Source organism: Poromitra crassiceps (genome assembly GCF_964638095.1).
Source record: "Poromitra crassiceps genome assembly, chromosome: 3".
NCBI classification, from domain to species: Eukaryota; Metazoa; Chordata; class Actinopteri; order Beryciformes; family Melamphaidae; genus Poromitra; species Poromitra crassiceps.
The window spans coordinates 42,148,325-42,292,503 of NC_139625.1; the positions used below are offsets into that span (position 1 = coordinate 42,148,325).

At 44.3% G+C, this 144,179-nt stretch overlaps 5 protein-coding genes across 5 annotated transcripts in view; 4 read left to right on the forward strand and 1 right to left on the reverse strand.

Moving 5' to 3' along the window:
* Nucleotides 1–9,230, forward strand: part of cpxm1a (carboxypeptidase X (M14 family), member 1a) — a 21,908-nt gene extending 12,678 nt beyond the window's left edge. The window contains exons 9-13 of the mRNA XM_083633250.1: nucleotides 1,728–1,916; nucleotides 4,844–5,138; nucleotides 5,802–5,941; nucleotides 6,043–6,145; nucleotides 8,345–9,230. Coding sequence (XP_083489376.1) covers nucleotides 1,728–1,916; nucleotides 4,844–5,138; nucleotides 5,802–5,941; nucleotides 6,043–6,145; nucleotides 8,345–8,673 — 1,056 coding nt within the window. The 3' untranslated portion in view covers nucleotides 8,674–9,230. The remainder of the gene's footprint in view (nucleotides 1–1,727; nucleotides 1,917–4,843; nucleotides 5,139–5,801; nucleotides 5,942–6,042; nucleotides 6,146–8,344) is intronic.
* A 6,228-nt stretch (nucleotides 9,231–15,458) lies between these two features.
* Nucleotides 15,459–40,816, reverse strand: wdr32 (WD repeat domain 32). The gene is made up of 7 exons (XM_083633594.1): nucleotides 40,087–40,816; nucleotides 38,237–38,350; nucleotides 24,869–25,066; nucleotides 22,850–23,052; nucleotides 18,467–18,547; nucleotides 18,236–18,381; nucleotides 15,459–17,556 (listed from the first exon to the last, which is right to left on the reverse strand). Exons 1-7 carry the CDS (start codon nucleotides 40,566–40,568, stop codon nucleotides 17,173–17,175), a joined length of 1,608 nt encoding a protein of 535 aa, XP_083489720.1. The 5' UTR covers nucleotides 40,569–40,816; the 3' UTR covers nucleotides 15,459–17,172.
* Nucleotides 29,432–31,731, forward strand: LOC310774205 (DNA excision repair protein ERCC-6-like; the record flags this gene model as incomplete). Its single annotated transcript, XM_083634268.1, has 2 exons — nucleotides 29,432–31,424; nucleotides 31,709–31,731. The coding sequence occupies exons 1-2, from the start codon at nucleotides 29,462–29,464 to the stop codon at nucleotides 31,729–31,731; spliced, it is 1,986 nt and encodes a 661-aa protein (XP_083490394.1). The 5' UTR covers nucleotides 29,432–29,461.
* A 3,314-nt stretch (nucleotides 40,817–44,130) lies between the features above and the next one.
* On the forward strand, nucleotides 44,131–91,996 carry hhipl2 (HHIP-like 2; the record flags this gene model as incomplete). The annotated part of the gene is made up of 10 exons (XM_083633030.1): nucleotides 44,131–44,382; nucleotides 51,418–51,798; nucleotides 52,254–52,516; nucleotides 57,192–57,335; nucleotides 64,677–65,008; nucleotides 67,084–67,210; nucleotides 71,242–71,387; nucleotides 71,895–71,976; nucleotides 90,412–90,494; nucleotides 91,332–91,996. 10 exons carry the CDS (start codon nucleotides 44,131–44,133, stop codon nucleotides 91,994–91,996), a joined length of 2,475 nt encoding a protein of 824 aa, XP_083489156.1.
* Nucleotides 91,997–109,965: 17,969 nt separating this feature from the next.
* The window catches only part of LOC310773677 (chloride intracellular channel protein 4), a 45,975-nt gene continuing 11,761 nt past the window's right edge, over nucleotides 109,966–144,179 (forward strand). Inside the window, exon 1 of the mRNA XM_083633602.1 lies at nucleotides 109,966–110,267. Within this exon, the coding sequence (XP_083489728.1) occupies nucleotides 110,199–110,267 (69 nt within the window). The 5' untranslated portion in view covers nucleotides 109,966–110,198. The remainder of the gene's footprint in view (nucleotides 110,268–144,179) is intronic.

The window sequence follows — 144,179 nt, forward strand, 5'->3', positions numbered from 1 at the left end:
GGCGGGTTTCGCGTCGAGGGTAAAGAGCTCCATGGGTTCGAGTTGACTTCTCTTGGTCGGCCATGTCAATGTTCACAATCCGGGCTCGAATGACCACATGTAGTTTAGCTTCTATCTTTGGTTCACAGGGGATTGAACATCATGGTACGCATCGTTCAGAATGCAGGAGAGACACAGTTGTTCCGTTTAAGCCATTTATTTTATTTTTGTGCTGCACACTTTGATGAAGAGCAGTGAGCTGATGAGGCTTGACGGTTTGGTTTCCTAAAATGATAAACCGAAAAACAGACAAAGTTACAATCCAATTAACAAAACAATTAAGCACCAAATGAACATACACATGCCTACCCGTACTGGGATTATTGCTAAACAATAGTGAAACATACAACATTCAGGATTCCACGTGGTCATATGTAGCAGCATTTCCTCAAGCACTACAATTAATAGCAGGTGCACTCCGGATTACACACAACATCATATCTGTAGTCTCAAAGCAAGCAAAAATGGGGGAAATGATAACATTTGCCAAAACAATAGTCAAACATTCGATCGATCGATTGGTTAGGAAATTCCACTTTTGTTCTGAGGAGGTAAAGATAAGTCTCTTTAGGGCCTACTGTACCCCTTTGTACACTGCCCCCCTGTGGGTTAAGTATAAAAAAGCTAGCCTCCACAAACTCCAGGTTGCATACAATGACTGTATGAGGATTTTGCTGAGAAAACCCAGGTGGACTAGTGCAAGTGAACTGTTCTGCCATGCAGGTGTCAGCACTTTTCAGGCACTTTTAAGAACTTTGATGTACAAATTTATTGGGCGTCTAAATGTCTCTCAGAACTCGAATATCATGCTACTAACCAACCCTGGTATTAGTTCTGTCAGATACCAATCACATATGTGGAAGTTTTGGTATAAGTGCCTTTTATAGATATACTGTGTATTTGTGTGTTCTCTGAATTGTTGTCTGTTGTTATATCTGGACCCTGTGTCTGCAAATAAAGTTGATGATGATCCCATCCTACAAATAACCATTAAATGACAACATAAAGAAAGATATAACTCACTTATCACATAACCATAGGGTTCATATCCAAGCTGCCCTCACATGTGGGCCCTGTTGCTGTGATGCTGCCAGCCAGAACAAAGGAGGGGGAGGGATATATAGGAGGTAATTGATTAGATGAATGAATGCAGGTGAATGCAGGTATATATATATATATATATATATAATATATATATGCATATCTAAAAACGAATCACGTTCTGGCAATGCAGCAGTCTCGCATATAGACCTGCCTCCACACTTTGTTTTAGCACTGTGCCAGTGCTGGAGAAAAATAATGCAGTAACTTGAAATCACTTGGATTAGTAACTGTAATATAATTACTCTTTTGGAAATTGTAACCCATTACACTACTCATTACAGGGGAAAGCAATACAATTACAAGAATGCATTACTGAGTAATGCGTTACTGTCCAGTCCAACACTGCTGTGGTTAGGTTACATACAAAAGTTTCTTGACTGAGACAAAGGGAAGACTATGAGGGACAGAGAGTGGGGAGAAATTTCACTAAACCATCAAACTTTGTCCTCCAGTAGGTGTTGGTGTTAGGCTATTTCATTATAGAATGTATTAAAGCAGATTATAGATAGAATGTATATCAGTATGTAGTGTGAATTCATATGCATTTATTGTACTTAGTGATTCTGATCATCAATCCGCTGTAGGGCTCAGAGCTGGCCGGCTGGGCTTACGGACGATACAGCTTTGAAGGAATCGACTTGAACCACAACTTCCCAGACCTGAACAACATCATGTGGGACTCTCAAGAGGTCGCAGCGGAATCTAAGTCTAAATCTAAAGTATCCAACCACTACATCCCCATCCCAGAGTACTACACCAAAGAAGATGCTTTTGTAAGCTGACAACTCTCTTACTAAAGAGCATGTTAGAACAAATACTTGGAAATGATGAGGATGTAAATGACTTGAAAAATACCGTTTAAAGATATCCAGTATTATACCAAACAAGATGTCTTTGAAAATAGACTTGACTCTCCTACAGAAGAGTAACTATAACAGATAATAACAAATAATTAATCTGTAAATTGGGGCGTCTGCTGTCTGGTTAGTGTAGAGGTAAAGGCACTCGCCTGCCACCACAGAGCACAGATGGGCACTTGAGACTTGGACTCGAGTCGACTTGAGTCCCTGTTTTGATGACTTGCGACTTGATTCAGCTCTTCCAACACTTGACAAAAAAATAAATGACTTGACACTTAATTGGACTTGAAAGTTAAAGACTCGAGACTTGACTTGACTTGAGACGTGATGACTTGGATGACTTGTTTGTGTTTGTCAGTTTAAATATTATTATGAACAAATGTAACGGAATGTAACAAAGTTTTATGTTGTAGTCTGTTTAACAGTGATCGAGAGGAAATGTTTTTTGATTGAGAAGAGATAAATACTGTAAGTTTAAGTTATGTTTTTGTTTGATTACATTGTAGTCTGGCTGTCAGTATTTCACTATTTAAAATTGATGTGGAGGTTTTTACTGAGAAGAAATTAAGAAATAAATAAGCTTTTATAGTTATTTGATTTTTGTTGGATTACAGTTGTTTAACTGAATATCAATAATTATAATACAAATTCAATTCATTGTCATACAGGTTAGATAAATAATTGTCCAATAATATCACTATTAGCCATGTCCTAATAGCTTGTCTTTTTTTCTTTATAAAGGAAGGTAAGACTGCAGTATCTTGGGTGGGGGGGGGGGTGACTTGACGTGGGACTTGACTTGCCTTAACTATGGACTCGACTTAACTTGACAAAACCTGTGATGTGACTTGACTTGACTTGCCCAAAACAAAAGGACTTGGGACTTTCTTGAGACTTGGACCAAATGACTTGGGACTTACTAAACTCATCTACTTGTCAATTAGATACAATCCCCACTAGGTTTTTAAAAGAGGTTTTTCAAACAGTTGGCCCACATATTCTTTCGATCACCAACTGTTCATTATCTACTGGATCTTTTCCCTCCAGTTTTAAACATGCAATAGTCCGACCTCTCCTGAAGAAACCTTCACTAGACCCACAAATTTTAAACAATTTTAGACCGATTTCGAACTTACCCTTTTAATCCAAAATTTTAGAAAAAGCTGTGGCCACTCAACTAATATCGTTCATGACCAAAAATAGCATCTTTGAGCAATTTCAATCTGGATTCCGTGCCCAACATAGCACAGAAACAGCGATTATCAAGGTCTCAAATGACCTACTGCTTGCAGCTGACTCAGGGGCTTGCTCAATGCTACTCCTGCTTGACTTGAGCTCTGCATTCGATACAGTCGACCACAGCATCCTTTTAAAACGTCTGGAAAACTTTGTGGGCATCAAAGGCACTTCCCTTGCCTGGTTTTCCTCCTACCTATCAGATAGGTCCTTCTCCATTGTAATGGGAGAAGTCTCGTCATCCTCTGCCCCCCTCTCATGTGGTGTTCCACAAGGTTCGATTCTGGGTCCTGTTTTATTCTGTATTTATTTACTTGCTCTGGGACAGATCTTCCGCAATCACAACATTAATTTCCATTGTTATGCGGACGACACGCATATGTCCCGCTTAGAAGCGGTGAAACAGACAACATTGTACGGGTGATGGCTTGTCTGTCTGATGTGAAGTGCTGGATGTCACTTAATTTCCTCAGACTCAACGAGTCGAAAACCGAGGTCATTCTGTTTGGCCCTCCCAACTTGACCGCAGAATAGCGTAACAAGCTTGGCAATCTATCTGGCAATATCAAACAGACCACCCAAAGTGATTTTTGACTCCGAGTTAGGTTTTGACAAACAAATCACAAAGGTAGTCCAATCCTGTTTTCTACAGCTTAGAAACATAGCCAAAATCAGAGCCTTCCTGTCACAAACGGACCTTGAAAAAGTCATCCATGCATTCATCTCCTCACGACTAGACTACTGCAATTCTCTATATTCAGGACTCAGCCAAAAATCCATTTCCCGTCTCCAGCTGATACAAAATGCAGCAGCCAGACTTTTAACAAACGCCAAGAGACAAGACCATATTACACCCATCCTCGCCTCCCTTCACTGGCTTCCTGTTAAGTATAGATGTGATTTTAAGATTTTACTGGTTACTTTTAAAGCACTACATGGCCTTGCTCCTACTTACATTTTAAATTTATTAGCACCTTATGAGCCTAGCCGCTGCCTGCGTTCCTCTAGTCTGACTCTTTTAAATGTTCCGAAAACCCGCCTCGCTACAAAAGGAGACCGGGCATTTGCTGTTCGAGCCCCGTGGCTATGGAACTCCCTTCCTGAGGACGTTAGGCTAGCAAATTCAGTAAATTCTTTTAAATCACTTCTTAAAACTCACTTTTACAGGAACGCCTTCTCTTAAACATTTACAGCATTTGTCGTTGTTTTTATTTATTCGATTTGTATTATTTTAATGATCCTATTTTATACTGTGTTTTATTTTGGTGTTTTATACTATTTTATACTTTATTTTTACCCGTGAGTATGTATTATCTTTTATCATGTTTTGTGAAGCACTTTGTAACTTTGTTTTGAAAAGCGCTATACAAATAAAGATTACTTACTTACTTACTTACTTGAAACTTGGACCAAAGTGACTTGGTCCCATGTCTGCCATAGAGACAACGGGTTCAATTCCCGGTAGTGGTACTTACGGCTTGGTCAGACATTCCTACAGACACAATTGGAATTGGAAGGAATCTTTTTAAGTCATAATTTGTCTGCAATCTCACTTTGTAAAACAAAACAAAAAAGTACTAATGCAGTACACCCATCTGTCCCAGGTTGCGCCTGTGACCCGCGCGGTCATCAGCTGGATGCAGGATATCCCGTTTGTGCTCAGTGCCAATCTGCACGGGGGGGAACTTGTAGTCACGTACCCCTACGACTGCACCCGGGACTGGGCCCCGCAGGAGGACACCCCCACGGCCGACAACAGCTTCTTCCGCTGGCTGGCCACCGTCTACGCCTCCACTAACCTGGTGATGGCCAACCCCGACCGCCGCATCTGCCACTACGAGGACTTCCAGAGGCACAACAACATCATCAACGGAGGAGCCTGGCACACCGTTCCTGGCAGTGAGTCAATCAGCGGCCCACACTTTGATCCATTAGGTCCATTTGACTGGTTTCACTCTGAAAATGCTCTGTAGGCTTTTTTGAAAGAAAGAAAGAAAGAAAGACGTTTTAATTGCCGTTTTAATTGATTAGAACTTGACTTGATGCATGAAGAGACTTGGGACTTGACTCTGACTTGTGCTTTGATGACTTGAAAAGGTTTCTAAAGTCTTGACTTGAGATCTTGTGTTTGTGTAAATGAGTTAGATTGGAACTGATGAGATTTGTTCCAGCAGACGACTGAATGTTCTCAGAATTTGTATGGAATGATTGAATTTATTGAAGTTCAAACTGATTAGGCTATAGAAATCAAACTCATTATGCTCTTCCCAAGTTTTTATCATATTAAAACCATATTTGCATTGAAAAGTCATAGATATTTAGTTTTTTTGTAAGATATTAAATTGATACTGGACCTTTGATTTGTTCTGACTTGACATGCTGTTATACATTTAGACTTGAGACTTGTGCCTCATCAAGACTTGAGACTGATCCTGTTTCTAGTTTTACAGAATTGAGTCAGCGTTTTCCAATCACTTGACACATTCAGTATGTAGATTTTTTTAAACAGTACCTCCATAGCTCATAAAAAAGTGCTGTGTGCTCTGTGTCTCCTCTCTGCAGGTATGAATGACTTCAGTTACCTGCACACCAACTGCTTCGAGGTGACGGTGGAGCTTTCCTGTGACAAGTTCCCCCATGTCAGCGAGCTCCCCATCGAGTGGGAAAACAACAAGGAGTCTCTGCTAGTTTACATGGAGCAGGTCAGTGTCCGGTTATCTCTCTCTATCTGTCTAAATTTTATCATCACTATTCTGCCACACAGCACAATGGAGACAACCTGATGGATGTGATCTTCACTCAGGTGCACAGAGGGATTAAAGGTGTGGTGAGGGACAAGCTGACCAAACAAGGGATTGCAAACGCTGTAATTAAGGTGGAGGACCACAACCATGACATCAGATCAGGTAAGACACGGACATCTTCTGATGAATTGCGATGCACCCAAAATGTGTCACATAATCTGTGTGTGTGTGTGTGTGCGGGGGGGGGGGGGGGGACGACGACTCATCCACCACCAATGTGTAGCACCCACCTGGGTGATGCACGGCATGCCAGAACGCTCACCACAAGACAGCTATCACAGTGGAGAGTTGATGCACGGCATGCCAGAACGCTCACCACAAGACAGCTATCACAGTGGAGAGTTGATGCACGGCATGCCAGAACGCTCACCACAAGACAGCTATCACAGTGGAGAGTTGAGGACTGAATGTGACAATTAGTTATCGAGGGAAGGCCTTTGTGGGAATTTAGCCAGGGTACCAGGGTTACACCCCCCAGGGCACTGGGGTGGCACTGTGGTTACACCCCTACTCTTGTGATAAGTGCTGATGGGATCTTTATTGACCACAGAGAGTCTTATCCGAAGGACGGTGCTCACTCACAGGACAGAGTCCCTGTCTCTGTCTCCCTGTCCCTGTCTCTCCTCGATTAGCTACCTAGGTTGCTCATTAGATAGCAGCCTGAGAGGCGAGAACATGGCCTTAAAGGTCATAGGCAAGGTGAACGGTAGGACAAAGTTTCTAGCCAGAAAAGCCCAGCTCTTGGATGTAGCAAGTCTTAGGCTGCTGGCTAATTCTTTAGTTTCTTGTTGTTTTGATTATGCTTTATGTTCCTGGTACGGAGGCCTGACTAAAGTCCTAAAAGACAAGTTGCAGGTCTCCCAGAACAGGTTGGTCAGAGTTGTGCTGGGATTAGCCCCTAGGGAACATGTAGGCCGAGTACAGTTCCAGCAGCTAGGCTGGCTCCCCTTGGAGGCCAGGGCAGTTCAACTGCAGCTAAGGGTGGTGCACAATATACTCAACAACAGAGCTCCCGAGTACCTCAAGGACCACTTCCTGAGGAGCGGTGATGCTCATACTGTAATGGCAAAAAATGCTTGTTGTTTGAAACAATTAATCAGTCGCTCGTTGAAATGAACAAAGGAGGATTTATTTCCAAGTAATGGTCTGTCTGTATACAGAGAGTCACACTCAATTGGAAGTTTCAGAAGAAGTGCCCCAAAAGCTAACATATCTATATCTTATAACGAGCAGTGGCTGGCCCCCACCCTCCGGAGTCTGCTGTAAAGTTCCATCACCTCACCAGGAGGATTCAACTCTCACTCTGGTCAAGCAGACCTGGACGTTATCTCCCTCACATGCCTGAAGGCCTTTGAAGCTCAGCAAGCAGAGATGATTCATCTTAATGATGTTTTTAATGATGTTTTGGAACTACAGCATATCTCAGATGGGGAAGGCCACTCACCAACACTGAACACAGACAATAATGATCAACAATCAATCAATCAATCAATAATTTTCACTCACAATACTCACCACACTAGAGCCAGCATTGCTGACCTGTGCCTGCCGAGGTTCAAAACGAATATGGGCAAGAATTCCTTTAAATATGGCGGAGCGGTTCACTGGAATAAACTTCCATTGCACTTAAAAAATACGGTGAACCATCATTCCTTCAAGAAGAAGGTCAAAACCTGGCTTTTGGCCAACCTAAATGCCTAAGCAAAGTAGCCTACTGTTGTTGTTGTTATTGTTGCTGCTGTTGTTACGCAGCCGAGTTTTCACTGTCATTGTTGCTGAATTTCCTTGCTTTTTTACTAGTGATTTTTCATCGAAATATGTGCATATTTATCGTTTGTTATTATTAATTGTTGGTCAGTTTTTACTGTCTGTGACTGACGGCCCAGCCATTCAGACTGCCGCCATCTTCTTCTTCTTCTCTGCCACAAGATCAAGGACCACAATGGAAACAAGTCTGAGACTTTATTGTGCTTATCCTTGTATTGTATTTTGTATTTTGTATTGCTTTTTCTATTGCCGAATAAAATAAAATAAAATAAAACTCTGCCCTGGGGCATTGGGGATGGGGATATTATTAATGAGACCAGAGGGAAGTGCACCTCCTACTGGTCCTATTGCGAGGCACGCAATATTTGTAGTTGAATTGAAAAGTCCTAGATATTTAGTTTTCTTTAAGATATCTCACTACTACAGTATATAAGGCAGAGTGGTTCCGCTCCACAGGGTGCAACGCAACGCACTGGACTTGCTACTACTTGTTATTACTTGTCCTTTCTGTTTCCTGGACTGCTTTCCCTGCAGCTGCGGATGGGGATTACTGGCGTCTGCTGAACCCGGGGGAATATAAGGTGGTGGTGTGGGCCGAGGGCTACCTCCCCTCCATGCGCCAGTGCCATGTAGGAATGGAGCCGCGGCCCACCATCTGCGACTTCAGCCTGACCAAGTTTCCCCTCCAGAGGCTGAAGGAGATCAGGGCGAAAGGAGGGAAGATCCCCCAGGACCTCCAGCTGCGTCTTCGCGCTCTGAGACTCAGAAAGCTTCGCGTCAGCACCAAGGTCCTCAACCGCCGCAGAGAGCAGCAGCAGCAGCGGGCGAGGAAAGCTCGGTCCACTCAGGCTCAGAGAGCATAAGAGCAGAAGCCTGAAAATCTGATTCAGATTATGGGTTGGCGAGTTTTGGTCCAAACCGAGAAATCTACCATCTGAAAAAAGTGGCCCAGTTACTGATAGCACACCAGTAAAGCAAGTTATCCAGTGTTCCAAAATAGTGAAACCTACTCTAAGAAAAGTTGAGACTGCTTACATAGCAGGAGTTTCATCCCAAGGCAACATTTTAAAATTTTGTTACAAATGGATAGTGTATGAATAAAACAAATTATGGAACTTTTTGAGTGATGGTGGTAACGCAAGTGCTTGGGCGACAAAGTGACAATGATGAACTTAAGGTACAAATGCCTTCCTATATATATATATATATATAAATATAAATATATATATATATTGTAAACAAACTGTTTAGTTCCACCATATTATAGCTGATTCAGCTGTAGTGATCTACATTAGGTTGCATTTTTGTAAAGAGATCGAGTTGAGGATTCTAAGTGTCAGCTGGTCTGATATGTGACACTCACTGTTCTAACACTGTACCTGTATTTTGACAATGACTAGTCCACGAGGAGGACCACAATGTCCCGAATAAATATTCCTTTTTGTGTAATCTCTTCTAGTGTCGAATGTACCTTAGATAGATTTTTTTATGCCTCCCTCCACCGGCGATAGCCGTGGCCAGAGGCATTATGTTTTTGGGTGGCCCGTCCGTGTCTGTGACCTCACAACCGCTTGTTTGATGCTCGTTAACGCGATATCTCAGGAGCGCCTTGATGGAATTTCTTCAAATTTGGCTCAAACGTCCACTTGGACTCAACGATAAACTGATTAGATTTTGGTGGTCAAAGTTCAAGGTCACTGTGACAAGATTCAAGATTCAAGATTTATTAAGTGTCCCAAAAGGGCAAATTGGATTGCAAAAAGCGTAGTACAAAGTACATACATAAAAACAAATAAGACAAAAAAACATTGTAAAAACAGTCTAGAGCAGCAGTTTAAAGTGCAACACAATAGTTAAAGTGCAAATGACAACAGTAGCAACGATCTAAAGTGCACAGTAGAGATATAAAGTGCATAGTAGCAAAGTGCAGTTCACTCTCAGCAGCACATTTATATCACAAGAAAGAGCTACAATGTATCATTGTATTAAAGCACAAAAGAAAAAACCTCAGTCCAGACCAAAGGGCAGACAAAGTATATAATACAGATATACTGTACTGTACCCCTAAGAATAAATAAAGATAAAAGAATAAAAGAATAAAAGGATAAAATAAATAAATAACAAAATAACAGCAACGGCAGATGAAGGGACATTACATTTGTACCCCAGCAGCGTTCAACGCTCTGATAGAGACAGGCACAAAGGAATTTCTGTATTTGTTCTTTTTAACTATGGGGGCACGAAGGCGGAGCCCAGAAGGAAGCAGCTCATATTCGAACCTCAGAGGGTGGGCATCATCTGATGGACACAGCTTTTTTCAGCACCTGATTATTACAGGTGCTGAACAGGACCTCATGACTGCCTGTTTCATACTCGTTAATGCGATATCTCAGGAGCGCCTTGAGGGAATTTCTTCAAATTTGGCTCCAACGTCCACTTGGACTCAAGGATGAACTGATTAGATTTTGGTGGTCAAAGTTCAAGGTCACTGTGACTGCGGTTAGGTAAATGGGCCATAGCTAGGGTCAGGATAGGAAAATCATAGAGAGTTGGGATTAGATGGATGGGTCGGGGGAGTGGCTAGGGGGTGTGGGTGGTGGGAGCAGGTGTAGGTACCGGATCTACTCGCCCTACCACATCGTCTTGCCCACCGGATGTGCTCAGCTCAGGGTCCACGACTACAGATGAAGTTAAACTATCACAACATTTATTTTCAAAAACTAAAGCTCATGTTTATGAGAAATGGCCCTGCACACTTGAATCATGATCATTAAATGTTTGTATGATTCATATTTTAATGTTCCCAAATGTCTGATAACATCAGTAGCTTAGCTAAACTGCCGGACATTTTGCCCATGTTAATCCCACGTGTCCGATGTACAGCCAATCACGATGCGTGCCTGAGCCGATCTGGTAGGTGAGCCAAAATTGCACCAGCACCGGCTTGGTGAGGGAAATGGCTAGGGAAAAGGGGCCATAGCTAGGGATAGGGAGGTCGTAGAGAGTCGGGGTTCGAGGGGTGGGTAGAGGGAGTGGCTAGGGGGATATGGGTGTTGGGAGGGGGTGGGGGGTCAAGGAAGGGGGCAGGGCTGGGGAAAAGGGGCTGTAGCTAGGGATAGGAAGGTCATAGAGCCGTCTTCAACAGGGGCCCCCAGGGGGTCCGTAGAAGTACTGCAGGGGGTCCACCAATTTTTGTCAGTAGTTTGTGAATTTTTGATTTATTTATTTTAGACGAAAATGACAAAAAGGCTTTACAAAGTGAATCTGATGAAGCAATATGCAAAACACATTGTTCGCTCCCTCTTGCTTTTTTAATGTAATTTGTTCATAAAAAGAAGTGTCAATCCTGATATCAGAATCAGAATCAGAATCAGAATCAGAAAGACTTTAATGATCCCCGGGGGGAAATTGGGACAAGTTAAAGTAGCTCGCTCACAGAACACACATAGCATAAAATAAATGCGATATTAAGCAAAATAAGCAGAATAGGAACACAACATAGCATAGAATAACAGTAGTAAATGCGATAGAAGCAAAAATAAGTTGAATATGTCTAGTAAGCAAAATACGTAGAGTAAGTATACATTCCGTGCCAATTATCATTATTGCACCCTGGACTTATATTAAGTCGGCTTGCCCTATACGTTACACGTGGCTCAGCCAGGCACAGTTAACCTATCGGCTGGCTCAGTCTCAGGCAGACTGAGCGTCTCCGAGGTGCTCTTTTAAGAGAGGCATTAAATAGACCAATGGCCACAGGCAGGAATGATTTCCTGTGCCTCTCCGTATTGCATCTAGGTGGAATCAGTCTCTCACTGAACGTACTCCTGTGTTTGACTAGCACGCCGTGGAGTGGGTGCGAGTCATTGCTCATGATGGAGCGTAGCCTGGACAACGTTCTCTTCTCTGACACCGCAGTCAGAGAGCCCAGATCCAGCCCCACAATGTCCCTGGCCTTGCTTTTTTTTTTACAGTGCACCTGAACGCAACATGCAAGATACCCGCTGAATAAGTGTCCAAATGTTCATGTAATTCTGGCCAATGCTCCACTTCTGTTATAACATTTCAGTCTGGAATATGGAATAGGCTATCTTTCAATAATCTTTATGACTAAAAGGCTAAAAGTAATCTCATGTGTAAGAAATGACTGTTCTACAGTCATTTCTTGCGGCCCTGGGGCCTGGGGCAAAATGCGGCCCCAGGGCCGGACTCAAAGAAAAACAAAACGCCCCCAAAAACTCAATAAAAGGCAGAATTATGTTAATAAATCTCATCTGCTACAGCCTTTGGATTTGTATCACTATTATATCAGGAGATTAACAAGAAATTACCAATTACAACGGGAGAGAGGGTTAAAAATAGGGAGACTCCCGTGAAAATCAGGAGTGTTGGCAGGTATAATCTCCAATGTGTGGCCCTTCGCTTACTTGATGTAAGTCACTATGGCCCTCAGGAAAAAAATGTTGCCCACCCCTGGGCTAGGGGAAAGGGGCCGTAGCTAGAGATAGGAAGGTCGTAGAGAGTCGGGGTTCGAGGAGAGTGTAGAGGGATTGGGTGGGGGGATGTCGCTGGTTTAGGGATAGGATTAGCTGTGTTGTTGAGGTACCGGACCCCAAACATTGCCTAAAGTGCCATAAGGCTGTATGGCCACACCACTGTGCCGTGGGCTTCAAGGTATTTGTGCTTGTATGAGTCTGGACAGATATGGATGTAGACTGCAACTTGACTTGTTCGGTGGAGGCATACAACCACAAGGCAGGTATTTCTAGTTTCTCCAGATTTTTGTCTCATCTTCTCCCCAATTGTACTTGACCCATTGCCCCTGCTGTCCCAGTCATTTCTCCACCCCCTCTGCCGATCTGGGGAGAGCTGTAGACTAGCACAGTGTTTCCCAAAGACTGGATCAGGACCCACAGGTGGGTCACAGGAGATTTTATTTGGGTCCCCAAATAAATTAGAATATCTTCCACAGTCTTTTCCTTAAAACCGAGCACCGCGGTAGTTCAAGCAGGCCACGAATGTCAAGCCCAACTTAAACCCAGCCCACAGCTGATTAGGAGCTGATCTCAAACCCAGCCCACATCAGCTGACTGCTTAGCTGATGCATTCGATTGGCTTAACTCAAACAGGGCACCCTCTTTAATTCTGCTTCAGTCTGCTGCCTAACATGGCAAGCTGTTTGCAACCCACCTCCTCCTTTCATGCTGTGTGACTTAAACAATGTAATTTCTGTCATCATTGTTGCTTGCTCTGTTCTGTTTGTTGCTCTCCTTGCCTTAAGGCTATTCCATGTTGCTCATGGAGGGGCAAGGAGCTCCCAGAATCTGCTGCTGCCGCTCTCCCTGCCTTAGGCTTTCCATGTATACGCATGGAAGGACAGGGAGCCTCCAGAACAGAGCCATACCGCCAAATATAACTCATGCTAATACAAGCTTTATATTGATCTGTGGTCTTGTGTTTTTGACTAAAGTGATCCTGACTGAAATGTGTATATTGTTTTACTGAGAGCAAATAAAAACAATGAGACAGCCTGTTAACTCCACCTAAATGCATTTAGCATAAAGCGTAAAGTATTTGACGTGCATGTTTTCAATAATGTGCATAAAGCAAAGTCAAGATTTACCAAACGTATATCCCTTCGAAATGGCTGGTTTACCTATTCAAGATTTTTTTTTTTTTTTTTTAACTTTATTTATACAGGGGGAGTCTCACTGAGAGCAATGCTGAGTGCCCTGTTCACATTCATACACACACACACATTCATACCTGGAAGCTGACCAGTACAACCACAGTCTGATCTGTTGGCCACTGATCAGCTCCACTGGAGCAGATGGGGTTAGGGGCCTTGCTCAAGGGCACCTCAGTGGTGGTAATGAGGGAGGGGCAAGCGCTGCCTTTTCACTTTCCCCACCCAGATTTATCCTGCCGGTCCTGGGGTTTGAACCGACGACCTTCCGGTCACAAGCTCGCTTCTCTAACCATTGGGCCACCACTGCCCCAAGATAATACTATATAAGGTGATGGGGGCACGGTGGCGCAGTGGTAGCGGTCACCTCACAGCAAGAAGGTCCTGGGTTCCCTCCTGGGATGCTGAGGGTGTCGGTGTTCCCATTCCCATGTCCTCAGCGCCCACGGCCCAGGTGGGGTCGTCAAAAAAGGGACTTTCTGTGTGGGGTTTGGATGTTCTCCCTGTGCTCCCCTGGGGTTTCCTCCATATAGGAACCCCCTGCTAAAGAAAAAGAATTGCAAAAAATAAATAAATAACAATAAGGTGATGCAGAACTTTCCCTAAAAATGGTCAGAAATGTTCATTTATTCACAAATTCGCTCTTCTCACAATTTATAGATGGCCTATTGTGAATTGGGTCACGATGGTTTGTCCCGAGAAAAAAAGTTTGGGAACCACTGGACTAGCACATGCCACCTGACAGCAAGGAGTTTCACTGAAAGACGTAGCGTGTGGATCATGCTATTCCCCCCAGTTCCCCTCACCCCAAACAGATGCCCAAAATGACCAGAGGAGGCACTGCAGCGACCAGTCCAGGACACATCCCCTTATTAATCCAGCTTCCCACCCGTAGACACGGGCCGGCCAAGTGTGCCTGTATGAACGCCTGACCATTGACCAAGCAGGAGGTAACACAGGGCCTTGAACCTGCAACCTTCGTGTTGATAGGCAGGGAATCTACCGCTGCAATACCCGGACGCCCTGCCTTAGATAAAGGTGAGTGGGGTGACAGCACAGTAAAGGGTTGAGTGGAATCAAAGCTAAGCCGGTTTGTGTTTTTGCACTAAACAAGAGCCGTTCTGCAGCATATTCCTTCCAGGTTCTGTAGTGGGGTTCCATCATCCGGTTCCTGGGATTTTGACTGCCATCTAGTGGCAGGTTCTGAGCGCTGCATTCAAGATTCCAGATGTCACTCTGGTTGCACAAGCACACAAGTGAAATAGGCCAGGAGGCTCCACGGGACATAAACTATAAGCAAAAGCAACACGTGATCAATATGAAACATAGCATAAGAGAGCAGAAACACACAAGAGCAATAAGAATATAAATTTGAAAACAATGAAGAACACTAGCAATGGCAGTGCAAGGTACAGTGAAATGAAAGGTGCAAAATGTATTTTTATGCATCAGGTATTGCACTTAATATTACAATCAGTCAGTCATATTGCACTCCAAACTTGTAGGAGGTTGTGTGTGTGTATGCGTGTGTGTGTATGTGAGAGTGAGTTATTTGTTGAGGAGTCTTATGGCCTGTGGGAAGAAGGTATTCCTCAGCCGGCTGGTGCATGTTTTGGGGGTCCTGTATCTTCTTCATGAGAGCAGGAGGGAGAACGGGCTGTTGTGCAGGTGAGTTGAGCCCTTGATTATTCTCAGGGACCTCCTGTAGTTCTTGCAGAATGGGCAGCTTGTGTGGGTTGATCTGCACGAACGACCGGAAAACATCGGCCTCAGAGATATGGTCTGCAGTGGTGGCAGAGGGCAACAGTGGTTGTGTGTGAGTGGGGGTCTGGTTTCCAACAGGGGTGGGGGTTGGGAGAGGGTGGGGGGTTCTGGAATTCATCGGGGGTGGTGGAGGGGCTGCCAAACTCCATGTGTGGTTGAGTAATGAATATACTTGAACAATCAAAACAAAAGAGTCAGTAATGCAAAAAAGCGACCTTTTATTTCAGTGATAATAAGTACCATTTTAGTATCATTGTGGGGATAACTTATAGCCATTTGGGAAACTGCGAGCGTCCAACATGTTTTCATTCCTCATCCACCCATCCAGCTGTGATCAAACCAGGTGTCCAGCAATATACTAAGAACGTCCACTTAAATCACAACCCAGCACTTTAAAAAACAAAAACATGACTGGCAGAAAGAAGAGCAAATTTGTGAAAACTATTTTAGGTTTTAGTTGCTATACCTATCATGAAAATGGTGGATAAGACACTTCTCACCAATGAGCATGTGAGTGAATTTAAAAGGAGAAGTGAATATAAGCATGGCTGGTCCTGATCGACTTTCAGTTCAGTCAATCAAATTGAACTACAAGTCAATAATATAATAGAATTCACTGTCAATTTCTTTATGACCGTTATAAGCAAGGATGCAGTACTGGAGCACCCCACACACAAAGCATTTCTTCTTTGTCTCGTTGCGATGAACGTCCGTCCTTTGCATCGTTTAGTATTTTGGCCCCTGAGAAAGGAACGTCTAGCTTGTCTTCAGGTATAGTCTTTAAAGTCCCTCCTTTTTTTGGACCTTAAAGTCTTTGTATAGAGTGCCCAAGTCATGCCCTCTTCTGGGATGGGCATGGGACCTATGCCATTTCATTCCCCATTCATTTTTCCATAGACGTTTTGTAAAATGCTTATAAAAAGAGCTTTATTTGGTCAGCTATATTCAGAATCAGAGACCCTAGAACATTTAAGTCGGACCAAAAGGCATACTAATTTTTTTTTATTTTTTATTTTTTTAAAGTTTTGGTCTGAGGGAAATGTTCTACTGTCTTGGTTTGACCAAGTACAACTATTTTTATAAGGATTTTACCAAACGTCTATGGAAAAATTAATTACCGGTAAATCTCTTCGGTCCCATGCGCAACCCAAAAGAGGGCGTCACTTTCTCACTCTATTCTTTTTTCTCTAAGTTCAGGGTCAGAGAGGCTGGAAGTTTCCATCCTGACCGTGGGGCCAAGCTGCAGTCAGTACACCTGCTGTATTCACCTCATTTCAATCTTTGTTCCTTCTTCTTTCAGTTCAGTGGCAGTCAGCTGGTGGTTCCCACCCAAACAGTCTGATCCACAGCTGCAGACCTGGGCCCAACAGTATTTGCAAATACTTTCATGGTTTTGTTTTATCCTCCTTATGTGCCAGACGGGCGGGGTTTTCCCCACAAAGAGCGAGTAGCATTAAGCCAAGTATTTGAAAGTGGATTTAGTATCCTAGTAGACTGTGATAGACATTATCTGAATTGTCTGCATGCAGTAAACCCCACCCATTTGGTCCACCAAGCACTTTAAAACAAATGCTATGAATTATTCAGGTTTCTACACAATTTCAATTCCAATTTTCCAACTTTTTCCAACATCTTAATTACTTTCGATTAACGCCAGTAGACATCTTGTCGCTGCTAACAATGCCATATCACTCTACAGTCAGGGGCCTAAAACCACAGAAAATGTAGTCTGGTGTACATTGGGACAGAACTATTATTCTTCTGTACTTTCCACACTTTCTTGTGCAATTTTTCAAACTTACATCACCAAATTATTTTCCATACATTCCCAAAACCGTCCACACCTGTGCAGGAACCTTAGGTTCCTTCATGGAACCTGTGCCCAGGTCTGCAGTGTATCCCCGCTCCGACACTAGAACTTGGGCTGGTAAAGAGCCACGCGGCCGCTGAGGCAGCCTGAGGCCAGCTGGCAGTGTGTGGGGGAGAACTTGGTGGTGAGAACCACGTCACTGTGCGAGTAGAGGGAGCGAACCTCCCTAAGGCAGCTGGTCTGGACGGGCAGGTGGACGGGCAGGCAGTCGGCCAGCTCCCCGCAGCGCTCATTGAAGGCCAGCAGGCGCACGCCGTAACCGTACGGCGAGCAGATCAGCCGTCCATCCGGGCTGAAGCACAACTCCTTGATGTAGCCCCGCCCCACGTTGGCCTCCTCAATGTAGTGGGTGAGGCGGAGGGAGCAGCGGGGGGAGACCGGTGGCCGCGTGGGCGCCCCCTCCTGGAACTCGTACACACACGTCCACTGCAGCGGGGGGAAGAGAAGCGGGTTAGGGGCCGGATGTCACTGCAGCAGACCTGGGACCAATAGTATTAGCTGTGTTGCAGGATCCAACAGAATCCACAAACCAACCAATCATTAGTGGCTTTGTGTTGTGACGTCAAAACACAGTGACTTGTGGGGAGAAGGTTACTAGTAGATTATTATAGGTTTAAAAGCTTGTGAGGAGAAGGTTACTAGTAGATTATTATAGGTTTAAAAGCTTGTGAGGAGAAGGTTACTAGTAGATTATTATAGGTTTAAAAGCTTGTGAGGAGAAGGTTACTAGTAGATTATTATAGGTTTAAAAGCTTGTGAGGAGAAGGTTACTAGTAGATTATTATAGCTTTAAAAGTTTGTACAATTGTGATCTAAGCGGCCAGGTGATATTCAATACTAGCGGAATAGTATAAAAGATTCAGCGCGATCGCAAGTAAAAATGGCATAGCTGTGGCTGAACACAATTTCTGCTCACTGGCACACGCACGCACGCGCGCGCACACACACACACACACACACACACACACACACACACACACACACACACACACACACACACACACACACACACACACACACACACACACACACACACACACACAGCATTCTTATAAGATTGAATACTGGCCCAACTCAGGTGTATCCGTAGCCAAACGCCGCTCACCTCCTGGTCGTCCATGTTGCTGGAGCAGCGGATGAGTGTGGCCCAGCCTTTAGGGTGCAGCTGCAGGGAGGTGATGCAGTTCCCCCGGTCTCTCTCTCCGGGAATCTCCGGAGTCAGAACCTCAAGGCTGTTCCTGGGAGAAAGGCCTGGGAGAACCAGAATCATGATCAATCAGTAGAAGCAGGGTTGGCATTTGTTATTCAGCTTCTACACCACGAGTTTCTCTCTGACCTTCTCTATGAGGGTGGATCTTGCTGGAGTCGTTTCCCTGGCGAGGAGTTCCAGCCGACCTGGATGCCGATGTGCCTCCATCTACAGAGTCAGAAGTAGTGGAAACAATAATGAAGTGGCTAATAGGAGTAGGCAGGAGATTTAACAGAAAGGAACTAACACACATCAAAAATAATCTTGTAAAAAGCTTAAGTGTGATCAGACCACAAACACTTAAGGTTATGTATATAACCCCAGTTTTATGAATAATATGGGTGAGATAACTCACTTTATGGGAGCAGATCTCTGCGACCCTACAGAAGCACTATATTTATTTCAACGTCAATATCCTCAAATTGAGGTCGGAGAAAATTACATTTTCACTTTCCGCCGTTAGGGCCACTGTAGCACCGTCCTCTATATAAGGCGGGGTGTGGTTACATTATTCACAATGAGCTTGAGATTGTTTGATTGTAAGTTAGTGTTTATGCATATATGTGAAAGCATGTGTATACTTTTATGTTCTTAAGGTGGACCCCAGGAAGAGTAGATGTTACCTCGGCTCGGTAACAACTAATGGGGATCCAAATAAATAAACAAATAAACAAACATGGTGTATGTATTGCTGCTGATGTTTTCTATGTCTTAAATGGCTCGTGCTGTGGTTTGCTCGTGTTGATTAATTTTACAAACGAGGACCACAATGGAAATAAGTCTCCTGGACTTTATTGTGTGCAAATTCCTCAACAATTTTATACTGGTGTATGGGCTTCTATTCATTATGTATTTTAACATCTGTCAAAATAAAATACATTCATTCATTCTTCTTCTTGGGGGCGGCATTAGCTCAGGAGGTAGAGCTGTCGCCTGGGAATCGGAAGGTTCCCGGTTCGAGGCTGGCTCCTCCCGGCAGTGTGCCGAAGTGTCCTTGAGCAAGACACCAAACCCCTAACTGCTCCCGATGAGCAGTTAGCGCCTTTCATGTCTACAGACGCCGTCGGTGTGTGAATGGGTGAATGTGAGGTATTCATGTGAAAGCGCTTTGGGTAGTTGATAGACTATATAAAATGCGCTCTATAAATACAGTCCATTTACCATTTGCCCACCCTGGCAAGAAGGGTAAGTTAGCTCACTCATATTATACATAAACTGGGTTACAGTATATGCATAACCTTAAGTTTTATTTCTAATAATTGTGAGATGACCCACTATGGGATGTGGGAGCTCCCGTATGCCAGACGGCACATGGGTCCGACACAAGGGGAAGTTGGCAAGCTCCTTAACTGTGTCTCAAGATCGCCTGTGCAACGCACGGGGCCGAGACGTCCAGTCTATAGAAACTAACAAAAGCGAGGGGCGAAGGCCAACCTGCCGTTGCACAAACATCCTGAAAAGGCACTCCCCTAAAGAGGGCGCAGTATGAAGACATACCACAAGTAGAGTGTGCATGGCACCCTGGGGGGGCTGTGCGCCCTGACAAGCAGCTTAATAGCCTCCACAACGCAATGTGGGAGACGCTGCTTAACTCATTGAGTGCCAGCCACTTTTGGAGAACGGACGCTCCCAGTGCCAGAGTTTCAGAGCGTTTTCAGTGATTTCTCGAGGCCCACAGAATATTGTGTGATATTACTATGTAAACACTGAACACGCACAAAGAACGATGAGACTCTATTCTATCATCTGCAAAAAAAAGTTTATTGATCCCATTTTCCGTTCTTTAGTTATGAGCCGGAGAAGATAGCTTGATTCATCCAAAAAAAGCAATTTTTTTCTAGAAGCTGAGATAATTGGCCTTTTGTGAAATTAATCATTTCAAGCACATCACTGACTCTGAAGCTAATCTTTTCTAATGTAGTCACATCTCAAAAATAATTTCCTTCAATAAAACAGTTTAGGCCAGGGAATTTTGTTTGGCAGAATAATATTTTTAGCTACAACCAGCAGCGCTGGCCCCTGCGTGCGCTGCTGGTTGCAGCTTCTTGCTGGTTTTGATTTGCTGCTGGTGGGTATCGGATATTCTGGCTTGCGTTTGTCAATCCTGTCCTGCTGCCTGGGTCTGTCTGGGTGTTGTGTGTGTGCTGCTCTGCGTGCCCCCTCCCCCCCCCCCCCCCCCCCGCCCCGCCCCGCCTCGCCTCAACTGCACACTCCTCCTCCTGTCTGTGGTGGCTCTCTGCTGAGTTTGCTGTGCGCACAGTGAAGGGTGCTTGACATCCTGCTTTTTTACAGCGTTCCGCGTGTGTTTGTCACCGGCAACGATGCTTCCAGTTGAGAATAATAACAACTCGACGGTGTGGATGTGCGGATGTACTGTCGCAACCGACACGGAGCGGCTCAATTGTGGGAGCAGATTGGCTGCTGCAGGCACAGCTGCAGTAACGTGCTTCAGCATATCGATGCATACGGATGCGATGCGATTTCCGTTTCCATAACGACTTCTTCTTTGTTTTTTCCTTGCCTTTCTGTTATGTGGAGAGCACTGTCGCCACCTAAGGGTTCTGTAAAATAGGTTAGACACATCCAATAGCTATAATATTTGTACATCAGAGGCAGAAGGCTTTGATCGACGCCCCACCGTCAAAAAACGCAATTGACGAACATGTCCGTCCTTGGCACTCTACGTTACTATTTGAAATGACGAACATGTCCGTCCTTGGCACTCAATGAGTTAAAGATGGGCCTGCCCAAACAGGGAGTAGCACAGGAGATCACGCTTCCTGAGCCCCCGGGTTTTGTCCATGTAAGTGCGCAGGGCACGGACTGGGCATAAACTCTGAGCCTGTTGCTCCCCTGAAGGGGCAGTAAAGGTTCAAGATTCAAGATTTTTATTGTCACTCCATGGTACAAGTATCACGTGTGAAATTCTTGTGCTGTGGACTCCGTTTACAACATAGTGCAAATAGTACAAATATAACAGGGCATATGGGTGCAAAAACAACAAGAGACACAACAAGCATAAGGCAGTATAGTGATAAGACAAGTCAGAGGACAGTGGCATATTCACTGCACATAGGTGCACATGTCGGGTGCATACTTTAGACGTGCTTAAACATTTTAAATTCTGCGTATTTGACATACAGGTGCAAATAGCATATTCCTTATTAAACATACAATTAAACTCGGCATTTTAAATTCGGCGTATTTGACATACAGGTGCAAATAGCATATTCCTTATTAAACATACAATTAAACGTTAGACATACGTAATGGTAGCAGCTACAGTACGGTACAGTGCGGCTACTACACTATTTGTGTATGTTAAGGAGTCTCGTGGCCTGCGGGAAGAAACTGTTCCTCAAGCGATTTGTGCGTGCTTTCGGAACCCTGTATCTTCTCCCTGAGGGTAGCAGGGAGAACAGGCTGTTGTGGGGATGGTTTGTGTCTTTGATGATCTTCAGGGACCTCCTGAGGCACCGCTGTTGTATGACGAGTCATTACCCCCACTGCAGACTTCCGTAAGCGTACCCAGGCAACCACCGGTGGCCGTGCGACGGAGTGCATCCAGCATAAACAGTCAACACTCCAACTGACGACTCCGAGAGCGCAGCTGAGAGAGACCGAAGGTTAACCGGATAACCCGCCTATCCTGACGTGCTGGGCAGCGGGGAGGGAGGACGGAAAAGCCGGTAAAAAATTATGTCGAGACCCGGGAGTCATCTTCTTCATCTGGGTCAACCGGACGGGTGAACAGTGGATCTTCGTCTCTGGCAGGATAACACTGGGTAGGCACTGAACCAACTCTGCAAAGTTGCTGTCGATGGGTGACTCAGTAAAGTCTAGGTCTCCCATGAAGTGGGTTATCTCATGATTATTAGGAATAAAACAGCAGGAATAAGAGTCAGAGAAGAAGGAAAACAAAATGAAGGGTCATCTTTAACGTTTGCATTTAAGCATTTGGCTGATGCATTAATCCATAGAATGAATGCAAAAAAAACAAGAAGAAAATATTAATTTAACCATATTTGCGGAGACCAATGAAAAAGCACAGCACAAAGACAACAAATGTCACAAATATTCCTGTGTCCCTTGATATTTGTGCGCAATTGATCGCTGTAATGTTTGATGCATTTCAGGAGTCAGTTTAAAAACTGTTTTATGCTGTAATGCCCTGCCTAGTCAAACTTTAATCAATTAAACTTACCATATTTGTTACCTTCTCCCCTCCCCCTCTCTCTCTAATATAAGATTGTTCAATCATGTTTTCTGATAGTGCTTAGCTAGACCTAGCTAGACACGTTCTCTGTAAAGTCCTCTGAGACATGCTTGTGATTTAGGGCTATACTGTATACAAATAAACTTGACTTGACTTGGCACTCAATAGAGAAGAGTGAGGTAAAGAAATCAGAGACAAGCAGATCTTTTTAAAGCCACCCACCCAGGTGGCAGCAGAGCCTTGCAGCATCTCACCTGAGCTGAGTGTGGTGCGTCTGGCTCGCAGCATGCGGTAGCTGCCCACCTCCAGGGACTGGGTAAGGTCCAGGTCGTGGAGGATGAGCAGATAGCCTGAGGAGGTGGAGATGAGCATCTTGGAGCAGTCGGGCGTCAGACGCATCCTCATAAGGTAGCGGGTGTGGAAGAACTTTTTGTGCGGGCAGCCATCCTCCGTGAACCTGTGGAGGAAGGACAGAGGATCAGAAAAGCCACAATTTTCTCCACAATTGTACTTGGCCAATTCCCCCTGCTGTCCCTGTCGTTGCTCCACCCCCTCTGCCGATCTGGGGAGAGCCGAGACTAGCACCATGGTCCCTCCGACACATGCGCAGAACGTAGGGAAACAGCAGAGGGATAAATCCAGAAGGAGGCTTTAAGTAGGGGTGGGTGATATATCAAATCTACTCAAAGTATCGTGGCTTGTTCCACGCATCGACATATATATATCTTATATTATGTCGATGGTTCCATGTGGGATGTAGTAAATGACTACAGCATATTGTGAACATCGGGTATAAATTGTCACGCATTGTTTTTAAGCTGCCGGCATGAGACTCACTTCATCGTTTCTCTTCTCTTGCTCTCTCCCTCAGTCAGACACAAACAATAGAAACCACTATAAATACAGTATAAACAAGATTACAATAATGTTTTAATGCAGACTTATGTTGCAGGGACTACTAGAACCATCATACTGGTGTAATTGTATGCATCAAAGGCTTAAATCGAGCATTTATGAAGTGCTTTAGAGGAGATTTCAAAATATTGAGATATATATTGTACTATGCTCGATGCTCGACTAAATACCTAACTAAATACAGTTTTGTGTGGAAAAAGTTCCATAAATATAAAAATAAAAAGGGGCACGGTGGCGCAGTGGTAAGCGCTGTCACCTCACAGCTAGAAGGTCGTGGGTTCGATTCCCACCTGGGACGCTGTGAGCGCTGAAGGAGTGCGTACCCGTCTGCATGTCCTCGAGTGCCCACCGCCCGGGTGGGGTCGTCAACAAAGGCCTTTCTGTGTGGAGTTTGCATGTTCTCCCCGTGGCCCCTGGGGGTTTCCTTCATATAGGAACCCCACACCAAAACATGCAATATCCTGGTCGCTGAAGTGGTGCCTCCTCTGGTCATTAGGGGCGCCTGTTCGGAGGGAGGGGACCTTGTTGGAATAGCGTGATCCTTCCACGTTCCACGTGCTATGTCCTACCGGTGAAGCTTCCCCTGTCAGGTGAAAAGAAGCGGCTGGCTACTGCCCATGTCTCGGAGGAAGCATGGAGCCAGTTTTGTCTCTCCCCAGATCAGCAGAGGGTGGAGCAGCAACCAGGATAAATAAATTAAAAAACTAATGGAGGATAAAAATGGGCCAAAAAAAAATCGAGGGGGGGGGGGGAATTCCTAAAAAAAAAAGGCATGTTTTACACAACCTAAGTTGAAGTAGTTTTCTTATTTTGCCCTGTGAATGTGTACATTTTGATGACCGGGACAGTGTGGCAAGGGGAATTGGCAAAGTACAATTGGGGAGAAAATGGGGGGACATTTGGGAAGTCAGAAGGGGGGAAATCGGTGATGGTATTATATATATATTTTTTTACAGGTACACCATGAAATAACTATTTCCGCACTAAAAGTAATTGAATTTTGAGACAAAATTATGTTAAATACTGTCGGTGAATGTTATGATATAAATAATTAGCTAACAAAATGAAAAAGCTATTTTTTATTTCATTGTATAAATCATAAAATATACATTATACAATTAACTGGAAATGCATTCACAATATCTTGCCTTCTATAAATGTGCCTCTCACAATTATGTCCAACAATTTTAAAGCAGCCATCTGTTTTAATTACTCGTCAAAGGAACACACGCAATGCACAATCACCACATTCATCCATCTTTTGATGTGTGAATTTATGATTTTGTCCCCATATTTACCTATACAGTATATACACACTGTATATTATGCACATGTACTGTACTTGCACAGACACACACCTGTTAGTGTCCCATGTGATGACGTTGCCGTCGAAGCCGGACGTGACGAGGAGCCGTGTGTTGGTGTCGTACTCAATGTTCTTCACCCAGCTGGCGTGGCCGTGCAGCGAGCAAACCTTTGAGTTCAGCTTCCGGAGGTCCCATAATGCGATTGTAGTGTCGTCAGAACAGGTGGCAAATAAACGATTGTCCAAAAACCTGTAGAAAGGGTAAAAGATATTCAGGCAAAAAAAGAGAAAAAAACACCAAAATCACAAGACTATTATGATAAGAGGCCAGACCTATCAAAACACATATCACAGTGTTTACCCTACCATTCTACAGGCCTGGCGGGCCACCAGGCCAGAAGAGGAAATGCAAAAGATAATAATAATAATACCCATGCTCTCCCCAAAATTTCAATAAACCTTTATGGCATATTATTACAATAAAACAATACGGGTGTTGACAGTGTTGACAGTAATAGAAGATGCAAAATAATTCAAAACAATAAGCATTTTGCTTTTAGGAACATCGTGCCAGCGATGTTCCAAAACGTGTCAATGTGTGTCGTTGACTGGGAAATGCACATCCCATAATACAACTGTTCCCATCGCATCACATAATAATAATAATAATAATGATTGGATTTATATAGCGCTTTTCTAGACACCCAAAGCGCTTCACAGGAATCATTATTCATTCACACCATTCGTACCAGTGGTGGTAAGCTACGGGTGATGTAGCCACAGCTGCCCTGGGGAAGACTGACGGAAGCGTGGCAGCCATTTCGCGCCTACGGCCCCTCCGACCACCACCAACATTCATAGACATTCATACCCATTCATACGAGGCAATGAGGGTTAAGTGTCTTGCCCAAGGACACAACGACAACAGCTGGGAGGGAGCGGGATTCGAACCGCCAACCCTTGAGTCATTGGCCGACCTGCTCTACCTCCCGAGCTAATGCCGTCCCAATAGTATGATGATACTTGGGATGCCATTGCGAACATAGATGCGAACAGGTTAGCTAAAAGTTTAGCGTCGCCAGCGAGGGCCCCACCGTTACGGTCGGGGGACGTTTCGAAATCCCTCCAGGCCTGAATTTTTTTCTAGGGGAAACACTGTATCATAACCAAATACAAAGATGAAACTCATTATGACCAATTTTCAAAAATGTTATTGGCCAAAGTTGTTCATGTCCTGACAAAGGAGCTTATTGTGAAATGTGAAAACCAATAAAGATGTTTGAAGGGATCAAGTTGCCATCCTGATAATTTGCTCCCTGATGAGGATTAGACCAAACAGGTGCTTTTGAGCAAGGCACTTCACCCCAAACAGACAGCTCCAGTAGAACTTCCCATTGCCCAAAGGCAGAACACTGTGGTTGTACTGGTCAGTTCCCAAGTTAAAGGAGAACTTCACCGAAAAACAATGCCGATTTATTTTGCACATGATCTCACACAACCTGAAAACTGTAAACACTTTTGCAGGCATTGATTTAGTTTGACAGATGAGAGTTGAGTTGATTTGAGTTAAGTTGAGGACTAGTGCCCAGTTGCATAAAACCACTTAAGCTAAGGTTGCCCTTAAATTTTCATCTAAGTATCCCTTAGGGAAAAAATAGTTGCATAAAATCACCTAAGGATTCCCTTAGGTCAGATATTGTGAGGGAAAACCCTTAGATCTCTGAGTGTTTGCCCTTATGTACTTAAGTATTCCCTTATGCGTTGCTAGAAGGTCCTTAGGAGCCATTTTCCTCTGAAAATCTTAAGGGACACATAACCGTCAGTTAGATGTGAATTTATGTGAAATTATTTGTTGAACATGGCTGAATTTATGGTGATTCAATAGGAGGAGATACCATGATGCATTTTTCGGGACAGGCAAACCCCACTGGACATGATGAATGATGCGCAACTTTTGAGTATAGAGTATAGATTTGACCGCCAGTCCATCCTCAAAGTAGCTTCAAAACTTGAACCGGACCTCGAGCACCAAACCAGGAGGAACCATGCATTGCCAGCTGTCCAGCAAGTGTCAATTGCTTTGAGGTTTTTTGAATGTGGGACTTTCCAGTCGGTTGTGGGAGAGAACACAGATTTTTCGTTCGCTCGATACGTGTTTGTGTGTTATGTTGAGCACGAGCAGTCGGAACAGTGAAGCGTAACCATGGCAACTGAAGTGCTCTGTGCCATATTCTGACAGTAACTACCATAAAAGCCTCAGTCTAAACACTTAGGCAAGGAGAAAACCTAAGAAGCTTTATGCAGCTGTCCTAAGTGAATCCCTCAGCTGAAGGAAATATATTGCCTAAGGGACATACTTAAAGACCCCCAAAAGTCAGGTTTCAAGATGTATATAAAATACTCTTACTATGAATAATAATTTGTGTCTGATGGTTTTCCCCACAAAAAAGGTGAAATTATCTTGTTAAAATCCTTAAAGTCCCTGGAAACCAAAATCCACAAAAACCTTCTAACTATTAAATTTAGGGTCTTATGTGAGTAATTGTGTGCCTCAGAAAAGAGAGAGAATTACTTTCAACCCTAACCCCAAAAATCGACACTTTTCTACAAGGTCTGGATTTCCATTTCCTCATTGAAGAGAGTGGAGCGCGCGGTGCTAAAATGCATGATCTTATCACGTCATAAGATTTAATCGAATCACACACACAGCGGCGAGTGTGTTCGCCGAGCAACGCGCGAACACACACACACACTCCATCTCTCTTTCCTTCTCTCTCTCTCTCCTTCTCTCTCTCTCCGTTAACGGAGAGAGAGGTCTCCTCCGAGCAGTCTCCTCCTCCGAGAGAGAGAGAGAGAGGAAAAGACCTGCTGCAGACGGGACACGCCCACACAGTCCGCGGGAGAAAATACACTCTAAAATCTAATTGATTCTCATGACTTTTGCCATGACTGTCAAACCTAAATGTATATACTTTGCGACGTTCATCATCGTTCAAATTTGGCTGGTGGCTTATTAACATAGGTTCCTGTGATGTGATGAACTCAAAATGCTAAATAATAAAAAAATATTTCTGGTTTCCAGGGACTTTAAAATGACTTCCCCTCCTTCTCCCTCATTTAAAAATCCAAAGCAACCAATCAGAGTTATCTAAAACATAACTAGCCAATCACAGCATACAAGACGGGCTTTCAACACATTCTCACTCATGTCAAAGTGATGACAAGCGTTCTTGACCAATCTGCAGTATATGGCGAGTTGGGAGTGAGAATGTGTTGGGGCTGTAACTGCTGAATACTGGACAGGGATTGGCTCCAAGATTCGTGATGCCACGAATCTTGCTTGTTGAAAACTGCCTTTTCAGTGAGCTCTGAGAAACCTTCCACTTTCAGCAGACGATTGTGGAAACAGCCTTCTAGTGTCAAACTCTGCACAGACATCATTCTGCACAGTGAAGCTCAGACATTCAACTGTAGGAACAAGAAGAAAAACAGATTTTTGACTTTAGGGGGTCTTGAAATTTGAAACTTAAGGTTGTTTATGCAACCGGGCACAGTGTTATTCGTAAACAGAATGACATCACTGCTCCACAACTCAACTCTCAGTAACTGTCAAACTAAATGAATGCCTGCAAAAGTGTTTACAGATTTCAGATACGTGTGAGATCATGTGCAAAATAAATCACCATTCTTTTTCGGTGAAGTACTCCTACTTATGACATCACTGAAGTCACTTGACATCTGGAGTGACTGACTCAGTGAGTGAGATCAATGATGACATCACAATTGCTCGAGTGACGTCACTACAGCACTGATGACATCACTCACTGATGATATCGCATAGAATTGATGACATCTCGAGTTGCTGAGTTGCACCACTCCAGAGCCATAGAGATATAAGAGTCGCGTCATTTCCATTCACTCCAATGGACTTTTCTTTTTCTAGCTCACAATAGTTCCCGGAAATAAGGTTCTAATTAAGCAGTGCTGTAGAGTTCAGCAGAATGGAACGTTTGTGATGTACTTTGAAAGCCTAAGATGTTTAAAGAGTCAAATGAATAGTATCAGCTTTATTTTATGCATTCAAACATACTTCCTGGAACATACTCCCCCGCACACACTATAGCTACGTGAGAGTCACGTGACTATCAAGCATTTTGAACCTCCGTTGGCACCCGGTCCTATTTACAGTATAACCTCTGCAATGTATGTGACATGAATCACCAATATCACTTTATAGAATTGGTGATGTCACCAGTGATGTCACTCAAGCACTTTTTTTTAAATTGAGATGAATTAAACATACAATCAATCAGCTGATACAAACAGACATACATGGAGAAAGTATACTTAGGCACAATTCAAGATTACAGTGTGCAAATCAAATAGCTGAAAGAATTCCAGTGACATCATCAGTGATGTCATTCTGTACTTACCCATAGTGACAATAACAAAATATGGTTGTAATCTGCACAAAGAACGTCCAACAATGCCAAAGAGGAAGGGATCACCACTCTCCAATCCCGAAGCCAAGAGCAGGAAATTGGATCAAGCTAGCGAAACTCCTGAGGAGTCAGATGGCATTTACTTAAGTGAGAAAATTAAAAGCAAGGATGAAGAGTTTGTTGACATCAACAACAGCGGTTTAATGCTTTTCAGAGAATTGCATGACAATCTGTATGAGCACCAGAGAGCCGGAGTAGCCTTCTTGTACAGTCTGTACAGAGACGGCCATAAGGGGGGGATCCTGGCAGATGACATGGGCCTCGGGAAGACCATCCAGGTCATCTGCTTCCTCTCCGGCATGTACAATGCTGAGCTGGTGAAACACACGCTGCTTGTCATGCCAACAACACTAATCACAAACTGGACCAAAGAGTTTGCCAAGTGGGCCGCTGGCATGAGGGTTAAGAAGTTTCACGGCACAGGGAAGGCGGAGCAGAACAGGAATTTGAGGGAAATTCAGAGCCAAGGTGGCGTGATCATCACCACATACACAATGCTTATCAAAAACTGGCAGTGCCTGGCATCCCACTGTGGTCAAGAGTTCAAATGGGACTACATGATCCTGGATGAAGCACACAAGATAAAAAACAGATCCATAAAAACAGCCAAAAGAGCCAATGCCATACCCGCCAGAAACCGTGTTCTTCTAACAGGCACTCCAGTCGTGAACAAACTGAGAGAAATGTGGTCTCTCTTTGACTTTGCTTGCCAAGGCACGCTCCTCGGCACCTCTAAAACATTCAAAACTGAGTATGAGTACCCCATCACACGTGCCAGGGATAAGGATGCAAATCCTCTGGAGAAGGCTGTCGGGTTCAAGATGTCTGAGAACCTGATGTCCATTATAAATCCCTACTTCCTCCGCAGGACAAAAGCTGAGATGCAGAAGAACATAAACAGCTCACAGTTAAAAGAACAATACTCAGACAATGATGGCCAAGTCCCAAATCAACCTGAAGAAGCTGGAGCGGTCATGCCAACACTGACGAGGAAGAATGACATAATTGTCTGGATATACCTGAGCGAGATCCAGGAAGACATATACACGCAGTTTCTTTTATTGGACGACATCAAGGAGCTTTGTATGACCACCAGGTCGCCTCTCACTGAACTGGACATCCTAAAGAAGTTGTGTGACCACCCAAGACTGCTCTCTGCTAAAGCTAGAGCTCAGTTAGGCCTGGAGGACGATTATAGCAGCGTCAATGTTCCTGACGAAACATTGATATCGGAGTCTGGAAAGCTTGTGTTTCTGATAGCGCTTCTGAAGAGGCTCAAACAGGAAGGCCACCGCACGCTCGTCTTTTCTCGTTCCAGAAAGGTTCTTGACATAATTGAGCGTGTCCTGGGCAACAGAGGCTTCCAAATAATGAGACTGGACGGTACAATAATTCAGCTTGCCGAGAGAGAGAGGCGCATCTCGCTCTTCCAGACAGACAAGCGGTACTCTGTCTTGCTCCTGACCACCCAGGTAGGTGGAGTTGGACTCACCTTGACGGCAGCGAACAGAGTTGTGATCTTTGACCCCAGCTGGAACCCGGCCACAGATGCTCAGGCTGTTGACAGAGCCTACCGCATCGGCCAGACTGAAAACGTGGTAATTTACAGGCTGATCACCTGTGGAACGGTGGAGGAGAAGATCTACAGACGGCAAATTTTTAAAGATTCCCTCGTCAAACAGGCCACTGGAGACATGAAGAATCCATTCCGCTACTTCAGCCAGGAGGAGCTGAGGGAGCTCTTCACGCTGGAGGAGACACGATCCTCTTCCACGCAGATGCAGCTCCAATCCTTGCACTCCAGACACCGGCGGACAGATCCTGAGTTGGATGAACACATCGCCTGCCTCCATGACATGAATATGTTTGGCATCTCTGATCACGACCTCATGTTCTCTCTCGTCAACAACCAGGACGAGGCCCCCGTGGACCAGGAAGCACACCACTACATCGAGGGGAGGATCCAGGAGGCTCAGGCGTTGATGATGGACAAGTCAGAGTTGCAGACGCAGCTGGCGGAGAGCATGGCTTCGACCACAGAACCAGCATGCCGCAGACAACCAGTTCAACACAACAGGGAGCGGTCAAATGAGAAGAAACCAACCTGTGAGAGAAGAGATAAAGAAGCGCTTGAGCAAACTATGAACGGATCCCATGTTGCTGAATTGGATGGGTTAATGGACACCTCGAAGAAGAAGAAAGAAAAGAAGAAGAAGAAAAGAACAGCAAAAAGAGCAAATGGGCAGCAGAGAGAAGCCACCTTGAGGAATCTTCACAGGCATTGGAAGCCTCCACACCTGTGTTTCGATCAGTCTGATAGGGAGTACTGGCCGACTCGCCAGTCCACCACAGTGCAATACCCACACCGTCAAAGCGTCCCTACCTTGCAGCCACCATCTCCCAGGGCTCCTAGCTATCCAGCAGCTCTTTTACCTCAACAGTCTCCACGTTCCTACAAGTTTTCTGTAGGTGTCAACAAGTTAAATGTAAGAGTTTTTAAGACCTTTTTAAGACCATTATGAAAGCATGTCACGTCCATGCTGGCACAAAAAAAGTACAAGGAAATAGGAGAATCGGAGTCCCAGAATTAGATCCAAACCATTGTCCGGAGGTCGCTTGCAGAAGTTGCAGTGTGGGTCATGATGGGGCTGTGAAACAGTATTGGGTGATGGCAGGCTGCAGTGTGGGTCATGCTGGGGCTGTGAAACAGTATTGGGTGATGGCAGGCTGCAGTGTGGGTCATGCTGGGGCTGTGAAACAGTATTGTTGGGTGATGGCAGGCTGCAGTGTGGGTCATGTTGGGGCTGTGAAACAGTATTGTTGGGTGATGGCAGGCTGCAGTGTGGGTCATGTTGGGGCTGTGAAACAGTATTGTTGGGTGATGGCAGGCTGCAGTGTGGGTCATGTTGGGGCTGTGAAACAGTATTGGGTGATGGCAGGCTGCAGTGTGGGTCATGTTGGGGCTGTGAAACAGTATTGGGTGATGGCAGGCTGCAGTGTGGGTCATGTTGGGGCTGTGAAACAGTATTGTTGGGTGATGGCAGGCTGCAGTGTGGGTCATGTTGGGGCTGTGAAACAGTATTGTTGGGTGATGGCAGGCTGCAGTGTGGGTCATGTTGGGGCTGTGAAACAGTATTGTTGGGTGATGGCAGGCTGCAGTGTGGGTCATGTTGGGGCTGTGAAACAGTATTGGGTGATGGCAGGCTGCAGTGTGGGTCATGTTGGGGCTGTGAAACAGTATTGTTGGGTGATGGCAGGCTGCAGTGTGGGTCATGTTGGGGCTGTGAAACAGTATTGTTGGGTGATGGCAGGCTGCAGTGTGGGTCATGTTGGGGCTGTGAAACAGTATTGTTGGGTGATGGCAGGCTGCAGTGTGGGTCATGTTGGGGCTGTGAAACAGTATTGTTGGGTGATGGCAGGCTGCAGTGTGGGTCATGTTGGGGCTGTGAAACAGTATTGTTGGGTGATGGCAGGCTGCAGTGTGGGTCATGTTGGGGCTGTGAAACAGTATTGTTGGGTGATGGCAGGCTGCAGTGTGGGTCATGTTGGGGCTGTGAAACAGTATTGGGTGATGGCAGGCTGCAGTGTGGGTCATGCTGGGGCTGTGAAACAGTATTGGGTGATGGCAGGCTGCAGTGTGGGTCATGCTGGGGCTGTGAAACAGTATTGGGTGATGGCAGGCTGCAGTGTGGGTCATGTTGGGGCTGTGAAACAGTATTGGGTGATGGCAGGCTGCAGTGTGGGTCATGTTGGGGCTGTGAAACAGTATTGGGTGATGGCAGGCTGCAGTGTGGGTCATGTTGGGGCTGTGAAACAGTATTGGGTGATGGCAGGCTTTTGTGGCTGGATTTTTACAGCGGCTTTATGTTTTCTTTCATGACTTCCCATGTGACGCTTTCACGCTAATTAATGCCCTTATACCCAACATTCCTAATTTCAGTGTTTTCTTGCACAATGTGCAGCAGGATTTAAATGTTATTTTCAACCAGCTTCAACCAAGCACTAAATTTGCTGTTCATAACAAATATAATATACACATCAACCCTAGATTTCGAAAATTTAATTTCAGAGGCTGTGGCAGAGTTAAGTTCCTTCCTGGTATCATATTAAACTAGAAGACCTAAAGACCAAGCTTTTTGGCTTGTGACCCCACATTGACATCAAAAAAATCTAGGGACCCCAGACTTCCGGTACAACATCGGTAAGATCATCATCAGTGACATAATCAGTGATCACATGTAACCCAGTACTGTATGCTGCTGACGTTTTTCTCAGAATTCTGACTTTAATTTCAAAATTCGCTTATTGTGCGCTGACCCTAGCACACAATATGCAAGGAAGCAGTCTGAAAGTAATGTTAGCTTAGCCTGGGTAAACCCAGCCTCCACGTGACCTCTATGTACTATCAGTCACGAAGAAACTTAAGCTACAGGCATAGCCTGTGACATCACGTTGAAGGCTGGGTTTACCCAGGCTAATTTTAGCTCAGCAGCGGTAGCTAGCTTGATAGCTGACAGCTAACATTAGCTAACAACACACGTATGGTGATTTAACGCAACACTCACCAGAAATATTCAGTGTCCAGCCAATCTGCTCCAACAATTGAGCCTTTCTGTCTCTGTTGTGATAGTTTCTCCATATGATTATTTGCATGAAACGGTGCGCCCGACACCAGTGTCTTTCTGAAAAGTTCAGATATTTTCAGCTGGAAGCGCTGGGAGCTGGCACACAAAAAAGCCGGAGCTCTGATAATAGACGATGGGCGCAGCACACTTTCTCTAGAAAGCCGTATGTGCCCGCATACGCTCTCCCCTCATTGGAAACAACTGAAAATGCTGGAGCTTAGGAAAAGAAGCTATATGACATTTAATTGTATGGGTTTAACCAACTACTGTATTGGTATGCTTGGTCTGAAAGCATATAGTCTGTCCTCGCTTTAAAATTTTAGTACTTTAAGTTATCAGACTCGTTCACAGACACACATTAGACTGGTTATTCCACGTATGAATAGTGAAGCAGGTAAAAATGCTTTTATCTTTTACGCACCTCATAGATGGAATAAACTTCAGGACTCTCTCAAACTGGACCAACTGGTCTCTATAGAGTCATTCAAAACGCTACTTGAGGATGGATCGCACAGGACTTGCACCTGTTTTACATTGCCCTCTTAACTGTCTGTACCTGTGATTTTATATGTCTGTATTGTTTTCATCTGTTTGAGTGTGATTGTGTTATTTTATAATGCCACAGTCTATTCTTATTCCTGATTTGTATTGTTGAACTTGTGATATTTGTTGTAAACAGGGCGTCCTTGAAAAAGAGAGCATGCTCTCAATGGTCCTCCCTGGATAAATAAAGGTTAAATAAAAAAATAAAAATAAATAAATATGATTATTTATCTTCTTTTTTTCTTTTGCCAAAAATGTGTTTTAAATTGATACAATATTTTTTTTCACCATATATGATGGGTGACCATGTTGAAATTACGTCAAATGACGCACTGGGAGAAACCAGTGCTTTGATTTAATAAAATGTACCGTAAATTCCGGACTATAAGGCGCACCGGTGTATAAGCCGCACCTGCAAAGTTGACTGTTTTTTTCATATATAAGCCGCACCGGACTATAAGCCGCGGGTGTTTTAATGGTTTTTTTTTTTTTTTTATTTTTTTTATTGTGTTTTAATGTTTAATTACCGTAAGGGTTCATGCACAGAGGGGATTGTCGGGAAAGAGATGGCTGTTTGAGGAAGCTCCCATTTATTAACATTTCAACAAAACAACATAACACAACACCACCTGAGTTGTTTTTTACAGTGCACACAGTGTCCGCGGTGTAGGGGTGTCAAAAATAATCGATTATACGATGCATCGCGATGCGGACGTGCACGATTCTGCATCGATTAACAAATATCAAAAATCGATTATTAATTTTTTTTTTTTTTTTTTTTTTTTAATAATCAAATAAAATAGAATGTAAGTACATGCAGTTGTTTATTTTAATTATGGATCATAATACAATGCAATTCCAAATGCACTTTTATTTTAAAAGTAGCCACACAGTGAGAAAAAAGAAAGTGAGAAAAAATAAATCATGTATTGCGGAAAAAGTGATGCATCGATTTAAGATGCATCGCGATGCATCGTGATGCATCGTTTAATCGAATCGAATCGAATCGTTGACAGATGAATCGTAATCGAATCGAATCGGGAGGCCAGTGAAGATTCACAGCCCTACCGCGGTGTGGTGAAAAGAGGGCAAGAGAGGAAATTAAAACAGAAGTGGATTTATAGTTAGAAAGAGTGCTAAAAAAGAGAGATTTTTTTTTTTTTTTTTTGGAAAAAATCCATAGATAAGCCGCACCGTTATATAAGCCGCAGGGGCCAAAAAAGGCCAAAAAACGGGAAAAAAGCCGCGGCTTATAGTCCGGAATTTACGGTAACTCAATTTGTAACTTGAGTTACTTGACAAAGTAACTGGTATAATATTACTGAAATCCTATAAGTAATGTTATATTACTGAGTTACTGCTAAAAGTAATATATTACATGTAATATGTTACATTTGTAATGAGTTACCCCCAACACTGCGTGTCACTAACTATGGTCACTAACAGGGATGCAAACGAGTCAGCTTTTTCAGCCTAAAATCGGGGGATTTCTGAATGGTTTTATGTCTGCCCTGGTATCTGTCACCTTTTTCCACTACCCATGACTTTGCATCCCTGTACTTAAATTAACTTAAGCTAAATAATTTAAATTACTTTCCTTACCCCACACTAATGAAAAAACATTTATTTGCCAGTGATTATCTTAACTGCATATTGCTCCAGTTTAAATATTAATGTGTCAGCAATCTTGAATTTGAGGTGTAGTATATATATATATATATATATATATATATATATATATATATATATTTTTTTTTTATATATATTTTTTCCCCCTTCTTCTTCTGATTTCCTCCCACAATTGTACTTGGCCAATTTTCCCCTGCTGCCCCGGTCACTGCTCCACCCTCTGCCGATCTGGGGAGAGCCATAGACTAGCACCATGCTTCCTCCGACACATGCGCAGTTGCCAGCCTTTTCTTTTCACCTGACAGCAGGGAGCTTCACCAGCACGACGTAGTACGTGGAAGGATCACGCTATTCCCTTCCCACCAGTTCCCTTCCGCCCCGACCAGGCGCCTCAACCGATCAGAGGAGGTGCTAGTGCAGCAACCAGGACACATACTGTACCTCCAACCAGGCTTCCCACCCGCAGACATAGCCAATCGTGCCTGTATGGCCGCCCGACGAAGCCGGTGGTAAAACGGGGGTGCGAACATGCAACCCTTGTGTTGGTAGGCAAGGAATCTACCGCTACCCTACCCGGATGCCCAAATAATCGTTTGACATATGTAGGGGTGCACCGATCGATCGGCAAGCAATCTGTATCGGCCGATTTTGACCTCAAATATGCGATCGGCTGATTGCCGATATTTTTATATACCGTAAATTCCGGACTATAAGCCGCACCGGTGTATAAGCCGCACCTGCAAAGTTGACTATTTTTTTCTTATATAAGCCGCACCGGACTATAAGCCGCGGGTGTTTTAATGGTATTTTTTTTTTTTTTTTTTTGTGTGTTTTAATGTTTAATTACCATATGTAAGGGTTCATGCACAGAGGGGATTGTCGGGAAAGAGATGGCTGTTTGAGGAAGCTCCCATTTATTAACATTTCAACAAAACAACATAACACAACACCACCTGTGTTGTTTTTTACAGTGCACACAGTGTCATACAGTGTCATACAGTGTGGTGAAAAGAGGGCAAGAGAGGAAATTAAAACTTATTATAGTTATATAGGATTTATAGTTAGAAAGAGTGCTAAAAAAGAGAGATTTTTTTTTTTTTTTTTTTTTGAAAAAAATCCATAGATAAGCCGCACCGTTATATAAGCCGCAGGGGCCAAAAAAGGCCAAAAAACGGGAAAAAAGGTGCGGCTTATAGTCCGGAATTTACGGTATATATTTATTTATTTATTTTATAAAAAAAAAGCCCTATCACTAATCAGGCTTTCCAACGATATAAAATACAATGCCAATTGGTATTATTAAAGGGGAGAAATAATCGACCGAAATAACATTTCCAAACTTTTTTTAGGAGTTTATATATCGGTGATCGGTCGATGATCGGTTGGGCAGATATTTCCCATAGGCGATCGGCAATCGGTGATCGGTGGCAAAAAAACGTGATCGGTGCACCCCTAGACATATGAGCCCTTCAAGTGAGGTTGTGTGGACATAAGTCGTAAGTCCAAGAGAACGGCCACCTCGTGTGGTATTCATGACATGTTAAGTGGAAATTTTCGGAAAGTCTTTTGACGTTTTCAGAAAATGTTGACGCCATGGACGTGGATGGAAAGTATGTCATTTTAGCCGTATAGAGCTTTTCATAGTCATTTTATAATTATGTCTGAGGAACATGTTGATATTCTCAAGTGTCTCATCTTTTTTCCGCTCATTATGCCTTTGCATTTCACGCATTAACGTAGTTAGCTGCTCGCTAGCTCGTGTTAGCTAAATTATTAACCTCGGTGGCCTCTAGTCAACTGCGCATGCTCACGACATGACCACTTGATGTGCTTGGGCATGTTGTGTACACGACTTCCGGTCTTGTAAACAAGTGTTCACGACTTTCATTGAAGGCAGCAATAATCACTGATCACATCACCACTGACATCACAATGCTCGAGTGACATCACTGATGACATCATCACTGATGACATCACTCACCGATGACATAATAATTGCTCGAGTCGAGTGACATCATTGGTGACATCACAATTCATAGCTCATTGCTCAAGTCACCGATGACATCACACTGACATGGATAAATAAAGGTTACTTTAAAAATAAAATAATAAAACATGCACCTTATGTTGTTGATGCAGTCTTCGTGGGCCTCGACCAGGGTTTTGATGTGCCTGGATGAGATGGGGTCAAAAAGCAGCACCTCGGTCTGCTCACAGGCCACAGTCAGCACCGACCTGGTCACAACAGACACACCATCAGTTAGCCTACATAGTCAACTGAAGCATAGAAGATGAGGAGGTTGACCTCAATGGTCATTTTACACAAGGAAACGAATGTATTTCTTCCATTTCTGTACATAATTCTACACCAATGTTTGGTTTGGGAGTGAGAATAAAAAGTTTTGTATGACATGCAGTCTGTGATTATCAAACAATCATCAGTGTAACCACAAATCTATATTTTCAGAAATACAGATTAACTAGTCCATACCCGCCAGGGATGCTTGCACAACATACATGTGCAGACTTCCAGGGATGCGTGCACCAAAACAGCTTAAATTTTAGACAAATGAAATGATCAGTCCCTGCCTAAGCCAATGCTTAAGGCCAATGTGCAGTTTCAGATTGGCCAACCCATTGGGGAGATAAAGACAGACAGACAAACAGACACTGTGGCAAACCCACATGGGGACCAGGGGTGTAGTGCTATTTATTTACGTGCCGGAGCGCAGCTATGACTGGTGGTGCAGATGATGGACAAGGTGGTTGAATGTGAGATTTCTGTCGAGACAAACAAGGTGAAAGGATCTTTCTGCCAATAATTTCTCACCATGACAGAAATTCTAGGATTTCTTGGGGCATTTTTGCCCTTGCCCCTGGCTAAATTCCTACACTGAAGGTTTAGGGGAGTAATAAGGAGAATACAATTATTAGGATTGCACCCCAGGTGAACACTAGCTTTCCCAGTTCGGTCCTGAGAAAGTTAGATATGAGTCTGAACAGATCCTCTGATTTGCACATTATAGCCTAATTCCTGCACAAATGCAGTTCCCCCGAGATCAGTCAGTGTGCAGGGAGGGTTTGTCTTCCTGTCAAATGTGCACTGCACAAACAGAATGTGACCCATGTTGTTCTCAGCCTAGCTACAGGATGTATTTGCAACATCTGTTGTCTGGTCGCTGAGGCTTGCCCTTTGCACCCTAAGTTTAGGTTTACTGTACTGACATTTAATGATAGAATTGACATGTTTTGGGGCAAATTAGACATAGGGGTCCTTGGTGGGATTCCAGGAGGTCAAATTGACGACTTGTTAAACTTCAGCATTATTGAATTTACAATAAGTTAATTCTATTGGAGAATGACCTATTATGACTGTTTGATCATCATTTCTCTGCTATCTCTGCACACAGACAGTCATGGAATTCGCGACACAAAATCATACATAATAATATTCTCAGATTTGGGTCAGAGAGCCTAAATCTCATCAAATGGGGGCTCTGTGCCCCTAAAATGGACTGCATTGATATGAAAAAGTTGAGAATCACTGTCACAGAAGCCTCAGTTTACACTAGTAATTACTAATGATCCCGTCATGTCAGGAAATCTTGGTGAAATCATACATTTTTAAACTGCTGCTGTATCAACACAAATCTCCGTTTTTTCCCCTCAGGATGTGAAATGTTGATCCTGGGATGAAGAGAACCATAGTCTGCTTACTGAGTGTATGATTTTGTCCAGAATCTGACTATCTGTGTTGTAATGTTTGGTAGAGAGAAAACAGTGAATCTATGACCATAGTCATTCTATCTACATTATCTAATTGTGTTGACTTCATGTAAATTAAGTAATGTTTGACATTTCGTCAATTTGCTGGGAACCCCCTCAATGACCCCTGGTGGTCCCCGGGCGGACCCCAAGTTGAAAACCACTGATATAAAGGCCCCAAATGTAGAATGAGCTTTCTGCCTTACCCATCCGGAGAGTATTCCAGATTGAACACAGCGCCGTGGGTCTGAGTGCTCAGGTTGACTGAGTCTGCAGCTGGGTTCATTGAGCAGTACAAGTTGGTCATGTTCCTGAAGTTATCCCTGGCTGGGTCCACAAAGATACCCCGTCTTATAGTCCTGCTCTGCACCCAGGAGAACAAGCTCGTCCCGCTGCCGCTCACGGTCCCCTGGCTGCTGCTCCCCTCGGCCGTCTGGCAGCGGGGCTCAGGCTCCTCGGACGCCGGCGATCTTGCACTGCGCTCCCGCCTGTCCCCACTGCCGCCGCCGCCGCTGCTCCTCGGCACCGGGGCGGGAGAAACCCTCCGCCGGCTGTCACCTTCATCCTCCGAGTCGTCGAGGCCGGGCTCTTCTTCCCCTTTGTCGGAAACAGTGCCGTGGTTGTCGGGCCTGTCCTGCGGTGACTCGTCGGCGTCCTCGCTGCTGTCGCTCTGGTGCTCCGAGCTCATTGTCGCTTCTACTCCAGGCCAGGGTCCAGCCAGGGACCCGCGACTGTACCGGGGCGCTCGGAACCAAGGCGAAAAGAAAGTAGACAGACTTGAGTTACCAAACGTTAGCTAACATGACAGCAAGTCTTCTTCCAACCATTCTAATGTCCCGTGGCTGTGGCTTTTCAGCTGTATACGTAACGTTAGCCATATTATATTTTGTTGTCAGACTTGGCACTTCGCAGCGCCTCACCAGCCGCGTCAAACTAGCGAGAATCTAGGGGTAGCTGGAACAACACCGGAAGTTTACACATCAGCCTTCAGAATTATAACAACAAAACGTATCGTAATACAACGATGAATAATTAGATGTGCTACGGATTCCTACACAAATCAATCACAAAGCAGTTAATTCAGAACGCGGCAACGTATGTTTGTCAATAAAGGGCTTATCCGTTTTTTTTAAGGTAGACGGAAGTTGCCTATCTCTATTCTAGCACACTTGACACCATTCACCTCATCATAACGTGACGGAATTCCGCTTCCTTCTCCACTTTGAGGTGCAGTCGCTGATTGGATGCTGCCACCTGCTGGATAATCACTGGATGTTCATTCGATGGCGTTATAATGAACAAAATGACTGGACTGGAGATACAAGAATGCGCTGTAACAGTAAAACAATAAATAAATAAAGATGCCTACTGTTTTAACCATGGACTGTAAGGTTTTAACCAACTGTCCGTTTTCATCACACTTCATTTTCTGCAATGCTCTGCAATGCACACAAGGGGGCAGGTTAGCTCTTTTAACCCAAAGATAGACTATAACCATTCCTCAGAGATGGCACATTTTACATCATTTTACATTTAAATATTTAAGATCAAATGCAATAATAATATAATAATAATAATAATAATAATAATAATAATAATAATAATAATAATAATAATAATAATAATAATAATAATAAAACCACTGGACTAGGCTATATGTTGCTAGGCTCCAGTTACACTTGGTCCATTACTTTTGTCGCATACTGGTTCAAATATACATACTACTGCATGCGCTGGGACGCGTCATCAGTGATGTTAACTGGGGTCGTGGGGTGTTTCGGGTCTGTCAACATCATACACCCTCGCCCAGTAGACCCAGCCGAGGCCGATTACGACCCCGACCCGCGTCCCAGAAGCAGCCGCTCACGGATCAGCCTTCCTACTCTGTCTGCAACGTTGCCCGCGGAAGGGTTGATCATGCCCAATCCACTGCAACAGAGTTTAGTGCTACACCGCAGTATTGAGAGACCTTCGGTGCATGGAGGTCTAAGGCCCTGTGGGGTGATTCCAGGCCGGGCACCTCCTTCGTCTTACCAGAACCTCCCACGGAAAAAGGCAATCCTACCATGCCGTACCATGGGCAGGGAGGATGCCTCAAGGAGGCCTGTGCGCTGCACGTCATTCACCTGCGCCGAGCACCTCGCTCTAGCCTGAAGGACCCCAGGCCACGCCGATGTTTACGCAGATTTTCAGGAGGCTGATCCGTAGCGTTTGTGGATTTCTCCCTCACGAGAGAGCGAGGCTGGGGTGCTAAAACCCATCCCGTACCGGATGCCGTCTCTCCGACCGTCAACTGTCTCTCTATACTTGGTTGTCACCTAGTCTATTCCCAAGTGTCACTGGCCAGGGGGAGCCAGGAGTTTAGGTTCAAATATACATACTACTGCATGCACTGGGACGCGTCATCAGTGATGTTGACTGGGGTCGTGGGGTGTTTCGGGTCTGTCAACATCATACACCCTCGCCCAGTAGACCCAGCCGAGGCCGATTACGACCCCGACCCGTGTCCTAGAAGCAGCCGCTCATGCATCAGCCTTCCTACTCTGTCTGCAACGTTGCCCGCGGAAGGGTTGATCACGCCCAATCCGCTGCAATAGAGTTTAGTGCTACACCGCAGTATTGAGAGACCTTCGGTGCATGGAGGTCTAAGGCCCTGTGGGGTGATTCCAGGCCGGGCACCTCCTTCGTCTCACCAGAACCTCCCGTGGAAAAAGGCAATCCAACCATGCCATACCATGGGCAGGGAGGATGCCTCAAGGAGGCCTGTGCGCTGCACGTCATTTGCCTGCGCCGAGCACCTCGCTCTAGCCTGAAGGACCCCAGGCCGCGCCAATGTTTACGCAGATTTTCAGGAGGCTGATCCATAGTGATTGTGGATTTCTCCCTCACGAGAGAGCCAGGCTGGGGTGCTAAAACCCATCCCGTACCGGATGCCGTCTCTCCGACCGTCAACTGTCTCTCCAGCTTGTCACCAAACTATACTTGGTTGTCACCTAGTCTATTCCCAAGTGTCACTGGCCAGGGGGAGCCAGGAGTTTAGGTTCAAATATACATACTACTGCATGCGCTGGGACGCGTCATCAGTTATGTTAACTGGGGTCGTGGGGTGTTTCGGGTCTATATAGCCTATAATAAAGGTTTGGCAAGCGTGGAAGCCAGTAGGGTGTTTGTTTAGTTGGCAGTAGAGCAACATGATGACAGCCACCCTTGTATGCAAAATTGGTGGTAAGACATGCTGCGACAGTAGATCCACTCAGGCTGCCTGGAGGCACTGACAGAGATCCGAGCCAAAATTACTGCTTGTGTCATGGCACAAATGTTTGCATTCCTCGACTGCGTGTGTGTGTGTGTGTGTGTGTGTGTGTGTGTGTGAGTGTGTGTGCGCGTGCGCGTGCGTGCGTGCATGTATAGCACATAGCAGGCTATATTATGTGCAGCTACCTGCCCTCTCGCTGCGGTAGAGAACCACAGATGAATTTGTAAGAGAAGATAATACAACTCCCCATTCGATTCACCTGACTCATGAATTAATGTCGTAATTATGTAAATCCCCTTTTAATGTTGTTGAAATTGATCATAATTGGCTTAATCATCTGAATGGGAGACAGAAAGTCTTTAGTCAGGTGAAGAGAGTCAATAGCCTAAAGGTAACAGTGCGCGATAACAGCAGCGAAGAGTGGCTGCGGTGATCTCTGTCCCAGTCCCCCCTCCTCGATCCTCTCTCTCTCCCATCCTATTTCTCTCTCGCTCTCCCCTCCTCCTCTCTCTCCCCTCTCTCTCCATTTCTCTCTCCCCTCCCCTCTCTCTCCCCTTCCCCTTATCTCGCTGTCTCTATCTACCTCCCCCCTCTCTCCCCCCCCCCCCCCTCTCTCTCTCTCTCTCTCTCTCTCTCTCTCTCTCTCTCTCACACAAACACACACACACGCGCACGCACACACACACACACACACACACACACACACACACACACACACACACACACACACACACACACACACACACACACACACACACACACACACACACACACACACACACACACACACACACACACACACACACACACACACACACACACACACACGTAAATATACAGCAATGAGAGCAAGGAGGGTAAACAGTCCTTTGGGAAGCAGACGGCAAGAATGCCAGGGACGCGGCATGCCGCTCTCCATCCGAGCGCAACGCATTGTTGCGCGCTTTTACGCGCGACATCAAAACCAGAACCAAGCGAAAAGAGCCAATTGATCATGCTTATGTCAGTCCTGCTGCTCATCCCGGCTTTGCCTGCAGGCTCAGCTCACCCTCAGTGCCTGGACTTCCAACCTCCCTTCAAACCGCCCTGGCACCTGGAGTTCTGCACGCAGTACGAGCAGTTCGGCTGCTGCGACCAGAAGACGGACAACAGCATCGCGGAGAGATACTGGAACATTATCGACCTGCTGGAGGTGGCGGGGGGGTACGAGCTGTGTGAGGACTTGTTGAAGGAAGTCATGTGCCAGGTAAATAATATTCGTTTCAGTTGTGCTCGAGTCAAGGATTATATTGTCATGAATGGAAAGTGGCCAAATAAGGCTAGTTCTGGCATTGCAAAAGCGCGTTTGCCAACATCGGCTGCTGATGAATACTGGTTGACAGTAGTTTGCACATCTGAGGAAAGTTTGTGTATTTGTGCATGTTTGTCATTCACCTAAACCACAACAATTTGTTGGAGTTTAGGTTTCCAATTGTGGATCTGTTATTGGGTAGCTTAAACATTCTTATAACAAATAAAGTTTAGGCCTACCCTAGCCTAATTTAAGCCAAGGTTTAATTAACTGTTTGGCCAGGGCTCAAATTTGTCGAGATTAAAGTTGAGGTGTCACTGTACAACACTGAATTTGTTTTGGCTGAACATCAAAATAAAATAAAGCAGTCTAATCTAAGCCTTTCCATTTTAGGCAATGTGGGGCATGTATCCAGAGTGGCTTATAACAGTATAATAAGCTTATAATGACTGTAAATAACACTAGAATAATTTTAAATTAAATTAACTTAGATCACACTGAAGGAAATGATCTGGGGCACAGCACCACGAGAAATATATTGTATACAGTGTGCTATATATCAGAGGTGTGGTCAAGTCAACATTACTCAAGATCCAAGTCAGTCTCCATTTTTTTTTGAGGCAAATGTCTCAAGTGAAGTTTCAAGGCTAAATTTATAAAGTAAAATTAGAACAAATCAAGAGTCCAGACCAGTACTATCAATTTAATTTCTTAAAAAAACAAAGAAAACATGACTTTTCAATGCAACATACCGGTAGTTTTAATAGGATAAACAATACGTGCATCATTTGATTTTTATAATCAGTTTCAACTTCAATAAATTCAATCCTTTCATACAAATTCAAAAAACAATTTAAATTCAGGCTTCTGCTGGAACAAATCTCATCACTTTCAATAAGTCATTTACACAAACACAAGATCTTAAGTCAAGACTAGAAACCTTTGCAAGTCATCAAAGCATGAGTCAAGCCCAAGTCACCAGAACCCAAGTCAAGTCAACTCTCTTCATTTCATTTCATTTCATTTCATTTCATTTCATTTCATTTTCATTTTCATTTTTATTTGTTCTGACCAAACACAGTACAAGAAACATACATACCATATATCTTGTTAACAGGTTACAGGTTTGGCCAGAAAGGAGCAGGATGAAGAAAACTTATTATACCTGCCCCTTTCTCAAAAAAATTGTAACAAAAAAACAAACATACCATCATCAATCTCAAGCAATTACAATTGTGACTCGAGTCCCCACTTCTATTACAGAAGATTCCCCATGTCCCTGGGATGATCACATTCCAACAGGAAATTTAAGAATGGCTGTGAATGAACTAAAAGGGAAAGCAAGAAGGGCATTCTATATGCAATCAATCAAAAAAGCCAAATTGACATACCAATTCAGACCTGGATATTTTTCAAATCAATCATGGAAGCAATTGCAGTAGCCTATATGGTAGCGACAGTGGTGTAGTGGAGGGTAGATGCAGGTAGATGGAGTCTACCCACTTATTTTTCAGTCGGCATTGAGTCTACCCACTTCTAAATCCCCTCTGACGCGCATCCATTCAAGTATAGTGTGCTGCAGTTTTTTTTTAATCTTTTCTACCTAAAGGCATGGCCCGCCCTACTCTGCCTCGATTGGCTAGTAGTACTGGGTGCCTGCGTTGTTTTGTTGGGTAAGCCAATCAGAGGCAGAGTAGGGCAGGTCCTTTCCTTTGCCTTCCTAGGATAAAAATGTCGGCTCACTCTCCTGCGGCCTGCCTGCCCGACCTGAGATGAGAAGATGAAGCGAACACAAGCTACTAACGCTACACAAAGTACTGCTAGTGTCATAGCTGAAATTACAGTCTACCCACTTTTCCAGCTAGGGACCACGACACCACTGGGTAGCGAAATCTGGGGGCCACAAACAAAACAAGACTTACAAAGTTCCATGGGCAAACATCCAATTGAAACCCTGCTTGCAGAACTCTGTAAATCCATGCTTAGAGTACAAATAAATGCTCACAATAATGCATGCATGGAAGACCATTACTAAATAAATTTACAAAAATGAGCCATCAAATTAATTTACAATCATTTGAAAACAAGCAACCCCCACTCCTCCCACTATAAAGCCCTTCAGTGCCAGGAGCTGAGAGGTGGGAGGAGTCCGCAGCCCCTCTGCCAGGAGCTGAGCGGTGGGAGGAGTCTCCACTCTGCCTGCTGGCCTTGGGGCTCACTGCATAGAACAGACCTCAGTTAATTCAGCCCAACCAAATGATGGATAAACAAAAAGAAAGTGATCAATCATAATTGGAAAAAAGTAACAAAATATCAAATTAAATTACAAACATATTTGTCACTAAACAGACAATCCACATTGGCAGATTACCCGACCAGTGTGACTGATATCCTACACTGAGGAAAACCTTGACGAGACAGACTCAGCAGCCTGGCTGTAGAAACAGGCCGACACTGGCAGACCTGGCAACACAGGGAAGACTCTTGGCCCGTTCCCTTTGGTGCATTCCTTATAACTGGGAACTTAACAAATTTACCACGAGAGGAAGGGGGTTGTGGGCACATTTACCACTGGTACAGGGTTGTGGCACGAGGCGAAGCAGAGTGCTATAAACCCTGTACCAGTGGTAAATGTGCCCACAACCCCCGACATCGAGTGGTAAATTTGTTTTCTACAACAGCTACCAAATAATATAAAAAATACACAATTGTAACATCCAATTCATTTTATTCAATTCAATTTATAATCATTACTGGTTTCAGAATACATTTATCCTTCCGCCACAGAATATAGTTCCATACACAAGATCAACGATTGCACTAAACATTTAGTTGCCTTTGAGCCAAAAAACAACTAACCTATTCCTTAACGGGATTCACAGTTATTGATACATTGCCTGTAAAAGTACAGTTATTTAAACAGTTATCTAAAGCAGCCCGTTTTGGTGGTGGTGTGTTGATATCTGGTGACGGCAGAGGGCGTTTGTTTGTTTGACAGTCCCAGGTTCGGGGTCCGGGCGCTAGTCCGACCTCCCGCTAGTCCGACCTCCCGCTAGTCCGAACTCGTGACAACTCAAGCTCAGCCAGTTCTCTCTCCCCAATTTCACCATGTCGTTCTTTGTTCACTTCACCTTCATCTTCATCTAACCACTGCTCAAAATTCAATCCACCCAGTAAATCAAACGTTACTACGAAATCGGACATTTCCTTGTTAGAGATCGGCCATTTCCTTGTTGAGGATTTGCAGACTGACAGGCTAACAGTGGGCGGAGTCAGCACAGGGAGCGGAGTCAGCATCAGGGAGCGGAGTGATACTGCGGTTGGAGCCGAACTGTAGATTGTTGGCGTATTTACCACTGTTGCTAGCCAATCAGAATCCAGTATTCACTCATGCTGTTGTAGAATGGTAATTTTACGACTTCAGAGGTCATGAGCTGGGACGGTGATGTCACCAGAGCTGGTATTTCCCATTCCAAACTCGTAGGAGCCTCAGCAGCCCCAACCTAAAAAATCCAAGATGGCTGCACCGCGCAACAACAGTAGTTATAATCGTAGTAATGTTGTTTAGCACTTCTGTTTTGTTTGTGTCTCATTAAATCAGCTGTACACACTGCATAACATCTATCTGTGTGGACATGAGGCTGCAGTGTTTGTATGCGCAAAATGCCACGAAATGCCATGTTATCAACTGTTATTGCTAACAATGGCTAGCCTGGCTAGCGACTGGATCTGACCAATGAACAGTAAACTTCCCAGCTCAAGTTTTCTGCAAATGGAACGCTAACAAAACGGATGACGTCATTTAGCCTCAACATCATGGCCGTAACTAGCTATGAGGACGGGGAGGTCCGGACCTCCCCTAATATTTCAGAGAAAAAAATAAAACAATCTGCATGGAAAAGCATGAAAAACACGGGATCGCTTTTATTTTGAAACAAAAGACAGGGCAGGCAGGAAGTCATCTGACGCCGCGCCCGCGGTAACTTGATTCCGAGAGAGCAGCAGCATGGTGGTGAGTGATGACTGTCTGTCTCCCTGGCGAGATAATTGAAGGTGAGCGAGCTGCCAGACAGTGAGCGAGTGAACGACAGACAGTGAGTGACACTGACAGATTTTTTAGCAACAACCAAGAAAGTAAGTGTCTAGTCTGTCTCTTAAGTAATGTTACCTGTGTGACACGTTGGGATGCTACTGGCTAATCATGCATGATGCCAATTGCCAAGCTCCCGAAGTCAGGTATGCAGGTGGCTATATGCATGGTTTCAGTTTCATGACCCAATAAGTAACAAAAAGAGTTGGTGTAAAGTTAAAAACAACATAATATATTTTATTTTATTTTTCAATCGTTCCTATCAGGAATAAATAAATGTCCCTCTGTATGTTTTTTTTATTATCGATGATGACTTTGTGTGCTGTGTACGGCTTGGGTTGTGTACCTGTGTTTGTAGGTGTCATTTTGATATGAATTTGGCTAAAACAGTTTGTGTTTGTTAGTTACAATTATGTTGACAGGAGAGCTGAGCAGGTGGTGACATGAAAGAGAATATACTGAATAATGACATCACAACAGTATAATCCTAATGTTGATTTAAAATGATATATTACTCTAAATATGGCTAAAAAAGGGGAAAAAAAAACTCAAATTTTTTCCGGCGGCACCCACCAGGGCGCCGCCCAATCCGCCTCCCCTTGCTGGACCTCCCCTATTTCGGAACCCTGGTTACGGCCCTGCTCAACATCCCAGTTATTTTGCGATAAAGGTATGCGCCATAAATACCAGCTCTGGTGACGTCACCGTCCCAGCTCATGACGTTTGAACCGCAAGATTACCAATTCCCAGTTATAAAGGAATGCACCATCTGTACCCCCTTTACGAATTAGCGGAATACCCGTGCAGTGTAACGTCCCTCTGATAGCCCTCGGAGCACACTGGCCATTTAATCAGGCCTCGCTCACAGAGTTGGCATGCAGCCTCTCCTCTCTATCCCCAATCTGGGCACCCAGAGTCTCAGGTGGACGACTAATATGATTCTGGGACAGATGAGCGTAATTTCGGGTTTCCGCTGTAGAGCAGACGTCCCCCCTCTTCCATTATTGTTTACAGTCCGACGACATCTCATATGTAGCTATTTATTATTATTATTAGCTGAAATGCCGTCTGGACCTGTATACAATCGATCAGCTCCAACTACATTCTCGCGTCAATTGGACTGTAAACATAAACAATAACTACGGGCGGCGCACGGAAGCGGAAGTCTTGGCGCGGACATTCACTATACAGCGGAAACCCCGGAATATCGGCCGTCTGTCCCAGAGTCATATTAGTCATCAGACTGATAGACTCTGATGGGTGCCCAGATTGCTCTCGCAGTGTCTCGCCCCAGAAGGTTTCGATAGTCTACTTCCCTGGCTGGATTCCAACTCCACCCAGGTGTGCTCCTCCACTCAGGTGTGTCCATCAGTAGCTAACAAATGGAACTCTCCATGGTGCTGAACCTGTGTTGACTCATTTTGGCCACTAATTAGCCATTCTTGCCAATCTAGTCACCCCTAATTACCTAATTCAAAAGTCCGGCTCAGTTATGTCACCCGCAGGGGTGCTCTTTACACTTCTTGAAAGATTCAGTGCGATCACACGTAAAATGGCATAGCTGTGGCCGAACACGATTTATGCTCTCTCTCTCTCTTTCTCAAACACACAGGCACACACACGCATGCACACACGCATGCACGCATGCGCACACACACACACACACACACGCACGCACGCACGCACGCACGCACACACACACACACACACACACACACTTTGCATTATAGGATTTAACAATTTATGAATGTGCAGGCTATGTATGTGTATGTATGTTGACGTTGTGTATAAGCAATAGATCACAACAGGCCGTGGTATATGCTTATTATACCACACCTGAGGGTTGTGCTTCGCCCGACGCTGTAGGCGGAGGGCAAAAACACCCTTAGGTGAAGTATAAGTAAGGGATAATGTATAGTGAGGCAGTGATTACGGGGGAAATAATGACCGACAGGTGAATGATTGAGCCCGACGCGCAGCGGAGGGCTTAATGATTCACCTGAAGGTCATTATTTCCCAGTAATCACCGGCTCACTATACATTATCTCGCTTAGAACACGGCCTACAACTAAATCATTCAATAATCTGACAAAAATAATTATTCAAATAGATTTTTTAATAGCGTTTTCAACGACAAAGCGGTTTCATTCGTAATTGGCACACAAGACACCACAGCTGCAACTGGTTGGCCTAATTAGTAGTCTGCTGACAAAAGGCTCTTATCAACTGATTAATCCAGGTGTGGCAGAGCAGCGGTCGGTTGTCGAGAAATAATGACCGGTGAATCTTGTTGATTGACCAATCAGAATCAAGTATTCAAGAGAGCCGTGTTCTAATAAGCATATATCACAGTCTGAAGTTATCTATTGCTTTTATAAAATGGTTACCAAGTATGGCAATATGAAAATAATAATGATTGAAATGTCTTAAATCACTGTTAAAAAAATGGGATGAGCAAAATGAGGTGAGCTGTTTGGATCTGAGCCTCAGTGGCAAGCGCTTAAAGGCCTTGCTCATCCCATTTTTGCAGTGGCATGGTGGCTCTAACTGTGGTATATTGACTGTGGTATATGCTCAATATACCACAGCTGTGAGCCAATCAGATTGCTTGATTTGAGAGAGACGTTTTTAAACACATTTATACTACTGTACATATATATTTGTTTATTGTTCTGCTTTGGCAATAACGATTGATTACCATTCATGGCAATAAATCTTATTTGAATTGAACTGATCACAGTATCTACCTCAGTGTCAGCCCGAGCCCAACGGGACCCAGTTCGACAAATTATTCTAATAAATCGGATGGGTTGGCCTCGGGCTTCAACTTATAGGGTCGGGTCGGGTTTGAATTTTCAGGCCCGTTGAGAAATCTACTACCTTGTGTTCATCCCATCCAGGAGTGCTCTCCCTATGCCGCCCACCTGTATGATGCTGAGGACCCCCACACCCCCGTCAGAGAGCTGCCTGGGCTCTGCTCTGGCTTCTGCTCAGAGTTCCACAGCAGATGTGGCCATGTGGTGAAATATCTAACAGAGAACCAGCTTCTGCAGGACCGAGACACGCCCACATTCTGCAGCCTGGTGGAGCTGAGCGACCGGGACTACTGCTACCCCAATGTGCTGACGAGCAATGACCTCAACGGCAACCTGGGCAAGGTGACGGAGGCCCCCGGGGGCTGCCTGCAGCTGTGCCTGACCGAGGTGGCCAACGGCCTGAGGAACCCAGTGCTGATGCTGCACAGCCGCGACCACACGCACCGCATGTTCATCGCCGAGCAGGTGGGTAGGGGTGGGACAATTAAGATAGTAGAATTTCCGTGTTCTATACGTCGCACACTCAATCCTAGGGTGGAGACTCTTGAGACCATGAACTGCCAAAGCAGCGCCCCGCGATCAGCCGATGATGTCACAATGTCAAGATCAGCCGATGATGTCACAATATCAAGAGTGGCATCGACATTATGATGTCACAGACACGGATGATGTCATGAATGTGACCAAAATCGTGACATCATCAGTGATGTCACACAAATTCACATATCTGGTCGCAGCTATTGCGAATTTGGACTCGTTTTTTAATTTTTTCAACAAAATGTAAGGTAAAGTGATTCCAGTATGTTTAGTGCCCTATTAAGAGTTTTAAGCATACCTTGATGATTATCGTGATCATTTCGTTAATGGCTATTCTTTTGGACAGGAATGGTGACATGAAATGTTCATATCGTCCCACCCAGGTGGGCTTCGTGTGGGTGTACCTGCGGGATGGCAGCCGTCTGGAGCAGCCTTTCCTGGACATGAGCGGGGAGGTGATCACCACTGGCTGGCTGGGGGATGAGAGGGGCTTCCTGGGCATGGCCTTCCACCCCCTCTACCGGGACAACGGGCGCTTCTTCATCTACTACTCCATCCTGGTCCACGGCCAGCTGGAGAAGGTCCGTATCAGTGAGATGAGGGTCTCCGCCTATGATATGAACATGGCTGATCCTTATTCAGAGAGGTACGCGGGACTGGGGAACATTTCTCTGGTCTTTTTTCAGCTTTAATGTGTGGCAGGTGATGGGTAGATCTGCACCCAGTGCCGGTGTCAGTGCAGGAATCGCGCGGCTTCAATATCTGCTCGGGTAGACATTTGATTGGCTGTACGTCGGGCACGTGGTGGGATTAACATGGGCAAAATGGCCGGCAGCCGACCTTGAAGAAGGTCCTTGTTGACCGAAACATTAAAAATAAATCAACTGGGAGCAAGTCAAGCAGTGTGCGGACTCTATTTCTTTTTATATGTTTCATTGCTTTTGTCCTGCACCTGCATTTTGAGTGGATGTGCGCGCTCTACTTTTTATATTAGACTCCGTTGTGGACCTCGAGTCGAGTACTTCCAGTAGGGCGAGCAGATTCTGTAAGCCGAGTAGAATCCGTACCTACACCGGCAGAAACAGGTGTTGTGCCAAAAAGTGATTAGCTGCCAAAAAGGTGCAGCCTGTTAAAGCTGTATCGCCCAGTATATATACATCTAATCTAATAATGTATGGTATATGTATGTATGACAATACTATAGTATTGTTTTTATAAGTGTTTGGTATGTCTAATTTGGAAACTAGGTTATAACCAATCCAGTCCTTTTTACCAGTTTAAATATCTGCAATCTGACACATCACAACACCTGTTCCGCATGTGGGTGGCACAACATATATGTCAGGAAAGACGTAAATTGGACATTTTCTATTTTGCATGGTAACACTGTGGGGGTGTGGGGGTGTGTCTGAGAGAGAGAGAGAGAGAGAGAGAGAGAGGAGAGAGAGAGAGAGAGAGAGAGAGAGAGAGAGAGAAGTGATTGATGCTGTGGGTCATTGTATTATTCATTTTTGAGTATGTATACCCCCCATGTGAAATAGTTGCTAAAACGTGAGAACATGTGGATGGGTGGCATTCATTTGCCCAGGGCGCCTGATTGGCGCGCACCCTGTCTGCACCCCTCCTCCTGCCAGTCTATAGCATAGAGTCTCAAATATCTCCTCACCCCCTCCTCAGGCTCTATTTGCATTACAGCTGACTTGCCCAAACAAGTTGCCATTGTTCTGTAGATAACCTCTGCTAAGACAAGTAAACACTGGGTTTGGAGTGAGTGACATACAGAAGAGCACCTGTGCTGAAAAAGATTAAGGTGGATAAAATATTGCTTGAGGGGGGGAAAGTGTTATTCTTTATATATTTTATTTATTCACACACACACACACACACACACACACACACACACACACACACACACACACACACACACACACACACACACACACACGCACACACACACACACACACACACACTTCACATTATAGGATTTAACAATTTATGTATGTGCAGGCTATGTATGTGTATGTATGTTGACGTCGTGTATATTTAAGCAATAGATCACAACAGGCCATGGTATATGCTTAGTATACCACACCTGAGGGTCGTGCTTCGCCCCACGCTGTAGGCGGAGGGCAAAAACACCCTTAGGTGTGGTATAATAAGCATATATCACAGTCTGAAGTTATCTATTGCTTTTATAAAACGGTTACCAAGTATGGCAATATGAAAATAATAATAGTTATTTAAATGTCTTAAAGGGATAGTTCGGTTTGTTTGAAGTGGGGTCCTATCAGCTAGTTCGATACACTAACTTAATTAGGTACAGTGTTCTGGAGGCTGGGCGCATTGTGGAACGAGACCGCGCACTCAGCGCAGCAGCCAAACCAGCCTTTTCTCTGTAAGAAAAAAACGCCCACCTAAACAAATCGATATCCGTGTACATGCACGCTCTATTTTGACAATTTTCAGCGTTTTACTTTTCTGCAAAACAGCAGTTTCATTCGGCACTGCTTTTTCTCCCAACCGTACAACTACCGTATTCCTCCGCTAAAAGCCAGCACAGAGCACAGAGCCGCGGTTTACAAAACAGGAAGGCTTAGAAGAGAGATAAAACACTGACTTACTTTAGAGACAACAAGTCACCTGGCCTCTCTGGTCTGGGACGTTTTCCAAAATTTATCCTGTGAATGGTGAAAAAGGTCTGCAGGGCACCCCGGCATTTAGGCAGCAGGCGCATCTCTCTTTCCTGCCTGTTCACTCTCTGCAAAAGTTCCTCTTCTGTATTCTCTCTGGTTCATAATTGTATCCTCTTGTCACCAAGGTGAATGGCATATCATCCTCGCTATCAAAATCACTCATATTTTCGTTTGTGTATTCTATTTGTTGTGTCTTCAATAACAAACCGGGAGAAATAAAATACCCCCAAATAACTGCGGAGTAATCCAGTGTTGCGGCTTTGTGCAGGGCAGGCTTTTAGCGGAGGAATACGGTAGTTGTACGGTTGGGAGAAAAAGCAGTGCCGAATGAAACTGCTGTTTTGCGGAAAAGTAAAGCGCTGAAAATTGTCAAAATAGAGCGTGCATGTACACGGATATTGATTTGTTTAGGTGGGCGTTGTTTTAGGTGGCTAAATTACGTTTTAGTTGTTGACCCCCCGTACTTACAGAGAAAAGGCTGGTTTGGCTGCTTCGCTGAGTGCGCGGTCTCGTTCCACAATGCGCCCAGCCTCCAGAACACTGTACCTAATTAAGTTAGTGTATCGAACTAGCTGATAGGACCCCACTTCAAACAAACTGAACTATCCCTTTAAATCACTGTTAAAAAATAAGATGAGCAAAAATGAGGTGAGCTGTTTGGATCTGAGCCTGAGCGGCATGCGCTTGAAGGCCTTGCTCATCCGATTTTTGCAGTGGCATGGTGGCTCTAACTGTGGTATATTGACTGTGGTATATGCTCAATATACCACAGCTGTGAGCCAATCAATTTAGCCAGTTAGATCCAGTAAATTTTATTTGGCAGTTTTTCAGAACATACGAAACAAAAACAGGCTCAGACACACAAAAGAAAAAGAAAGAAAAACATACATACCGGTATATCATCAACATTCCAATGTTACAACATGGTGGTACCAGCCAAGTAAGGTGCTTATGTGCTTGTAAGAGATGTGCGTGGGATCCCACACAGGGGGTCTATGAGAAATCAGCTGGGCGAGTCACTTGTCACTTTTAACCTCGTCCAAGTAGGCCAGAAACGGGTCCCAGATAGTTGAGAATTTGATCCTCAGGAACCTGAGTCTCTCCATGCGTATAACTGAGACCATGTCCGTCAGCCACAGGGAGGAGGGGGACTTCCACTCCTTCAGAATGAGTCTCTTATAGCAACAGTCGTGCAACTTGCGCCAGAGACTGTTGCACAGCCGTGGGGAGGAGCAGAGAGGATTCTGAGGCGAGTTCCACCTCCGGCTGAAGGGTTACTTTATAGGCCTTAGTACCAATCAAATATTTTATCCCAGAATCTGGATAATGAAGGACAAAACCAAAAGGCATGGGACAGTGTACCCTCTAAGACCTGACACCTATCACATAGTGGTGAGACAGAAGAGTAGATCTTGTGCAACCTAAACTTGGAATAATGAAGACGGTGAGTGATTTTAAATTGGATCAGCTGGTGTCTACTGTTAATCGAGCAGAGTTGGACCACAGACAGACTCCTGTCCCATATAATTTCAGACAAATCAACACCAAGTTCTTCCTGCCTGCCATGCCTCTAATCCTCCCAGTGGGCCCCCTTGATGCCCCTGTCTGGAGTGAGGGGGGCTTAACAAAACAGAAAAAAAGTGTGTTCATTTGGGAGAACTTCAAAGTCACAAATCTTGGATCGAGCATAATCTCTAATTTGCAAGTACTGTACAGTATCTGTGGGGAAAGTGTTCTTAACGTCTTTATTCTACTTTTTTTATGTTCCATTAACTTATCAACATTTAATCTTTGTTTGCCCACCCAGTGGCATCTGTTGCACAGCTGGACATCTATCTGTGAAGCTCTTGCCGAGGTTTCTTCCGTTTATATTTCCTCCTAATGAGATTTTGGTGGGAGTTTTACTTTGTTCTCAGTGAGGGTCTGAGGTTTGTTTCATGTTGTGAAAGCTTTTTAGACTGTAACTGTGATTAAAGGCTGCATATAAGAAGGATGAACAACCAGATTTTTGTGTCTGGTAAACAGGAATATGACCTACAGCAGGGTTTCTCATCTGGTGAGTCAGGACCCAAATGTGGGTCGCAGGGCTGTTTTGATTGGGTCGCGGATGCCCGTGGGGAAAAATGTAAATAAAAAAATAAGATGCTGCGCTTTTACTTTGAAGGCCATACTATGAAGCAGCACACGTCTATATGGTGAAGGCATGACCCGCCCTACTCTGCCTCTGATTGGCTTTACCCGGAGCAATCTAGTAAGAGAGTTGCATCAGCGGAGGTCCAAAATGCATGACTCAGTAGCCAATGAATAGGCAGGAAGGAGCACTATGTTTGAATGCTAAAATAAAGCTGATAATATACAATTTCATTCTTTAAACGTCTGACCCTTTAAAAGTACATCACAAAAGGTCCATTTTGCTGCAACTCGACACCGCTGCTTAATCCAGAACCTTACTTCCGGGAACTTTTGTGGAGATGTCGCAACTCTTCTATTATATGTCTCTTGCTTTACCGTGGTATTTTACCCTAAAATTAAAGCCTGATTATGATTTTTCTATTTTGGGGGAAATCATTACAGTAAAGACCTACAGGGTGTGTGATTACAGTAAAGCCTGTCCTTCTCTCCTTCAGGGTCATTCTAGAGATCGAGGAGCCAGCAGCAAACCACAATGGAGGTCAGATCCTGTTTGGTCTCGATGGATATTTGTACATCTTTACTGGAGACGGTGGAAAAGCAGGGGATCCATTTGGGAAGTACGGCAATGCACAAAACAAGTAAGGCGCTCCAAGTTTCTGAATGTGTGAGGCAGTGTTTTTCAACCACTGGGCCGTGTCACACTATTGTGCCCTGAGAGATCCTCAGATTTTTGAAGCAAAAATGCGATTTTAGAAAACACTTTATTTTGTGTTTTAGAAAACACAAAAATAAACAAAAGTGGTCCCATCTTGTAAATGGTAAATGGCCTGCATTTTATATAGCGCTTTTATCCAAAGCGCTTTACAGTCAGTAGGTAAATTCACCCATTCACACACCGATGGCGGCAGGCTACCACACCGGGAGCAATTTGGGGTTCAGTGTCTTGCCCAAGGACACTTTGACATGCAGACTGGAGGAGCCGGGAATCGAACCACCGACCTCTTTTATCCAAAGCGATTAGTGGACGACCCGCTCTACCTCCTGAGCTACAGCCGCCCCCATCTTGAATAATAATAATAATAATAATAAATGGGGCTTATATAGCGCTTTTCCAGATCTCAAAGAAGCTTTACAATACATAACATACTAAATACTGGGGGAGGGGGTGGCGTCAGTGAACACATAGCAGACAAAGATGACACTAAACACTGAATACTATGGGGGGGGGGGGTGATGTTGGTGCAACAGACAGCAGACAGAGATGACACAACACACAAGGGAGGATGAGGGGAGGGTGGGTGGGGGACTAAGAGAAGGTGGGGGAGAAGAGATGGGTCTTGAGGCCAAAGTCACCGCCTACTTCCTGCTTCAGCACACGCACGCAAAAAATTTTGTTGTGGTGAATGACGATTTTTTTGGGTGATTTTTTTGGTGATTTTTTCCCCCTCAATTTAAAAGATAACTTTGCATGTCAAGAAAGCCGCAGTTTGTCGTAAAACTGAAATTTAACGTTTAGCTTTGTATGAAACCGCTCAAACAACTACATCTTTTGTGTCGCACAATAAGTCACACTAACTCCAACACAGACATTTTCAACTCCTCCTTACAACAGTGTACAGTCCCACAATGTCTCAAAGAATCCACCATCATCCCGGTCCCCAAGTCAGCCAAAACAACATGCCTCAACGACTTCAGGCCAATTGCCCTCACCTCACTGGCCATGAAAGTGTTTGAGCGCTTAGTACTCTCCCACCTCAAGTCCTGCCTACCCCCCCTGATGGACCCACAACAATTCGCATACCGGGCTAACAGATCAGTGGAGGATGCAATAAATCTGGCTCTTCACTTCACCCTGCAACATCTGGAATCTACCAACACCTATGCCCGCATCCTGTTTATAGACTTTAGTTCAGCTTTCAACACCATCAACCCTCTCACACTCTACACCAGGCTTCACAACTTGAACATCAACCCAGCTCTATGTCACTGGATACTGGACTTCCTCACCAACAGAACCCAAACTGTCAAAGTCAACAACATCACATCACACCCCCTCACCCTCAGTACCGGCGCCCCTCAAGGCTGCGTGCTATCCCCTCCGTTCTTCTCCATCTACACACACCTGCTCATATCCCACCACAACTCAGTCAAAATCTTCAAATACGCGGACGACACCACCATCATAGGACTCATCAAGGACAATAACGAAACCCACTACCACCAAGAGATAAACCAGATTACAGACTGGTGTAAGGACAACAACCTAATACTCAATACATCAAAAACAATGGAAATAGCTGTCGACTTCAGGAAAAACCCAAACAACAAAGCCCCGGTCCATATCTCAGACCAGCCCATAACCATCACAGACTCCTTCAAGTTCCTTGGCACCTACATCAATAACACACTCAAATGGACAATCAACACCACCCACATCATCAAAAAGGCCCAACAAAGACTATACTTCCTCAGACAACTGGAAAAATATCACGTCAAAAAACAGCTACTGGTCCACTTCTACACAGCCATCATTCAAAGCATCCTCACATCCTCTCTCACTGTCTGGTACGGGAACTCAAACACCCACACCAAAAAGAAACTGGACCGGATCGTCACCAAGGCCTCCAAAATCATCGGCCGTGACCTCCCCCCAATCAGCTCACTATTCACTACACGCACCTCCAACCGGCCAGCCAAAATCATCAGAGACCCCTCCCATCCAGCTCACCACCTCTTCCAACTCCTTCCATCTGGAAGACGCTACAGGGCCATATCCACCAAAACCACCCGGTTTAAAAACAGCTTCTTCCCAACAGCAATCAGAACTCTAAACTCCCCCTGCTAGCCAGCCCCCCCCCCCATACTTTTCTCTGCTGCTGTATGTTTCTCTGTGCGTGCTGTAATGTTTATGGCGTTGTGTCTGTTTGTCTACTTCTTGCACTGAAGCTGAGCTACCATGCTGTACCTAACAATTACCACCAACATTGTTGTGTGGCATTAATAAAGTATCTTGTAATCTTGTACGGTAATCTTGTAATCTTGTAACATGGTCTGGCGGGAGAGAAAGTTATGATGTCACTTACGCGACTGGTTGAGTGTAGTCTTTCTCATTCATAACTTGTGCAACAACAGTTTCACAACTGTGACTTGCAAAGTTATCTTTTAAATTGACAAAGCATTATGTGTAGGCTACTTCATGGCACAATTCAAACAGGATCAAACAAGTGTGAATTCACAATAGCTGCGACCAGACATGTGATGTCAGTCAGAGTGTGACATCATCCACTCCATTGTGAACCCCCCACCCCCCTTTTAGCCAAGTAAACAGGAGAGAGTGACAGCTGCCAAGTGCACTACATTCTTTGGGGTCATCCCTATGTTCCCCGGGTCCTATGTTCCCTGGGTCCTATGTTCCCCGCTTTTCCCAAATGGTGTCCACTCGTTATGCCGACCACCCGCAATGCCGACCTTAGGTTTAGGCGTGGGGGTGGGAGAGGTTAGGTTTTGGGTTAGGGTCTGGGGGAGGTTAGGTTTAGGCATGGGGGGAGGTTAGGTTTGGCGTGGGGGCTGGGAGAGGTTAGTGAAAAACGGGGAATATAGAACCCGGGGAACATAGAACCCGGGGAACATAGACATGATCCCCATTCTTTCCTTGGGCTAAGTTTGAAAATGGAAAAATCATTGAATAATCACACAATTTACTCATTTTGCTCGGTCCTCCCTTGCAACCCCCTCATCAAGCTGACGTCCGAGTATATATACGTAGGTCTAGCTGCCGTCAGCAAGTCTCCAATTCAAGGCTTCCGTCCTTCCATGAGTCCGTCCACTCAATGATTCTGGGGCATGACATCATCAGTGGGTATGACATCTCAGTCAGGGGCATTTGCCAGAGGCCTGTACTACAAAGCAAGATTCAGGTTGATCCTAATAAGTTTGGGTTTAAACCTGGTTTAGCCGTACTACAAAGCAAGTTAACTTCTAACCTAGTTCAATCACCATGGCAACTCACGCTGCAAAGCTAACCTGGTCCCGACCAGGTTATGAGGATAAGATCAAAATCCATGACAGACCCATATAATCGGCTCTCTGGAGTCACTCACCATTCATATAAGATCGCCATATGAAAAATAGATTGCAGTCAACTGAGAATAGAACAAGAAAAACATTTGTGGCTCTGTAGGCTACATAATTAAATTAAGCCTACTTACCACTTTATGTCTTAACAGCTGAACGATGCGTGGAGAAATATGATCACTATTAATCACCGCAGCGCATATCATAAACGGAGCCTCAAATGGAGTGAGGGTGATATTCTCCTACATGCCAGAAAAGCCTATACATATAATATAGATATGGGATAAATATGGGATAGCCCCAATACTAAATATGCAGGCTACTCTTGCATGTTTCAGCTGGAACTGTGTCCTGTAGGCTGTATGCCAATATATGAGAAAAAATAGGCTAGTTTTTATCAATGAAAACTATGCCCGCATCGTCTCAATTCAGTTCAGCAGTTTTCTCTTTTATATTAGGCTATCATTATTTTATATATGAATTATTCGATCAGTGCAACCACACACATAATGAGTGATAGAGATCATTATTCATTGAGCATGCGTTTCTAAATCTATGGTCTAAATAGGCTTACAGATTGTGGAAATGTATAGACTGAGATTACACATTTACATTTACACTCGCAAAAAGCTGCTGTAGGAGACAGAAATCGCTGATCAAAGTAAATCAAATGACTGATGTGAATACAAGCGGCAGCTTTAGACAGTCCTTCAGCAGACTATATCCAACGCGGATTTTCATTCTGACATAGGCTACATTAAATATCCGCTAAAAAATCTGATCACATTGCGCTTTCATTGAATGAGGAAATGGGTGTGCCTGGATCAACTCAGCTGTTCATAATGTGATTGGCTAGCGCACCTCTTTCGCGTGGACGCGCGCCTGTGCACGAGCGAAAAACGTGCACGTGCACAGGCAGATCCCAGATAAATCCAGCTTCAGTTATCGAGTAGAAAACCAGCGTCGTAGTATCGTTAAACTAGATAGCTTTGATCCTGTTCAGTCAAACCAGACAAAGTGTCAAAGTGACCGATCGCGGATCTGTTAAGATAGCTTCGTAGTATAGGGCTCTGCTCAGTTGATGGATTGTGTTTGTTTACTATGACATCATCAGTCACCACTGGCCACCACTCGACAATGATGACAATGACGCCATCGTTCTGGCCACCAATCGACAGCTGTAGGGCTGGGGTCCACCTGTGGACAGTGCCATAACGGACGGAAGGACAGACACACACATTCAGTTATAGAACCAGCTGCACCGCTTAAAAATACAGATTCTGGACTTGATCCTCCTGATCCAGCCATCCGATCTATCATGGGATGGCGGTGTGCCATAGGGATCCATCATCGGATGGCGGTGTGCCCTTGGGATTTTTTCAATGTCAAAGGTTGAAAAACACTGGTGTGAGGAATGACGTTGATCCATTGGAATGCAGCAAGATGTGATGCCTCCTGAACATCTTTCAAATCTTAAATTGAGGTGTGACCTACAGTATAGTCAACTTCGCTCCAGTTGCAAGTCAGCCTCAAGTCTTGAGGCACAAGTCTCAAGTGAAGTCCCGAGTCTAAATGTAGGACATCAAGTCAAGTCAGGACAAATCAAGAGTATCAATTTAATATCTTGAAGAAAACTAAATATCTAGGACTTTTCAATACAATATGGTTTTAATAGGATAACAACTTGCCGGTGTCCACCCGCTATGCCGACCACTCGCAATGCCGACCTTAGGTTTAGGCGTCGGGGGTGGGAGAGGTTAGGTTTTAGGTTAGGGTCTGGGGGAGGTTAGGTTTAGGCGTGGGGGTGGGAGAGGTTAGGTTTTGGGTTAGGGTCTGGGGGAGATTAGGTTTAGGCATGGGGGCTGGGAGAGGGGAGGTCGGAACAGCGAGAGGTCGGAACAGCGACATGGAACCCACTGCAACTTGGTAAGAGTTGATTTATACAGCATAATCAGTTTCAACTTCAATAAATCCAATCATTCCATACAAATTCAGAAAACACAATTTAAATACATTTTCATGAATTCATCAAGATATTTAAGACTTTATAAACCTTTTCAAGTCATCAAAGTACAACTCAAGTCATAGGTCATCCGGATCCCAAGTCCAGTTAAGTCCCAACTATTCTCTTCATCCAACAAGTTTCCAAGCAATTAAAATTGTGACTCATTTGAGGATTTGCAATTGCATATAATTTACATATCCATTCAAAACACTTGTTCAAGTAGCTCCAAATTACTAGGAGTTACATTTTAACAGCAATTAAACAGTCCCCTTATAGAGCTCCTCTGTCTAGCCCCAAAAAAGCCATACTAGCTCATCTTCAAGGTTTCCTTATTGTTTGTATCAAATGATTGTAGATAAATCCAAAGAATCCTCGAACAACAAATGATTGGCTTCGTCTAGATTTAGATGTAGAAATCTCTGAAGTTGACTGGAAGAGAGTTTGCCAAGACACACAAGCCAGACTATCAACATCAGATTTAAACTCATACAATTTAAATGGATTATGCACATAATTCCCTCCCTATTACATTGCTTTCATAACAATAGCCCTGATTTATGGATTAAAAGTAGCCTAGATTAAAGGCACATTATTTCACTGGCTTTGGAGCGGTCCAAAAATTTAAGAATTCTGGGAAACAGTCATATAAACTATTATCTCTATTGGGCTGCCTGTCTGCCCTTGGGTATTTAGTCTTGGACCACTTCCAACTGAGTTAAAACTGTCGGGTGCAAATAAAAAGTTAGTCATTTCTCACTTCAGGCTAAACTCTGATTGCAAGTACCTGGAAAAGCACTGAGGCACCTACAGTAGAACATTGGCTTAAGTCTTTCCAGCTGTCTAGCCATGGAAAAATTCACTTAGGCCACCAAGGGGAAAATACAGATTTTCTTTCCCCTTTCTTTTTTGGGTACAATTTATTCAATATCTTGAAAGTCACCTAAAAATATGTTTACTGAGTACCTGAAAAATGAGACTGTTGTAATGTACTGTATAAAGGGTCATATTATTCAGCATAACACCTATAAGAATTAATCCCCCACTTTCCTCTACGTGTGTGTGTGTGTATTTGTGTGTATGTGCGAGAGGTGGGTGATACGGCCCTAAAATGATATCAGGATATTTCAGGGTATTTCTGCGATAACGATATTCTTGACAATATGACGAAATACTGAAAATTATTTTATTATTCATTTTAATAACATACAATTGCAACAAAATAAGTGTTATAGTTGTATATGTCAGCATAAACGTAACAGTTTGCCTTCAAATATGTCTGTGGTTTGTTGTACGCTCTTGTGTAACCAAACGACTTCCACACACTACTGAAGCCACTCCCCTTTTTGGAATTGACTCCTCAACCGTGGAGCCACTTTCAGCCATGCTTGTTGTTGCTGTGTGTAAGTTATGCTGCGTAACGTATGACGTACGGTGTGACATCATTACATCAAGTCGAAATAGTGCCATTATCACGATATCACAATATAATTTTTTTACTACAGGAATATGAATTGTACCTGTATTATCGTCGTGAACGATATGATATGGCACACCCCTAGTAGCCTATGTGTAGACCTTTATAATTGTATCTGTTGGGCGTCTGGGTAGTGCAGAGGTAAAAGCACTTGCCTACCACCACAGGGCCAGCCCCGGGATCAGTTCCCGGTAGCGGTACTTCCGGCTTGGTCAGATGTTCCTACAGACACAATTGGCCTCCTCTGGTCGGTCGGGGTGCCTGTTCGGGAGGGGGGGTTGGATCTGTTATGTTAATTCTGAAAAACCCAATAAATATATTTCTTAAAAAAAGAAGAAGAAAAAAAGTCCAAGTCATGTTACTCAAATCTCCACTTCTGATTAAATTACCAATCAGTGCTGTTAAATCCTGTTTGATCCGATACAGGACTGCTCTGCTGGGGAAAGTCCTCCGCCTCGATGTGGATGGGAGCGACGTGAGTGGGAAGCAGTACAGGATCCCCCTTGATAACCCCTTCCTGGGCAACCCGGGAGCCCGGCCGGAGGTGTTTGCGTATGGGGTCAGAAACATGTGGCGCTGTTCTGTGGACCGCGGAGACCCGCTTAGCCGCTATGGCCGGGGCCGCATCTTCTGTGGAGATGTGGGCCAGCACCGCTATGAGGAGGTGGACATCATCGTGAAGGGAGGAAACTATGGATGGAGAGCAAAAGAGGGCTTTGAGTGCTACGACCTCAAACTGTGCCACAACGCCTCCTTGAGTGAGTATACTGAGGACAGGGGGATGGAGCGATGCGCTTATATACACAAAATATATACAGGGCTGTGGCTTAGGAGGTAGAGCGAGTCATCTACTAATCAGAAGGTCGGTGGTTCGATCCCCGGCTCCTCCGGCATGTCGAAGTGTCCTTGGGCAAGACACTGAACCTCAAATTGCTCCCGATGGTTGTGCTAGCACCAGGCCCGGCGTTAGGGGGGGGCCTGACCGGGCCGGGCCCCCCCATTGCCCAAACTGGCCCCCCCATTAAAAAAAAAAAAAAAAAAAATGTTGGCTAAAAACGTTTTTCAGTTTTTCTGTTTTAAAGTTTAAAACGGAATCTGGCTGTCATTAGGCATTGATTAACTGAATGCTATTGCTAACTGTTACTTTGAACATCCATTTGCAATGATTCTGGCTGGATATTAACTATTGTAAATTTGTCACAATGAATGCAATTTGTGCACAATGTGTAAATACATTTAATATTAATTGTTTAGGCCTAATTATTTGTAAAGTAACAACACATTAGAGATGTGTGTAGTTCTTCATAGATTTAGCCTCTTCATTTTGCTCTCAAATGTACCAGGTTGACGAATTTTACTTTAAAATGTACAAAATCTTCTTCCGGGGGAGGATCCCCCCGGACCCCCCTTGGGTAGCTTGCCCCCCCCCCAAGCTAGGGGCAGGCCCCCTCTGTAACTTGGGTCTGGAGCCGGGCCTGGCTAGCACCCTGCTTGCTGCCTTCGGTCTATGAATGTATGTGTGAATGGGTGAATGTAGGCACATTGTAAAGCGCTTTGTATAAAAGCGCTATATAAATGCAGTCTATTTACCATTTTATATCATGATGCGATATGCGATATGGGGTTCACGATTCAATAGAGAGCCACGGTACGATGTCATAAAGTTCAATGTTCAATGACAATAAAGTCTGATGCAGTGACTCAACGTCTGTGCAGAATTATGTTTGTTTCTGAGCCACAAATCTTTTTAGTGAAGGGGCCGTCTGGGTATTGTAGTCAAGTCAAGTCAATTTTATTTATATAGCACATTTCATACATAAAGCAATTCAAAGTGCTTCACAAGACATTACAGACATAAGAGAATAAAAGAAGATAAAAAGACAATTAAAAGCAAAAAAGCAGTAAGATGCTACACGTTTGGTCAATACAGGAAAATAATAGGATAAATAGACATTTCAACAGTTAAAAGCGGTGCTAAACAGAAACGTTTTTAGACCATTTTTAAAAATAGGAAGTGTTGGGGAAAATCTGAGGGCCTCAGGCAGGTTGTTCCAGCTAACAGCAGCACAGTGAGTAAAGGCGGCCCTGCCCTGGTTCGAGTGGATCCTTGGGACAGCTATTAGGCCGGACCCAGCTGACCTGAGAGGTCTAGTTGGATCATAGCGAGGGAGGAGAGGTAGAGGTAAAAGCACTCGCCTACCACCGTGAAGACCCGGGTTAAATTCCCAGTAGTGGGTCTGTGGGTGGGAAGCCGGTGGGGCATGAGTCCTGGTCGCTGCACTAGAGCCTTCTCTGGTCGGTCCGGGCGCCTGTTCGTGGGGAATAGTCTCCGGCTCTCCCCAGATTAGCAGAGGGGGGAGCAACGACTGGGACAGCAGGTGGAATTGGCCAAGTACAATTGGGGAGAAAATGTGAGAGAAAAAAACGAGGAAAAAGTGATGGAATTGACTTGCTAGAATGTAAATAACAATTTAAAATCTGATTAAAAAGTGCAAATAATATAATTTAGATGGAGAGCTTGTTTACTTGATTACTACAGCAGAATAACATGGAGCTGATATCACAATTCAATTTTCTGCTCCACGATATGTATTGTCACATTTTTGTATTGCTTTAAACTGAATTTTGATATTTGTCCCATCACTACTGTTTAGCCTACACTTTAATCTCGCATAACCTTTATGGAATCCCCAAATTAATTAATTTTGAAAAGTAAATAATTTAATACATTTGCCAAATTTTTGTTCTGCAATATTCACCTGTTTATAATCTAATTTTGATGCTTCACATCATACTGTATTTAAATTCATTGCATCTTTCTCCACCACAACAGATGATATCCCCCCGATATTTGCCTATGACCATAATGTTGGCAAATCTGTGACTGGGGGCTATGTGTACAGAGGATGTGAATCCCCCAATCTGAATGGCCTGTACATTTTCGGAGACTTTATGAGTGGGTAAGATGATGTTAATATTACTTTTCTATACAGCACTGGGGCCAAGTAGTATTTATATTTTGGGTGTAACACTTTAGAATCTTGGCATCTGGTTTGACAGTAATTTCAAGTTTTGAACAGCACGTCACAAACCTTAAGCTTGTGCAATCACGTTTTTATCGTCTTAGAAATATTTTATATACGATCTTTCTTAACTTTTAAAGACAGACTATTTTACACGCCTTCATCTCATCATGCCTGGATTACTGCAACAGCCTTTTTACTTGCCTGAACCAAAAATCTATTCATCGAATCCAGACACCATCGAATCCAGTACACAACTCTGCCAGGCTTTTAACAAGAACCACGACACGTCATCACATCACGCCTCTTTACACTGACTCCCAATGTGAAATCAGATCGTGTGGCTCCCAATACATTTGTGTTAATACTGAAGCCAAAGATTGCGACTTGGCGTCGAGTCGCACATAAATCGCACACACGGTGACTTGAGACTTGACTTAAGACTTGTCCTCAAAAGACTTGAGACTTGACTTGGACTTGAGATTTGGGACTTGTGTGAACAATCGTGATGTCATAGCAGCATGAGCTGTGATTGGTCTATGTAAGATGATGTCATAGCAGCGTGAGCTGTGATTGGTCTACGTAAAATATCGCTGTAAGTGCATGCTTTGAACTCCGCAGTTTTAGTGATGCAGTGTTCTAAGCAGACCAGATGGCATGCAGCAGATGATAGAACGCTCATCAATAAGAGACTTGAGGCTTGACTTGGACCAAAGACTTGAGACTTAACTTGGACTTGCCCCTCAAAGACTTGAGCCTGTAGCACATGAGCACGTAAATGCGTACCTGTTTTGTTGTTGTTGCTTTTTGTGCCATTCGACATCCAGGGCTGGGGTAGGGAGGAGGGGAACCTTTAAAGACTGGAGGACCAAATAAGAGCACCTTTGTGGGGCAGGATAAATAGTATTACATCCTTTGTATGTTTCTGTTAAAATGAGTCATGTTCTTGTAAATGGATGTACAGTATGTAACAGCTGACGATTTTTTGTTTGTCAAATTCAATCTATGCTCTAGTATGGAAAATTAAATAAAATAAAATAAAAAAAGAAGCCTTGACTTGGACTGCAAAAAATGACTTGTGAGCATCTCTGACTGAAGCTGTTGAACCCAAATGCAGAACACAAGCCACAAGAGGCGATATAATAAAAGTCAAATGAATGGTAATTTATGACAGAGCTGGAGTGATAGAGCGAGTCTTGCAGGCAGCAGAGAGCCAGGAGTGGAAGCTTGATCAAAGGCAGCGTGCAGCCAGGCTGAGCTGCCCCCTGGGCAGACTCGAGTGGCACATGCCACACACTGACTGGGCAGCTGAATCTACCCACTGACCATGAGTGGCTGTCATACCGGGGGAGATAGACTGTGTGAGACAATAACGAGCAGCTGGTAGACAGACTCCCACACACCTGACAGACACCACTCCTGCAATAGAGCTCAACAGTCATGTGATGTTTCTTGCCCCAATCATTTTCTCCATAGACATTTCTGAATCTCTGAAGTATGCCTTTAACCAAATCACACACATTTAAGTCCCCCACACATGACCCGTGGTAAAACCGCTCTGCACTCGCTGTGCCGTTGTTTTCAATGGGGAGATCAGTACCTCCCAACTATGCAGCAATGTTACCGTTGGCACCGCTCGAATTTGCCACCGTGTGCTGAGGTCAAAGTTAAAATTGTTTCAACTTTGACCTACTTACCACCCGCCTTTCTCCGCTCTACCTCACAGTGAGAGAAGATCACTTATCATGTGGAGGCAGCTTTAGGCTATTCTGTTTTCCTTTTGATAACTAATATAATATATTTTCAGGTCCATTCACTGAGCTTCCCCTGAAACCGTTTGCCCCCCTGAGGAGTCACGCCTCCCACTTTGAAAAACGTTTCAACTTGACAACATGACCTATTCTTACTTCCTGCCGTGTATGCTAATACAATAGCTGACAGGAAGTAAACTTTAGTCCAAACTGTTATAGGGGAGAGTGGGGTGAGTTGTGCCAGTGGGGAAGTTGTGCCACCCCTTGTATCTAGAAAACCATAGAAGAAATTGGTCATCTGACCACACATTTTTGAAGAGGCATCCATTTTACTCACTCTGCAAAGAAGGGAGGCAGATGGCACAAGAGCTAAGCACATTTAAGTTCAAAAAACTGTTTTTTGCCTCTCAAAGTAAATTTTTTATGATCAAGGTTTATTGATTGTTGTGTCTGAACAATTATAGACAAGCTTGAAAACATTTCACACATGTGTTAGTGTTTTAGTAAGCTACAATATGAGGCTATACTGTTAGCATGATGTTAGCTCCAAACCAGCTATATGATACAAGTTTGTTAAAATGGTGGGGATGGGGTGATTTGTGCCAAAAGGCCTGGGTTAAGTTGTGCCAGTGCAGTTGCAGTTGATTTAGTGAAATTTTATTTCATTTTGTTCTTAAATGTTTAAATAGACCTTGTTGAAGAATATTGCAGTATTGGCAAGTGTAGCCTGGCTCTGTGATAGTTGATTTTGTTCATTTTGAACATAATTTTTATTTCTGAAAATGTTAAATATGTAGGTCAACTGCTGCTACCGTTTAGCCTTGTTTAACCCTGTTATAGTACACTGGACTTTAGTGTTATCTTTATTTTGTCTTGCTTTGATATAGCATTACAGTATATGAGATGAAAATGTTCTGGTTTACTTTAGTAATCAATGGCACAATTTACCCCAACGTATTCTCTCCAAAGGCACAACTTACCCCGCACCGGGGGCAAGTTGTGCCAAGAGACCACTTTTTTAAGAATAGCCATATTTTTTTAACAGTTTATTTAAGATCCAAAGGGAGTGTTCCCAGTGGTGCACAACATCCTGAAATATATTTACATATTGTAGTTGGAGGCATTACTGTCATGCCCTCACTTTAAAGACACCTCAAGTAAAAAGTGGCACAACTCACCCCACTCTCCCCTACTGGAACACCTAAATGGAATGGAACCATCATTAATTTTAAGTTTTACTGTAACTTTTGACTCTTTTAGCAAACCTTGTGTCTATTTTATAGTATTTGAGAATTAGAAACACATTGGGATACTCTGATTTTTGAATGAATCTATCTCTAGAGCACTATAATTTTCAGATTACCAATATGGCCGTTATCACTGAAAACTAAAGGGGATGTTTGCAATCAGGGTCCCAAGGCTCTGGAACAATCTGCCTGAGGAAATCAGGTCGGCTGAGTCGGTTATCTCCCTTCTTAGAAACATACTTTTATCTTACTTTTTAGAAACATAGAAAGAGGACGCTCGGTTAGCTGGCTCAGCCTGGCTGGGGGCGTGGTCAGGGTGAGGTAAATCCCCCGTTCTATGCATTCAGCAAAGTTAGAATTTAGCTGCTAGCCCAGCCCAGGCAGACACGATCGGGGATTTAACCACCGCAGTAAACGCACATCTGAGCAGACGTCTTGGGTTCTGCTCTAGAACCCCCAAACATGTAGTTTAGAGCCGCAGCACCGTCTTTTGGTGAGTCAGCCCATGAGATATATCAGCGGTTTTACCCCACTCGCGCGCTAGCTGTTTAACATTTTGTGGGCGTTCCCAGACATGCGGGCTGTCTCTATACTTTTATCTGACTTTTTTAGCCTTCCTGATTTTACTTGAGTTTTTGTCTTGCCTTTTATTCCATTTAAACATTTATTTTCCTATTCTTATCTTTTCCTACACTATGTTGGTTTTTGGTTTTATTTTAAAACCTGATGATTTTATGACTTTTATGTCTGTTTTATTTTTGCTGCCTTTGTGAAGTAGGCTACTTTGTAACGTGGATCTTAAAAAGTGCTGTATAGATAGATTACTATTATTATTATTATTATTAGGCGTAATTTTTTTTTTACGTGTTACATATCACAACTTCTATCCAAAAAATCCCCTTCTGAAGCCCATATTGGTCAAACATTGGTAGTCTATAGGCTAATTAAGTGTTTCCTATCGATCTTCCAGTCGAATCATGGCTTTGGAAGAGGATAAGATGACAGGAACCTGGAAAGAGAAGAGGGTGTGTATGGGAGACACGAAGACATGCTCCTTCCCTGGACTCATCAACCATCACCACAAGTTCATCATCTCCTTTGCTGAAGATGAAGCAGGTAACATCTGTTCAGTCTTTCAATATATCACCTATTCATCGTATTCCAATGATGTCATATGCATTTCCTACCAATATGGCGCTTTACAAGCGATTCAGCTATAGAATCTGGAGAGACCATTATAATATTTGATGGGGTGGGGGGGAGGGGGGGTTAGAGTCTAGTGTTCTATGGTGTTTGCCGATTATAATATAGCTGAATCTTTTGGTTTGACCAAGTAAAACTATTTTTATAAGCATTTTACAAAATTATTGAAAACTGAATGGCGGAAAGTCTCATGGTTCGTATGCCTAACCCAGAAGAGGGCGTGACTTTGGCACTCTATACACACAGCTCATTGGCTGTTTGTCATTTGATTGTAATCACCTGTTAATTTGCCATCATCTGTTATTTTCCTACCAAGATCTTTGTATGATGCTGTAAGAGAATACTATGAAAACTGTTATACTCCAATTGAATGAGCTGCATTGCTGCCTTGGTCTTTTTTTTCTTTTTTTCCTTTTTCAGGAGAATTGTATTTTCTGGCGACGTCGTACCCCAGTGCCCATTCTCCCTTTGGAACCATTTTCAAATTCATGGACCCTTCCAGGTAAAGTATACATCACAGTTGAATGTAATTGTCTGTATCTTTCCTACTGGGAAGTTACACACAGTCATGTTTGGGATCTGCCCAGGTGTGAATGTGTGTAAGATGAAGATAATTACATTATCATACTCTTCATTTAGGAGCTAACGTGCATTTAGACTTCAAAAGTGGTCCTCATTTGTGAAGATTATCTTGCTGTACACAAACTTCGCTATTTCATAAACTTTCTTGCATGGCACCGTAACCCCGGCGTTACGTTTCTGATTTTTTGCTGTTCATCTGTCATTTATGTGATTAATTAGGTAGTTAATTCTGAACAATACTGTTCATGCTACATACCAAATTAACCGGCTGAATCTTGCGCATCGAACCATGTCTTCCTTTTTCAGATCAGATCAACACAGCAGAAGTTATAGCTGTCTTTGTACAAAGACAAAGACAACATTTCAGATTATTTGCCTTTTGTCAAATGGCTTTTTATAATGGCTTTTTGGAAATCCGCCTAGGTATCTCCCTACAAAAACCACTGCCAAATACTCATGTTTTGGTATTTTTTCATCTTCTTTGAGTTGGGATGTGGTAAGGCCTGTGGCTATGTCTCCATTGGGTTTCTAGCCATAAATACAACAACCACAGGTAACTGTTTACACTCCAAAAGTGTTTTTTATTCTAGGCGAGAATCAACCACTGTGTTTGAGCTGGTGTTACTCAGGGTCAGTAACACATAGAGTCATTCTGACACTTGAAACAGAAACTTCAAAGTCTTACCTTTCAGAAAAGGTCAGGCAGTTGTCTGTAACCCTAGCGGTTCAACCACAGTAAGCATTTTAGTTTGGGTATGTCGTTTTCACCATTTTCTTCAGAAATAGGTGGCTTAAGAGGTTTTAACCACAGACCTTATTTCATGCATTTAATTCCCATACAAAAATCCCATTCCCTTTTCCTACTACGAACCCGCAGTGCAAGGACTTCTGGGTAAGCCTACAAAAATGTCATCCCTGCAGTACTCTATGATGATTGAAATTCCCTGCCAAGGGTATTGTATTATACAATTTACTCTAGACTCAGATGTTTTGGATCTGGTGTGGTTCAGACACTCTGTGATACTGACATGCACGCAGAGGCAGGGCCTAGCGGCACTGGAAGAGGGCACAGGAGCGGAGCAGGCCGTGGTGCTGAAATGGCCGGAGGACGGGTGACTCGGGCACGCGGAGTGTGTCCCGTCGCTGTCCGAGGTGCTGATCTACCTTCCCGCCTCAGGAACGATGGCGGGAGACGGGGCAGCGCCAGAGCCAATGGAAGGACAGAGACAATGATTCAATAACCCCACTGATTGTGTGATGGTCTGCACCTGGTCAGCTGTCTATTTAAACACGTGTCATTTCAGACTCAGTTGCTGATTATTGTCGTGTGCTGCTGTGGTCCTGGCCTGCTCTGAGTTCCTCCCGTGTCCGTTGGATATTCTACTCCTTGTGACTTCTCTTATCGACTCTACTGGAGCTGTGCTTTGGACATTGGCCTTCGAGTTGGTTAAGTTTAGTTGGCTCCACAGCCCTGTGTATGTCAGTCTATTCTGCAGCCGTTGTGGCAAACCTTTGTTTATTTATTTTTGATCAAGTCAAGTAAAAGACTTTAAACTGCTTTTTGACTCCGTGTCTCTACCTTTGGGTCCACACACACGCACAGCCTTACAGAATAATCAGCCTAAAAATGGACCCAGTAGAGGCACAGCAGTGGCGCACAACGCTCCAGATGCAGTCACAGACTTTGGGTGAGCAGCAAGCTCAGATGCTTTCATTGGAAACAAAGATCCAAACCCTCTCCCGGACGCTAGAGGGGAATATTCCAATGCTCCAGCAAGTACAACAGATCGGCGCTCAGCAGCAGATAATCAGTGCTGCTCTCAACGAAATCACCAGCGCTCTACCGAGTCTACAGACTACTCCGCCTGCCTCCCATCCGTCCTCCTCTGCAGCTCTCACTCCCAGTGGTCCGCCCGGCTCCGTCCACTTTCCCGAGCCCAACCTGCCTTCACCAGAAAGATATACAGGTAACCCAGAGACATGTAGACAATTTATAGTCCAGTGTGAATTGGGTATAAGTGCTCAACCAGTGAAATTCACTCATGAGTTAACCAAGATTGCGTTTGTTACGCAACTGCTCACTGGTCCTCCCCTGGCCTGGGCCACGGCTCTCTGGGAGCAACGAGCACCAGCATGCCGAGACTTTCAACTTTTTATGGTGGAATTACGTCGTGTATTTGATCACCCAGTGACTGGACAGGAGGCCGCCAAGAGACTTTATGCACTGTGGCAGGGAGAAGGGACGGTGGCGGAGTACACTGTAACATTCCGTATCCTTGCTGTTGAGAGTGGCTGGAACGTGGAGTCCCTCCTCACCGCGTTCCAGCAAGGACTTTCTGAGGAAATAAAAGACGAGCTGGCCGCTCGGGAGCAGCAAGATGATCTCGAAGAACTAATCAAAGTGGCGATTCGAGTGGATAACAGAATTCGAGAACGAAGATTGGAGAAGAGAAGCAGAGGAGGACACCGGAGCCTGGTCTACAGAGACAGTGCATCCCCATCCAATCTCGCTATAGAGGGAGCCATGCAAATCGGAGCAGCACGACTGGCCCAGGAGGAGCGCGCTCGGCGCATGAGGGATGGCTGCTGTTTGTACTGCGGGGAGATCGGGCACTTCATTGCCCACTGCCCAAAGCGAGGAGGAAAAGACGGGACCCGCCGGTAGAGGAGAGGTTACTGACGGGTCACGTGTCCACATCAACCTCTCCACCAGCACAAAATCGATTTCTGATTCCAGCCATGGTTTCCTGGGAGTCCCACACGAGACGGCTGGGGGCTTTTGTGGACTCCGGGGCAGCGGGGAATTTCATGGACAGAGCCTGGGCAAAGCAGTGGGCTGTTCCCACACACCAACTTAAAGAGGCCATGGACATCACGGCCTTAGATGGGCGCCCGTTAGGATCTGGTAAGATTCAGTACTGTACCGACCCAGTTACTTTAACATTAGAGGGGAGGCATCGGGAGGAAATCACGTTTCATTTAACCCTTGTACCCTCCTTATATTTTTTGCCTGTTGCACTCCCTCATCCAGCAGCTGGATATTGATATTAATAAGTTATTTTTTATATTGATAATAATAATAATTATGATTATCCATAATCACTTATCCATTGGTAACTTCATACCTCATACCTCATATCAACATTTCATGCTTACTCAGAATTTTAACCCCTCAAATGCCAGTTTACTGTACTTACACTTTACAGCAGAAAACACAAAATTATGTTTTTTGCCGAAAAAACATGAAAACTGCCAATTTTAGACTCCCAACTAATTTTCACAAAAAACACAAAATAGCTTTATTCATCCATCAATCTTGGTCTAAAGGCTTCAAATCAGTAGTTTGCACTGGAAAATCCGGGTTCTCAGGTCATGTGACATGTTGCTATGACGACCACTGTACTGTGTATTTAATGTTAAACTGCATGCAATTGGCTGCTATGCCAGCACTGATCAAATACAGGGGTGGGGCCAAACACAATATAAGCTACAACTTTGATGTATTGACTCTAGCTGAGAGGTGTAAGATCAGAAAAATAATTATTTTTGGGGAAAGTACGTGGGAGTCCAAAAAAAAATGTTGTTTTTTTGCTAAATTAACATTGAAATCAATGGGAAAAATATGCAATGGATTTTGAATGGTTGTAACTCCACCAAATGTTCAACAAACTCCAAGGTTAGATATTAAGGTCAAATTTAAAGGTGTTTGGTCCAGGATGCCCGCTGAAAAAAATAAAATAGATTAATTTTGTAAAAATTTCCTGGAGGTCTCAAAAAAGTGGTTTTAATGGTTTTAATAGGATCCAGCTGCTGGATGAGGGGGGTTAACGTGATTATAGCGCTTACTTTTTGCCAGGAACACTTTTTTAGCATGGCGGAAGGTTGAATTACCATGATAAATCAAAAAAACATGATTTGGAAAGTTTCAGCCCTGAACTCCCAAAACTTTTTTTTCCACAGAAAAAAAAAATCACAAAAACCACCTTACGATCCATCTGCTGGATGAGGGGGGTACAAGGGTCAGATTCACCTGCTTTTCCGCTGGTATTAGGCTATCCCTGGTTAAATAAACACAACCCTCAGTTAGACTGGGCGATAGGTAAGGTAGAGGAATGGGGCCCTCTATGTCAATTTTCATGCCTCAAATCCCCCGAAGAGGCCGCTCGGGGGGGAAAAATAAAAGAGAGTCCACCTGTATCACTCACTAACGTCCCTATGGAATATCTGGACCTCCAGGAGGTATTTAGTAAGGGGCGAGCTACTGTCCTTCCTCCACACAGACCCTATGACTGTGAAGTCAAGCTTGTAGACGGGGCTAGTCCTCCCAAGGGGCATCTGTATTCCCTCTCAGCTCCAGAGACCACAGCCATGGAAAGCTATATAAAAGAGGCACTTGAGTTGGGCTTTATCCGGCCATCCACTTCTCCGGCGTCGGCTGGGTTTTTTTTTGTGGGGAAAAAAGATGGCTCCCTCCGTCCGTGTATCGATTACAGACTATTAAATGATGTTACTGTGAAAAACCGCTATCCCCTGCCTTTACCAGCCACAGCCTTTGAACAACTACAAGGAGCCACCATCTTTTCTAAGATTGATCTGCGGAGTGCATATAATTTGATTCGGATCCGGGAAGGAGACGAATGGAAGACGGGCTTCATTACACCGACGGGACACTATGAGTATCTGGTGATGCCGTTTGGCCTGTCAAATGCCCCTGCAGTCTTCCAGGCGCTCATAAACGATGTGCTCCGGGACATGCTGAACAGGTTTGTGTTCGTATATCTGGATGACATTTTGATATTTTCCCATTCCCGTGAAGAACACATTCAGCATGTCCGTAGAGTGTTGAAAAGATTACTAAAGAATAATCTGTATGCAAAACCAGAGAAGTGTGATTTTCATGTCTCCACAGTGCCTTTTCTAGGCTACATCCTCTCTCCCTCCGGGACAGCTATGGACCCTGAAAAGGTGCGAGCGGTGGCGGACTGGCCTCAGCCTGTGTCGGTGAAGCAGATCCAGCGTTTCATGGGGTTTGCTAACTTTTACAGGAGGTTCATCAAGGGGTTCAGTTCCATTGCCGCACCTATCAATGCTCTCACCAGAAAGACACCGGTCCGGTTCAGCTGGAATCTCCAGGCGGCTGAGGCATTTGACCGACTCAAACAGTTGTTCACCACGGGGCCGGTGCTCATTCACCCAGACCGCGCTCGGGCCTTTGTGGTGGAGGTCGATGCATCAGAGGTGGGAGTAGGAGCCATACTCTCACAACGCTCTGCTGCAGATAATAAGCTCCATCCCTGTGCCTTTTATTCAAGACGGCTTGATGCAGCGGAGAGCAATTATGACGTAGGTAACAGAGAGTTACTGGCGGTGAAGGAGGCCCTGGAACAGTGGAGACAGTGGCTGGAGGGAGCGGAACATCAATTTGTGGTCTGGACAGACCACAAGAACCTGGCCTACATCCGCAGCACCAAACGGTTGAACTCTCGCCAGGCCAGGTGGGCTTTGTTTTTTAACCGTTTTGATTTTGTTCTGTCTTACAGGCCAGGCAGCAAAAACATAAAAGCAGATGCCTTGTCTAGACAGTTTGATTCTGCAGATCAGACGGCTGAGCCTGAGCCCATCCTGTCCCCGTCTCGGATCATCGCCCCGGTCCGGTGGGGAATCGAGACGGAGGTAAAGGCTGCACAGCGAGTGGATCCGGGACCGGAGGGCTGCCCAGCGGGATACGGTCCCGGGTATTGGAGTGGGGCCATGCTTCTCGCCTGGTGGGTCATCCGGGAGAGAGGCGGACGCTGGAGTTTGTGGCCAGGAGGTTCTGGTGGCCCAGCATGAGAGGAGAGGTGGTCAACTTTGTGGCAGCCTGTGAGGTATGTGCCCGACAGAAAACTTCACACCGCTCTCCGGCAGGGTTGTTATGCCCGCTATCTGTCCCGAGGCGGCCTTGGTCACACATCTCCTTGGATTTCATCACAGGTTTGCCTAAATCAGGAGGGAAAACGGCCATCTTAGTAGTAGTGGACAGATTTTCCAAGGCGGCACGCTTTATTGCGCTGACAAAGCTTCCCTCTGCACGGGAGACGGCTGTGTTAATCATGAACAATGTTTTCCGTTTCTATGGTCTTCCCCGTGATATAGTGTCGGATCGAGGTCCGCAGTTCACCGCCCGGTTCTGGAAGGCCTTTTGCTCGCTGCTGGGAGCCACCGCCAGCCTCTCCTCGGGGTTCCATCCTCAATCTAACGGACAGACGGAGCGAGTGAACCAGGAGCTGGAAGGCATGCTGCGCTGTCGGGCCGCCGAGGATCCCACATCATGGAGCTCTCATCTCATGTGGGCTGAGTATGCCCACAATTCTCTCCAATCCTCCTCCACAGGAATGTCACCGTTTCAGTGCCAACTGGGCTACCAGCCCCCACTGTTTCCGGATCAGGAACAGGACGTGGGGGTCCCGGCGGCTGCAGACTTGGTGCGACGGTGCGCAAACACATGGAGGACGGCTCGGGCAGCTCTATTACGGACCAGAACCAGGCATGTCGAACAGGCTAACCGACGGCGACGCCCGGCAGATCTTTTCCAACCTGGAGACAAGGTTTGGCTGTCCGCCAAGGACCTTCCTCTAAGAGTGGAGAGCCGTAAGTTGGCTCCACGCTTCGTGGGGCCTTTCGAGGTGGAGGCCCGGGTCGGAACAGTAGCCTACAGGTTAGTGCTGCCAGCGACAATGAAAATTGTGTTCCATGTGTCTCTGTTAAAGCCTGTTGTGTTCAGTCCCTTGTCTCCTCCGGTTCCACCTCCTCCTCCTCCGCGCTGGGTCGACGGAGGCCCAGTATACACGGTACGGCGGATTGTGGGGTCACGCCGTGTGCAACGTAGCATGCAATACCTCGTGGACTGGGAAGGCTATGGTCTGGAAGAGAGATGTTGGGTGCCGGCCCGGCATATCGTGGACAAAACATTGATCACAGACTTTAAACGCCAGGAACGAGTCGTGGGGTCGCCAGGTGGCGTCCCTAGAGAGGGGGGTAATGACATGCACGCAGAGGCAGGGCCTAGCGGCACTGGAAGAGGGCACAGGAGCGGAGCAGGCCGTGGTGCTGAAATGGCCGGAGGACGGGTGACTCGGGCACGCGGAGTGTGTCCCGTCGCTGTCCGAGGTGCTGATCTACCTTCCCGCCTCAGGAACGATGGCGGGAGACGGGGCAGCGCCAGAGCCAATGGAAGGACAGAGACAATGATTCAATAACCCCACTGATTGTGTGATGGTCTGCACCTGGTCAGCTGTCTATTTAAACACGTGTCATTTCAGACCCAGTTGCTGATTATTGTCGTGTGCTGCTGTGGTCCTGGCCTGCTCTGAGTTCCTCCCGTGTCCGTTGGATATTCTACTCCTTGTGACTTCTCTTATCGACTCTACTGGAGCTGTGCTTTGGACATTGGCCTTCGAGTTGGTTAAGTTTATGTTGGCTCCACAGCCCTGTGTATGTCAGTCTATTCTGCAGCCGTTGTGGCAAACCTTTGTTTATTTATTTTTGATCAAGTCAAGTAAAAGACTTTAAACTGCTTTTTGTCTCCGTGTCTCTACCTTTGGGTCCACACACACGCACAGCCTTACAGATACATTTTCAAAGCAGCTACGTGCATTCATGACCCATTCATGTTTCTGTCGTTTATACTTTATCTTTATTGTTTATTTGACAGGGACAATGCACAATAAATATATTATACCAGAAATATAGCTAAAGGCTATTTTGCATCTGTAGTCCCTGGGTGGGAGCAGATGGTGGCACACAATTCTGAGCATAAGATGGGAGACTGTAATGCATAATTAAAAACATCCACAACAATAGAATTACCGTACACACGTTTCCACTTTGTTGGAAACATGTAGCAGCCTGGGCTTGGAAGTCAACATTGGAACTACAGATGCAGCGAATGCTATTGAACTGAGAGATGGACACACTCTTCTTGAGTGGAATAGGATGGAAGGATTTGTCCATGAAAAATGAAGTTTCTGTCAGTGCTTTTACGGTATAGGTCTGTCTGAGTATCTGTAGACTAGAATATCTAGCAAGATCATCTTGTGTTTGTCATGTTCCATAGATGACAATTGTTCCATAGTGAATTTTAGATGGTGATTATTGCCATAGTGAATTTCAGATGGTGATTGTTCCATAGTGAATTTTAGATGGTGATTATTGCCATAGTGAATTTTAAATGGTGATTGTTGCCATAGTGAATTTCAGATGACGATTGTTCCATAGTGAATTTCAGATGGCGATGTTAGATATTCTTGTTTACATTGCAGAGGCTCGAACAGACTTGATTCTAACCTATACCGTAAAAGCATTGACAGAAACTAAATTGTTCATCAGATTCATCAGATTCATTTATTTAAAGAGTGGGACATTACACGTTAATGAACAGTACAGCCGTACAGTAAACATGTCAGGTTATAGCCCAAGGGCTAGTTTCCAATAGTAGTCCCATGGCAGGTTGATGTAATCATGAAGGAGAAAAAAGATTAATAGTACAAAAAAGATTAATAATACGGAAGATTATTAAAACCAAAAATGATTAAAACACACACAATTAATAGAACCAAAAAATTAATAGTACAAAAGGTTAGTAAAACCTAAAATGAATAAAACACACAGAGCATGCAGCGAAACATGACAGATGTTAAGTGTGGTCACATTGTTGTTTTGATCTGAGCCATAATTTCAACTGGCCTTTGAAAGTGGCGAGACTAGGGCATTCTCTAATAGAGGGAGGTAGATTATTCCAGAGGGTGCTTCCCGTAAAGGATAAGGTCTTCTGGCTAAAATAAGTTTTTCTAAAGGGGACCTCGCAGACCTTGTTCGTGATGGCCCGAGTGACACGGGTCGAGTTGGCGGTCGAACGATATTTGATGAAGTCAGCAAGAGGAGGCGGCGCCAGTCCATGTAGAACTTTGTATATTAGACAGGCAGAGGTGAAATTTCTAAAGTTCTCAAAACTTAGCATGTCATATTTACGTATGACATGACAGTGGTGATGAGAGAAGGGTTTTTTATCTAGTATTTTCAGGGCTTTTTTATAAAGTAATTCGGCTGGTTTGAGAGTAGTTACTCCTGTCAACGACCAGCTAGTTATACAATAATTCAGATGTGAAAGGATCATGGTTCTTCCATCGTATTCCACTCAAGAGGAGTCTGCCCATCTCTCAGTTCTCTCAGATTTGCTGCATCTGTAGTTCCAATGTTGACTTCCAAGCCCAGGCTGCTAACCTAGAAACACATTTCCAAAAAGAGACAGTCACAGTATAAACATGAATGGGTCGCACATGCAGGTAGCTGCTTTGAAAATGTATCACAAACAGTGTGCCTCTCAACCACACCAGATCCGAGTCAATTGTATAATCCAGTATTCACCCTTTGGCAGGGAATTACAGTTGTGATGTCATCAGTGATGTCACTCACGCAACTGTGATTGAAGGGCCGATGGCGCACAATTGCCAACTGTGATAACACTTGGGCAGTTGTGATGTCAGTCACTCGAGCAACTGTGATTGAAGGGCCGATGGGAGGGAAGAGGGACAGAATGTAGGGAAACAGTGGATGGATAAATTCAGAAGGAGGCGGTAATGCAACATGACTGCCATAAAACACCACAGAAGAAGAAGAAGGGCTGATGGCGCATAATTGCTCAACTGTGATGTTACTTGGGCGGATTGTGATATCATCAGTGATATCACTCAAGCAACTGTGATGTGCCACTCGAGCGGTTGTGATGTAATTAGTGATGTGATAAATGTTAGGATCTGCGTGATTCTGATAATCCAGACTGATGGCGCACAGTTGCACAGGTGCACAGTTGCACAGTTGCACAACTGTGAATTTGCTCAACTGTGATGTCACTCGGGCAGCTGTGATGTCATCAGTGATGTCACTCGAGCAACTGTGATTGAAGGGCAGATGTAATAATATTACTAATAGAATTGGGCAAAAGTTGGCATGGTGTGCAATTGCACAACTGTGATGTCACTCGGGCAGTTGTGATGTCATCAGTGATGTCACTTGAGGAACCCTCATTAGTGATGTCATATGTGATGTCACTCGAGCAGTTGTGATGTCATTAGTGATGTCATAAATCCTTCCAAGGTGTTGCCAGGCTGAGGTTATAAGGACAGGCATCGATTGGACTGTTAAGTACAAGATTGCTCAACTGCGCATGCTGACAACGGGAGAGGGGGGGAGAGAGGGAGAGAGTTGTGATGTCACTTGGGCAGTTGTGATGTCATCAGTGATCTCACTTGAGCAACTAAATGCACAGTTGAGCAAATGAGCAGGCGAGGCCGCGCAGCGTCCGAGCTGCGTATGCGAGACTACGAAGCGGGCGAGGCTGGGCGATTTCCATAACTGCACCCATGGCGCATGCATCATCTCCAGAGTCTGCATATAATAATAAATATAAATATAGCCGCAAGTGGCAATGGCAGGGGTTCAAGCCTTGCTCAAATTGAACAACTAATAGTCCTTGAGGCAAATTTGTAGATCACATTCAGGTGAACATGTGGAAAAAAGTTGCTTGAAAATTGGAGAAACAGTCTGGGAGTTACAAAGGGGTGTGAAGTTACGGCATATTTTGTGTTAGGCCACGCCCACTTTTAGCATCTGCGGCCCCCCCTTTTCCTCAAATCGTAAAATAGCATGTTAGAAATGCCATTCCAGATGAGGCTGAGAAGTTTGCAACCGATTATGTGAATGGATTACATGCTTACACCATAGACCCCGCACACTTTCACAAATTATGACAAAACTCCTGATTATGTCTAGAACATCCTCCTTGATATATCTACCAAGTTTCGTGATCATTGGACAAACAGGTGCAGAGTTACGGCCTTTTCTGTTAGGCCACGCCCATTCCTGGCGTTTATGGCGCCCCCTTTTGGTCAAATTGCACAGAATTTGAAGTTATGACAATTTAGCTGAGAGGCCACGCCCTCTCACAACTTTAACGATTAATATCTCCGGAACGAAAGTATATTTAAAAAAAAAAAAAATCACGATTGTAGAGCTTGCTCAATAGATGCTTCCTGGCGATTTTGGTGGAAATCGGTCAAACGGTCTAGGAGGAGATGTCGAAAATGTGTTTTCCAAACTTTTCAAAATATCTCAAAAATTTTCCAGATGGACCTTAAGGGTCCTTGAGGCAAATTTGTAGAGCAGGTTCACCTGAACATGTCCAAGAAAAAGTTTGAAAATCGGACAAACGGCGTGGAAGTTATGGCCTTTAACGTAAAACCTTCAATTATAGACATATGTCTTCATTGTAGACAGTTTATCGCTGAATGTGTCATTACATTATAAATATCTTACCTGGATAAGCTCTAATTATGTTGTTTATATTATCAGTCCGACTTGGAAGCACTTTCTCTCGGCCAGTCAAACGGGAGAGTCTGCACTCTCATGCACCCGCGGGGGCGCGCACAGCAGACAGACTGTGAATGGGCGGAGGAGGAGGAGGAGAGATCCGACTATAGCAGGCTACTCAGCTACTGTGCCCGTCTGTGAAAAGCGTCCTGTCCAGTCGCACCTTCGCAAAAAGATGCGGGATTCCCTCAATCGCACAAAGAAAAATCGCACACCAGCTATTTCTGTCTGTGTTTGTTTGTTGCTCCGTGAGGTTACAGAGCGCGCGCCCCATGCATGCAGAGCCAGGCTGTTTCGCCAGCCAGGGTCTGGGAGGAGGGAGGAGGCGCAGCCTGCAACTGCGCTGAGAGGAAAACTTTTGCACAACTTTTAACAAGAATCACGAAAAGCCCCAAAACGCAAATTAAAAACAGATTTCATTGCGCGGTTTATCGCTAGTTGTACGAGGGAATGACGTGGAGAAATCTCGCATTGTGTTACCCCAGAGCGGGGGGTTTCTCCTATTGTGCGGTGTGCTGCTGTAACGAGCCCATGTCACTTTGCTCTCGTAATGTAGTTTGACACCTGCCATAGAGATACATGCAGAAAAATAATTAAATTTCTAGTTCGCCACTGAATTACCAAATTGATATAACTATCAACAATTTTGAGCAACACTCTTTCCATACATGCCACCAGCGTTGGCTAGTTGTTGATATTTATAAAGATATTGCCCCTCTCAAATAAATTATTTTTGAGGCGGTAGGCAAACTGTAATGGCGTCGATTTCCGAAAAAAAATCTTGACTTGAACACAGCAAAAGAGTTTAGTATAGACAAGAGCATATGTCATTTCTTGGTTTTTTCCATAGGTATTTTCAAATCACTGTTCTGATACATATCTGGGGGGTTAGTCCCCCTTTAAGGGTCCTTGAGGCAAATTTGTAGAGCAGGTTCACCTGAACATGTCCAAGAAAAAGTTTGAAAATCGGACAAACGGCGTGGAAGTTATGGCCTTTAACGTAAAACCTTCAATTATAGCGCCACCTTCAGGCCGATTCGAAAAATCTTTCTTGAGCAGCAACCAGCCAACAATATCTGTCATTGTGCCAAATTTCAGGTCTCTGCCATTTACCAACTCACGGGAATTTGCGTTGTAGTGCAGCAGATAAGTGGAAGAATCGTTCACTTTGTGATACAAGCATGAAATTTGGCAGATATACTCTTCAAGGTCCACTCTTTTGAAAAAGGCTGCTGGCCACTCAAAAATCCAAGATGGCCACCCTTTTTCAAGATGGCTTCCACGTGTTGTACTAAATGAGCATATATTTGGTAACATAAAATGGTTATGGGTCTCACATTTATTTATTATAAGTGTTATTTTTGTCATAACTGCTATGTGAAATGCTGCAGCAAAGATGGCGTGCAAGATGGCCGCCACAAAACGAGCTGTGATGATATCTCATGATCTAAAATGCATAAAACCCCCGTTTTTGGATCTATACATAGGTTTTGGTGGTTGTCGATGAAAGGGGCTGGCCATTCAAAAATTCAAGATGGCGACCTTTTCAAGATGGCCGCTATTTCTATCGCCACAAAACAAATGTTTTTAATGTCTCAGTAACTAATAAAGATAGAGACACACTTCTTTGGTCTAACCCAAGGTTGTTGGGGGCAAGGAATTAGATAGACATGTTGTTTTGGCCGTAAGTACCACAAATTAAAATATATATAGATATATAGATATATATCCATGTCTGGCCCCATGGGTAGCGGCAGATATGCCTGCATCACCATTTGTCTGATTTGCTTCGGGCACGCTCAACGATAGTTCTACTCACTGACACTGTTCTATTCACATTTGCAACTGCACAGTGCTGTGCAGGTGAGACCAACTTTAAAGCATTTGCACCTTCCACAGCACCCTGATTTGCAGCCACACTTGGTAGGTTGTTGGCAACTTTCTGCAATTGGTGAATTGGCTGTCCAGAATACCCGCCATTCTTCACCAACCTTCTCCCATCCCCATCCGCACAAACAATAGAGGACGCCAACAACTTAAATAGCTTATTTGCACGTTATGAGACTGACAGACCATGTGAGCCCAAGGGGGACTGGACAGAGGGTGGCACACCAATACGTGTAACATGGGAGGAAGTGCGATGCACTCTACCAGATAAACACTAGGAAATCCATCGGGCCTGATGGAATGGATGGAAACGTGCTGCAGAAGTGCTGCGAACAGTTAACCCCTGTATTTACCAGACTCTTTCAGGCCTCACTGGACTATCAAGTCATTCCAAGGTCATGGAAAATGTCTAAAATTATCCCACTGCCTAAAAAGTCAAAGCCCAGTGAACTAAATGATTTTAGACCGATAGCTCTGACTCCAATTGTAATGAAATGCTTTGAGCGAATCGTTTTATCTCACTTAAAATCCGAAACTAGTGGTCACATGTACGCTCTACAATTTGCATACAGAGCAAAGAGGGGCGTGGAGGATGCAACACTAACACTTATGAACCAAGTTTACAAACATCTGGAAACCCCGTCATCTTATGTGCGTATACTGTTTGCTGACTTCTCATCTGCCTTCAACACTGTCCAGGTAGACAGACTGGCAGAGAAGCTGGGCAGTAGTATGGGTGTAAATCACATCCTCATAATGTGGATACACAACTTCCTTAGTGAGAGGCAACAGTATGTCCATGTCCATGGAGGACAATCATCTTTCATCAGCACTCAGACCGGGGTGCCACAAGGTTCCCGTGTGATCTGTACACCTTCCAGGTAAGTATATATTAACGAGTCATGTATAGCCCCGCTCAGGCCCGTATCTAGCCTGCCACACTAGGGTGGGCTGGTAGGGGGCAACTTTGGCGGTAGGTTGCCAGAGGTTGTGGGTTCGGGGATGGGGATTAAATTGCATTATATTCAGTGGCGCTGGAAGTACTTTTAGGTAGGAATGGACTCTCGGTGCTGCCTGCAAGGGCAGCGGCGAAGAAGATTTGACGTTTTTTGGACTTTCATCCAAGAATATTTAATTTTAAATTAATATTAGGATTATACTGTTGTGATGTCATTATTCAGTATCTTCTCCTTTTCTCACTCACTTTCATGTAACCACCTGAGCCCTGTACTACGAAGCTAGTTTAATGCCTTATCCGAGTAAGTTTGAGTTTAAACCTGGTTTAGCCGTACTACAAAGCAAGTTAACTTTCAATCACCATGGCAACTGACGCTGCAAAGCTAACCTGGTCGCGACCAGGTTAGCTTCAGAGGATAAGATCAAAATCCATGACAGACCCATATAATCGGCTCTCTGGAGTCACTCACCGTTCATATAAGATCGCCATATGAAAAATAGATTGCAGTCAACTGAGAATATAACAAGAAAAACATTTGTGGCTCTGTAGGCTACATAATTAAATTAAGCCTACTTACCACTTTATGTCTTAACAGCTCAACGATGCGTGGAGAAATATGATCACTATTAATCACCGCGGCGCATATCATGAATGGACCCTCAAATGGAGTGAGGGTGATATTCTCCTACATGCCAGAAAAGCCTATACGTCTCAATTCAGTTCAGCAGTTTTCTCTTTTATAGTAGGCTATTAGGCTTTATACTAGGCTATTTTATATATGAATTATTCGATCAGTGCAACCACACACATGAGTGATAGAGATCATTATTCATTGAGCATGCGTTTCTAAATCTATGGTCTAAATAGGCTTACAGATTGTGGAAATGTATAGACTGAGATTACACATTTAGATTTGTTGCTGCTGCCTGTATCAATGCAGCTGTATCAATCGCTGATCAAAGTAAATCAAATGACTGATGTGAGTACAAGCTGCTGCTTTAGACAGCCCTTCAGCAGACTATCCAACGCGGATTTTCATTCTGACATTAAATCGCGGATACATTAAATATCCGCTAAAACTCTGATCATGCACTGCGCTTCATTGAACGAGGAAATGGGTGTGGAAATGGGTGTGGGCGTGGATAAACTCAGCTGTTCATAATGTGATTGGCTGGCGCACCTCTTTCGCGTGGACGCGCGCCTGTGCACGAGCGAAAAACGTGCGCGTGCACAGGCAGATCCCAGGTCCACTTACCTAGTAAAAAACCAGCGTCGTAGTATCAGTTAACTAGATAGCTTTGATCCTGTTCAGTCAAACCAGATCAAAGGGACTTATCGCGGATCTGTTAAACTAGTTTCGTAGTACAGGGCTCAGCTCTCCCCTTAGTCGTTTTACACTACAACAGACAGCAACACAGGCATAAACACTGAACCAAATTGTTCCAGTAGGAGTCACCATTCTGTTTTGGGTCACCAAACTGTAAGTAGGAACTTTCACTCAGGTGACAGGCCAGTGTTTACATTATTATTGTCAAAACTATTAGCAAACTATGTACAAACTAACTATTTACAAAACTATTGCTATATTTCCAAGACGTTTAGTCTTATTCAAATTCAAACTGAAAAGTGACAAAGAAAACTACTTTGAAAGCAGATTGACTTACCCTAAAAATAAATAAAAATACTTCATCCAGTTTAAAATAATCAACTCCATAACATTTCTTTTCATTGGATGATCTTATTTCTCAAATCAAATTAAAGACTAGTGCAGTGAGACTTAACCATAGCTAAAAACTATTTGCCATTTAGCCTTCAAACCTATATTTACAAGACTTTTAGTCTTATTCAAACTCAAACTGAAATTAAAACTTTGAAAGCAGATTGACTTTGTTACCCTAACAAATAAATAACAATCCTTCATCCATAGTTTAAAATAATCAACTCCATAATATTCTTTGCATTGGATGAGCTTATTTCTCAAATCAAATTAAAGCTATAACTACTGTTAGGTGCCCTAAACTAACTAACCCAGTGGTCTCCAACCTTCGGGTCACGGCCCTAAGTGCGGTCGCCTGGAATTCAAAAAGGGAGATACAAAAAAAAAAAAAATTTTTTTTTTTGGGTGGGCAAGATTAATTTTTGGGGGGGCATAGCCCACCCCTGCCCCCCCCTAGAATCGGCCCTGGGCCCGCTTACCCTTGGCTCGGCTCACCCGCGCTGGCACACCCTGTCAATTCAGGCGCGGCTATCTAACTACATCAACTTACTATTATTACTAGCTAATTGATTGGGGGCTGTTAGACAGCATTTGGGACACTAACCTAAGCTATACTATCAGTATTAGTAAAATACATCAGCTCACACTGAACCCCATGCTGAGTTCCACAGCAGTGATGTCACCAGTGTGCCCTGGTTGTGCGCTGACATTCATTCTATTATTATATTAAGCTAAATTGAGCTCTGATAAGAAAACAAATAGCTCTATTTAAATCCACAAGCCCAAAAACCTACGTATAGACCCAAAAACTGTGTTTCTAGTTCCAGGCGTGTCTGCCGCTACCCATGGGCGCAGACATGGATATATATATTTTTTAATTTGTGGTACATATGGCCAAAACAACATGTCTATCTAATTCCTTGGCGCCAACAACCTTGGGTTAGACCAAAGAAGTGTGTCCCTATCTTTATTAGTTACTGAGATATTAAAAACATTTGTTTTGTGGCGATAGAAATAGCGGCCATCTTGAAAATGGTCACCATCTTGAATTTTTGTGTGGCCAGCCCCTTTCATCGACAACCACCAAAACCTATGTATAGATTCAAAAACAAGGGTTTTATGCATTTTAGTTCATGAGATATCATCACAGCTCGTTTTATGGCGGCCATATTGCACGCCATCTTTGCTGCAGCATTTCACATAGCAGTTATGACAATAATAACACTTATAATAAATAAATGTGAGACCCATAACCATTTTATGTTACCAAACATAGGTTATATGCTCATTTAGTACAACACGTGGAAGCCATCTTGAAAAAGGGTGGCCATCTTGGAGTTTTGAGTGGCCAGCGGCCCTTTTCATGCTTGTATCACAAAGTGAACGATCCTTTTGAAATATGTAATTATCTGCTGCACTATCGGGGCAGATGAACAAGAAGAAGAAGAATAAACCGGCACAAAAACAATAGGGTTTCAGCCCCTTCAGGGCTTGAACCCCTAATAATAAATATAATAATAATAATGGCTAATAAATATAGCACTTTGTTGGAAACATGTAGTAAGTAGCCTGGGCTTGGAAGTCAACATTGGAACTATGCAGATGCAGTGAATGCTGTTGAACTGAGAGATGGGCACTCTTCTTGAGTGGAATAGGATGGAAGGATTTGTCCTATATAGATAATAAATATAGCCACAAGTGGCAATACCAGCCTATTGCCCACGAAGGCGCTTGAATATCTCTCATATCTGTCATTGGGCCAAATTTCAGGGATTGGCCTAGTGGTATGATGATGTCAAGCCTATTGCCCCAGAAGGGGGTTAAATATCTATCACATCTGTCATTGGGCCAAATTTCAGCGATTGGCCCAGTGATATGGATGGTTAAGAAACAGGAAATTAGGTGTTCGTAATATCGCCAAAGTTTGGTATAATTTTTTGTTTCCGAGTAGTGGGGGAGTTTTCTAGCCTAGTGGGGGAGTTTTCTAGCTTAGGTGCAAAATTTGGTTACTGTGGGCCTTAGGATTTCTGAGATCTACACAGTTTTATGGAAGGAAAAGAATAATAATAATAAGAAAGAAACAGCAATTACAATAGGGGTTCCTGGAACCCCTAATAATAATACAGTGGAGTTTTAACAGCAGTTAAGGCCCAACGGTCATGAGAGCAGAGGAAGCTGATCTTTCTCTGATGTTTGTGAACCTTGTTCTTCAAAAGTACGTAGGTTGTTTGGTCTTGAGTACAGTGGCCATATAACTCTGTGGCCTATATACACACCCATCTGGATACCAAATGCAAAGACTTTTGGATTGCATTGCTTAGCTTTCTAACAACTTGAACTGTTAACAAATGATTTTCGCTTTCCTGTTTTATTGTCAATTCCTGCAGGAGAGCACCTCCAGGGAAATGTAAGCAGAAGCCTCTGCCTGTCAAAGTGCGGGGGAAGAAGGTGCCTTTTGCTCCCAGGGAACGTGAGTCACCTCAGTTACCTCTGCCTTTTTATCGCTTCCTTATACTTATATCTTTATGTCAGCACATACCAGACAAAAGAGCTACTTAGTTCCACTGAACTGAGCTTGCCTGACAAAGTGGAGTCTCTGAAATGATACCTAAAATGTATATGATTTGAACTAGGTCAGGGGTGTCAAACTCATTTTAGTTCCCATCCACATGCAACCCAATTTGGTCTCAAGTGGGCCAGACAGAGAAAATCAATGTATAATAACCTTTAAATAACAACTGTTTTAGTGTAAAAGAAGTATAGATACATTTTAAGAACACATTTTCACACAGGGTTATCTCTGATGAATATTGCAACTTTCTCCTGCTGGGACCTCTTAGCCTTCACAAGTGCATCAACATTAGGTGTCAAATCCCAGGCTTGACAAATTGGAATAATGGACTTCTCAGAGCAATTTAGCAAGTTTATGATGTGTAATGAAGTCACTTACATTTATGTTAGATTAGATTAGAAATTAGATTAGATCTAATGCAGAAAACATCTGTTGACTCTTTAGTAGACTTGACCTCAATAGAACCAGTTTTTTCCTCTTCTACTTAAATGGTATACCATAATAGGACTTATACAACTTACAAAACTATAAAACTTACAAAACTATAAAAGGCTAAGTATCCTGTTTTACATCAAACATGATTAAAATAGAGAGACAAAAGAGGAAACCATTTGAAACATTCAGGCCCATTTTCAGAGCCAAATTTTTTAATCCAGTCTCATAAAATGCAACATATTATGTGGCTTTAGGGTTGAACAAGGCAATGCTTACTTACTGACATGTGTGCCGTTTCAGTGACTGTGCTGGACACCAACGACAAACCTACAAGACCTCCGCCGAGAACATTCAAATTCACCACCAAACTGCCGGTGACGAGCCAGACCACACCTACCTCCACCACAGCCACCGTGAGCAGAGGCACGGTGACGGGCCAGACCACACCTACCTCCACCACAGCCACCGTGAGCACGGGCACAAGCGCTACTATGATGCCTAAATGGAAATCAAGTGATAGGCGAGTATTCAAGAAACACAAGTTGAAGAAAACATTGAAGAAAAATAAAAAAGTGCTGAGCAAACAGGCGACGAAGAAGGAGGCCACTTTGGAACAGAAATCCAGTGTACAGTCCAATAAGAAAAAACCAAAACCCGACAAAGCCAAAGCAGCACAGGAGAAGAACATTCTAGAAAATGGCAACAATCGAACAGCCATAGCAAAGTTAAGGAAGACTCTGAAAACCCCTAACACCCTTAAAGAAGTCCACAGAAAGAAGAAGCTTCCTCTAAAGAAACAAGGAAAGGGACATAAGAAGAACAGTATAAAGACTAAAGAGTATGTGACAGAAAGCAATGCTTTTGCTAACGGAACCAACACAAACTTGAATGTCAAAGGCAAGAAAATAATGCAAAATAAAGCAGAGGTCAAAAGCAAAAAGTCAAGAGATGCAGAAGTACTTTGAAGCATAACGCCTTTGTTTGAATGAGTCATGAGGTTTGTATAGTGGGGACCTCCGGCTTGGTCAGACGTTCCTACAGGCACAATTGGCCGTGTCTGCGGGTTGGAAGCTGGTGGGGTATGAGTCCTGGTCGCTGCACTAGCGCCTCCTCTGGTCAGTCGGGGCACCTGTTCGGGGGGAAAGGGGAACTGGGGGAACAGCCTGATCCTGCCACGCGCTACGTCCTGCCGGTGAAACTCCTCGCTGTCAGGTGAAAAGAAGCAGCTTGCGACTGCACATGTATCAGAGGAAGCATGTGCTAGTCTACAACTCTCCCCAGATCGGCAGAGGGGGTGGAGCAACAACCAGGACAGCAGGGGGAATTGGCCAAGTACAATTGAGGAGAAAATTTGAGAAAAATCTGAAAAAACATTGTAAAAAAAGATGTTTGTACAGTAGCTATATTATGTTCATGATGCAATCAGTGTTTGTTGCCTGTCATATTTAAAGGTATAACACACAGATGATGCGTGCAATTGTGCATGTAAGGAGGAACGTTTTCCCATTTATTTTAGACTGTTGTTAAGTTAATCACCGCTCTGTCTGTTTATAACATATCAAACATGTTTGAAGTGGAAATAACCAGCCAACAGAAATAAAAATGTTTTAAACACTTTTTAAACTTCTAAGTTCTAACTATACCAGACCCAGCTGTTGTTAGATTGCTCTAATTATAAAAAGTGTGTGTGTGTGTGTGTGTGTGTGTGTGTGTGTGTGTGTGTGTGTGTGTGTGTGTGTGTGTGTGTGTGTGTGTGTGTGTGTGTGTGTGAGTGAGAGTGTGTGTGTGTGTGTGTGTGTGTGTGTGTGTGTGTGTGTGTTTGTGTGTATGTGTGTGTGTGTGTGTGTCCCAGACGCCCTCTGTAATTTCACACACCACTGATCATGACTGGATCCACTATAACCACATTTGCATAATGACTGTCGTAATTGGAAAGCGATTCTGACTTCAAGTGTGTAACAGTAGGCACATTGACGGACACATGACAACAATCTTACAATTGTACATTATATTCGGCCACAAGACTTGCCGTATATATTTTATCATTCCTAGAAAGCACAGCATGAAATGTCTTTATACCATCTGACTTTGCTATTTTGATTCTAGTGAAAGACAGATCAATTGTTTTTCTTCTTTTCCTCAGCTGATCTCGTCAGTTTAACCCTAATCTGCCCAAAGTACTGTAAGATATTGTATTGATAAGGCATTATATTGAAGATAACATAATGATGGAAAATGTATCTTGGCAAAGGGGGAAAAAACATTGCTCCTCACAACCAGTCTGAGTCGAGTCTCGAGTCCCCACTGTTCGAGTCCAAGTCCGAGTCACCAAAGAATAATCTGAATCCCCATTACCTGAGGCCCGAGGCCAGAGTCTGGAATTACTGAACAGGAGCGTGAATCAGAATCAGCTTTATTGGCCATGTATGTACACATAAAAGGAATTTGACTCAGGTTTGCGTTGCTCTCAAAATACTTACAGAAAAACGTATGCACATTTAAAAAATGCAAGTTAAAAACAAAAAAAGGCAGCGGTACATTTAAACATTTACAACATTTTGCATTAACTACTATATACAATAAGTGTGGTCTAAAGTGTCTGTTTTAGAAATGTATATATTGTAGCATGTCAGGAACGAGGCGAGAGTCAGGATCTAGTCACCGCACTTTATTCTTTATCACACACGGGTCCGGGGCTACTGTCAGCCGTAGCCCACGCCAAAACAACCCCACAACACACACCAAAACCCCCGCTAGCTTCCTCCTAGCTTCTCCGCTCTTCGCACACACAACCTTCCCTCTCAGGTTCCACACACCAACTCTCCGAGCTGTCCCCCGCTCTCACAGCTCCCCTCCCCCCAGCCAATCACAGGTGAATCCCTCTCTCACCCCCCCCCCCCACTGGCTAAATGTCGCCTTCACAGACCCCCCGTAACTCCACATGCACAGAACAGTACAACACACAACAGCAGCACACAAACCCAACCCGTTACACTTCCCCCGCACATCAAAGCTTCTGGCCCACCAGAAGCACACAAGTCCCTCTCCCCCCCCCCCAGTGGGGTCACTCCTCCGCCAGGTGACTCTCCTCAGCCCCCCCCCCCCCCCTGTGTCCCACAGTCATCACACGCACTGCAGTAGTTCCGCACATCCTCCTTGTGTTTGCCCCAGTAGTGTCCCCCACGAACACGGCGGAGCGTCTCCTCATGCCCGCGATGCCCGAGACAGCCGAGGCCCTTGTGCGCCCACCGCAGTACCAGCCCTCGGAGGGAGCTGGGTACAACTGTCTGGAACCCTCTTTTCTCCCCCCTCCCCAAAACTCCATCTTCACTCAGACGCAGCTTCGCAAACATATCCCACAGTCCTTTCGTGGCACCGGAAAACGTGTGAATCTGCTCCACAGGGGGCCGGCGTCCGGCCACCACCCACGTGTACACCGGACCGATATCCGCGTCCTCCGCCTGCCTGCGTTTCCACTCCTCCGCTTCGACCGACCAAATGGCCATGTCGTCCTCGCCTGCCAGGTCCACATCTGAACACTCCCCCTCTTTCTCCGCCTCTCGCCCACGCTCGTCCTCCTGTCCCCCTCCCCCAGGGGGCGGCGTGTTCAGGACAGCAGGGAGAACACAAACGGCCGCGACCACCACCTCGGCTTCCCGTACAGCAACCGTGGGGGGCGTAGCGCAGCTCGGCTGTGCCGGTCCCTCCGGCGTTAGTAGCGACACCTGCTCACCTGGAAATATGAGCGTCGCTCTCCCGATCCTAACAAAGTTCTCTTCCCCCCGGCTCTCCACACTCTCCCCAACCCGTGTCTCTTCCCTGACTTCCACTGTCCCAGTGCAGTCTCTGGCCAAATGTCCAGGCCTCTTACACGACCAGCAGAGTCTCACCTGCCAGCCGCCTGCACGTCTCTCCTCTCCCGCCGTCCTCTGCTCCCCGACAGCCTCCGGACACCCCCTGGCGAGATGCCCGAAGGCTCCGCACGACCAGCAGACACCTGGCCGTCCCCAGTATCGTTGCTCCGCGTACCCCGTCTGTCCCCCGGGACCGCTGCGGCACCACCTCGCCACGTGGCCCGGTTCTCCACAGGTCCAACACACTCTTTGCGGCTCCTCCGTCCGCTTCTCTCCGCGCTGCGCGACTTCCCATAGTAGCTCCATAAGCCCCTCTGCCCAGGCAGGCTTCGCTTCCACCAGCCGTCTGACCTCCTGCATCAAGCGGGCCTCCACGCCGGCAAGTACCGCGCTGAGCTCCTGCTTCAGGCGGCCCTCCATGCTAGCAAGTACCGAGCTAAACTCCGGGGTCGGTAGTTCCTTTTCCCCCCCGTCCACCGACAGGCATTCTTCTCTGCGCACCATTCCACGTGGTCCTTGTAGCAGCTAGCACACAAACAGCTAACCGCTAACGCCAGGTCGCGCTCGAGCCTTCCAGTCGTTAGTTTTTCTTCTGACGCCAGTGTAGCATTGTCAGGAACGAGGCGAGAGTCAGGATCTAGTCACCGCACTTTATTCTTTATCACACACGGGTCCGGGGCTACTGTCAGCCGTAGCCCACGCCAAAACAACCCCACAACACACACCAAAACCCCCGCTAGCTTCCTCCTAGCTTCTCCGCTCTTCGCACACACAACCTTCCCTCTCAGGTTCCACACACCAACTCTCCGAGCTGTCCCCCGCTCTCACAGCTCCCCTCCCCCCAGCCAATCACAGGTGAATCCCTCTCTCACCCCCCCCCCACTGGCTAAATGTCGCCTTCACAGACCCCCGTAACTCCACATGCACAGAACAGTACAACACACAACAGCAGCACACAAACCCAACCCGTTACAATATGAAAGAATGTATACACGGTTTTCACGGAAATTGCTAGGGAACAGTTTGAAACCTAGCCTATTTCTTGTTAATTACATTGCGCACCGCTTGGACGGTAAATTCCTATTTAATTTAATGCATATTTAACTCGGACTCTAAATTCAAACTTAATGCCTACTTAACACTCCTCCTATTTGTCCGTTGTATATTGAACTGCAATTGCAATGTTGTGATTTTGTCTTTAGATGTTTTTCCTATTTCCTTTTATCTCCTTTATAGGCTGCATACTACTACACTGAGACAAATTACTCATGTAATCTTGCATATTGTGGCAATACAAGTCATTCTGATCCTGTCAGCTATTGTATTAGCAAACACTGCAACAGGAAGTAAGCTGGGGACAATTTAGAATGTTTGTAAAGTTTAGAATGTTTGTCAACATTGTCAATTTAAAACCGTCTATATGTACAGTTAGTGTATGTATAAATAAGCCACACAGGATCATAAACAAAGGCTTATACAGATATTTCCAGATATTGCAGTTATTTACTGTTCAATGTGAATGTTTTTTCTGCATACAGAATCCACATAGGTGGCACACGTGTCTGCCCTTGCCCAAAATTGAATAATGTCATGGTTTTGATATAGCTACCAATAGTTTATGCAAAATTGTTACATGTAGGGCCTATTACAAAAAAGAAACGAAAAACTGTCTTTATCTATTAAAAAGTCAGTCCTCGGGCCCTATTCTCCCACAGGCCTTCGGCGCAAAAACTGGCCTTATACGCAAAAAAACGTGCCTTGCGCCTGCCTCGGGAAGATAGCAACATGGCTTTAGGCCCCGAAATGCGCTTTACGCGAAATAGGCGTGGCGCAGACGCGCAGTCCCAGAATGGGCGAGAATGGGCGTTTCGGCCTTAAATACCAGCCTAATGATATCTTCCCTCCTGGCGTTAATTTAGCGCTTTGCGCTTTTGAAAACCAGGCCTATTCAGTGCGCCGGCTGTGCGGAGCGCACCTCTGCCTCTCCTCTGTCACCCTTCTCTGTGTCACTCCCTCTCTCTTACTCATCAGTCTGACAGGCACAATACGACTGCTTGAAAAAAAGTTGGCCGGTTCTCTCTCTCTCTCAGAAAAAATAAGTTGTTATACCGTACATAGTATAACAACATGACAGTTTTTTCTAACATGACAGTTTTGAGCCAGTGACATTCAGAGGCTGTTGCATCATGTGCAGGGAAGGCGAGAGAAAACGAGATCATTCTGGCCAAACATTCACTGCCTGGCTTCCAACAGCCACACATGTGAAATCTCCCAGCATGCATTGGGCTAATACATTTCGATAATAAATCGCATCCAAATTAGCCTAAATAGATAGAAAGGTACATCGAAATAGATGTAAATAATGTGTAATGTTCCCACAACATGCAATTGTAGAACATTTCAATATTGGACAAAATAAAATTGCGAAATCCAAACACAACCCTATGTGAAACATATATGTCATCCTGGGCCTATATTTATCCCTAACGTGACAGCGTAACGCGGTTCTACTGTCATGTGCTATACTGTGATGTCTGCTCCAATAAATTGGCCCTACTTCACATTTAGTTTTACAATAAAAACACATTTCTGCAATGACTTTACATAATGTAGGCTATATTTATGTGCATCATCCTACCTGTGCAGCAGGGGAGAGAAAACGATATCATTCTGGACAAACTTTCACCAATCTAATCTCATCATAGGGATAGACTATTTTTTTCTAGCCGATGCGTTTAGAACATTCTTTTCACTTTGATCTTGCTATAGTGTAGCGTATTTACATGCTTGCAGTATTTAAACTGCAGTTAGATTGGTTTGAGAAGCATAATAATATGGAATAATAGCCTATATATAGAGACAGACAGAGGGGGATGAAAGGGAGGGGGGGAGCAGAGCGCTTGGGGATGAAAGGGAGGGGGGGAGCAGAGCGCTTGGCTTTGACCGGACTGGATCGCTCTGTGGAATTGGAGCTTAAAAGGCAAGCTGGGGACTGGTTTACTGCACTTCTCCAATGAGCAGAATTTTACGCTGAAAAGGCGTGGTTATAATGCTTAAGGCCGCGTGTAGCGCCGACACCAAGATATCGAGTGCGCTGGTCCACACCCACTAATGTGGGCTGCGCCTGGCACTAAGCGCAGTTTATAGGCCGATGCAACGATAGGTCTCCAAATGCCAAGTCCGATTGCTTGAATGCTCAAGTCCAAGTCGAGTCACGAGTCCTGAGAATGTGTCCAGGACTTGGACTCAAGTCCGACTCGACTACAACACTGACTCACAATACAAACATGTTTTTTTTTAATGTATTTTGTTTTTGAATTTTGTAAGTGATGTTGACAAACTCATGTGTCCATACTATCACCCATGCATACAGTGTTCTTCACACACACATTCACTCTCTCATTTAACAAGGTTCTAATTAAGGCTATCATATTATAGATTATATAACATATAATGCACATGCTGCATTGCTAAAGAGAGTACTGCAGTTTTTCATCAGTATAGAATTTGCACTAGGATATACAAACTACCAAAAGCAATGTGATGTAGTTCTCATTAACCTGCCAGTGACAGGTTCATCCCCTTGTCAGAAATGAGCATTAACTTGCTCTCTTTCAAAATCTCTGTAAATCATCAAGTGAAGCAGAATCACTTTAATCTCCAAGTGCAATTAAAGTTCACAACTTCGTTTTACAAACATCCAGACAAGAACAACAGGACTGCATGTTCAGAACGGTGTGAAGGATTAACAAAACATATTGGATAGAGGACTATGTGACTTCTATACTAGGGCTGCACGATTATGGTCAAAATGATAATAATGATCATTTTGATCAAAATTGAGATCATGATTATTTAACACTAGAAATCTTGTGCGCTCGATTCCTAGGCTTGGCCGCTGCACGGCCTCGCCCACCCTGCAGCTCACCCATATGTATCAACTGTGAAGTTTCATACGTGTGTCAACTACACACCTGTGGTCAGGTGTCAGAGGGCACTCTGTCTCATGCCTTCTGGTTCTGTCCTTCACTGTCGGGATTCTGGGCCAAAATATTTGACTGGTACTAAGGCCTACAAAATTACCCTTCAGCCGGAGGCAGAAGTCGCCATCTTCGGCTGCTCGGAGACTTCTCTGGGCTTCCCCATAGCTGTGCAACAGTCTCTCACACTGGGGACAACTGTTTCCAAACAACTAATTCTGAAAGAATGGAAGTCCCCCTCTTCACCTTCTTTCCAACTGTGGTTGACGGACATGATCTCTGTTATAAGGATGGAGAGGCTAAGATCCTTGAGAACCAACTCACTGAAAAAGTTTCTAACCTTTTGGGACGCATTTCTAGCCTACCTCGACGAGGTTAGGGGTGGTGGGTGACTTGCCCGGCTGGTTTCTGTTGGACGCCTTGCGTGAGACCCTATGCGCGACATCTCTTACAAGTATATAAGCACCTTTCACTAGCAAGGACCACACAAACAACCAGGAACATTTGACCATTTATTTGAATGGATAATGTCTCGGCGGAGTATATGGGCTCCATCTCGGTGGAGCGTGGGATCCGTCTCGGCGGATCGTCAGCGGTTTGGGGAGGTTCGGCGGGGTCCGGCCTACTTCCGGTCTCCGGGGAGTCCAACAGTTGAGCGGCTTCGACAGACCCCTTACTTCTAGTTACCTATACAGGAAGACAGAATGAGGAGGAGACAGAGAAATGGAGGAGAGAGAACACAAGAGGGTGGGGGGGAGGGGCGCAGAAGCGAGAGCCAAGAGGAGACAACGGGCCAGGTGGGGTTATATAGGAGGTTAGGTTCACCTGGGGAGGTGTGGCTGTGAAGGCTTGATTGCGTGGTCCTGCTCCCGAAACTCGCTTAATAAGCTTCCATATATGGATGGTAGCACCACATTATGATAACTGGTGATATATGTATGTTTTTTTCTCTCTTTTACTGTGTCTGAGCTTGTTCATTTTTGTTCATGTATATTGTTAAAATTGAAAATAAAATATATAAAAAGAATTACATACCTGTGAAGTTTCATACGTATGTCAACTACACACCTGTAAAGTTTCATACGTAGCATATGTCAACTACACACCTGTGGAGTTTCATACATATGTCAACTACACACCTGTAAAGTTTCATACATAATGTCAACACCTGTAAAGTTTCATACGTATGTCAACTACACACCTGTAAAGTTTCATACATAATGTCAACACCTGTGAAATTTCATACGTATGTCAACGACACACCTGTAAAGTTTCATATGTATGTCAACTACACACCTGTGAAGTTTCATACGTATGTCAACTACACACCTGTAAAGTTTCATACGTATGTCAACTACACACTTATAAACTTTCATACATGTCACTACACACCTGTAAAGTTTCATAATACTGTATGTCAACCACACACCTGTAAAGTTTCATACATGTCAACTACACCTACAAAGTTTCATACGTATGTCAACTACACACCTATAAAGTTTCATACATATGTCAACTACACACCTGTAAAGTTTCATACATAATGTCAACTACTCACCTGTAAAGTTTCGTGACTACATCTTGCACAGTTCTGACGCTGTCACGTCCACAGAAATCTGTCCATAGACATACTATATGAAACACCTGGCAAATTATACTCAAAACGGCTTCTATGCTAATTCCCGCTACAAAAAGTGTACTAGGACCAGATTTTGCCACGATCACACACACACACACACACACACACACACACACACACACACACACACACACACACACACACACACACACACACACACACACACACACACACACACAGCTAAACACGAGTGATTGTGGGCCTACATCTAAAAAGAGACAGGAATGTGAAAAGGGTTGCACTCAAGGGTGTTTTTTTTTAACCTTATAACTCTTTTTATCCATTTGATGTAAAGCACTTGGAATTTCCTAACTTGCCTTGCCTCCTCTATACACTCTATGTTGTAGTCTATGTTGAGGTCCTTTGAGGGCCTTTTAAACCACAGGACTCCCACAAATTACACCCTTACATAATTGTGCTGAAGCGTCTCCAGTCTAGATGACATGGTGGCACTACAAGCTATTGGCCTCCTGAACCTGCAACCTGGTGTTTCAACACATTTGTCAACCAAAAACACACCAGTGTTTCCTCTAAATTAGCCCGTTTGAAGAGGCCGGCAAGTGGCTCTTTCCTGTTGAGCAACTGCTGCTGTTAGATCTCACTTTGTCATTAGGCCAAGAGGGGGGTTATATTTGATGAGTGGCAGTTTTCAGCTAAGGAGCCGCTTTATAATGAAACATGACACGACACGCAAACATGTTCATTTTCCCTGCTGTTAGAGGGGATGCTGATGGGCAATGTTTTCATTTTGTTTTTTTGGAACAAGTTTTTTGTTTGTTTGTTTTTTCTCCCATTTTCCCAATTGTACCTACTTGGTCAATTCGCCGGCGGTCCCGGTTGTTGCTGCCGATCTGGGGAGAGTTGAAGACTAGCACATGCTGCCTCTGATACATGTGCCTTTTTCACCTGACAGCGAGGAGTTTCACTGGCAGGACATAGCGCGCTATTCCCCCCCAGTTCCCCTCTCCCGCGAACAGGCGAGAGGAGGCACTAGTGCAGCAACCAGGACTCATTCCCCATGGCTTTCCACACACAGACACGGCCAAATGACGTTTCCTAAGCCCCGCACCTCTGTCACAACCTAGGACAACTTTCATGTGTAGAGAGCAGCAGAGCAGTTTCTGTGACTCTCTTCGTGCTACATTCAGTTTACCCCGTAACAATTTTTTTGCTTACCTCCAAATCCGTCAGTTTCTAAAAAATACATTTAACTTCCCACATCTTCCTAATGCTTTAAAATGGGAAAAACTAATCTCGAGACCTCAAATGAGAAAGGTTGTATCTAGAATATTTATACAGATATTACATCAATCGTATCATCGTCAGAATGTATTCATAATTTTCTGTCCAAAAGATAAAAAAAACTTTTGTGAAGGTGAAACATGTTTAGCCTATAAGGTTAAAAAATATATCTCAAAAAGATATACATCACCTAACTTATACTTTGAAAAAGAAAAGAAAAATATGTATTTTTTCTGTGATTGGGTGGGTGTTCTGGAAATTGCTCAGAAACCTCAATATTGTTAATATACCGAGGAAAGCCATACATCCGCTGAATGTCCTGTACATTAAAGTCTCTAGTTTGTGGTTGGAAAGATTCATGATGCTGTGATTATCCTAGAGCAGTGCGTCTCAAACCTTTTCGGCAATCCAATTACCCCCTTTACCCGACTACAACATTTTGCTTAGAAAACTGCAAGAGAAAACTATAATGCAATGATTGAATGAATGATAACCCACCTTTTGAAGAATATAACATTACAAAATAAGGAATGGAGTGAAGAGTTGAAATTAGTGCCTCCTGAGCAGATTTATTTTAATGTTTCATTTATTGTCATAATTCTCCTAAGTAATAAGTACCCCCTGTAGTACCTCCATGTACCCCTAGGGGTACACATACCCCAGTTTGGGAACCAGTGTCCTAGAGGTCACAATAGGTAATTTTATACAGTGAGGTCAAGTTTTGAATGGTCTCACTACAATTAAATGGCTACTGTGGGGACTAACATCATCACGCATGAATACAATTGGCTCATTGAATCCACAAGAGTCTCAGTCAGACCAGGCCCAGTTCTACGGGGGTGCAAAAGCATGCATTGCACCCTTATTTTAATTGTCTGCATGCTCAGTTGAAAAGTAAAAAAAAAATAAAAAAATAAAAAAATAAAAAACTTTTATTTTTTATTTTTATAAATGCTACAGCTGCACACTTACTGTTTAAACTTGAATTATAGTTGTTGTTTTTCTTTGTTCTTTGGTGTGATTTTATGGCTTTTTGGCACCTATATGTAACCTTTTAAGGTTGAGATAATTGTATTATCATTATATGGTCCAAATATTTCAGTAAAGCACTTGAAACACTTGAAATATTCTTGCTTGGGTGGTATCATTCTACTTGAAATGATGGTCAAATGCATTATTTTTAGTAAAATAACATGTCAAATTTTTCGGCCGAGTGGGCCCGGCCTTCGGCCGGGCATCTGCACCCCTTCCTATCTAGGATGCACCCCTAGTCATCTTGTTCTGGAACCGGCCCTGAGTCAGACCCAATTCTGACTATTTAGGGACCCCAGTGTGCAGAAATATTCAAATAGAATAGGTGAAAATAACATTTATACTACATGCAAAAAACAGAATTTTTTTGTGTGCCAAAAACTGCATGGGATTATCCTTAAGTGTCTGTAAAGGGGAAACTCGTTTGAACCCATTCTTGTTCAGATATCTTGAGCTTTGAAAATGGCCATGCCAGTTTTTCCCTCGTCAAAACTTTGCCTAACTTTGCGTTTTTCCTTTCAAGATATCATGACATGGTTGGTACCATTGGATGCCTTACAGTAGGTCTTCTGGTTTCATATGATACTCTGTACTCTGGCTTTAATACTGAGGTCTCTACAGCCTCTAGAGGACAGTAATTTGGCGTTGGCGAGGAGTAGAAGAGGATTTATTCAAGGGTAGTTGTAGTGATATATCCCCCCCCCCTATTAGTCTAGTAGGAACGGGGGGTCCCCGCGCACCCGAAAGATATATTTTTCTAACATAGATTTTTGTACTCCTCAAGGTGTCTAATAAACAAATTTTGTTGTTACCCCGTTGAAATAGTGTCCCATGGGTCCGTTTGGCGGCCATCTTTGCGGGCATATTGCGATGTCTGATGAAAATGGATAAGGGTCATAACTTTTGAACTACACATCATACAGAGACAAATGACACCACTTTTCTGTATGATTTTTGCATGAGGAATTGATTGAGAGGGTTGTTTTAATGATTTTAACAGGTTTGGTATAGTAAAACTCAAAAACATTTGAAAAAAGTGTCAAATTTACTCTGCAAAAGAAATCTATCTACATATTAGTCCATGGGCCAGAAGGGTTGGGAATAATGCTCATATTGATTTTTGGCAAGGTATACATCTCTAGAGTTAGAAAATATGTGAGAGCATTGCACCAATGGTAGCTAAATGTGTGTTATCACTCAATTTATAACACCATGCAAAACATAATAGTTGCGGGACTTTTAGGGACATTTGAGGCTAAGTTCATGCAAATCAAGTCTAAAAGCACCAGATTTTGCCCAGAATTAGCCCAGGGCATGCTCTAACAATTGAGCCAGAGTGCCCGAGCCGGTGACCCCCGGGGTCACCATGGCGGCCAGATCCAATATGACCACTGTCCGAAAAAGATTTTGGCTATAACTTTTGAAAGAGATGAGCTAGAAATACAGACTTGGTGTCTATCTTATGTTTTTTGACCATTAGAAAGGTGTTGGAATGCTTATCTTTACTAATGAAGATGTGTGTGGACCCCTAATCTGCATATTTCCAAGATGGCTACTTGAATATGAGTTTTACATAACTGTTCATGCTTTTAGTAAACTCGGGTGTCCATTTTATGGTTTTTGAGTTTTAGAAACACATTGTAATACTTAGATTTATGATTGAATCTATCTATAGCACTCTACTTTGCATAGTAAGTAGGCTACCAATATGGCTGCTAACCAATTTCTTTTTTTACATAGACTTTCACCCAGATTGAGTGTAGACTTGTAAGAATAAGTTACCATCAAACTGGTGGAAACAAACAATCTACAGTATGTATCTTACAGATTTTATTGAAACAATTAGACAAATAGAGTACCCATTCCCATTGATACAGGTAATAGCCAGTCTGTGCATCAATGCTCTCCATAACTGTGAAATGCTATCAATACTGATCAAAGGTGTTTAGAATTTGAACAAAATATTACAATATCAGAAACAAAAACAACAGAACAAAACATATATTGGTGCCTATATGTACAAGTGAGTAGTAGCCTACTTATGTCCATAGGTTGAATTGAGTTAGAAGTGCTCAGTCCTTTTGATTTACCAGGGTGACTGATTTTGCATAAAAGACTTCAGATGACAAGTGGGTTTTGTTTATATCCTTATATCCACAGCCAGATTACTCAGATATTGTTGTCTCGACCCTCATTGTTGGTACAGGCACTCTTGCATCCACATTGAGGTGCCACGGGCTCCAGCTTTACAACATTCACAGCACCCACTACATGACTTTTTGCAGACGCAGCAGAGAATGATTGCTCAGGCTTTACTGGCATCTGGAAGATGGGTCCAGTAAGGTTCCAAAGTCTTGGTCATGGAGTCCCAGTACCAGCCCCACGTACTGAACTCTGGATATTTTGCTGGACAGAGGTTGCCTGATTCCAGTAGAGGCTGACCTGCAGCAGTCCCCATTTACATGCTGAATCAGTGCATTTTGGGTGGGAGGCAGGTTCTCTTGATGCATTTGAAAAAAGCATATGTCTAGCATCATCTACTTGGCTGGAGCCACAGCTTTTGCTGTACATGACAACCCCAAGGTGAGGGGTTTTGGGATGAACTCCTCCTTTCTACCAAGAAGGATGTTATACTCTCCAACAGATCTGAATATGACATATCTGCACTTCAGCCTTGTAACCATCCTGAAGCAGACACTACAGTAGAATGATTTATAGCACCTGGGTGGCACATGCTGTGCCAGTAGCCATTGAAACTCAGAATCCATACGTCCGACAGTGATGTTGTAATACTTGCAATACCCTTCTTCTACACATTAGGCCTCACAGAGCACTGGATCGGCTTCACATGGAAAGTACATTTATGTTCACAAATTCTGCAATGTTCTTGGACCCCAGAGATCACTGGCATTACATCTCTTCCATGTGCTAAAATTATGTGATACTACATCAGCCTTCCAGGGCTATGGGAAAAGGAGTGGATGGGCAGCTTGGGAAGCAACATCAGATCTCACTGAGACCGTGGACGCCTTCACCTTGGAGACTGAACCGATCAACTCAGATGTCGATGTCCAAAGACTGGAAGCATTATGGTTGTTGTCATGTCCAGCAAGAGCTGTGTCTCCAGCCAAGTAGATGAAGCCAGACATCAGCTTTTCTCAAATGCTCAAATGGTACCAAGTCCCTTGAGAACTTGCCTCCCACCCAAGATGCACTGATTCAGCATGTCAAATGGGGAATGCTGCAGACCAGCTTCTACTGGAATCAGGCAACCTCTGTCCAGCAAAATATCCAGAGTTCAGTATGTGGGGCTGGTACTGGGACTCCCATGACCAAGACTTGGGAAACTTACTGGACCCATCTTTCAGTAAAGCCTGAGTCATCATTATCTGCTGCAGCTGCAAAAAGTCATGTAGTGGGTGCTGTGAATGCTATAAAGCTGGAGCCCGTGGCACCTCAATGTGGATACAAGAGTGCCTGTACCAACAATGCGGTCGAGACAACAATATTTGATTAATCTGGCTGTGGATATAAGGATATAAACAAAAAACACTTTACACTCAATCTAACTTAACCCCCCCAACCCATGGGCATACCTAAGTGTTACTCACTAATTGTTTCAATAAAATATGTAAGATAAATACTGTAGATTCTTTGTTTCCACCAGTTTGATGGTAACTCATTCTTACAACTACAAAAGTGTATGTAAAAAAGAAATGGGATAGCAGCCATATTGGTAGCCTATTTACTATGCAAAGTAGAGTGCTATAGATAGATTCAATCATAAATCTGAGTATTACAATGTGTTTCTAAAACTCAAAAACCATAAAATGGACACCGAGTTCACTAAAAGCATCAACAGTTATGGTAAAACTCATATTCAGGTAGCCGCCATCTTGGAAATATGCAGATTAGGGGTCCACACACATCTTCATTAGTAAAGATAAGCATTCCAACACCTTTCTAATGGTCAAAAAACACAAGATAGACACCAAGTCTGTATTTCTAGCTCATCTATTTCAAAAGTTATAGCCAAAATCTTTTTCGGACAGTGGTCATATTGGATCTGGCAGCCATGGTGACCCCGGGGGTCACCGGCTCGGGTGCTCTCGCTCAATTGTTAGAGCATGCCCTGGGCTAATTCTGGGCAACATCTGGTGCTTTTAGACTTGATTTGCATGAACTTAGCCTCAAATGTCCCTAAAAGTCCCGCAACTATTATGTTTTGCATGGTGTTATAAATCGAGTGATAACACACATTTAGCTACCATTGGTGCAATGCTCTCACATATTTTCTAACTCTAGAGATGTATACCTTGCCAAAAATCAATATGAGCATTATTCCCAACCCTTCTGGCCCATGGACTAATATGTAGATAGATTTCTTTTGCAAGATTTTGAGAGTAAATTAGACACTTTTTTCAAATGTTTTTGAGTTTTACTATATCAAACCTGTTAAAATCATTAAAACAACCCTCTCAATCAATTCCTCATGCAGAAATCATACAGAAAAGTGGTGTCATTTGTCTCTGTATGACGTCTAGTTCAAAAGTTATGACCCTTATCCATTTTCATCAGACATCGCAATATGCCCGCAAAGATGGCCGCCAAACGGACCCATGGGACACTATTTCAACGGGGTAACAACAACATTTGTTTATTAGACACCTTGAAGAGTACAAAAATCTATGTTAGAAAAATATATCTTTCGGGTGCGCGGGGACCCCCCGTTCCTACTAGACTATATCCGCCTATGTGCACATCATTGCAGGGTGTCTTCATGCCTGTAAGCATTTGCAAGTTAGTATTTTTCACTGTTTCATTCTGCTGACAGACAATGTGGAAATCGACCTGGCTAACACCATGACTAACAATGCACACGAGGTGGATGTTGTGATTTGATTCACTATCAATCAGAATCCTAAGACGCCGAGAGGATTCTGATTCCTATCCTGGGAACTGGCATGTCATCTGATAAGTTTAAAGTCAAACTGGAAAGACTCTAACGAAAAAAGGACATGTCTACTCCATGCATGCATGGCTCCACATTGAGTGATTATTAACAAAACAAAACAAAAATCTGGGGCCAATTGCGGCCCACAGACAGATTTTAAGTGGCCCTCGGCTTGTCTCTCAAAATATACTATATGTGGCCCTCCAGACAGTATTGGTTAATAAAGCAAGTTCAATTTGCATTTTTTCCCTTCACCTAACGATAACAGCACTATCATACAGTTTGTACAAGCACCAAGTAGGAACAGCACATGCAGAACTAATGTTTTCAGATGGTAAACAAAATACTTAGAGTACAATTGTATGTGATTTATCATTTTTTATTTTATTTTTTTATAACCCATATGATGCGAGAAGCACCTGGCCCGAAAAAGTTTGGACACCCCTGGGCTAGGTTAATACCTGGTTGATGGTAGGCATTAGATGGTGAGGTACAATGGAGTTGTGCGGTGGTAGCATAATGGGGGTGTTTCCAGGATGCTGGATTACACCATTAATCTTACATGTGTTTTACCTTGGATTTTGGCACAAGGGATATTAACATCTTGTCCTGTGTATTAATGAATGGCTGAAGCCCTAGCAGATGTCTGGGTTGAGTTTGAGATTACGTTTTGATTTCCAGAGTTGTTTTTTCCCCCTTTGAGAACGAGTCAAGTTTGTTGAAGCAACATCTTTTATGCGTCTCGTCTCACTGTCTGCATCTCTATTCCTCTCTGTCTCTGCTCTCAGGACATTTTGTATGTCCGGGATACTCAACTTGCGGCTCGGGGGCCAGATGTGGCCCGCGATAGGGGGCGGAGTGGCCCCCCGACCATTTTCTGATTCACAATGAAAACTAACATTAAATAAAGTTTGACTGAGCTCCAGCTAAATTGTCAAATATCGCTGCCTGCTCCCCGCCCAGGCATGCATAACTAACTTAACTTGACCAAACTAATTATCCTGTGTGCACAAAGTTTTCCAACTGACCGATCCTTTATTGATTTGTTTGGGGCGAGGGTTTACTCTGAGCAGATTTGAGAACTGAATTCAAGTGAACAAACTGAATTTCTAACTTTGGTTGTTTCTTTTTTATTTATTTTTTTACTCTGACCTCTATTTTTGGTGAATAACATCTAGTAGCTTATGTTTGATCATTTGGATCTGCCTGTAAAGGACATTTTTCTTCTGACTTTAATCTCATTAAAATCTGAATGCTGGCAATGTTTTTCCTTTATGTTTTATGTATTGTGACACTGGTTTTGTTTGAGTTGGTTTTGTTCCCTTTTCTGTTTTGAAAAAATGAATAAATTCTAAGTTTCAAAAAAATTAAATCTGAATGCTGATTTTTTTTTTTTTTTTTTAAGATTTCTGAGTTTAATCTGAGAATTAGCTAGGCTACTTTAATCTCAGAATCCTGATTTCCCCCCTCGCAATTCTGATTCATTTTTTCAGAATATTCTGACTACACTTCAAGGCAAATCCCAAATCAAACTATTGATAGCATAAAAATGCCACACTAACCTTTGAATGATAATCCAAGGTGATAGTTCAAACAAACCAGAGTTTTTGTGTGTGTTCGTGTCTCCATCTGTTGGGCACTCAAAGTCTTTGCAGTTGGATGAATAAGTTTATCTCTGTCAGTTAGTTTATCTCTTCAAAAAGCCACCGGAGTTTTAGGGGGTTAGTTGAAAGACATTGGACATAAGCCGTGTAGCTAACGCGAATTGTTACACATTTATCTTTATTGTTATTTATTGTTCAGAGATATATTGCACTCCGCTCTATACTGCCCACCTGTGGTCATGTTATAAAAAGGCTTCAAGTACAAGTAGGATGCATGAAGAGAATACTCCTCAAAAGACCCATGTGGTGTAGTGCGTGTGAAATGTTTGTCACTGTTGGAGTCTGCGCTTTTTGTGCTGTTTTAAGAAATCTAATGTATAAATGTATGCAACGCCTGGATGCATCAGATAACAGCATCATAGCGGCATCGTAGTGACATCATAACTGCATGGCTCTCAGCCATCTCAGCAGACATCCTCCTCCCGGCCTCAAGACTCCCCTTCTCCTCAGACCCTGCCCACATTTTCCCCGTTTGGTCTGCAGATGACATCACGCCTTTAAATTCCCGTTGCTCCTTCCCTCAGCGATGGTTTTATAGCTTGCACAACACCGTACTAACGTCTCCGGTCTGTGGCGAGTCTACCGCTGCCTTGTTCGCTTTACATTAACCAGACTTTCTGCTGCTGCCAGCAGCGGCCCTGCCTGGGGAAAACACAGCGGTTATCCGGCTTCAGTGCGGAAAAAGGGGGGGCGGAGTAGAGTCGAGCTTCATCGGGCGTGGTAGCAAAAAAGATACATTTTTGTTAAAGTATTTGTTCGCAAAACTTAAAAAGTAATATTTAACGCTAAGATAGTGTCCACCATGTCTCTGTCGGTACCGCAGAACGGAATAAAGGCGGACAACGAACCCGTTATCGAGCTCTTTGTGAAGGTAAGCCCACTCCTGCAAAGTCGCATCATGGGAGAAGTTTTATTTTTGAACACTAAACCTATCTCTACTTCTTCAGTTACTTGTGACGAAAGCTTGATTTCTCTGCCGTGGAAAGGAAAGGAAATTATCTGCTAGTTTTCTCTTTTTTTTTTAAGACCAACATAATGTTATTTCACTCCAAGGGTTGTCCTCCAGAGCGGCCAGCTTCATGAGAACATGCAGCTTTAGTGGGGATTTCTCTTCCAGTCTGGGATCCATAACGTTAGCCCCTCCATGGCCATGTGGAGGCTGCAGTGTCACAAGCAGGGCGGATGCACTTTTCTCCCCACAACGGGGGAAGAGAAGCCAGCCTGCTATGCTCGACATTAGGCGCTTATTTGTTTGGTGTAATTATAACAAAAGCTCAGTGGTTAGCATTTCATTTAGTCACTCACTGGATACTGTACAATTACATTGTTTCATTCCGGACAGTCGCAACTACGTGGTAGCTTTATGCACTGTCATCAGGTCATCACTCACTGTCTGACAACAAGGGCGGCTTGGACAGAATTAACTAATTTACAATGGATATTATATCTATATATCTATCTATATATATATATATATATATATAATATCTTATATATATCTAATATCTAATATATATATATACCGGTGTATATATGAGAGTGACTGTGACTGGTTGCTGTATTGTTTAGTGGGCAGCAGAATTCATCATTTAATATATATTTGGTGATAAATATGGGAGCCTCATGGTCATGGATAACCTTTTGGAGACCTATTTTTTTCAAATATATTTCTTGGCACAAGCCCAGAATACTGTAGCACCTGCCATAAAACGCAACCCATCTCATCCAGACAGCAGTGGTGGTGATGATGATGATGATGGTGGTGGTGATGATGGGAGGAAGAAAGAATGTCTGTTTTTCTTTCTTCAGCCTGTTGCTTTGCAAGGCGGGAAAATGGTAGTGGAGAGAAAAGGGGGAGCGGTGTGGTGGGTGGGACCCCAGGGAACGGGGGAGTGGGAGGGGGATATGGGGTCCTGAATTGGGAGAGTGTGTGTGTACATGTGTGTCAATGGTGATGGTGATGCAGATGCTGCATACAGATGCACAAATGGAGGTACACTCAAAAGATGGTTATATGATCAGATCTACACCATAAGACTACAAATGGATAATTGTAATGGTATTTCTGCGTCACTTGGCGGTGCAGTGGAGAGAGACGGGAGGATAACATGTGACAAAGTTCCCAGGCTGGGTTCAAACCCAGGCTGTGGCAGTCACGTGGCCTGCCTTGGGCTGTCTCATATTCTCAAAATTGGGATGGCGAAAGACAAGTGCAGAACGTGTAATCTGTTACACGTTGGTTGTAAATAAGGGTGACATTAGGCATTTTTTATTTGTGCTTTTCCTAGTCTTGACTCTTTATGGTCAGTAGACAGACATGGACATAAAGAAGACATCTTGTTTTTTTTCTTCCTATTTGGCTCTTTAGAGAGGGTCCTTTGTTGTGGATGAGTGTGAAGGATTGATGAACGTCAAGCCTCTGTCCAGTGTGTCCCTCAGGCAGCGTAGTGGCAGAGCAGATGGGTGTCTTTACTCTTGTCAGTGTGCGTGCAGCACGTTGTGTACAGAAGTTTGTCACGTTGTGTGTCACACTGTCAGTGTGTGTGCAGCACGTTACAGAAGTTTGTCACGTTGTGTGTCACACTGTCAGTGCGTGCAGTACGTTACAGAAGTTTGTCACATTGTGTGTCACTCTGTCAGTGTGCGTGCAGCACGTTGTGTACAGAAGTTTGTCACGTTGTGTGTCACACTGTCAGTGCGTGCAGTACGTTACAGAAGTTTGTCACATTGTGTGTCACTCTGTCAGTGTGTGCAGCACGTTACAGAAGTTTGTCACATTGTGTGTCACTCTGTCAGTGTGTGCAGCACGTTACAGAAGTTTGTCACATTGTGTGTCACTCTGTCAGTGTGTGCAGCACGTTACAGAAGTTTGTCACGTTGTGTGTCACTGTCAGTGTGCGTGCAGTACGTTACAGAAGTTTGTCACATTGTGTGTCACTCTGTCAGTGTGTGCAGTACGTTACAGAAGTTTGTCACATTGTGTGTCACTCTGTCAGTGTGTGCAGCACGTTACAGAAGTTTGTCACATTGTGTGTCACTCTGTCAGTGTGTGCAGCACGTTACAGAAGTTTGTCACATTGTGTGTCACTCTGTCAGTGTGTGCAGCACGTTACAGAAGTTTGTCACATTGTGTGTCACTCTGTCAGTGTGTGCAGCACGTTACAGAAGTTTGTCACATTGTGTGTCACTCTGTCAGTGTGTGCAGCATGTTACAGAGGTTTGTCCCATTGTGTGTCTTTCTCGGTCAGTGTGTGCAGTATGTTACAGAGGTTTGTCCCATTGTGTGTCTTTCTCGGTCAGTGTGTGCAGTATGTTACAGAGGTTTGTCCCATTGTGTGTCTTTCTCGGTCAGTGTGTGCAGTATGTTACAGAGGTTTGTCCCATTGTGTGTCTTTCTCGGTCAGTGTGTGCAGTATGTTACAGAGGTTTGTCCCATTGTGTGTCTTTCTCTGTCAGTGTGTGCAGTATGTTACAGAAGTTTGTCCCATTGTGTGTCTTTCTCTGTCAGTGTGTGCAGTATGTTACAGAGGTTTGTCCCATTGTGTGTCTTTCTCTGTCAGTGTGTGCAGTATGTTACAGAAGTTTGTCCCATTGTGTGTCTTTCTCTGTCAGTGTGTGCAGTATGTTACAGAGGTTTGTCCCATTGTGTGTGTCTTTCTCTGTCAGTGTGTGCAGTATGTTACAGAAGTTTGTCACGTTGTGTGTCTTTCTCGGTCAGTGTGTGCAGCACGTTACAGAGGTTTGTCACGTTGTGTGTGTCTTTCTCTGTCAGTGTGTGCAGTATGTTACAGAAGTTTGTCCCATTGTGTGTCTTTCTCTGTCAGTGTGTGCAGTATGTTACAGAGGTTTGTCCCATTGTGTGTGTCTTTCTCTGTCAGTGTGTGCAGTATGTTACAGAAGTTTGTCACGTTGTGTGTCTTTCTCGGTCAGTGTGTGCAGCACGTTACAGAAGTTTGTCACGTTGTGTGTCTTTCTCTGTCAGTGTGTGCAGTATGTTACAGAAGTTTGTCCCATTGTGTGTCTTTCTCGGTCAGTGTGTGCAGTATGTTACAGAAGTTTGTCACGTTGTGTGTCTTTCTCTGTCAGTGTGTGCAGTATGTTACAGAAGTTTGTCACGTTGTGTGTCTTTCTCTGTCAGTGTGTGCAGTATGTTACAGAGGTTTGTCCCATTGTGTGTCTTTCTCTGTCAGTGTGTGCAGTATGTTACAGAAGTTTGTCACGTTGTGTGTCTTTCTCGGTCAGTGTGTGCAGTATGTTACAGAAGTTTGTCCCATTGTGTGTCTTTCTCGGTCAGTGTGTGCAGTATGTTACAGAAGTTTGTCACGTTGTGTGTCTTTCTCTGTCAGTGTGTGCAGTATGTTACAGAAGTTTGTCACGTTGTGTGTCTTTCTCTGTCAGTGTGTGCAGTATGTTACAGAAGTTTGTCACGTTGTGTGTCTTTCTCTGTCAGTGTGTGCAGTATGTTACATAAGTTTGTCATGTTGTGTGTCTTTCTCTGTCAGTGTGTGAGATGGCCTCTCCGGGACCCTCGCGTGGCTCTGTTTTGTGTATCAGGGGCTGACACATCCACATCCATTATAGATGTCCCAGGTTGTGTATCATTGTTCTCACTGTGCTGCGTTAAACACAGTCATGGGAAACAATGGCAGGCATGCAGGTTGCCATAGGCACACTGCTACAAGCCCGGCCTCTGGGAACAGCTGATAACGCGCTGTGTGTGCTCTGCACATAGGCCACTGTCAGAGCTGTCAGGGCCACATATTGAAGCTGCCTCATTACACATGTAAAGCTTGAGTTGTCACTATGTCTGTATGAACTGAGAAGCGACTAGAGGACCTGTTGACCCACTCAAAGTAGCTGACTGTCCGGGATTCTGCAGACTAGACATGACTAGACAGACTTCGCATGCTCACTTCTAGAGTGGAGACTCTGGAGATGATGCGCCATGGCTACACTTTTTTGGGAGGGTGTGACCAAACTCATGGCAACTCATGTGCTTCGCGTGCCTGTGTCCCTTCTGTGGTCTTCCGCATGTGTGGCAGGACCAAACGGTGACCTGGTCCAGGCAGGGCCCGAAATTAGAGCCCGCCACCCGCTAGGGATGGGCATTTCTAGCAAAAACACTATTCGAAATTCGCTGGCCAAAGTCGACTTTTAATCGAAATTCGAAAATAAATAAAAAAATGTAAAAAAAATTAAAAATGTAATTTTTTTCTTTTTCTTTTTTTGTGAGTTAAATGTTGCATTGTCTCCCCTGATTCTAAGTATAGTCGAATCGCTTGGTTTGAGCAAGTAAAACAATTTTTATAAGCATTTTAAGCAAGGTTTATGGAAAAATGAATGGCGGATGAAATCCCATGAAGAGGGAGAGGTTGCTTATAAAAATTGTTTTACTTGCTCAAACCAAGCGATTCGACTATACTTAGAATCAGGGGAGACAATGCAACATTTCACTCACAAAAAAAAAAAAAAAAAAAAAATTCAATAAACGAATTTCGACTTTCAATAATAAAAGTCGACCTTGATAATAACAACGATTATTCGAAAATTCGAAATTCGATGCCCATCCCTACCACCCGCTAATGGCGGGCATATTTTAGCTTTGGTGAGTGACATGAGAGGTCTGTCCACCACGTGGCGGGTAACAAAATAGTCATGTAAAATAATTAAAACTGCGGTGTGTTTTGGTCTTACGACAGTCGCCTTTATTGCAGCCCCCAATCTCTCCGGCCTCATTTTTGGCTTGTTTATGGACGTCACATCCGCTACTCTTCTGTGCTGACTGGCCGTGGCCATCTGCATTCTGCAGCGCCTGCTTGCACTGCAGGGAGCTAACGTTACGCCGGTCCGCCTGCTATACTGTAGCTAACGTTAGCTTAATATAACGTTAAATGGGTTACAATGTGGAACCATATCGAGGGAGTAAGCTGGCCGCTAAAAAGAAAACCCACCGCGGCTTTCTCCGACGAAAAGGATGAAGCGGCAGCGAGAGCGGGACCACCTGACAAAAGAAAGTTTCGAGAGGAGTGGAAGTTTGGCGATAGCGGTGTTTCAAGAGACTGGCTACAGTATGATGCTGGGGCTGTAGTGATGAGTTATTCCGTGTGCCGCAAGTATGCCAAAAAGAAAAATAGAAACAACACGTTTGTCATCGGTAGTAAATCAATGAAGCTGGAAGTTCATTTCGGGCCCTGATTCAGACCATTGGATTTAGACCAGAAACTGGAGTATGTTATAAACGTTATAAATATAGTCACGTTATAAACAACTAACCAAAGCTGGGGGTCCGTGTGGAAACAGTGTTACTCGAAATGGTTAAAAGTTAAATCAATTTGGTCATTCAGTGGCGTTTTACTGCAATTGTAAAGTAAGTAGCGTTAGCCGCTAGCATTAGCCAAAGTAGCTGACTACCCATAATGCATTACGGCGATAAGAGAGACAGGGCAAATTCGGAAACTCCCCCGGCAGCCGCTAGGGGCAGCCGCCCCCTCTCCAAGTACTTCCGTGTAGAATTACTCTATTCAACCAATCAACGATGAGCAGGAAGCGGGAGATTCAAGCCTCACTTTCTCCTATCAAATCCCAATCAGCTCGCTTTATCCAGATCTTATTAACTATCAATGTGTAAGAAAGATATTTAGATGTGCCCGCCTGCGCAGATCTCTTCTCATCTTTGAGGTTGAAGAGGTGAAGCTCGTCATTGTCAGTTTATTGCCTGTAGTAGTTGTGATGGGGCAGTACAACCCTTGACCCCCTCTCAGTCTCAGTACAGCAGATTATATATTCTTCAGTTCACACATGACTCAAGTAAATAGTCCATGCCGGTTTGCTGTCAAGTCGAGTGTGAATTCTCACCACCCCCCCCTTTTTAGTCACAGTCAGCTCGTCTACACATCACATGACTGCTAAAGTGGTACTTTAAACCCAAATGTTCTTATTTATGTGCTGCCTGGGGCCAATGACAGATGTATTATTGCAACATGAAGCCAAAAGGGATCGAAAAAAAAAGACTGCAGACTGTATCGCTGTTGTCGTGTGAAAACCTTGTAACTGTAATTTTGGTGATCACTGATTTTGTTTTTTCCCCTCAATATTTTATTTTAAATTTTTTATGGAACAATACACGAGACAATACAAGACAAACATGCTCAGACACATGAAAAGAAAAAACAAACATGCATACATCATCGACATTCAACATTGCAATGTGGTGCTACCAGCCGCTCAAGGTGCTTATGTATGTAATAGATAGGATGCATGGCATCTCACGCAAGGGGTCCACAAGACACTAGGGCTGCCCTCGACCAAAGATAATCCTGGTCGACCACAGAAATCGACCACAGCTCCGACCAATCGATTGGTCGAAAAAACTGAGGTCTAAAAAATAATAATAATAATAATTTTGCAGTGTACTTTTTGTTTTCATTTTTTGCAGTGTACTTTTTTTCTTATTTTGTGCAGTGTACCGAGTTACCGACTACTGAGCGCACTATACCCAATAGCTGATAATTATAAATAAAAGCTATTTGCAGCGTTGTAACTAGGGATGGGCATCGAATTTCGAATTTTCGAATAATCGTTGTTATTATCAAGGTCGACTTTTATTATTGAAATTCGAAATTCTAAATTCTAAATTTTTTTTTTTTTTTTTTTTTTTTTTTTTGAGTGAAATGTTGCATTGTCTCCCCTGATTCTAAGTATAGTCAAATCGCTTGGTTTGAGCAAGTAAAACAATTTTTATAAGCATTTTAAGCAAGGTTTATGGAAAAATGAATGGCGGATGAAATCCCATGAAGAGGGAGAGGGGGTGACTTTGGCACCCCTTTGGCACTCAGACCTGAGCCTACTAAATATTTAATGAACCACTCATGATTGTCAAAACTGTTTTTTATTTTCGAAAATGTCAATGTCATGTAACATGTTCTTTACTTCAGTGGTGCAATGCTTGTTTGAGCTAAAAATCCACAGCAGAAGCTTTTTATATTAATTAATAAAGCCGTAGACTTAGAATCAGGGGAGACAATGCAACATTTCACTCACAAAAAAAAAAAAAAAAAAAAATACATTTTTAATTTTTTTTACATTTTTATTTTTATTTTCGAATTTCGAATTAAATTCGAATTTGGCCAGCGAATTTCGAATAGTGTTTTTGCTAGAAATGCCCATCCCTAGTTGTAACGTTACCGGAATGGACAGACTGATCAGTGTGCCATGCAATACCTGGCCACCTGCTCAGTTTAGACCTGTGCGATGGTTATGTAACGTTAGCACATGTGGCATGGTTAATTAGTTGGTAGAAAGCTAGATGGCTAGATAGCTTTTGCGATTTATTCCAGTAACATCTTATAACAGCCTGTCTAACATTACCGGAGTTGGAGTGTGAGTTAGTGTGAGTGAAAGCGGCTGGACGTCCAGTCTCACTGATGACTCCGTCTCATCTCATAAGGTGCGTACTGCGCTTGTTAACAGCTTGTTAACAGCTGATGGTGGCTGCGTGCTAGTCTGGCTAAACCCAGCCCCCACGTGACCTCTATGTGCTATCAGTCACGTGGAGGCTGGGTTTACCCAGGCTAGCTGAGTGCGTCCATTGTTTGCGCTGATAGCTAAGCCATTTAATTGTTAATTCCATCACTCTGCTGGTTGCTCTCCTTTCAGATAGCCTGCTAACTATGCCTCATGGATGGCGGCATTGGATTCGGGGTGAAAAAATACATATAGTCCTTTACAGGGATCGCGATTGGACCTTTTGTTTCTTAGAAAATGTCAACTTTTCTCTGATTGGATAGTTTGAGGTCGGCGCCAATTTTGATCCAATCAGAGTAAATTTGACATTTTCTAAGAAACGGAAGGCCCAATCGCGATCCCAGATAGTATATGTATTTTTTCACCCCGAATCCAATGCCGCCATCCCTGAGTATCTACGAGTTACGGTTGCGGAGATATGTCCGCCCTGCCTGCAGGACTACAGGAGAGAGATAGAGGACAGCGGGGGGTGGGGGGTTTCAAGTCACTGACCAAACACTCTATTTCAGTGATTGCTGTCAGAATATAGAGCCATTTAACACATTTGAACACAAAAACATCTCTGAATGCAGATTTAAGTCTTGAAACAAAATCCACAAAGTTTAATTTAAACATTAGTGTGGGATCTCTGGGTATGGTCTAGCCAAGATAAGTGAGGCAGTCCCTTGCCAATTTGAATGGGAGATTATCCAGGAAACCAGGAGTGAAGACATCAGAGAGAGGCATAAAGTCACTCTTCGTCCAGTTAATTCTGTATCCAGACGGATTACCGAAGGAGTTGATTCATTCTGGGGGGGGGGGGGGGGGGGGATTTCGTGTTTTAACTTCAACTGAAGGATTACATGGTTTTCCACAGCTTGAGAAAGTTGTACAACTCCTTGGGCTTATAAAACCTTTGAAAAACTAGTGAAAAGATGATATGATTTTGTGGCATAAAATTAGCATTTTGGTATACACAATTCATTGATCCACTTTTTCATCCAATCCCACTATCATTAGTAACTTCACCGGGTGAGCCTCTCCTCTCCTCTCCTCTCCTCTCCTCTCCTCTCCTCTCCTCTCCTCTCCTCTCCTCTCCTCTCCTCTCCTCTCCTCTTGTGAGCCAAGTAAGGTCCATCCCTCCGTCTCTTATTGATTTCACCACTGCCTGGAATCAAACATTGATTCTACTGAAAGCTGTTGTTCAGATTCCAAGGAGGTGGTTCGTCTTGCTTTACCTCTCCAACCGGATGATGCTGCTTCACTGCTGTATAGTGTTGCATTAAGTTGTTAATATTATGTTTATGCTCGGAGATGACATCCTTGCATTGGTAACATTCCACCATCAGATTTGTTTTAATTCCTTTTGTCACTTTTCCTATTTCTCCCCTATACCTTGAGCTGCATGAATTCAGCCGTGACAGCATGACGGAATCCCCGCCAGCATGTAAGGAACTATATGAAGGTACATACAGAATATAGATGAGTGTAGAGAGAAGGGCAAGCTGTTCCTCTCTAGATCTGTATGCATCTCTTGGCTGAGAGAGTGTGCCAAGGTCACACTACTGGCTGTAAAGGCCACTGCCTCCACACTTTCCACTCTCTTGCCAGCAGTGACAGATCCAGTAAACACTTAGGAGGAGGGCTCTTCAGTCTGGACGGGACGAGGGCCTGTCTGTGTTTGTGCATGTCCTTCACTGAAGGTCCTTCAAGACAATCCAGTGGAAACCATGGAGATGGAAAGCGGCAACATACAAGAGATGGCTCCCAACAAAGTAGCACTCCTGCAGGGGTAGTCTCGCTGGCCAGCCTCCCCTCCCTACCGTGAGAGGAGTCTGGCGGCGCAGGTCTCCATTCTGGAATTGCGATGGGCGGCACTTAGCGGCAGTGCCCGTGGAAAATAGTTTCCAACAATCCAACTTGCCATTTTCAGCATGTAGCAACGAGCTAGCGGGTAGGTTTCTGCCGTTAGCTTGCTAGCTAGTTAGCGTTGTTGTTTTCACTGAGGCGGCAGGGCACTATTTACAGGGACACACAGGGAGGAGGGAGCGGAAGCCGCTCTGATTGACATGGTCGGAGCCAATGACAGAGCTTGTAATAAGCCGGGAGCGGACATCCGGCAGCGACTGAAACAGTCGCTCCAATGGGAGAGCAGCTGTAGAGCAGGGGAGGGCTTATCCCAGTAGCCTGTTTCCGTGCTGCCAGACTCCTCTCACGGAAGGGAGGGGAGGCTGGTCAGCGAGACTACTGCAGGGGTGACGTGTGTGAACGTTCTGAAGGTCACAGACCTCCAGAGTGACTGTTCAACACGTTCTCACTCCGAGCACGTAGCATATTGACGCTTTGTCCCGTCCCTTGTGCGTCACTTGTTACTAACATGGTACCCTTGAGCGACACATGAAACGACTTGGGCTTTCCGACTAAACTCAATGCAAACCCATGGAAGTAATCTTTGACGCTTATGGCAACTGCTCCCCCATTAGCCTAACTGCTCCCCCATTAGTCAACTGCTCCCCCATTAGGGTCTGGGGGGAGGTTAGGTTTAGGCGTGGGGGGTGGGAGAGGTTAGGTTTAGGGTTAGGGTCTGGGGGAGGTTAGGTTTAGGCATGGGGGGTGGGAGAGGTTAGGGTTAGGGTCTGGGGGAGGTTAGGTTTAGGCATGGGGGGTGGGAGAGGTTAGGTTTAGGGTTAGGGTCTGGGAGAGGTTAGCTCCTTCAGTCCCTAATGGGGGAGCAGTTAACTAATGGGGGAGCAGTTAGGCTAATGGGGGAGCAGTTGCCAAAAGCGTCAAAGATGACTTTCATGGGTTTACATTGAGTTTAGTCGTCTTGGCTTTGAGTTTGTGGTACTAAGTCGTTTCATGGGTCGCTCAAGGGTACCATGTTAGTAACAAGCGACGCACAAGGGACGGGACAAAGCGTCAATATGCTACGCGCTCGGAGTGAGAACGGGTTGGACTCTTGAACTGAGGCTGGATAGAATCACTCGCCCTCATCAGAGACTGCAGTTTAGGACGCCTGTTGTCTTACGATTGGGTTCATGTGGCATTTATGAAGCGTTCGTTCGTACCTCGCCATTCACAGCGTAAGAAACAGCGATCACTGATCAATTTTGTGGCTGCAAATCCATCATCATTTAAATACCACACACCCTAATTATTCTGCTTTCACAAATCACACCCCTGATTTCCTGACATTGGAAGGCGAAATACATTCAAAATAGACACTTCTCTGACCCTGAAATATTAAATATAAGGTCGCAAGTAGGGATGGGGTGGGCATCGAGACCCGGTAAGGACCCAGACCCAGTTCTAAATTTCTCAAACCCCGAAAATCAATAAGGTCTGAGCTTATCGATACTGCTATCGAGATTAGCGCGTCCTATAATTTAATGTTATCTCTCGTCTCTCTCCCAGCACAGGCAGGGTCTGGAAATCCCCCCCATGAAGCAGCCAGCAGTCTCTTTAGATGGTCACTTCAAGGACTTAAAACCGAGTAAACCTTACCTGTTGTGTGCATAGATGACCAAATGTAAACTTGTAGAATTTGTTATTCAACTGTTGTGGAAATTGGTGTAAGGTTAAATTGATGTTAAAGGAACACTCCGCCCATATTCAACCATCTTTGTATCATTAGAACATCAGTAGTATATCAGAAAACTGTAAATGGTTTTGAAGTCTGTCATTTAATTTGACAGTTATTGAGTGTTAAAGTGTGGACCAGTGACTGGTCCACACTAACTCAAATTAATAACTCATTAACTTAAATCAACTCTCAATAACTGTCAAACTAGATGAATGATGAATAGTTTGACAGTTATTGAGAGTTGATTTGAGCTAATGAGTTATTACTTTGAGTTAGTGTGGACCAGTGATGTCACTGGTCCACACTTTAACACGCAATAACTGTCAAATTAAATGACAGACTTCAAAACAGTTTACAGTTTTCTGATATACTACTGATGTTCTAATGATACAAAGCTGGTTGAAAGTGGGCGGAGTGTTCCTTTAAGGAGTTAATCATATTGATGTGACCCACATTGCCTGCTTGATAAGTTGAATGCAATACAATGCAATACAATTGATGGACAAACCCCGTCTTTATTAGTCACAGACACGCATCAATGCAGAGGCACCGTCAAATGTGTCTTCCGCATTTGACCCAACCTGGCCTCTTTGTCCTCCATGCTGGGAGCACTAGCTAATAACTAGCCATGTGGAAATTGTTAGCTTTCAAGTTGCACACCCAGTATTTTAATGAGAGCATGCAAAAAACTAAACAGTGTAGCACTGTTTATATTGACATATTATATTAGACAATTTTTCGCCAGCATTGATTGCGGGGGCAGACCGTATAAACGAGGGCCAGTGTCCAGTCAATTTGGGGTATGACAGTCAAGAATTCTCCATAATCTTTGTCAGTCTTTTTTCTGTAGAGACTAGCAAATCTGGTTGTGTGCATGTGTGTCACGAGTGAGTAGACCTGATGACCCTGTGTGCTTCCTCAAACTTTATTTGAAAGGCCTTGAGACTTAGGAAGAGCTGTTCATGTCATACTGAGCTCAGCTCGCTGCCAACAATCACAGGCATGTCATGTGACATATACTGAGCTCGCTGCCAACAATCACAGGCATGTCATGTGACATACTGAGCTCGCTGTCAACAATCACAGACATGTCATGTGACATATACTAAGCTCGCTGTCAACAATCACAGACATGTCATGTGACATATACTGAGCTCGCTGTGAACAATCACAGGCATGTCATGTGACATATACTGAGCTCGCTGTGAACAATCACAGGCATGTCATGTGACATATACTGAGCTCGCTGCCAACAATCACAGACATGTCATGTGACATACTGAGCTCGCTGTCAACAATCACAGGCATGTCATGTGACATATACTGAGCTCGCTGTCAACAATCACAGGCATGTCATGTGACATATACTGAGCTCGCTGCCAACAATCACAGGCATGTCATGTGACATACTGAGCTCGCTGTCAACAATCACAGGCATGTCATGTGACATACTGAGCTCGCTGTCAACAATCACAGACATGTCATGTGACATATACTGAGCTCGCTGCCAACAATCACAGGCATGTCATGTGACATATACTGAGCTCACTGTCAACAATCACAGGCATGTCATGTGACATATACTGAGCTCGCTGTCAACAATCACAGGCATGTCATGTGACATATACTGAGCTCGCTGTCAACAATCACAGACATGTCATGTGACATATACTGAGCTCGCTGCCAACAATCACAGGCATGTCATGTGACATATACTGAGCTCGCTGTCAACAATCACAGACATGTCATGTGACATATACTGAGCTCGCTGCCAACAATCACAGGCATGTCATGTGACATATACTGAGCTCGCTGTCAACAATCACAGACATGTCATGTGACATATACTGAGCTCGCTGCCAACAATCACAGGCATGTCATGTGACATATACTGAGCTCGCTGCCAACAATCACAGGCATGTCATGTGACATATACTGAGCTCGCTGCCAACAATCACAGACATGTCATGTGACATACTGAGCTCACTGTCAACAATCACAGGCATGTCATGTGACATATACTGAGCTCGCTGCCAACAATCACAGACATGTCATGTGACATATACTGAGCTCGCTGCCAACAATCACAGGCATGTCATGTGACATATACTGAGCTCGCTGTCAACAATCACAGACATGTCATGTGACATATACTGAGCTCGCTGCCAACAATCACAGACATGTCATGTGACATATACTGAGCTCGCTGCCAACAATCACAGGCATGTCATGTGACATATACTGAGCTCGCTGTCAACAATCACAGGCATGTCATGTGACATACTGAGCTCGCTGCCAACAATCACAGGCATGTCATGTGACATATACTGAGCTCACTGTCAACAATCACAGGCATGTCATGTGACATATACTGAGCTCGCTGCCAACAATCACAGGCATGTCATGAGACATATACTGAGCTCGCTGTCACCAATCACAGGCATGTCATGTGACATATACTGAGCTCGCTGCCAACAATCACAGGCATGTCATGTGACATACTGAGCTCGCTGTCACCAATCACAGGCATGTCATGTGACATATACTGAGCTCGCTGTCAACAATCACAGGCATGTCATGTGACATATACTGAGCTCGCTGCCAACAATCACAGGCATGTCATGTGACATATACTGAGCTCGCTGTCACCAATCACAGGCATGTCATGTGACATATACTGAGCTCGCTGCCAACAATCACAGGCATGTCATGTGACATATACTGAGCTCGCTGTCACTAGTGTCCTCTAGAACAGTGGTTCCCAACCTACGGTACGCGTACCGTAGGTGGTACTTGCGCCCCCTGCTGGTGGTACTTGGAAGGCTCGGTAAAAAAAAAAAATTTTCTTTTCTTTTTTAGTTTTTGTGCAAAATCCATGGTGGTCATTAGTAGTAGTTTTCAAACATGTGAAAGTGAAATAATAATCATTATTAATATTATTGGCAGTGTTTCTCAAGGTAGGTGGTACTTGCGCCCCCCCTGCTGGTGGTACTTGATCCCTGGAATCCCAATGTTTAAATTATGAAATAAACCCAACTTTAAAATCAATTGTAAAACATGTTTATCTATCAAAATAAATGAAAATAAACTTGTGATCATTGAAATTGAGGTTTATTTTGTTGTCTTGAGATTTAGAAACAAATATTTGTTTCTGACGGACACTATCCCTGTTGCGCATGCACAATTACATGCCCGCCCCGCATCGTTTCACATAAGTGGTCAACAAAGACGAGGAGGGATGCTAAAGTGGATCAAAATGGGAGGGAATCGTAAAAGAGCTGTAGTAGAGGAGAGCAGCAACGATGAAGCACAAGGAGGTGAAGACAGCAGTCAACCCAGCACAAGTGCAGCTGCTGCAGGTTGCACATAGGCTGCAGGTTGGAATAAATTTGCCTCCTGCGTGAACTGTGCATAGCTGAATAGACTGTATTTTAACGTCGGTCATATGGTGGTACTTAGTACTTAGTAGCCAACTACTTTCTCAGGTGGTACTTGGTGTAAAAAGGTTGGGAACCACTGCGAGAGAGAGTGGCGTCAGCAGAGGACCAACATGCGAGACTCATTAGCCAATGAACAGCCAGGAATGGGTCTCGCGCTACTCTTGCATGCTAAAATAAAGCTGATAATGTACAATTTGATTCAAGGGGGAAAAAACCCTTTCAGAGTACAACACAAACTGTGTATTTTACTTCCTGGAACTCTTGAGAGTAAAAAACTGGTCCATTGGAGTGAACGAAGATGTCGGGACTCTTCTATCTACACGGCTCTGGCTGTCACCAATCACAGGCATGTCATGTGACATAATGTATACTGAGCTCGCTGTCAACTAGGGATGGGGCCGATCCGATCCAATATCGGTATCGGGTGCCGATATGGCACTAATTCACGGATCGGATCGGATCGGAATTGGATTTTTTTTTTTTTTTTTTTTTTTTTTTTTTGCAATTCCAGCACACAGCTGGCCGTAATTTGTGTAATAATGTATAATAGTATCCTTCTTTGCCTTGTATATAAAAATGCGGGTTTAAAGAAAATATTTTTTCAATTTTTTGTTTTTGTTTTGGTTAAATGTTATATGGTCTCTCCCGATTCTAAATATAGCTGAACCGTTTGGTTTGACCAAGTAAAACGAGTTTTATAAGCATTTTACAAAATGTCTATAGGAAAATAAATTGCGGAAGAAAATCTCTGGTACAGTGCTGAAGCAGGAAGTGACGTTCACTTTTCCTCTCTATGTGATGTAGCTGTTCATGTGATATACTGAGCTCGCTGTCAACAATCGCAGGCATGTCATGTGATGTAGCACGTTATGCTAACACAATGATCTTTCTCTTTCTTAATTGCTGTCCTTTGGTCAGTGCAGTTAGCCAACAGTAAATTGCGAGGTCATTTATGTCTGTTCCTTGGCTTGCACTCTTAGGCTGATTTCTTTTTCTAGTTTTCACCAGTACATTTGATCCTAAGTTAACCCATAGAATATCAAGCAATGAGCCAGCAGCACTCTAAATACTATCTGCCTTCATTTCTGCCAGAATTTGCCTGTTGTTTTGTTTTGTATGTTGGCTTTCATCTTTGAATAAAACATTGCTTTTCCCTTGGGTGACGTTCTTGGCAATTGAGTGCTGTTGTTTTTTAAATAGGAAAATCAATATAGCAGTTTATTTCCCCCCAGCACTACAGCACTGCTGCAGTCAGGATCATGAGTTAAGGGACAAAGATTAATGGCTCGTTGCTGTTTTAGAGTGCTGTGCTGTGCTGTTGGTCTGGGCCTCTGGACGTTGGCCTGACTCCTCTGGCAGTGTTGTATTAAACTACACCAATCTGGGGAGCATTTCTAATGAATTAGCATTTTTATGAGACAAGATATTGAGAAATCATTTTCACATCAATATAGAATATAGACTCATCATTTTCACATCACGTCAATATAGAATATAGACTCCATCATTGCAGCACTAGAGGCCCCAAAGCTGTTTTGTTTGCATAAGTGGAGTGTGTTTGCCCTGTTATAAGAGCACTTCCTTCCTATGTGCCAACACTAACCCTATCCAGAGGAGAAGCTTGGTACAAGCTGTTACGAGGAGGAAGAGCTTGTCTCATTGCTGCTGCCAGTGCCCCACAAGGAAGCCTACTGCTAATGAGGGATTTCTCCCATGAGCTCAATGACAGGAAGTGAGAACAGCTTAGGACAGGGCTGGTGAATAGGCTTGGGCGGTATCTATTTTTTCATACTTTCATACCTTTAGACCCTGGTATACGGTATATGACTGTATTAGTTTAGTCAATTGTGTTAAGTCTTTCTTTTCTACGTCCAAATAATTCTTCTTTTGGCTAAGTTCCTGTTGTATATAAATTCATGTCCACCAGTAAAAAAGTTGCAGCTTCTCTTTTTCAGAAAACTTTATTTACATGCACAATATTGTTCACAAATGTCCTCAATGGAGAATGACAAACGAATGGAAAGGACACAGTTAGGGGCAAGCCTGTTCAGTTTAATGGGGTCTCAAACAATATAGTTTTGCTTATAATATGTATATCATATACGTATTACATATCCTATCTATCTATCTATCTATCTATCTATCTATCTATCTATCTATCTATCTATCTATCTATCTATCTATATCAATTTTTACCCTTTAAACCAAAAATGGAAGAAAAGAAAACGGGTCAATTTTCTCATTTTCATTTTTGGTTTTAAAACGAAAAACGGTCCAGTTTTCTCCTTTTTGGTTTAAAATGGGAAAACCGATTATACTTTAGTACCCCGACCCCCGTTTTTAAGTGTATAGTAGAATTTTGCACACATTTATTTATTTATGTATTTATTTATTTATTTATTTATTGTGTGTGTGTGTGTGTGTGTGTGTGTGTGTGTGTTCAAATTCATGGCGGGCCACTTAGAAACAAGCAACGGGCCACAGTTGTCCCACGGGCTGTAGTTTGGCCCCTGGCTTAGAACAACATGCATTACTTTGGAGGGGTTGTCGCTAAGATCTTGAGAGGAGTGCTAGTCCAGGGAATGGTGTTACTTTGTAACTAATAGGCCTACAAAGGATGCAGCGAGTACAACCAACCAGATCTGGACAGCAGCCTCTGTCTGTGCCTTTACTTCTGTTACATCATCTTCACTGTGAGAAGGTGTGTGACCCCAGAAATGAAGGGACTCTGCTGGCCGCCGGCCGCATGTAACTCAATCAGTCAAAACACGATCCACTCTGCTTATGTTTCACGTGCTGCGTTCCTCCAAGAGGCAACATGCTCAAATGAGTGACGAGGAGCCCGCTTATGTATATAACCCAAAGTGTATCCTACTACCTGAACATGGAGGATAGGATGGCAGACTACCTGGCTCATCCTCACCTCATCACTCAACCAGAAGTGACCCTCACCCAACTCTCCATTCAGGCTTTCTCTGTCATTTAAACCCTGGCTGTAGATGTAAGGTTTGACTAGGTCAACTGAGACAACACGCCACTGAGACGAAAACCAATGTCTACTGCTCAATTATGGCTAAACTGATCTCAGAATGTATCTTATGATTTGGGGAAAAGGCACATTCTGCATCTTATATCAACATGTTGACTATTTTAAACTACAGCAGACATTCCATATGAAATGTTTCAATGCTGGAGATATGTCAGTTTTTGTGATCATTTGTCATATACAATAGACAAACAGCCTACACTCTGGCTATTCTTGGATGCTTGTGCGCGAGCTGCTGCTTGAGTGTTTTGCATGTTTGCTTTTGATGCTGTGTAAGTTTAGGCCTATTTGCATCATGTAAAGAGAGGGAGGCCCAGAGTGCTACTGAAAAGCACCCCAGCTGCGTGGGCTCATGTGTGGCCAGAGGGAGCAGCTGTCTGCTCAGAAAGAACCATGAGGCCAGCTTTGCTGCCATGTGGATCTAGCAAGTATGCTAAAAGCACGCTGGCACTGTGTTGGTGCCAAAGACTGCTTCACAGCTGTCTAGACAGACGGCGGATTTCTCTTGGAATCGCTACATGGTACAATGCAGTTCAAATCAAAATTTCACCTGTAAAGATTAGATTTAATTTTATTTAGTACATAAAAAAAGAAAATGAACAAATACATAAAAGGGTGGATGGTGCTGGGAGAGAAGGGGAGCCCGGAGGGCTTATACAGAGTTCTCTCCAATCATGATTAGATCATACAATTACAAGAGGACAAGTACAAGAGACATTTAGTTTAAAGGTGGGATACACCCACATTTTGCCATATTGCCGATATCAAAACTAGAATGTACATGGCTTCATTTTCAATCTGCGTGCAGTACAAACTGGTAGAGCCCTCACTGCTACTTAGCTTAGCGCTGCAATGGCAGTCTATGGAACAGCTGCCTATCCCTATTCAGTCGCCCAAAATACACATTGCAACAGTGCCAGAAACACTCACATGTACATGTTGTGACTCGTATACTCACCACGCGATGAATTAATAATCCGAAGTTATGTGAAACGGTCATTTTTGTAGTAAATCCAACCACACACCGAGAACAAACAAAGAATAACCAAACTGAGTATAACCGAATGTATCATCAGTACAGCGCATGCTGTGTGCAGTGTGCAAACGAGGAAGTAACTTCAGTTATACTCTGTTAGTTCGGTTACTCTTTGCATCTACCTTGTGTGTAGAGTCGGTGCTGGTGCAGAGCTCACTATGCAGCAGCGAGTCGAGGATGGTTGTTGGTTCACGTTCATCTCCCACAGAGCCAGTTTTTTCCCCCATCGCACTGGATCGGTATCGTCTTCTCCTCCCTGTGCCTCTACAAATGAAAATACTTTTGTCCAAACGTTGTAACTTGGTAACAGTGGTCACATTAACCGAATAGTTTCTCTATTTTACTGTTTTTTTAAACAATGACAGAAAAATCTGAAGGCTGTCTCATTCAAAATGACAGTCAAAATGACAGACAATGAGAAAGTCTATCATTAATGCAACCTCTGGTTGGTAATCTATTCGAAAGAATATATTTGCTCCACGGACAGTCGGACAGCTGGCATTGAAAATGAATGGAAGTGAACAGAGAAATGAACGCACACGGACAGACACCATGGATCAGTGTGGCCAAGGCCTAAGTCTCCAACTTTCCACAGTAGCCGGCGGTTAGACGCACAGTGGGCCTGTGTCTGACTGGAAGGCTCCAGGTTTCCACTGAGTGACGTCAGCCTGAGTCAGAGCCACACCAAGGATGTGATGAGTTTCCATGTTCCAGGCAGCAGGCTCGGACTTCTCCATACACTCATCTCCCTGCCAGGGGCTCAGCCCTTGAGACACACACACACACACACACACACACACACACACACACACACACACACACACACACACACACACACACACACACACACACACAGCCTGAGTCCCTCAGCCAACTCATCTTTTGTCTAGTAGATATTTGGCCCAGGCCAGTAGAGCGCAGCGTGTCCTATGAGTGGATACTTGGCAGCAGCCAGGTTAGATGAATTGTTTTGCTGTCTATATTGGGCCCAATGTTACCCACCTCTGATATGATGCAGTCAGTGGGACAAGTGAAAGCCAATTCCTTGTGTATCACAGCAGCCGCGACAGCGTTGGCTGCTATTGTTTTCACCTTGTGAATCCGTGTGTATTTATGCCTGTGGACAGATTTTTGTCAACGTCCACACTGTCACTGTGCCAGATGCAGCCACAGAACTAAACGGGTCCGTACGTAGTTGACATAAAAATGAAGGTTGAGTTTGAAAGTGGGCGTGATCTGAGCAAGAGCCATGTGTAGTATTATTCCACTCAGCCTAACTCAGGCTAGAAAAGCTAACTTTGCCGGTTTCGGTCCAACTCCGTCTAGCCACAGGGCCAGCCCAGTCTGCCTGCTCATCCAGCAAACGGAGAGAGAGAGAGGCGTTACCATGGTGACGTTACCATGACTGCCCCTCCCCAGAGGACATTCCTGCTGTGCCGCGGAGCAAGAGGAAGAAAGCCGCGGTGCTCGTTAGAGCCACAGTTCCTTATTGGGTCAAAGTGTGGCCTGAAGTGGCTGAGCAGCAGCCCACCCAATTTAGAAGATGAAGTGTGTTGGGGAGGGGAAGGCATGCTGCTAAAATTAGCCCGCGAACAGAGACTGGGAGGACTGTGGCCAGCCCAAACCCTGTCCACTATCCTGCCAGCCTGCTGGCTAGTGTAACTTTGATCTCTCATCACCATTCTAGTAAAGTCTATTTGATCATATAATGACGAGGGCCCTTTATTATAGTATAAAACCGTTAGATCTGTGGTTTAAATGTCAGTAAACTTTGCAGAGAGAGAAAGTCTTGAGTAAGACAAATGAAAGGGGGGGGAAGTTAGAACTGAATAGCTCTTGTGTTTTATGTGCCGGGTCATAAAATGTTTTAGGACCGGACTTGCGAAGGCAACACCTTTGTGCCTATTAAAGTGCACATAGCCTCCAGCAAGTGCAGAATGCTATCACCTTCAAGCTAATTAGTCACGGCCTAGCGTCCTGCGCATCACTGCTACCTGAGATGTGTTCGGCTGATCATTACATCAGAGGCTGCAAGAGGTGTGTGGGTGTGTGTGTGTGTGTGTGTGTGTGTGTGTGTGTGTGTGTGTGTGTGTGTGTGTGTGTGTGTGTGTGTGTGTGTGTGTGTGTGGCTCTGGCTCTGGCTCTGGCTCTGGCTCTGGCTCTGGCTCTGGCTCTGGCTCTGGCTCTGGCTCTGGCTCTGGCTCTGGCTCTGGCTCTGGCTCTGGCTCTGGCTCTGGCTCTGGCTCTGGCTGTGGCTCTGGGCGCGCGTGAGATGAGTGGCTGACTGAGGTGCCATTGTACTGTTTTGGGTCCAGCCTGTCCTGGACACTGACGCCTAGATAACATCCCCTGACTGCAGAATGACTCACCCCCTCCACTCCACCACGTTATTACACACGCATCTGTCCACTCCACCACGTTATTACACACGCATCTGTCCACTCCACCACGTTATTACACACGCATCTGTCCACTCCACCACGTTATTACACACGCATCTGTCCACTCCAGCTCCATCCATCATGATCCAGCCTAAATAAAGCATATTATGAGTTTGTTAGCAATGCTCAGCTGTTGCAAGTTGCAACATACAGTATGCCTCAGGCGTTATTATAGGGAGCCAAAGTCGACGTCACTCCCTGCTTCAGCATGCGCGCGAAGAGATTTCATCCGCCATTTATTTTCCCATAGACATTTCATAAAATGCTTATAAAAATAGTTTTACTTGGTCAAACCAAGCAGTACAGTGCTATATTTAGAATCAGGAGAGACCATGGAACATTTCACTCGGACCATAGCTTAAAAAAAGTTGTTGTTCTATGGTCTCTCCTGTTTCTAAATATAGCTGAATCGCTTGGTTTGACCAAGTAAAACTATCTTTACAAGCATTTTATGAAATGTCTATGGGAAAATAAATAGCGGATGAAATATCTTGGTGCGTATGCCTAACCTGGAAGGGGACTTTGGTTCTCTATAGCCGCTTCACATCAGGGTGGAATATCTGTGGAATGGCTGAGGAAAGACACTGACGCTGTGAGCAAGATATGAGTCACTTCTGACACGGGCTACACAGCTACAGGGACTACACAGCTACACGGACTACACAGCTACACGGACTACACAGCGGGCAGCACCATGCGTTGCTGTGAATAGTGCTTGTATTGTGAAATTGCTGTAACTCAAGTCATACAGCGGTTTATTTGTTGGAAAAAGTGCATACACTTCTGTTCTTGCTCAACTGATGTGCCTTGCCTTATAAGGGTCTGCCCCGAAATAATTTCTTACCCGACACTTGTGTGTTTTATTGGGGTGTTTTTTCACCATCCCCCCTCAGCTGGTGACGTGCAGAACTCTCCACAAACAGAAAGAGCTCTGTGTTGTTGCTGTACAGAGGGCTCTCCAGAAGCTGCTCTTTCTGAATGTGCCACTGTAATAATGGCACTCTGGAAGGCATTAGTTAAGTGGGAGAGGATGCTGTTTGGAGGGGTGTGTTGAACCTTGGGCTTTAGGTATAGTTCTAGTTTTAGGTCATCTTTTTGTCATGAATCCCCATTTCCATTTTCTGTTATTTTCTTTATACATTTAAAGAATTATTCTTCACATTTTGTGTTTCTTTAGCTGGCGTGACTTGGTGTATATGCTGTCTCTCTTATGACTTGGTGTATTATGCTGTCTCTCTTATGTAAATTTCTTTGAAAGTTTCTTTTTTTCTCAGCGGAATGTGTTCAGGGGTGCCAAAATTCTTTGAGGATGAGAGCTACTTACAAAAAATAAAACTTCTTTTGCCCTTCTCCCACCAAGTACATACTTAGCACATTTTAATAGTATTATATTATTTATTTAACATTATTTAATGTTATAACGTTCAATATTGTAGATACTGAGTTAGCTATACATGAGTGGGATTTAGTTTATGCATGACAAATTTAAATAATACATTTTGGATTTCTTTGGTGAGCTACTTATTGATGGCCTGAGATCTACCGGTAGATCACAAGCTACCTATTGGGCACCCCTGGTGTATTTGATTGCCCAAGGTTGCTCCACACGCACACATGGACGCACACATGCACGCACGCACACACACACACACACACACACACATACACACAACTGCACACTCATTGAGAGAACAGACATCGACATCTCTTGGGAGGCTTGTCAGTGGATGTGGCAGATCACTTATGACTTTGTAATGACAGACTGTGCCGCGGGGCTGAGTCTGTAACAGCAGACTGCTGTGTGGGGCTGAGTCTGTAACAGCAGACTGCTGTGTGGGACTGAGTCTGTAACAGCAGACTGCTGTGTGGGACTGAGTCTGTAACAGCAGACTGCTGTGTGGGGCTGAGTCTTAACAGCAGACTGCTGTGTGGGACTGAGTCTGTAACAGCAGACTGCTGTGTGGGGCTGAGTCTGTAACAGCAGACTGCTGTGTGGGACTGAGTCTGTAACAGCAGACTGCTGTGTGGGACTGAGTCTGTAACAGCAGACTGCTGTGTGGGGCTGAGTCTGTAACAGCAGACTGCTGTGTGGGGCTGAGTCTGTAACGGCAGACTGCTGTGTGGGGCTGAGTCTGTAACGGCAGACTGCTGTGTGGGACTGAGTCTGTAACAGCAGACTGCTGTGTGGGGCTGAGTCTGTAACAGCAGACTGCTGTGTGGGGCTGAGTCTGTAACGGCAGACTGCTGTGTGGGGCTGAGTCTGTAACGGCAGACTGCTGTGTGGGGCTGAGTCTGTAACAGCAGACTGCTGTGTGGGGCTGAGTCTAACAGCAGACTGCTGTGTGGGACTGAGTCTGTAACAGCAGACTGCTGTGTGGGGCTGAGTCTGTAACGGCAGACTGCTGTGTGGGACTGAGTCTGTAACAGCAGACTGCTGTGTGGGGCTGAGTCTGTAACGGCAGACTGCTGTGTGGGACTGAGTCTGTAACAGCAGACTGCTGTGTGGGACTGAGTCTTAACAGCAGACTGCTGTGTGGGACTGAGTCTGTAACAGCAGACTGCTGTGTGGGACTGAGTCTGTAACAGCAGACTGCTGTGTGGGGCTGAGTCTGTAACAGCAGACTGCTGTGTGGGACTGAGTCTGTAATGGCAGACTGCTGTGTGGGACTGAGTCTGTAACGGCAGACTGCTGTGTGGGGCTGAGTCTAACAGCAGACTGCTGTGTGGGGCTGAGTCTGTAACGGCAGACTGCTGTGTGGGGCTGAGTCTAACAGCAGACTGCTGTGTGGGGCTGAGTCTAACAGCAGACTGCTGTGTGGGGCTGAGTCTAACAGCAGACTGCTGTGTGGGGCTGAGTCTGTAACGGCAGACTGCTGTGTGGGACTGAGTCTGTAACAGCAGACTGCTCTGTGGGGCTGAGTCTGTAACGGCAGACTGCTGTGTGGGACTGAGTCTGTAACGGCAGACTGCTGTGTGGGGCTGAGTCTGTAACGGCAGACTGCTGTGTGGGACTGAGTCTGTAACGGCAGACTGCTGTGTGGGACTGAGTCTGTAACGGCAGACTGCTGTGTGGGGCTGAGTCTAACAGCAGACTGCTGTGTGGGGCTGAGTCTGTAACGGCAGACTGCTGTGTGGGGCTGAGTCTAACAGCAGACTGCTGTGTGGGGCTGAGTCTAACAGCAGACTGCTGTGTGGGGCTGAGTCTAACAGCAGACTGCCTCGGGGCGGTCCTGAAATGTGCAGCAGTTTCACTGCAGTGTCACAGGCAGCGGAAATGCAGCTCCACCAACATCACCACTTAAACTAAACAAAGCAGCCTCCTCGGCGGGAGGAACGGGACATTTCTGGAATAGTTTCTCCCTCCTCCCCAAATGCCCGCCTTTTCTCCTCCCCCCTCCGGCTCTAGCGAGGGGCCCAGGATGGGTGGAGAGGGGCAGAGGCGGAGGAGGGAGAAGAGAGAGAGAGGCACACTGCCTGTGTAGCTTGCTAATACTGTCATGCTGATGAGGGTGTGGCGTGTGGCCTTTTCTCTACCTTCTCTTTTCCTTATCTCTCAACACTCTTATCTTTCTCTTCCTCACACCTCTCATGATGCCTTACGTGAAATATGGGTGCTTCTTCCGGTGTCATCCTCCCAGCCCCCTCCCCCCGTTACGTTGCTGACAGTCAGACACAACATATACTGTAGCCCGTCTGTAAACGACAGCTGCAGGCGAACGGAGCGAATCACGTGCAGCTTGCAAAAATCTCGTCGATAAATATCCCGAGTGGTTCAAAGAGCAACAGAAATAGTGGATGTGATAGATACAATTATTAGATTCTCTCAAATAAGTTGTCAAATGAGTGTTATTTATGGTGACAAGCAACTTTTTTATTCCAGCGTCTTTTTTTAATGAGAATGCGCCAGCTGCAACACTCAGTCACGTTCTAGACCGGACCTTGCACCCATCATTATTTTACAGTGGGTCATTCAAAAATAAACTGGATTAAGAATCTATTTTGACCACATGCTCTCCTGTGTCTGCTAGCACCATGGTCCCTTATTTCATCACCATTTCCTCATCTCTCTCTGTCTGTCTCTCTCTCTGTCTGTCTCTCTCTGTGTGTGTCTTTCTCTCTGTCTCTCTGTGTGTCTCTCTCTCTCTCTGTGTCTTTCTCTGTGTGTCGTTCTCTCTCTCTCTCTCAGTGTGTGTGTGTGTGTGTGTGTGTGTGTGTGTGTCTCTCTCTCTCTGTCTGTCTCTCTGTCTCTGTGTGTGTGTGTGTGTGTGTGTCTCTCTGTCTGTCTCTCTCTCTCTCTCTCTGTGTGTGTGTGTCTCTCTCTCTGTCTGTCTGTCTCTCTCTCTGCAGCAGATCCCTGCTATCAGGGTCTTTGGCAGAGGGCTGCAGTCTGCTCTGCGGCAGGCTCCAGAGGCTAGGAGTGCTGCCATGCTTCTGAGGAGAAAAGAGAGAATGAATGTGTTTCACAGCTGCTGCGGCCTTCTTTTGGACCACTCAAGGCCCAGAGCGTAGATGAGCTCAGCTTAAAGGAGGACTTACCCCCTAGATATGTATTAGAACAGTGATTTGAAAATACCTATGGAAAAAACCAAGAAATGACATATGCTCTTGTCTATACTGGACTCTTTGGCTGTGTTGAAGTCCAGATTTTTTTTCGGAAATCGACGCCATTACAGTTTGCCTATTGCCTCAAAAATAATTTATTTGAGAGGGGCCATATCTGTATAAATATCAACAATTAGCCAACGCTGGTGGCCTGTATGGAAAGAGCTTTGCTCAAAATGGTTGAAAGTTATATCAATTTGGTAATTCAGTGGCGAACTAGAAATTTAATTATTTTTCTGCATGTAACTCTATGGCAGTGTGTTGAACTACGTTACGAGAGCAAAGTGGCATGGGCTCGTTACAGCAGCACACCGCACAATACGACAAACCCCCCGTTCTGGGGTAACACAATGCGAGATTTCTCTACGTCATTCCCTCGTCCAAGTTGCCATATAGTCCCTTTTTCATTTTAGTTTGGGGGCTTTTCGTGATTGTTGTTAAAAGTTGTGCAAAAGTTTTTTCCTCTCAGCGCAGTGCAGGCTGCCTGCGCCTCCTCCCTCCTGCCAGACCCCGGCTGGCGAAACAGCCTGTTGCATGCATGGGGCGCTTGTAACCTCACGGAGCAACAAACAAACGGACAGAAATAGCTGGTGTGCGATTTAGAGAATACAGTCTGAGATTGGGTACAGGATTGAGGGAATCCCGCATCTGTTTGCGAAGGTGCGACTGGACAGGACGCTTTTCACAGACGGGCACAGTAGTCGGAGCGAGGCGAGTGTCTCTCAGGGCTACTCAGGGCAGAGCTGCAGATCTCTCCTTCTCCTCCGCGCATTCAGTCTGTCCAAAATCATTACCGATATAATCTCAGTAGGAGGGATGCAGGGAAATGATAGTAGCCGATGTGTTTAGAGAAGCTTTGTCACGTTGTCACGTCGTAGTATAGCGTTATATTTTACATGTGCGCTAAACTGCGACCATATTTGTTTGCGGAAATATCAGACTGCAAATATCAGCTGCTGCTGGCCTGCTGCGCGCGCCCGCGGAGCTTGGGGCTCGTCCATGTAACAGTACGACTCTCGCCTGCCTGGGCTGGAGAAAGTGCTTGCAACTCGGACTGATAATATAACCATCATCATTCGAGCTTATCCAGGTAAGATATCAATAAAGTAATGACACATTCAGCGGGAAACTAACTATAATTAAGACATGTGCCAACTTTGACGACGTTTGGTTCAGTATTTTAAGAGCAAACTTCAATAGAAATAGGCTTGGAGTTCTGAGGAGCCGAAAGGGTACAGGGGGGGTAGGGGAGTAATTATCTTGAAATCCCATAGTCTTTGGTTCACCATGACGTCATGACGTGTCAAATATCCCATTCATTTGAGAAAAAAAAAAAAGCAGTCTTTGACCCTAAGAGGGCGCTTATGCCAGATATGCTGCTGAAAAATGATACAAATGGTAAAATGGCAACAGTTTGGTGTCAAATGTGGAAATTCTGACCAGAATTCTTCACACATCACCCCCAAAGTCATATATATTGGTTAAAAGCTGAAAAAAAGTGTTTTGGAGGTAAGTCCTCCTTTAAACATGTGTTGAAATAGAGCAAATGGTACGGTCCCCCTTTGATTTACAAATGACATTGTGTCATGCAGTTTGCATTAGTCTCCCTCCAAAGAGAGGTTTCTTCAGATGCTTACCTGTGATTTGGTCATTTCCCCCACACACTGCATGCTTCACTGTCCATGTCACCTGTGTCTGGCCATCGCCATGGGAACAGTTGCTGCGCTGCATTGCCAGTGCCATCCTTGATCCATAACTAAGGTCGTTTTCACACATATTTGGGTCGAGCCAGGCGCTGCCGCAGCAGTGAAAAGTATACAATGTTTCAATTTTCAACTAGAGCGGCTTCGTTTCACATGTGTTTTTTATCACCGCGCCCAGGCCGTCGTTCTACAGAGTGGAGCGTCATGTATCCATGCCAACCAGACGGAAGTAGACGCGTATAGCGTAATTCCACCCGGAAAGGAAGCCCGGGATGTAAACAGAACTGAACGATTGATTGAAAAGTTTATTTCTATAGGGACAGATACATAAACATAGAGCATTCACAGTCTTTGTTATATATCCTGACATTTATCCTAAGCTAGTTTGCAATATTTGTCTCTAGATGGAGAATGGAGAATGAACAACGCCGTTTGCTCTTGGTACTGCTTTTTGCATATCGTTTGTCTCTTTCAATATCGGGAAAGTGTTGAATTTGAAAACGAGGCACGGCTGCATCTGGAAAACAATGTTTTCATGTAATGGAGGCGGCGGATGCGAATCTCCAGACAAAGCAGGACACGGCGCAGATTGTTCTGTTGAACCGTGAAGCCCTCACCATACGCATATATTATTGGCGAACAGCCAGGTAAGTTGTAAACATTAACGTTTGTAACGATAGGCTTGCTATGCCCTTGGTGGTAATTTGGCCAATAACTGTTTATGCAATGTTTGTGAACGCCGAATTGACGTTAACATTAGAAATACAGCATTAGAACGAGCTGAAGTCGGCGCGCGTTCACACATCACTCGCGCCGTATTTAGGGTAGGATTAGGGCGACGCAAGCCGCTCCGAAACCACCCTCTCCAGCTGAACCGAGAGCGAGTGAATTACGTCGACTACGAGTTCGAGTGGCATGTTCACACTGACCCAGTCGCGCCGTGTTTGGCCCTAAAACTCAGTTAAGTCGACCTAAACGTTGCGGTGTGAAAACGACCTAACATGAATGGATCTCTGTGTAGGTGTGGTGCTGTGGGGGAAATCCCCCTCAGGATGAGATAATGCTAGATAATGCTAGATAATGCAGCTCAGCCATGGCCACGAGACCCTCTGTCCATCATGAAGATTTCACGGCCAAACCTTTCCTCTGACACGGCGAGTGAATCATGTAAGGTGAAAGGGGGACATTCACTTGCTGGACAAAGGCAGTGATCTAATCCAAGCTGTTCAGCTATTGAATTCAGGGAGGGAGGGAGGGAGGGAGGGAGGCAGGTGGGGGGAGAGGACACTCCCAGTACAATGGCAGCTAGCAGGCAGATCAAACAGAGCCATCCCACTGGGCGTCACACAGAGGACCATGGCAGCCGGCCTGTCCACACCAGCAGGGATCTGCTGGAGAGACTCAACACTTCCAAACAAAGTCCCCTCTGTAGAGAATGTTTCAGACCTGTCTGATATTGAAAGAATATTCTTGTGAAATAGTTGCAGAGTTAAGCCCATGGCACACCAATCAAACATTCTCCAACCAACACAGACAAACGCTGATGTTCGTTTGGTGTGCCATAGCAGTCTGTTCTAGTCTGTCCTTGATTGGAGACTTTCGGGGATGTTTGGTCAGATTCGTAGCCTCTTCTAAACATGAAGTCTGGATCATGTCCGGCTAGCCAGAGCAGGATATTTTCCGGTTTTACCTTTCTAGACATGAGTCTTTGTTTAGAAACAGCTGGAAATGGTCCGTATTCTCTCTGCCGATAGCGAGTAGAGTGGGCGGGGGGAGGGGGTGTGGTAGGGTGTATCATAAAAAGAAATGTGATGTGGAAACAGCTTTAGCAAATCCGTAACCAAACTCAATTAAAAAAACATGCCGTTTTAATGGAAGATGCATTCCGACGCATACAGGCGACAATGTGGGGTGGCAATGTGCCAGAAAAAGTGAGCGCTTGCCTTTGTTACATCGCCCAAAAGCCGCCAGTCAAAATAGTGGTCGCACCGTCGCACTAACATTACATTGTGGATGATTTTACAAGTGGCATTCAAGTCATCTGACTAGTTTTCAATGTATTTCTCCCCTCAAAAGTTAGGCTATATGTCTCGATATAGGCTGATGCAACTCTTGCATTTTTACATAGCCTACAAGACAGACAGGTCGGGAGGAAAAGAAACCATTCAAGCCGTTTGCAGCACTTGAGGAAACCGTGAGTTTGCTCATTTAATTCGCTGATATAAGCAATTGCCCGAATGATTAATTAATAGGCTACGTGAACGTTAGCGGGTACTTTAGCCTATGCAGTAGGCTAAAAGTAGTAGGCTATCATCTCCTTGTTGCATTTTTAAACTGGCAGATGGGGGAGAAAGAAACAATTCAACTTTTACTTGTTTACTCACCTAATTTGGCTCTCTTCCAAATAATCCAGCCACGTAACTAACGCTACGTCCATTCATGAAGATAATGATCACTGGGACATTAATGGTTTGTAAAGTGCCATTTAACCACCCGCCCACTCAGACATACATGATCCGGAACATGAGCTGCCGGTGTTAAACAACAGCCGTTTTTCCAATAATGCGGATCCTGTACTAGGGGCTCAGATGGTAATGATCCGCACTCGCGGGAGTGCGCATAAGGCGGCTAATTGTTTCTAAACATGCAGGCCGACCAGCTAGCAGCTGGTTATAATCTGGATTTCACTGCATCTTTAGAAGGGGCTTATGTTTGTCCGTGTTTGACGAAGTCTGTTCAGTTTGCCATGTTTTCAGACGCGTATCCAATAGCAGCGGAGCTCGCGCATGCCCAGTACAGTAGCAGTAAACTAACTGGAAATTTCCGGGCTGGGTGCTGTTGTTGTTGTTTGGTTTTGCAAATCTGAAACACAATATTCCAAGGAGTATCTCTAAATGAACGTAGATGTCCTCTTCACTCTCCATTTTGAGGTAAAATGTTTGAAGTCATCTTCTTCTTCTTTGGCGCTTTACGGCGGTTGGCATCCTTATTGTTGCATTACCGCCACCTACTGGCTGAAGTTTGGTCAACTGTTTGGCTGAATTTGTTTGATCGGTGTGCCATGCGATCAAACATTCTCCAACAACTGCCAACATCCTCAGACAAAACTGCCTGTTGGTGTTTGTCCGTGTTTGTTGGAGAATGTTTGATTGGTGTGCCTTGGGCTTTAGAGAGACTGATTTGAATCTGGTGTTAGTATGGAAACTTCTGGTGCTCCATAAGCACTGTGGTCAGCATTCCCTGCAAATATGTGCAAAAATCAACAGAAACACAAGAGTGTTGTACATATCGCCTCTACAGGGGCCCAAAACATGTGAAAAGAAGGGCTGATGCCGAGGCGAGAAGTGCAGTGAATGGAGGCTGAGGAGTGAGTGACGAGAGGCAGACAAATAGAAAAGAGACTGCCTTTTCACAGAGGCCTTGCTGCAGTAATGGGCTGACTGGAGAGATGCATTCCATTCCTGCAATACTTGAATGACCTCCATGCTCGTCCTTGTGTGCAGATGAATGCTGAGCATTCTTTATTTGGCCGGCCTGAATGGCATACCTCCACAGCCGGCACCTCAACCTGCAGCAAAACCACAGCAAAGCAAAGATTTACATATAATGGTTTCATTGGCTTGAGGGTGAGGGGTATAAAAGGAGGAAGAAGCCACATGTATATAACTAGGCATCTCTATTCCTAGGCTCGCCTGCTGTATATCCGAGGTCTAGATTAACATGCCTTTTAATCCTTTATATATATATAAAATAAATTATAAACAAACTACGTGTTAAATCTATTATTTTTCTCCCCATTCATTTTCTACACTGATCTACTCTAGTGTACATTTGAATGGTCTTTTCTTGGGAATGTATTTGTTTAATTGTGTTTGTGGTCAGCTTTCTGCAGTGAAGCCTTTGCACTCTGTACTTGTATATATATATATATATAGACTCATGTTTGTAATATTGGTCTGTATGACAATGATTCTTGATTGGCATCAGTGTTTTCACCTGCCCCTTGTTTTCTCTCCATCAATTGGATTGAGTTCTGTGTTGTATATGAGTGCTCCTCCCTCTTCCTGCTTTATTCTGATGAAGATCCCTGTGATCGAAACGTTATTAAACTAACCGGGAGCCATTCCAGTCATTCCAGTGTGAAACAAATCTAAGTATTCTACAACACGTCAGCCATTTGAAATATAATTTGGTCACCAATTCTAACATCTCTTACCTCCTTACATCTCCTACACCACACTCACAACATTGTAAACATTTATAGTGCATCAGGAAAGGAGAACAACTGTAAACATGCTTTCTTGTTTAGAACCCAGCACAGTATTTAATACAGAGTATCTCATGAAAAACTATTAATATTGCATCTTTTGTGTTTAACTACTGTATGTCACAGCTTTGTAACATTGTAGTGCAGCAAGAAAGGAAACTACTGTAAACATTTTAACCATATTTATTGTTTAGAACCTAGCTAGCTACATCACACATCTCCTGAAAAACCATTTATAATGCATCTTTCTTGATTAACTCATCCACCAGTTGAATAGCCCTGCTCTTATACTGACGCACACAAACATGTTCATCTGTGCTCCGCTGGTGTAATGTATCATCCTAGTTTATTCGGTTGCTTGTTTTATTCCAAAGAGAGAAAGTCCACTGACTTAATGACTCATCCTAGTTTATTCGGTTCCTTGTTTTCTTCCAGAGAGAAAACGGAGAACTCGTTGAGCGTTTAGAGATGCCAGTAGAAATGTATGTTTTGTGGACGTTACAGCACTACTGGATCAAGAAAACAGCTTCGCTACTGACAACCATGGCCATTTGATTAAAAAAGAGTGACGCTATAACGTGGACACTGTGTTGTTATAATGTGCTACTGAGAGATGGAATTAAAAACTATTGCCCCACTACTTTGTGACGTAACTGCCGAACAACAACAGCGGTACTCAGCTAAGTTGGAGTTGCACAGGCACCAACTCAAAGATACTCAAAGATATATTATGCTATCACTCACTACACAAATATGCTGTATTATCTTGTTATCGTTATCGCTGCTACAAAGTGCATCCGTGCATTTTCAGTGCAACTGCTTCATCTCTCTCGCATAGACATTCTCCACACTGCTGCATTGTGCCAGGCGGCCAGGCAGCGCTGCATATGCCTCAGCTCCAGTCGAGTGCTCCAGTCCGCTCGCTCAGGTGTGTGTGTGTGTGTGTGTGTGTGTGTGTGTGTGTGTGTGTGTGTGTGTGTGTGTGTGTGTGTGTGTGTGTGTGTGTGTGTGTGTGTGTGTGTGTGTGTGTGTGTGTGTGTGTGTGTGTGTGTGTGGTAGTTCAGGCAGGCAGCGCTGCAAGTGGGCGGGGGTGAACATTTAAGCAGCACGATTGAAACACCACCTGGTCGTGAAACGACAGGTGATCTCACCAAGCGCCCCGAAATATGTGTCCTTTGCGTGACATGACTGAGTGAGTGAATGACTGAGTGACTGACTCGCCCGAAAAACCCGTCTGTTGACCAGCGTGTCCTGGCGCACGTGGTAAAAAGAAGGGGAGTGTGCATGACAGAGAGATGGATGATGGTGGTGAAGACTGGAGATATCTCCTGACATTTTGTAGCAGCCTCCCATAGTCTCCCTCTCTGGCGATGTCTCTCTGCGTGAGAGAGACATCGAGAGAGGTTTTTATGATCCAATGTGTTATCAGTCGCATTCTTCTCAGTTCTTTCAGATTGTAATGTAATGCGTCATTTCATTTGTTCACTTTATACCCTACATTTGTTGTTGTAATGCTTGGTAGCCCTGCCCAATGCTCTCTTTGGTCTCTTGCTGATAGATGAGCATTCCCCATTCATTTAGAAAACATATCACACTACCTGCATGTATCCTGTTCCTCAGTCTTGTACCTGTGCAAAATCAGTCTAGCAAATTGGGAGTGGGAGCGGCGAACAAGAAGCTATCCTCTTCTTCATCACTTCAGAAGGTTCCTCTGTCCTCTTCTTCATCACTTCAGAAGGTTCCTCTGTCCTCTTCTTCATCACTTCAGAAGGTTCCTCTGTCCTCTTCTTCATCACTTCAGAAGGTTCCTCTGTCCTCTTCTTCATCACTTCAGAAGGTTCCTCTGTCCTCTTCTTCATCACTTCAGAAGGTTCCTCTGTCCTCTTCTTCATCACTTCAGAAGGTTCCTCTGTCCTCTTCTTCATCACTTCAGAAGGTTCCTCTGTCCTCTTCTTCATCACTTCAGAAGGTTCCTCTGTCCTCTTCTTCATCACTTCAGAAGGTTCCTCTGTCCTCTTCTTCATCACTTCAGAAGGTTCCTCTGTCCTCTTCTTCATCACTTCAGAAGGTTCCTCTTACACCGGGACATTAGTGTTGCAGATTAATGGCTGGGGAAGTGTGCTGAAGCATGTGAGACAAGGGGGCCGGCGCTCTACTTTTTCT

Bases quoted from the DNA above. Each gene is read 5' to 3' on its own strand.
- wdr32 (XM_083633594.1), bottom strand. From the start codon at position 40,568: ATGAGCTCGGAGCACCAGAGCGACAGCAGCGAGGACGCCGACGAGTCA. The intron at 38,351-40,086 runs GTAAGGCAGAAA...TGTTGTGACCAG, and splicing joins CTGGAATACTCTCCGGATGG to GTCGGTGCTGACTGTGGCCT. The intron at 25,067-38,236 runs GTGCATGTTTTA...CCCTTTCTACAG, and splicing joins GACTGCATCAACAACATAAG to GTTTTTGGACAATCGTTTAT.